This window comes from Notamacropus eugenii, chromosome 5 (assembly GCF_028372415.1).
Source record: "Notamacropus eugenii isolate mMacEug1 chromosome 5, mMacEug1.pri_v2, whole genome shotgun sequence".
Lineage (NCBI taxonomy): Eukaryota > Metazoa > Chordata > Mammalia > Diprotodontia > Macropodidae > Notamacropus > Notamacropus eugenii.
This window is the reverse complement of record NC_092876.1, coordinates 109,936,980-110,052,788: the sequence shown is the minus strand read 5'-3', so window position 1 is coordinate 110,052,788 and position 115,809 is coordinate 109,936,980. Positions and strand designations below refer to the sequence as shown.

Genomic DNA, 115,809 nt, shown 5'->3' with positions numbered 1-115,809 from the left:
TTCTCCTAATTTTTCCTTGATCTCTGTCTTATTTGATTTTTTAAATTCCTTTTTAAATTCTTCCAAGAACTCTTTTTGGTCTTGTGACCATTTGATACTAACTACTCTTTGGGGTTGGAGTGACCTTTTTTTTTTACCTTATCATCTTGCTCTGAATATGAACCCATATGTTCTTTTACACCAAAGAAGCTATCCATGGTAAAGTTATTTTTCCTTTGTTTACTCATTTTTATTTTTATTTTGTTTTAGCTTATTTTCAGCATTTTATAGTAATAATAATCAAGTTTTAATTCCAAATTGTGGCTAATGTTGCCCTAGACCTCAGGTCCTCTTTATTGTTATTTTCTGAATTCTGTCCCAGGGACTCATAAAGACATTCCTTTTTAAAATTTTGAATTCCTAATTATCTCCCTCTCTTTCTCCCCTTATCCCTCCTTGAAAAGACAAACAATTTGCTATAGAATATACATGTTCTATCATATAAAATACATATCCATGTTGCAAAAGAAAACAGTCAAAAACTCAAGAAAAATAAAGTAAAAAAAGTATTTTTAATCTTCATTCAGACTCCATTAGTTCTTTTTTTGGAGCATCTTTCACTGTGGGTCCTTTGGAATTGTCTGAATCACTGTCTTTATCAGAGTAGCTAAGTCTTTTACAGTTGATCATTCTAATGATAACAAAATTACAATGTTACTGTGTAACATATTGTCCTGATTCTGCTGACTTCACTTTGCATCCATTCATATGTCTTCTTAAGTTTTTCTGAATCCATCTTGCTTATCATTTCTCATAGCACAATAGTATTCCATCACAATCACATACCACAGTTTGTTCAGTCATTCTCCAATTGGTGGGTATCTGCTCAATTTCCAGTCCTATACTACCACAAAAAGAGCTGCTATAAATATTTTTGTACATATCGGTGCTTTTCCTTTTTCTTTGATCTCTTTGGGTTATAGACCAAGTAATGGTATTGCTGGGTCAAAAGGTATGCACAGTTTTATACCCCTTTAGGCATAGTTCCAAATTGTTTTTCAGAATTCTTGTTGTCAGTTCACAGCTCCACAAACATTGCATTAGTGTCCAGATTTTTCCACATCTTCTGCAACAACTGTCATTTTCCTTTTCTGTCGCATTAGCCAATCTGATAGGTATGAAGTAGTAACTCAGAGCTGCTTTAATTTGAATTTCTCTAATTAATAGTGATTTAGAGTATTTTTTCATTTGACTATAGACAGCTTTGATTTCTTCTTCTGACAATTTGTCCATTGGGAAATGACTCATATTCTTATAAATTTGACTCGGCTCTCTATACGTTTGAGAAAAGAGGCCTTTATCAGAGAATCACACCGTAAATTCCCCATCCACCCCCATCTATAATTTCCTGCTTTCCTTCTATTCTTGGCTGCATTGTTTTTGTTTGTGCAAAATCTTTTTAATTGAATGTAATCAAAAGTATTCATTGTTCTTCCCATAATGCTCTCTGTCTTGTTTGGTAATAAATTCTTCCCTAATCCATAGGTCTAACAGGTAAACTTTTCTATGCTCCCATACTTTCCTTATGATATCACCCTTTATGTCTAAATCATGTATCCATTTTGACCTTATCTTAGTAGACAATATGAAATGTTGGCCTGTACCTAGTGTATTTTCAGTTTTCCCAGCAATTTTTGTCAAATAGTGAATTTTTGTCCCAAAAGCTTGGATATTTCTGTTTATGAAACAGTAGATTACTACAGTCATTTACTGTTGTGTATTATGTAAAAAATATGAAACACTTCCTGAATTTGTATGTTATCTTTGCACAGGGACCATGCTAATATTCCCTATATTGTTCTCACTGTAGTATGGTTCTGCCAAAGCAAACACAGCTATTTACCCTCTGGGGACCCCTGGACTATACTTTGAGAACTTTTTGTTTTGTTGTTGTAATATATTGTGGGCCTACTGTGGGAGGAAAAAAAAAGGTGAGATACACAGTGACAAGATCTACCAGTGGCAGGAGGAGTTGTATTATTGTATGATTATACTCAAGGGTTAGCATGGCATAGTGAATAGGGAAGCTTTACAAGTCAGGGTGTGTACTGTGAATGTATTGTTAATGGAATTAATACATTTTTAATGGAATGGGAAGATCTTTCCCATCCATTAATAGGCCTATATGACCTTAAGTTATATGAGTTTGAGTCACGTGAAGCATGTGGTAGGAGGAACTTGTTGAATGGGTAGAATATGAAGGGGTGGAACAGGAAAAGGCAGAGCTGGAGCAGAGCTGAAAGGAAGTTGGTCAGACTAGTCAGAGCTGGGAAGGACAGAGAAAGTAGCGACTAGCGTGAACGAGAGAAAGGCATTTTGTTTAGGGGAGCTTGTTTGTGGGAAGGTCTGATAATGTATATAGACTTCTTAGTTATTGTGATGGATTTCTTTGTTGCTATAATGGATTTGGCTTTGTGGTATCTGAATAAATGTTTTGGTTCTGCTTTCCATGTGGAAAGTCTGTTATATGCAATTCAAAACTGTGCAGGCATATTCACAGCTGCTGTAGGTACTGTGAATATTGCCTTGGTGCTACAGGGTGACATGAGAAATTTGAAGACGGAGGAAATAGTTCTGGCAGGAGAGATCAAGAAAAAACCTTATGGAAAAAGTCTCAATGGGGCCTTGAAAGAAAAGACTTTAAAACTGTTTATTTATTTTTACATGTGTTTATAATCTGTCCCTTCCACTTCATTCCCTTATCCCATTCAACAACAACAAGAAACTCCAAAATAAAACCCTTATCATAAACATGCATAGTTCAGCAAAATGAAGTCATTCATTGATCATGCCATCATGTATGTGTCTCTTTGCCTTATAAGTTCATCAACTCTCCAGGCATGTTTTGTCTTTAGTCTTTTGGATTCATGGTTTATCATTACATTCATCAGAATTCTAAAGAATTTCAAAGTTATTTTCCTCTACATTGTTGTCATTGTTGACATAAATTATTCTTTTAGTTCTGCTCACTTTATTCTGCATCAGTTCATAGAGATCTCCCTGGTTTCTACTGAAATTGTCCATTTTGTCATTTCTTATTCCATTACATTTAAACATCATAATTTGTTTAAGCTTTCCCCAATCAGATAAGGATTTTTTTTTAGCAGGTGGTGCTGCATTTGGAGTTTGTTAAAGGGATTGCTTTGTGTAAGTGCCCAGTAATTGGAAACGACAGGATGAGGTAAGGAAGAGTAAGTCAAGTTTGGCAGAACTACAGAGTGAGTGTGTAGAGGGGAATAAAGTGAATTAAAGACTGGAAACCAGATTGCTGATGCTTTTCAATGAAAGCTAAACAACTTTTATTGTATCCTATGGACATTAGAGAGCTACCAAAGGATTTTGTGGAGGACAATGACATTATGGGACCTATATATTAGTAGGACATAACAGCAAACTGGATGAAAAAAACTGATTGGAATTATACAAATTGGCTTACGCATCAATCAACAATTAGTCACACCTTTGATCATTAAGCTATAACCAAGTAGAAGTGAAAGGTAAGGAGAAAATGAAGAGAGAGGATTATTTCAGCTAGGCAGCTAAATTGCACAGTGGATAGAATACTGGGCATGGAGTTAGGAAAACTTGAGTTTGAATGTGACCTCAGGCACTTAGCTAGGTAACCTGGGTAAATCATATTACCTCAGTTTTCCCATTCATAAAATATGGATGACAACAGCACCTGCCTCACAGCATTGTTTTGAGGATCAAATGAGATAATATTTGTGAAAGGCTTAAAACAATATTTGACACATAGCAAGCACTGTATAAATGCTTCTTTCTTTTCTTGCCTCTCCCCCACCACCCCAATTTAAGTAGGAGACAAGGAAAGTCTGAATTAGGGCAATAAAAGTGGGATCAGAAAGTAGAAGAAGGATGCTAGAGGTATTGCAGAGTTAAAATCAACAGGACTTGGCAAATTAATTGAATATGGGGAGTAAAGCAAGAAGGAATGTGCAAAGACAGAACTGAGGCTTCAACCATGAGTAATTGGGAAGATGGTGAAGGCATCAATGCATATAAAGAAATCTGAAATAAGGGTTGGTTATTTTTTTGGAGGGATCATTATGGATCCAATTTAAGACATGTTGAGTTTGAGGTATTACAGAGATATACAGGTATAGATGACCCATTAGCTGGTGAAAATATGGAACTGATGCCCAGTGGAGAGATCAGGGATGGAGAAAGAGATCTGAAAAATTGTCCTTATAGACATGGCATTTGAAGAGGGCACCTACTTCAAGAGTTTTTTTGTGATACTCAAAAGAGATAACTTATGTAAAGTGTTTTGAAAACTTTGTAATGATCTTCTTAAAGAAAAACTGCTGTGAATTGTTAAACAGAAGAAACTCCAGGTCCAAAAAGGGGAACCTGGAATTAACCAGAGTCCAATCACAGTTTGCATAGATTATCAGGCATTTATTGCCTGAGAAAAAGGTTTCACACTGTTCTGACATGTTCAAGGTTCAATTGGAAAGAGTGAGATATTTATAATTTTTAAATAAAGAGAGGTGGGGAATTTGGGGAGAAAGTTGGGAAATGGTCAGGTCTCATTCCCAAAGAAGAGGAGACCCAGGAGAGGGAGAAAGAAATTCTGGGTGTCAGATAGGTGGTCCTTTGATACATAAATCAGTGTGACAGTTGAAGGCTTGAGCACATTAAGATACAGGAAAGTAAAACAGGTAGTCTCTGCAGATAAGGATGTCTCTTGAGGGTCCATAAACCACCAAATGGCTCAGGATCTACTTCAAAACTTGTATTTATAATACAAATATTATATAATATATAATATATTATTATGCATTATATGTTATATTACATAATACATTAACATATAATATAATATATAATAATATAAAAATTATAATACATTTTCAATTTATAAATGGTCTAATTTCTGTTATATTACAAGGAAGTTTGTATAATTAGTTAATATGATCAGTGCACTGTTTATGAGAATCTTAAAAGTATGATTAGTAGAGATGTCATCCAAGCACAACTTCATTTCATGACAAATATCAGAAAAGCTGAATTTCTTTTTTTGCCTTCGGTAAATTTTCTTCCGCAGATTAGATTTATAAAGCTCCAACTTGACCCTTCCTGCTCTGGAATACAAGTTTCTTGAGGGCAGGGATTGTTTTCATTTTTTTTCCTTTGTGTTTCCAGTGCTGTAGGGCCTTGCAAACAGAAGACAATAAATGCTTATTGTATTGAATCAAATTCTTTCATTCCCACTTAATAATATTTTATTTTTTCCAATTACATGTAAAGGTAGTTTTCAACATTTACTTTTATTATTTTGGACTCCAAATATTTTTTCTCTCTTCCTTCTGTCCTTCCTCCCTAAGACTGCATGCAATTTGACATAGGCTATACATGTACAATCATATAAAACATATTTTCACATTAGTCATGTTGTGAAAGAAGAATCAGAACAAAAGACAAAAACCATGAGAAAGAGAAAAAAAGAGAAAAGAGTATGCTTTCATCTCATTCAGACTCCACAGTTCTTTTTCTGGACATGGATAGCATGTTCCATCATGAGTCTTTTGGAATTGTCTTAGAACATTGTATTGCTGAAAAGAGTTAAGTCTGTCAAAGCTGGTCATTGTACAATGTTGCTATTACTATGTATAATGTTCTGGTTCTGTTCACTTCACTCAGCATCAGTTCATTTAAGTCTTTCCATGTTTTTCTGAAATTTGTCTGTTCATCATTTCTTATAGCACTTATAGCAATAGTGTTGCATTATATTCATATACCACCACTTGTTTAGCCATTCCCCAACTGATGTGTATCTCCTCAGCTTCAATTCCTGGCCACCACAAAAAGAGTTGCTATAAATATTTTTGTACATGTGGGTCCTTTTCCCTTTTTTTATGATCTCTTTGGGATACAGACCTAGTAGTGATTATGGCCCTTTGGGCATAGTTTCAAATTGCTCTCCTGAATGGCTGGATCAGTTCATATTGAGTTGAATTCTAACAAAAGACATTTCTTTGGATCAGCTTTAAGCAGTTATCCATCATGATGAGGTTTTTAAGCTAAATACCTGTGTAACTAGAAATTTTCATAAGAAAGAGAAGAAGCAATCTAACTTTGTGAAAATTTGATGTTCGAAAGAGTTAACTACTCTCGTGCTGGGCAGCTAATGGGGCATATACAGTAAAATTTACTTTTGTAAATAGAATTTACAAAATTCAGTAGAATTTACTCAGTGTTTCACATAATTGCTTTCACTTTCTAATTCTTTTCTTTTTTTGTGTCTAGTGAAGGAAAAAGGGGAAGGGATGTATTTTTAGCTCAAGTGAGGAACACAGATCCGAAACTTTTTTTAAAAAAAGTCATTCCTACTGTAGTGAAGGGCAAGGGGTTAATATATCCTTTCTTTCATGCAGGAGGAACTAATCATAACTAATATTCCATTGTATATGTATGTATATCAATGAGAGAAAAGAGCCTGATAGAAAAAAAAAGCTGAATCACAAGTCTATCTCATCAAAAGAAGTCAGATTCTATCATGTTTTGGGATAATATTGTTAAGTCACATACTTCTCAGTGTCTGATCCATCCAGAGGAAACTCAGAAGGTGTGTTAGATTTTTCATAAGACATGGATACCACTTTGTTCCATTCTTAAATGTTTAACTCGGGAATAAGTCACGAGAGGTAATAATAGCATAGCGGAAAAAGCATTGGATTTAAAATTTGGAGACCTGGGTTCAAATTTAGGCTTTGACACTAGACCTGTTACCGTGATGAGCACATTATTTAACCTCTTTGAACTGGTTTCCTTATCTGTAAAATGGAGATAATGACTCCTAAAATCCCACCCTGTGGGACCGTTGGAAAAGCAAACAAGATGACATATGTAAAGCACTTGCAAACATTAAAGAGTTATATTACTTCTTATGAGAGTGATTTAAGCACATCTGTAAAAGGAGTGGGCTAGACCCAGTGACCTCTAAGATCTCTTCCAGCTCTAAACTTATGATCCTAGGATAACTTTGGTGCATATCTTGGTAAAAAGGAGAAAAGAGCTGGACTGCCCTGAGGCTCCTTTCATTCTTTTTCAAATTTGAAAAAAAGGTTGTATAAAAATAATATACAGAGTGTATGAGATGCTAAGCCCTCTTCAGGGATTCTCAGATATCTTTGGTGTCTACCTAAAAGTCAGCTCTTACCTGTGGCTCCAAGAAGCTGTAGTATGTGCAGTGTGCACATCCCAGTAAACTCTCTCTTCAGAAGGACTAAACCAAGTTAAGCATAACTGATGTGAATTAGGAGAGTGTCTACCCCAAGCAAATGGAGCCTGCCCCCTGCAAAATGGCTGGATGAGAACAATTTGTTCCAACAGCCATGAAGGTGACTGAAGCAGGTGCTGTGGAGTGCTTAGAGCTTGGTCAAACATCAAAGATGGCAAGGTCATCCATTGCATCCTGGGCCAGTGACAGTTATCTTGACTTTTATCTTGGACTTCAGTGACTCTGGAAGAGAGAGTGAGGTCAACAATTTTGTGCAACTCTACCTAATTTAAATCCAGTTCTCAAACATGTCAATACATCACCCTGTGATGTCATTGGTCCTCATAAAATGAAGAACAAACAAAAACCTCTGTGAGTAGTAGTAGGAACTGCCCACTAACTGACCAGTTGGGTGACACACAGTTTCTTCTTTACTTCATTCCTTGCTTCCTTTCTTCTTTCCTTCCTTTCTTTCTCCCTCTCTCTCTCTCTTTCTTCCTTCCATCTTTCTTCTCTTCCTTATTTTTTCCTTCCTTTCCTTTCTTTTCTTTCTTTCTCTCCCTTCCCTCTGCCCACATAGGGTATCATACCCATATGTGCCTGTGCTCTACCCAAAAGAATGTAAATTTTGATTGCTGAAACCTCACAAGATATATTGGGGTTTATGTGTTAGATTATTTTTTTCTTAAGGACCATGCCCTAAACCCAAATCACTCAGGGTCTCATTAACTGGACAGCAATAGGTACCAGACTAAACCCCATTCAGTCCTTGTTTGGGCCCTGATTGACTCAAAGTGAATGTAAATAGCAAACCAGAAACCATGAGGGTCTTCCCCTTCCAGACTGTTGTTTTTTTTTTTGACTAGGAAAAGAGGTCATTCTCTGCTTTATTTTCTACCTGGCCTTAATCACTGAATGAGGTGTTGACTTGGTCAGACTGAGAACTGTTAAAAACCTTAGCTTAAAAAGGCTAAAGTAGGTCTCCCACTGCATGCAGGGACATTTCCAGTTGTCCTGATGAATATCTGACTACTGGACTCCGATGGCTCTGGAAGAGAGAATGGGGCTGGTGACTTTGCACAGCCTCTGGCACTTAAATCTAATTCACTTGCATGTCACGGCACCACCTTTCTGTTGGGGATTGTCTTCTTAGAGAATAAAGGACAAACCAACAGCGGGATCATTTAAAACCATTAAAGGTGTTAGCTTTAACTTGAACCAAGTAGAATAAAACAGAACAAAACAACTACTTTCCCAGTAGTAAGGATTTCAATTGCCTTTCAAAGCCATTCAAGTATCTCTGAGCCTGAATGTCCTAAGTGCCTTCTAATGGATTCAGTGCTTTATTCATATTGTTCTAAACAGTCAAAAGTGACATGGCATTTGAATCACTAATAGCCCTCTTTCAATATCTGTAGATACTATTACTTATTTTGAATAACTCTCTATACTTGGATGAGGCCATCTAACCACTAACATTAGTATCCCTGCCTGTGAATGGGTACATTTCCAAAAATGGACTCTCACATGTGCTGGAGTAGGGAAACAAATTTAATATCAATTTGATACTAGTTGATTGTCTTGGTGATTCCTGGAAGATTGATAGTAGAGTAATGCCATTTTGTGAAAGCATGATGCTCTCTTCCCAGCATACCATCAGTCTCAAAAATATCTTGTCTTTTTTAAATTTTGAAATGATCAGTTATATTTTTGCACTTTTCATGCATGAAAAAGCAACATTTTTCATTTTTCTATTCAATGGAAAGAGAAAAAGAACATCTCAACTTATCTTTGCAAGTAAAAGATATTAAACTATCTTCAGAGTATCTGCCAGTCATCTCATTAGACATGAAGAATGCTGAAGCAATCTCTGCATTTTGTGTTTTTGTATTTTTTCCTTTAGTTTCTTTTAGTAGAATTTTCTTTTAATTTCATCACTGCCTCCTTTTCATTTTTTCCTGATCTGCTTGACTCTGTGACTTGGGATCATAGGTTTTTAGGCTAGAAGGGACCTTCCAGATCATTTATGTCTGGAATGCTTTCCCTCCTTTTCTTGTCCTCTTAAATCCTTATCTCCCTTCTAAACTTAGCTTGTGCTATCTCCAACATGGCATATTGGAAAGTGCATCAGCTTTGGAACTGGAGGAACTAGACTCAGATCCTATCACTGATGCATACTACCTGTGTGTTTTGGGCAAGTTACTTAACCTCACTGGACCTGAGTTTCTTAACTTGTGAAATGAAGGGTTGGATGAGATTGCCCCTTAAGTCCATTCCAGTTCTGAGATGGAAAGAATCTCAGAAGTTCTCTAATTCAAGCCATAATTAAACAAGAGAAACAACATGGTACAGTAGATAAATTATTGGAGTTTGAGAAAAGTAAACTTTATATATCCTTGACTCTGTAATATGATATTCCAGAAACTATTTCATTTTCTCTGAAACCCCAGTGTTCAATATATTTTTAAAAGGACCTGTGATTTCATTCATGTAGAGAATAACTTCCTTCATATCAATGCAGATTAATAGTTTCTCTTCAATTTATAGTCTTAGAGAATTGCATGGGGGTACTGAATTGTTAAACAAGTTGCCTGGGACCACATAGCCATTGTCAGAGTTGAGACTCAAGCCTATGTCTCTATCCACTGTGCCATCTATGCTGCTTCTATTTAAGCTGTGTTCATACGGGAACAATAAATGATTATTGAGTTGGACTAGTAGAAAATGAAGACCAAAGAAGATTAAATAACTTGTGTAATATTGGATAGGAAGTGAATGGCAGAGCTGTGATTTGAGCCAAATTCCAACTCTAAACCCAGTGCTTTTTAATTTTCCTTTTTCTGAAGCTGTTCTCCTTGATTCATGCCTTTGGGAAACTTGGAGCCCAGAGAGGACTCATGCAAATGTTGGGAAGAGGATACAGGAGGACTATTTTAGTTTTGCTAAAAAAAAATTTTTTTTCCAGGGATATGCCACTCTTTAAAACCTTGTTTAGTGGCATGTAGCATCCTGCTTCTGGTGGTCTAAGCATAATGTCTTTTAAGCAGAATCTTGACATTATTTCAATGGATATTTTTCAAATGGGATCTGTTAGGTATGATACAACTTTGCAGAATCTCAGAGTTGGAAGGGATTGCAAGAGTCATCTAGTCCAACTCATTCTTGGACAAGTGAATTAGCATGGTGTAGTAGAATGATTTCTGATCCTAAAGTCAGGAACCTGAATTCAAATCCCACCTTAGAAATCTGTGTGATCCTGGACAAGTCACTTACCTTTCTCAGACTCAATTTCTTTTTCTGTAAAATAGGAATAATAATGGAATCTGCCTCATAAGATTATTGTATGGATCGAATGAGATGATGTTTGCGAAATATGTTGTAAACTCTATGAAATTATGTTAATCCAATATCTACTCAGATAACTCTCAGATCTGTACATTCAACCTCTGTCTCTCTCCTGAGTTATTTGTTGTACATTTCAAACTACATGACCTAAAGGCATCTTAAACTTAGCATATCCAAAAAGAATTATTTTTCCCAAACTTACTCCTTTTCCAAATATTCCTATTACTGTTGAGGGCAGCACCATTCTTCCAATCACTTAAACTTACAACTTTGATGTCATCTTCAACTTCTCCTTCTCATTAAACCCACATGACCAAGCAGTTGCCATGTCTTGTAATTTATTTCTATCTCCTCTATCTCCCATTTGTTTTCTTCTTTTTCCTTCTTCTTCTACAACTCTAGTCCAGGCTCTCATCACCTCTTTTCTAGGTTACTACAATAGCCTCTTAATTAATTTCTCTGTTTCAGGTCTATCCTTACTCCATTCCATTTTTCACATAGCTGCCAAAGTGATTTTCCTTAAGTAGAGTTCTGGCCATATCTTTTCTCCTATTTGGTGAACTCTAGTGGCTCCTCTTTTAAGCATTTAAAATTATTCATAATTTGTCCCTTTCTTACCTTTCTGTTCTTACAATTTAGTCTTCCACATGTACTCTACAGTCTAGCCAGAGTGGCATACTTAGTGTTCCTCATACACAGGTATCCATCTCTTGGTGCCATTCCTTCACAAGGCTGTTCCTCATATTTGGACTGTTCTCCTTCCTCACCTTTACCTCCCCCACCTTTACCTCTTAGAATCCAGGCTTATCCAAAAACTCTACTCAAATCCCACCTTTTGCGAGAGGCTTTTCCTGCTGCCCCCTGTAAGTTCCTTGAGGATACGGACTTTTTGTTTTTCCTTTGTATCCTGGATTCTTAAAATAGTGTCTGTACATTATATGCACTTAATATATTCTTGTTAATTACTTATATCATGCCTAAAACTGGAGTCAATTACAATAAGTCTATTTTATTTTCCATGTACTTGCATACCTCTAAAGTATTATACCCCCTTTATGTCTCCTTTTCTTTAGATCAGATATCCTCAGTTCTTTCAAACTAGTTTCATAAAATTTGATCTGGAGAATTTTCACCATTCTTATTACTTTCTACTGGATGCTCTCTAGCTTATTAAAGTCATTTCAAAATATGGTGCATAAAATTGAAGGCATCTGTTGGGTTGGGTTTTTTATCGCATAGTCATTTCCAGGGGGTTAAGTCATGATAAGACACAAAGATGAAAAGGTAGCCAAAAGAAATCCCAAGTTAATCATATAAATGGATTTAGGTAAATCTTTATTCACAAAAATTTTTATTTACATTTACTGTAGATATTCATTAAATCTTGTTGAAAGAATAGTGTGATCTCTCCCACAGCCTAATTAACATTTAGAGATATGTAGAAAATACCCATCTTTCTAATCTAAGGAAAAGTCTACACTAGGATTTGGGAGAGCTTGGGTCTATCTTCCTTTCTGCCACAATCTGTATGCACTGGACAAGTCTCTTCACTTGAGGGACATAATTCATCATTTGTAAATTGGGAATGTTGAAACCTCTGATAACCTCCAATATTCTTTTCTGTTCAAAAATTCTGTGATTTTGTGAGTATCGTTTCCCAAACCATTTCAAAAACTTTAGATTAAATACATTTATTTATTTGATTGAATAAATTGAACAGATGCTCTGTCATTTGCATTCTAGTATCCTCGAACACTTTAAAAGTGGAGAACACTATTCTTATGAATATCAATGGATGACTATAATAAAATTATCATAATTAGAAGGCATTATTTATGGTAAGCTATTGAATTTGTACATCTCTATAGGTTGTTTATTCTTCATCCTTAGTTCTTGAAGAGGATTTAAGACATCAGGAGGGTGATGTTTTGACTTGCAAGTGAATTGAATTTAAGTGAGGCAGGGCTGTGCAAAGTCATCAGCTTCACTCTTTCCTCTGGAGTCATTGAGTCCAGTGACAAGATAGAGGTCAGGACAACTGGTGATGGCCACAGTAGGTTGAGTACTATTTGTAAGAATCTGAGATAATATGTTTGTGAATAAAAGCTCATTTACTCAGTATATATTTTAGATGTTTTATGTAAATACATGTATATTTAGAGGTTGTTAGTGTGCTGGATAGCTTTACTTTTTATTGAATCAAGGAATATTGAATTTGATTCTGTGATTTATCACTGACCAAACTAATTATTCATGCCAGCTCATCTGGTTAATAAAATACATATTGTCTGGCAGCATCTGAGATAGTATTTTACTAACTAAATGAAATGTGATAAAATAGGCAGTATAAATTTCAAATATTTTGGCTCTGTATATAATAGAAAAATGCTATTATTATGTTTATATTTTTCTCCTTCCTTGTATTCCACAAAATATTACTTGCCAATAAAAACATAAAGTGAATTATCTTGGCTCTCTCTTAATAGTATCATCACTTAAAAAGATTGGTCAAGTTTTGTATTCTGAAAGTTTAATTTCTGTGGACTTTGCCTTTTGTTTTTTTTAAGGTAAGAGAGCTCAAGGGAATTCTCCTCTGACTTGCCTCTCCTTCTCCACTCCCCACCAAAAATTTTGAGGAATATTGACAGAAGCACCATGATATCTTTTTTCAGTCTCTATGTATATGGAGAAAGGACATCTCTAAGATTAAATTGCTATTGCAGCATTACCAGCCTTCCATCCCCACCTGTTTCCTCTGTGTTCATTCTTCTTTTCATGACCTATTTTAAACTTGCTCTCTTTGATCTTTTCCTACCCCATCATAAATGGCTCAGTAGCAACCTTCTTTCAAACTACCTTAGTAATGATGACAGTTTTAAGATTATTAATAACATTTTCTTCTGCATGTGTGTGTGTGTATTGAATAGTTTGACAAGTGCCTTATAATTAGTCTTTAATGTTTTCCTTATATTTTTTCTGGATCTTTTATCTCTTTTTCCATTGATTTTTTTTTTTTGGTTACAAATACCCCAAAGCCTTTCAATTCATCAAATGTCCATTTTTTTCCATTCAGAATTATACTCATGAAGAGAAATTCACCAATAGAAAAATTCACAAAATATAACTTTGAATGTGAATGCAGCTCTCTTTGTGGTGACAAAGAACTGGAAACTGCAGGGATTCCCATCAATTGGGGAATGACTGAACAAGTTGTAGTATATATAGTTGTGATGGAACACTACTGTGCTATAAGAAATGATGAGTTCAATGATCTTAGAAAGGCATGGATAGACTTACATGAAATGATGAAGAGTGAAGTAAGCAGAACCAAGAGAAAGAACATTATATATAATAACAGTAATATTGTTTAAAGAATGACTTTGAGAGACCAAGTAATTTTGACTTTTATAAATAGACAAATTAAAAATAAAGGATATATGGAGAAGGATACTATCTGCAGCCAGGGAGGAAAGTGATAGGTAGAAGTATGTATAGAATGATTTTACTTATATATATGCTTATTTATGTCTGATGGTGGCCATCTCTAGGACAGCATAGGGGAGGGGAGAAAAAGAGTTAAAAAGGAAGAAATTTACATGGTGACTGTTGCATATTTGAAAGGAATAGCAAGTTGTGCAGAACAGATTTGTAGTTTCATGTGCAATCATCTACTTTATTGTGCCATGTTATGGAAATGCTTGTTTTGTTCCATGAATTGAAAATAAAATAAATTATTAAAAAAGACTAAAATATTATTGTAGTAAGAACAATTTACATGGTCATTTTAGCTTTCTTGTTAATTGTTAACAATTTAATTCACACAATGATAGAACCTCAGAGTTGGAAGAGATTTAAGAGTCCACCCAGATAGAATAAACTCTATCTGAATAATAATTTTCCCTACAATATAACCAACAAATGGTATTCCAACTTTTGCATAAACACTACCAATGAGGAGGAACTTGTTATCTCCTGGGATGTCCAATTGAAATTTTGGATAACTCTAATATTAGGTAAGTTTTTCCTTTACAAGGAGAAAGTCCAAATCTGTATAAGTACTTGAAACTCTTTTTAGTTGCTACTAGTTCTTTCTTAGAGGATCAAGCAGAACAGGTGTAATCCCTTTTCTGGATGGCAGCTCTTTAAATATACTTTATTCATTCAATCAAAAAGCATTTATTAAGAATCTATTATATGCCAAGCACTGATCTAGGTGCTGGGGATACAAAGAAAGGTGAAAATAGCTTTTTCCCTCAAGGAACATTCTAATGGGGATGATAACATATCCATAAATGGGCATTTAAACATATATATATATATATACAGGACAGATGGGAAAAAATCTTAGAAGAAAAGGAGCTCCTGGGGGGATAGTGAAAGGACTCTTGCATAAGTTGGGTTTTGAGCTGAGTCATGAAACAGATAGAAGGGTGGAGGGAGAGCATCTCAATCATTAGGGATATCCAGTGAAAAGGCATGGAGTCAGGAGATTGAATATTGTGTGCAAGGAACAGAAAGAATTTCAGGATCATTAGATTGTAGAGTATATGAAGAGGAGGTAAAGTGCAAGACGACTATAAAGGTTGTGAAGGGATTTAAATATCAAACAAAGGATTTATATTTGATCTTGGAGGTAATAGGGAGCCAATGAAGTACTTGGATGGGGGTGGTGGTGACATAGATCAGTACATTATGAAAATGATTTCAGTAGACAATTTGGGGGTTAGACTGGAGAAGGGACCGAGTTGCGGTAGAGGACCAGCTAAAGACTATTGCAATATTCCAGACAAGAAATGTTAAGGGCTTGAATTAAGATCACAGCTGTGTGGTTGGAAATAAGATATGTTGTGAAGGTGTTTGGCAACAGACTGAATTTGTGGGATTAGGGAGAGTAAGGATTTGAAGATAATACCAGAGTTGTGAGCCTGTGTGATATAATGCCTTGATAGTAATAAAGAAGTTGGGAAAAGGGGAGCAGAAGGAAAGAAAATGAGTTGTTTGTATGTATTCAGTTTGAGATGTCTACCAGATACCCAGTTCAATATGTCCAAAAAATAGTTGGTGATGCAGTACTGTAGAGATGAGGGGTAAATTTAGGAGTGAGGGAGTAGACATTTGGCAATAAGGGAGTAGGCATGTGGAGATGGGAAATAGGGTTTGTTACATTGGCAATGTGGAATAGGGAGTATATGAAATTTATCCACTCTAAAATTTCTGTTCTCCAGACCATATCCTCAGTTCCTTCAACTACTTCTTCATATGACATTAAGTATCTTTACTATCCTAGGTGATTTCCTTCAGATTTTTAATATCCTCTCTTATCTTGTGCTTGGGAAGTTAATTTTTGAACCCATATGCAACTTTATATTTATTCCTATTAAATTTCATCTTACTAGATTCTCCCCCAATATCCTTTCCTGTCAAGATCTTTTTGAATTTTGATTCTGTTACTCAGTATTAGCAATCTCTCAATGTTATGTTATCTGAAAATTTGATAAGTATGCCACCTTTATCCAAGTTATTGACAACAATGTTCTGTGTCAGAGCAAATCACAAATCCTTAGGGTAGTACATGCAGGAGACTTTCTTCTCAGGTGACTGTTAAGATCATTTGTAGTCTAATTCTGACACAGGCTTTTCATGTAAATGTGAAAATAAAATTGACTCAGATTTTAGTTCTGAGGAATTTAGAAAAAATGTGGCAATCATTTGAGTGCCCCCTATCACTTTTGTACATGAAGCTATGCCTTACATCACTAAAGACATGGTAGGGCTTCCCAAGCAGTCATAGACTCATATAACTTTTTAGCTAAAGGGGATTTAGAAGATATAATCTGACATGCTCATTTTTATAAAGGAGAAAACTGAAGTCCAGAGAAGTTGTGACACACAGCTAACTAAAGGCAGAGTTCAGACTAGAAGATATACTCCTGACTTTCAGCTCCATGTTATAGTCTTGATACCCAAAATGGGTATAAGAACTGTCTGCTCTCCAAATGTGTCTGGCCAGGTTGACATACTTATAGTGTGCATCTCAGTGAACTATTAGGGTTAAAGAAAAAGGATAATTTTGTTTCAATGTTTACGCTACTCCAAGGAGTCCAAATGTGTGAGAAACATCTTCTCTACTCTTCTTGTCATTGTCAGATATTAATTAAGCTTTTGGACTAATAGGTATTGTAGATAGTTTTGAAAGGGAAAATGCTCATCCTGCTCATCTTATACATGCAGAAACTGAGCAACGGGTATCATTTTTCTATCTAGGTAGAAGTTGAGCCAGTTTTGACTGTGAAAACATTAGCTATATTTAGCTCTGACCAATTCCTTATCACAGAACAGGACCCTGAGGGAAGGGGATACAGAAGACACTAGGTTTGATTGGGAAGGAGTCAGAGAGTTGGAAACATGGTAGAATACTATTAGGTCCTGGAGGAAGTCAGAGGCATTTCGGTACTCAGTACTGGAGGGGTAAGGGTGGGGGTAGATAAGAGAAACAAAAAGAAGAAAAAAGAAAGAGATGTTTGAGTGATGCCAAAGACAAAAGTTGCCCACTTTACCCTTGGGCCCCAGTGTTTTCCTTCTTTAGCTATGTAATGATGCTTTGGGGACTTACTGGTAAGAAATCTCTACTTTTTATGTTTCATAAGCTCCTTCTGCTCAGGGAAAGTGAAAAGTAGAATTGGGGCAATTGCTTTATTAAAACAAACTTTCCTGACTCCCTCCAATTTTGGGTTGAAATATTCCAGGATATTTCAAGTAAATATACTTTTCAAATTTATGTGCATATAATGACTGTGCGACCCTGGACAAATAAATAAATGTTCAAGTCAGTTCTCTAAGAATGTATATTGCTAAAAAGTTTTTTAATCAAAACTTCTTTAACCAATATATTCACATGACTAGGGCAAAAGCTAGTACAGATAATTGCCTCAATTTTTCATGTTGGTTTGCGTGCGTAAAAACAATGCCAAAACATTTGGATTGGAGGATGTCATTTGCAGAGCCGTTAAAAATTGTACTTGACTCTTCTACAAAATCAATACCTAAATATCATGATTAGGAGACATGTATGGGAATTTTCTAGTCCTACATTGAAAAACATCCCTCATGCTACATTATAAAAGCTAAGTTACTTCTCTATTGCCAACTCTGATTAACTGCATTTTCGAAGAGAAGATGAGGCAGATATAGCAATAAGTTAGATAAGCAGGGGTGTGTTTCCTATTCCTGTTTTCAGTAGAACAGTAAGAACCAGGTTTCATGGTTCTCCAAATATTAAGACCCTCTATGAGCCTTAAAGTATTATATTATTAGATCCTTAAGTCAGCCCTATGAAGTTATTGGAGCAAATATTGTGCCTATTTTTTTAGATGAGGAAGATGAAGATAAGAGAGGTTAGGTGACTTGTCTAAAGTCACACAACTAAAATTAAAGAGTAAGGTCTCTTGATTCCATTATACTGTTTCCAGGTATAAAGAGTTGTATTACTTACCTCCAAGTACAATGAATTGTACGCTGTTCTATGTTCTTATCAAGTAGAGTCCATTGGGATACACAGTAGATGATTAATAATAATTTAATTTAATTTTGGAACCACCAAGTAATTTTGTCAGACAGGTAATAATGGAGTGATAGTAATAATGATAATGTAGATTTTTAAGATCCATTTTTATATTTCTTCCACATGATGTAGGGAGCTTAATAAATGTTTGTGCAATTAAGAAATGGAAAATTAAAATCATAGTTGTTGGGATTGGAAGCTCAATTCCGTGTGAACGGTCTCGGGCGGGTAAAAGTGGGACTTCTAAATCTTAGAGTCTTACGAGGCCCTCCATGAACAGCGGGGATTCGAGAAGGTCAGACTGAGCTAGCTCGGCTAGCTCGGGTATTTCCGCCTCTCCCCGGGAGATACGTGATGGGTGGAGTCTCCCTGCCCTCGAGATTGTCCCGGATTGGAGCACACCTAGTTACCCAACAGCACGGTATTGAGATGCAAACTGTGCGGCTGAAGGTTAAGTAGGATTGAGGAAGCCTGAAAGCTCTCTCTTAGCACGTGTGGAGCCAAGAGGACAGTAGGCTCCGCTCCTCTTCTCTCCTCTCTCCCCTCCCCCTCTCTCCCCGCTTGTACTTCTACTTCCAATCCCTTAAGCTTAGCCTCCTTAGGAAATCTCCCCCTCTTCCTCCTAAGGAAGACCCCCTGCACTTGTAACCCAAACCCTGTAATAAAGCTCAACCCTTGTTCGACTCTGGAACGACCTTTCTCTCATACGTTTATCCGGTTTGGCCAACCGAAGACCTGGGACAGGTAAGAAAGACTCGGGTAGCCCAATACAGGCCTCTAGGCCTGGCACATAGTGTCATAAGTTCAGGAGTGGGAGAGAACTTAGGGGAAACTCCCTCTTATATGAATAAGGAAAGTGATGTCTAGAGAGGTGAGAAGTACCTTGACCAAGGTTCCACAGTGACTGATGCAGAATTTGAACTCAGGTCTTCTGACTCCAAGTACGGGACTCATTTTGCCGTGCTCTGGTGTCTCAAAATGACACAGGGCAAACCAGGCAGGCTGAATCTTCATAATCTTATGTCCTCTTTGCAGTATCCCTTATCTATAGACACACAGCACTACCACAGCACATACTTTCAAGTATGTTTTATTTACAGTCATTCCTTGAAATCCTAAATTTGCTTTAATCACACTCCATACACAAAATAATTTTCACTGTACTTGTTGCATATCATATCATACAGAATATTTCAATGCTTTATGAATACTTTCCAGTGACGCACAAAACGGCAACAGCACCATTTGCTAAAAGCAGCACAGTAACTTGGTTGGCTAGAATAGCACTTTTTAAAATGACCATGAGATGGCACTGTGGCCAAGCAAATTAGATATATGCGTTCTGCTCCTGAGAACTTTTCATTGAGATGGTTGGTGATGGCATTTATCCTTTTACCTCATGTTAAGAAGGATTTACCATGTGAGTTTTATTAAAGGAAAAAATAAAACTTGATAATCTGAATAATACTATTGCTTGAGTGAATCCTTTGAAGTCAGTCTTTCAAGTTGTCTAAAGTCTATCAGTTTTCCAAAGAGTCCACATCATTATGGAAAATAAGAATTCACTGGAAAAGACAAAGGAGTCAGAAAACCCCCAATCTGAGATTATAAAGTGCCCTAAGGTTTTGATTTATCTCATACTAATAAATCAAATACCTATGTTTATATGTAACCTCCTTCACAGTAGTTCTTCCTCAATGCTTTATTACGGTGTGGAGTGAAACTACCATGGTTCTCAGTGGCTACTCCAGGGGAGAGCAACCTCTGGTAGGTGCTTGTAAGATGAAAAGGTACTGAGTTCAGAACCAGCTAGGAATCACATGTTTCTCTTCCAAGGTCCAGCTTAGCAGACTTGCCACCAGGTGATGAATGTCACAGCAACTGACAAAGACCCATTTATCAAGGTATAAAGAGGTTGTTGTACATCTGTGTTGGTGGAGGAAGAACCCAAAGCCATGGGATCACAGATGTTTGAAGAATTGACATATACATATATATATGTATATGTATATAAAACTTGTACATATATATGTATTTGTGTTCATATACACAGATACATACATGTAACTATATTCTTTCATTTCATACAATTATATTAACATTGAGTTCCCAGATTATTTAAGACAAACTTCCAGTTTATAAAGAAACTGCTGGCACAATATCACTTTAATCTGCTGTGACAGTCAAGGGATATATTAAAAATCTTAGAACACAGTTTCATATTGAAATATACAAAATACAAACATGCCCATATGTGTATATATATACATATATATGTATAAATACAATTTGTTTTCATTAGTTTCTCTCTCTTCCTCCATATAAATATATAAATACTGGCTCAACTGTTTGAACGTATCTGTGTATATACATATATACATAGCCATCTTTATCTATATATACATAATAAAAGATGTACACTTCATGGAGAGAGTGAGAAACACACTGATGAACGCTGATAATATCTATATAGTTGTCAGGTAGCTGTCAGGCAATAATTATGTATATACAATTCAAAATAGGCTATAGTGGGGTAGGAATTCCAATTTTTCTCTAATATACATAAAGAGATGTGCAACATTACAAACTAAGGCAAAATACATTAAACAAGCAGTTTGGTAGCATTTGAACTTTATCCAATACATCTACATGACCATTAAAGAATAATTCAGATCAAACACGGGCTTGATATCAGCTGCATACTATGTATTTGAGTTGGTTTATCATTATTTCAGTCAGCAATATATCTGGTAGGACAAAACTACTGAATTTATCCTTAAAGCAGCTATAAGTTATGGAAATGACAAACCCCCCAGGAACTCTCTCTCTCCTTCCCCATAATTTATTTGACTATTCTGTTCTGAAGGCCTGGGGTTGGGATGGGGAGAATGAGTAATTCTTTATATCTCAACAGAATAGGCAATATTCTATCTATTTCAACAGCAATCACAGTGGTATTTGACCTAGTGTAATAGTTTGAAAGGATCATGATCAAGGTATGAATATCCTATGTTTAAATGACCTTAAAAAAACTAAAATAGAAAACCCTTTAAAGAAATAACAGATCCTCTGCTGTTACATATCGTCTAGCATCACTGAGTAACGTGAAAATAGGACTTTTTTTCTCATAGAAAGAGTGAACAAAACTTAAGGTATAATAATAGTTTAGCAATGTAGATTGGGTCTCCTGCAGACATGGAATTGGAAGGGATCTTAGTTGCCACCTTTTCAGTACAATGTCATTTCTTGCAGGGCAGATAATGCTTTGTATTGTAATCCCAGATGCTTAATAAATACTTTTTGAATTCAATAGCCCAAACTACTCATTTTGCAAATGGGAAAGCTAAGACCTAAGGAGGTAAGTGACATATTAATAGTTCCAATAATGGTAAGCAGAAAAGCCAGAATGGAACCCATGTCCTTTTTTTCCAAATCCAGAACTCTTTCAAATACATCATGACATTTCCTATATAAGACCACCATTTTTAAATGTTTGTCTGTTGTTTGGCCAAAGATGTTTTCTTCTTTCTTGCTTTGGTTTTCTACCTGGAGCTAATAGCCAGGGTGTTAAAAATAAGGCAGAGTGTGAACCTAATGCCTTAATGACTAATCAATAGGTTTTGGTTTATAGGATTCCCCTCAATGTACAATATAACATTTTTTGGGGTTGGAGGGTGAGTGGGAATGGGAAAAAGAAACCAAAGTGATTCCCAGGTAACCTTTTTTGTTAATGTCTGTGAAATGAACTAAAGGTGACATCAATTCTCTTTAATTTCTGCTGTTTTAATGACTGATATTTCTACTGATTAGTATTGATTAAAAAGACACCTATGATGACTGAACACATCCAATGTGGCATGATCTTAGACATGGCCTCAGATGTTGCTGTCAACAATCATCTGCCCTTATTCATTTCTATAACTTTTTTGTTATTGTTGTCATGAAGACATAGCATCACAGAAAAATCAAAGAGTAGTCTTTTCTAAAAAGAATTTCTATAAATCTATTTGGTAGTATGAATAAGTTATTTCAATGATATATCTAAAATCTAGCATGAGGACACAAGAGACATTCAGAATAAAAGCAAAGAATTTTTAAAAAAGAAGGTGGAAGTAGTGTTAACTGAATGACATTTTACAGCTTCTGAGGAAAATTAACTTGAAATGCAGCATATGATAAATAGCAGAGAGCTCACTTTTATTTTAGAATGGCATCTGAATAAATAATATTAATAAAACATTACCAAATTTTCTATGTAATTATTTCATCAATACAATTATTATTATTATAAGACAAGTACCCTGGGTGGTTTTTTCAAAGTATATATGTTGACAGATTAATTAACATTATCCTTTATTCCAAAGGTTCTAAAAATATTCATTATCTTCAAATGTCTTTTTATTAATAATTATACCAGAAAGTAACTAATTCAATCCTATGCTGTCAATAAATGACACAGTAGCATAGTTTTATTTTCAAAAGTAAAATATCAAAATTGATTTATTTGTGGCCATCATTAAAATTGTACATAAATGGTATTTGCCTTTAAGAAATATATTTTTTAAGATATTAAAAAATAAGTTTAGTAAAGGCTATGCTTAAAATACCTGAAATTCTTTATGAATTTCTTTTATTTTTTTAAAAAGATGCATTTTTTTTTAATGACATTTAACTCTGCTTTCCATTGATAGGATAACATGAGGAATAAGTTGATGAGATTGATGGATCTATTGGACTGGCCTAATTTTTCCAAGTCTTTCTCTCCTTTCAGTAAGGTGAAACTTTCTCAGTATGTACTCCATGGTTGCCATAGTAGCCACTCACTGTCTGGTATGATCATACAGAACTAACCTTTTCATTCACTGGGATGACACTGTCCTTGGGTGAATTATCTAAATTCTGTATTCCAATATCAATCCCAGTGTAGTCTTTATCCGTCACCTCAGAGTCTTTCTTTTCATCCTTCTCTGTCATTTGGACTTGCCTAGAATTGTAAGCTAATGCAGGTATGGTGTTCACTAAGATCAACTGAAGAGGTTTCTTGTCCTCCTTGTACTGACACTGGATATAACGAGAAAAAGCAGATCGGTAAGTTTTATTGAACAGTGTATACACTAATGGATTGACAGCAGAAGAGAGGTAACCAATCCAAACAAATACATTCAGTAGAATTCCAATGACATTTTCATCGCATGACTTCTTGCAGATGACTGCCATCACATTGGTGATGAAAAAGGGGCACCACATTACAACAAATAGGAAAAAAACAATACCAAGGACTTTGGAAGCCTTTTGTTCATTGCTGATAGATTGCATAGTCCTTCTTCCATAAGACACAGGTTCCTTGTGCAAGGAACGCTGGAAGAGCTTTTCCGAAGACAGGGAACTCTGAGGGAGGAAGTTGAAGGATGACGATTTGTTCTTTGTGCCAACATCATTCACACATAAAGTAGCTTCTTTCTGAAGTGTCTTAATTGTTAAAAAGTAGGTGATCACCATAATGGCTAAGGGGATGAAAAAGGACACAAAAGAGCCAATCAGGACAAAGTTCTCATCAGCCAGTAAACAGCTCTCTTCTTTAAAGACTTTGGAGTCATCTTGTAGGCCAATGACTGGAACTGGCATTGATATACCTTGAAATTGATCAGAAGAAAGAAGGTTACTAAGGATGATCTCCGGTACAAATGTGAAAAGATTGTAACAATTGTATTTAATGTTCATTGTTCAAAGAAAAACTACACCATAGTAAGATGTTAAAAGTAATCATTTTGGTTAAGACTTTCAGTTCAGAGAGCTCTTTTGAAATACATATTGCTTTACATTTATTTACATAGTAACAATGTTAAGGAAATGCAGTAAGTAGATACTGATTTTAATTTAATATAGTCTTAATGAAGTAACTATGTGGCATAGTGGAAAGAGAGAACTGGACTGGGAATCAGAAAAACCTGGTTTACATCCTGCTTCAGACATTTATTGGTTGTGTGACCTTGGACAAGTAACTTAACCTCTCTCAGCCTTAGTTATCTTCTCTGTAAACTAATGATAATGATAGTACCTACTTCACAGAATTGTTGTGAGGATCAGATGAGATAATGTGTGTGAAGTGTTTTGTAAACTTTAAAGTTGTGTAGTTGTTATTCAGTCTGTCTGACTCTCTGTGACCCCATTTGGGGTTTTCTTGGCATAGATACTGGAGTGGTTTGCCATTTCCTTCTCCAGCACAGTTTACATAAGAAGAAACTGAGGCAAACAGAATTAAGTGACTTGCCCAGGGTCACACAGCTAGTAAGCGTCTAAGGAAAGATTTGAACACGGGAAGATGAATCTTCCTGACTCCAGGCCTGGTCCTCTACCTGCTGTGCCACCTAGCTGCCTTAAAGTTATAGCTATATCTATATCTATCAATCTATCTGTAAATGCTACTATTATGAACCCATCTTTTATAATTAAAATGGATTAATTCATCTTTTGTAATTAAAATGGATTTCAAGTTAGAGTCATTCAAAAGAGCTACCAAATAGAAAATCATTATACTGATGACAGAGGAAAAGTAAAAATCACTTTCTAAGTCAGTTTCCTCATTGATACACTGTACTGTGTTCAGGCCATACCAGATTATCAACTAGACATGTATAGGGAGCTCAATACTGGCTCTCTAAGTCTTGGATGATTTACTGGGCAGTATCTAGGGGGAAGACGAAGGTTCCTATTGATTTGTTGGCTAGGTGATGATTCATATAGCACAGCAGCTTTCTTGTGGTATGGGCAAGTGTTCCATGTGCCTTGCCTGGGCATATGCATATTGGCCAGGTCAAAGCAAGCTGATGACAGTTTGCTCCTTTTTTTTTTTTGATTGATGGAAGAATTGAGGTGATTGAAGAAAAGGAAAAGTGAATAAAATATTACACCTATTTTTTCTACTCTATTGAGATTGATTCTAATGTGACTAGGACATTACCTATGCTCCCTTCTGAGGGAGAATGGGAGTAATTTCTTTCCTTTCTCTTTTCCCATCTCTTCTGTTGTATTAGAAAGTGACCAGTACATTCCTTGCAGCCACACTTCAAGGAAACATCTGTTAGCCTTATTCCTTAAATCAAGTAATCAAGGTTACTCAGAGAAATGTGACAGAAGCAGAGAATATCCTATGAGAATTACTGTGCCAACATGCTCTCTGCATTTGCCTTATTCCCTGTCCAATTCCTTTTGGAAACTGCACAATGGAAATGTTGTCTAGGTAGACCAGAATTGAACTCTGTTATTTCCATGGGAAGAAGCAATCAATTAATCAAGCATTTTTAAGCGCCTACTTTGTGGCAAGAGCTCTCCTAGGTTCTGGGGGATGCAGAGACAAAACAAAGCAGTTTCTTCTCAGAATTAGCTGACATTTTTTTTTTTTTTTTAGTGTGTGTGTGTGTGTGTGTGTGTGTGTGTGTGTGTGTGTGTGTGTGTGTGTGTGGTGGCTTATGGGAGAGAAAGCTTGTACTCGTAGAAGTAAAAACAAAATAAATACATACACAGAAGATACAAGACTTCCCTTCCAAAAACAAACAAAAACCAAACTCATTGGTCAACTTAGCAAGTAGGGAGATCTGACATCAGTGCAATTTTTAATATTATTATTTTAATGACTCAATCTTCCTATCTGGACTTAATAGCCCAAGATGGAAAAACCCAGGCTACTCATATGCCTCTCCTCACTCTGACTGGCCAGGGAACTTTGATTTGGTGTGGTTCTTTTCTCCTTAAACAATCTGGTGTACCACCTGTTCCTAGGGTATTATGATAACTGACATTGACCTTAGAGAGTACACTCAATTGGCTTAGCTAGCTGCAGCTTAGAGCTTCTAAGCTCAAGTTTTCTGAGTTTTAGCCTTCCTTATAGTCAGGATTACAGACATGTATTATAGTGCTTGACTCAGTGAAATGATTCATTGATATCTCTTGTTAACACTTCCTATCAGCTTCTCAGTCTTAGTTGACAAGGCTTAGCAATTTTTCTTTTCATGAAAGGTTCTGCAAGTGTTCTTGGGATCTCAAGGAGAATGTTGACAGAATCAGAACTATACCAAAGGGCAATTCAGCATGATAATGGACTATTTTAACCCCACCTAATATCCTGACCTTCTGGACAACTCTTACTTTTTTCCTGCACTAATTGTAATGAAGAATTAGGATAAGATTGCTAAGAATGAAGTGCTTCTTTCTTCCAAAATTTTCTTCCAGAAATTAAAAAACATAATACAGTAAAGGGAAGACAGACAATGTATTTGTCTATAGTACAGAATCTTTGGTAATGTAAAGAATGAGTGGATCTCACACTCCAGCACCTCAGAATTATTCAGCCTGGAGTTCTTGATTCATTTTCCCTTGCTCTAGCTTGCTTTGCATACCTGCCAACAAGGCCAAAGAGATAAATTGGCTGCTTATGAATATCAGGGGCAACACCTCTGTGGTTTAGAAGTGGAGCTTCTTAAACTAAAAAGGTTAAATGATTTTAGCTATGTATCTTTTAGTTTAAAAATGGAAGTATGAGGTTTCTTTCCTGATTTGTCTATTCATTTTAATTCAGCAAGTATTTTTCAATCTTTTTTTCTTCCAAGTTTGGTTTCAATTATAATTATTATTCTTAAGCATAGTAAATGAATATTGTATTCAATGCTGGGTACCACATTTTAGGAAGGACACTGAAAAGCCGACGTGCATTCAGAGAAGGGTGATTAGGATGGCAAAAAGTCTGGGGAGAAAGTCATATGAGAACTGGCTGAAGAAACTACGGATATTTAGTTTGAAGAAGAGATGACTTGAGTGGGTGGGGCCATGATAGCTCTTCAAGTACTTGAAGGCCTGTCATATAGAAGAGGGACTGCCCTTGTTCTCTCTGGCCCTAGAAGGCAGACCTAAGAGTGATGTATTAAATTGCAGAGAGACAAATTAGGTTTGATGTAAAAAAAAAAACAACTTCCTAACACTTAGTGCTAGCAGAGAGTAAAGCAGGTTGCCTCGAAAGTCAGTTTTCTCTCACTTGAGGCTAGATGTACACATGACATATGCTGAAAAGAAATTCTTATTCCAATACAGAACAGGCTGGGCTAGATGACCTCTAAGGTCCCTTCCAACTCTGATAGTGCATGATTCAGGAACTGGGAGTCAGATGAACTGGATAATACTCTAGGTCTCAGTTCCTACTTCTATTTATGTTTCTAAACACACACCCTGCCAGGCCTAGAGGCCTGAGGGCTACCCGAGTCTTCTTACCTCACCTCCCGAGGTCTTCGGTTGGCCAAACCGGATGCTCGTATGAGAGAAAGGACGTTCCAGAGTCGAACAAGGGTTGAGCTTTATTTCAGGGTCTAGTTACAAGTGCAGGGGAATTCTTCCTTAGGAAGGAAAGAGAATCTCCCAAGGAGGCAAAGATCTTACAATAAGAGATTGGAAGTAGAAGTATAAGTGAGGAGAGAGGGGGAGGGGAGAGAAGAGAGAGGAAAATGGGGAGCCTAGTAAGCTCACACGTGGCCCTCCGCCCAAGAGGCTTTTTCGGGCTTTCCTGGACCTACTTAAGCCCTCTGTCGCGTAGTTTACATATCAATATCGAGCCTGTTAGGAGACAACAGGTGTGTCCAATCCGGGACAGCCTCAAGAGCAGGGAGGCTCCACCCATCATGTATCTCCCGGGAAGAGGCGGAAATACCCGAGCTAGCCGAGCTAGCTCGGTCTGACCTTCTCGATTCCCTGCTGTTTTCCTGGGGGGCCTCGTAAGAACTCTAAGATTTAGAAGCTCCCACCTTTACCCACCCGAGACCGTCCACACGGAATTGAACTTCCAACCTTCACAACACCCTATGCATGCTTACACATACATGCAAACAGCACATGCACAGCCAGCTATATTTATATGCATATATACACATATGCATACATACATGTGAATACACACATATGCATACACATATAAAAGGCAAGAATGTAGCTGGTGTGAGAGGGATGTCAAATAGAAACCTTGTCCTCTAGGCTTAGCTTTGCTTCCGTACCTCTTCCTCTCATTCCCTACCCCCAACTCATCTGCACAGGAGAGCACAACAGAAATTTCCTCCTGGAGATGAAAAACTTCTTTTAGCCAAAGTACTGAGAACAAATAGGTCACTCCTACTTCCTCTAAGGAGAATTTTTGCTGGTCCTTGGTTGAGGGCTGCTGTTCTGAAAGAACTATGGAAAACTCTGGTAATTTCAACTAAAAGAACATGGCAGAGCACATTTTTCACATGACAAAAAGAGAACACCATAGTCAAAACTTGAGCAGAAGATAGAAGCTGGAAGCAGGGAAAAGCTCCATGATCATATATCATCTACATGCGGTGTGTCAGGCAGTGAGAACAGGGCCATCCTAGGGAGCTATTCCCAGAATCATGTTTCTAAATGCATAAAATAAAATATATAGGAATGCAAGCAAGTAAAACCCATTATGTTGATATTTAGTTGACAGAATATTAAAAAAAAAGTTTATAGACTCCAAGTTAAGAATCCTGAGATTAGATCATCTCTGAGATTAAATGATTAAGGCTCACAGTAGTTGCTCCCTGACATTGAGAAAATGGAGCCTAGTTTGTGGATGGAGATCTATTTTCTTCTCTGTAGGGAGGGAAGATGAGAAAAGGGCAGAAAAGAACTTCTTTATATACGATCATTTCCAAAAGCATGCAATATCAGAGCTGGAAGGGACCTTCGAGGCCATCTAGCTCAGCCTATTCTGTGCCTTTATAGAACTTGCAGGGTGGATGCATTCTAACAATCACCTTTGCTTGAGGACACAAATCAAGCTGACTGTTTTTTAGGATGGGTCACCTTCCTAGGGATGTATATTACATGATGTCAGAGAAGAGAATTCTGAAAGTTAACTTCATCTTTCCTTAGCACATTGTATCCCATTACTAGTGCTCAAACAAGGAAGCTATTTCAGTGTTGAAGGTGGACCTTGTTGGTAAGACAAAGTGTTCAAAGATCAAGATCATGAAAATGAGGAAAATTCCTGTGCCACTGATGCCAAAACAGATTATTAAAGTTTTTTAATTCAATATTAGCCATTTTCAGAGATATGAAATCTTTCTACACTTCAAGTTTGTGGATTTAATGAGGACAATAGTCTGAACCATGAGGTATTCTATTTTATTTAATGTATTTTTCTAAACTAGTGAAAAACAGAACAGCTAGATAGAGTGCTAGGGCCTGGAGGCAAGCAGACTTATCTTCCTGAGTTCAAATCTGATCTCAGATACTTACTACCTGTGTGATTCAGGGGAAAGTCACTTCACCCTGTGTGTCTCAGTTTCCACATATGTAAAATGAGGGGGTGAAGGAAATGGCAAACCACTCCAGTATCTGCCAAGAAAACCCTAAATGGGATTACGTAGAGTCAGTCACGACTGAAACATGACTGAACAACAACAGTGAAAAACACTATTCTGGGTGCAAGCCTATTGCCCATGGCCACTCAGTGCCTTGACACAATACTTAAATGTTGCAAAAGATCTGTAATTTACCTTCCCTTTCAAATACTTTGCAACTCATTTATCCTTCAGCGATGACTTTATGAGCTGCCATGCACAGAAAAATTCATTGCCTGGTACATAACCTTTGACAATGAACCCTGACAAGTTTAGCTTGGCTAGTACCCAGTGGGGGTGTAGTGTGGATCTTCCAGAGGCTGAACTCCATTGGCAGGTCCTCACCAGGAAAATAAGCTGGATAAGGAAATGGCAAGTCACTCCAGTATTTTTGGCAAGAAAACCCCAAATGGGGTCATGAAGGGTTGGACACTACAGAAATGACAATAACAAGGAAAGGTGATAGTCAGCCTTGACTTCTGTCTTGTTTTGTCAAAGCTAGGTATTTCAGACAAAATGTTCAAAACTTTCCTGAGAAGTTCATAGTTGAGTATTTCTGTCACACAGAGGCTGTTCCTCCCTGACCTTACCTTTTAAATATTTGAGCCATAAAACATGACATCTTTTGTCATTTGTTTCTTGGAAAGAATTTCTCCTGCTGGTCTGGTTCTTTCTTTTTTATTCCTTTCCTCTATTTCTCACAGATTATGCTTTTGGTGTGGACTCAAAACTCGAGATACTGAATTCCCATTTGTCACCATAACACTCAATGTAATTCGATTTTTTTCAATTCAGTAAATATTAACCATTCACCTGCTATGTGGAAGGCATCATGCTAGGATGAGAAATTGAAGACAAAAATGAAACATGCCCAGATTTTGAGGGTTTGAAATTCTTAGGTATATGCGGCTAGTAAACCACTTTTGTTTTAGCTCCTGATTTAGCTCTGAGCAAGCTAATCGGAGATCTCAAAGCTTGAAAAGGAAGCCCTACTTAGGACAAGGTTGCCTTACAGAAAAGATAAATTTAGAGGCCTGATTTTGTGTATTACATCCAAGGACTGAACATGGATCCATTGGGAAGTTTTATTCTGAACCTAAAAAGTAGTGGAAGGATGCCTCCACAGCTTCCTGCGGGAGCCCTTCTGACAAACTTAAAAACTCTGGGTTTTTGACCTGGCATTACCTAGTCTGAGGACAGTGTTTGGGGCCAAGGGATGCCTGCGCTGGATGGATTGATGTATTTACTTTGTTAATTGTATTACTCTGATTAAAGTTTTATGTAATGAGTTCTGCAAGTGAAGCACACAAGTACTGCATTGAATGGGAGGAGTTAGCAGGAGCAGGGAATATTGTGACATATGATTAGGTAATCCATACATCAAAATTCTTTTTTTTTTTTTTTGGGTTACTGAATACTTTTATTCTGCACATAGAAGCCACTAAGATTTGGCCTTTGGGCTCATCGGGCTGCATCACAAGTACATGGCTCCACACATCAACACCAGGGTTGGGGGACAGAACAGGTCAATCTATCCCAGTCACAAGATGATAAAGGGTGTTCTGACAGAGAGCCAGATGATCAGGTAGTCTCCAGTATAAGACAGTTCTAATGAAGCAGTGAGAACATCACAGAAAGGTTGAAGTGAGAGGGAAGTTAAGCAGCAGAGGCCCTTGCCCCCAAAACAAGACTGGTCTAGTACTTGGTGCTACCCATTCTTAGGACAGGAGCAGATTTCTATAGAGGTGATTGGCGCCTGTGAGCTCTTAGGCCTCCTAGACACAGAGCTTACTTGGCCCGAGGGTTTCTGAAGTTCCTTCCAGCAAATTTAGCCTTGCTGCCCAGCTCTTCCTCAATTCTGAGAAGCTGGTTATACTTGGCCAGACGCTCAGATCGGCAGGGGGCACCAGTCTTGATCTGCCCAGTGCAGAGACCCACCACCAGGTCTGCAATGAAGGTATCTTCAGTCTCCCCAGAACGATGGGAAACCATTACTCCCCACCCATTGGAGTGGGCCAGCTTGCACGCCTGGAGAGATTCAGTCACAGAGCCAATCTGGTTCACTTTGAGTAGGAGGCAATTGCAAGACTTCTCATTCACAGCCTTTTCAATTCTCTTGGGATTGGTCACTGTGAGATCATCTCCTACCACCTGGATGCCGGCAGTAGCAGTGAAATTTTTCCAAGCTTCCCAATCATCCTGGTCAAAGGGATCTTCAATAGACACCACTGGATAATCCTTGATGAAGCTCTTATAGAGGTCCCCAAGCTCAGAAGGGGAGATGTATCTGCTGGAATCATCAGGAGACTTGAAGTCTAAATCATATTTCCCAGATCGGAAGAATTCAGAGGCAGCAACATCCATGCCAATTACGACCTTATCAGTATAGCCAGCCTTACCAATAGCATCCTTTAGCAGGTCCAGAGCTTCTTTATTCTCTAGGATGTTAGGAGCAAAGCCACCCTTATCCCCTACGTTGGTGGCATCTTGTCCGTATTTCTGCTTAATCACACTCTTCAAGTTGTGGTAGACCTCAGCTCCAATGCGCATGGCCTCCTTAAAGTTTGCTGCTCCAACAGGGAGGATCATGAACTCCTGCATGGCCAACTTGTTACCAGCATGGGAGCCACCATTGATCACGTTGAAGGCTGGAACGGGCAGGATGACTTCATCGTTGCCTGCAAGGTCAGCAATGTGACGGTACAGGGAGACACCTTTCTCAGCAGCTCCGGCCTTACAAACAGCCAGAGACACTCCCAAAATGGCATTTGCACCAAATTTAGATTTATTTTCAGTGCCATCCATCTCTATCATCAATTTGTCGATCTTCTCTTGCTCCACAACATTCAATTTCTTGCTAATCAGGGTCGGGGCAATAGTTTTATTGATGTGCTCAACCGCTTTTGAGACACCTTTCCCCATGTAGCGGGTCTTATCATTGTCTCGGAGTTCCAGGGCTTCATGGATACCAGTAGAAGCACCACTGGGCACAGCAGCTCGGAATTGACCTTTTTCAGTGTAGAGATCAACTTCAACAGTAGGGTTTCCACGAGAGTCAAAGATCTCTCTTGCCTGGATCTTGTAAATAGACATGTTGAGTTTCTGTCCAGGTCTTCGGCTGGCCACGCCGGATGCACGTATGAGAGAAAGGACGTTCCAGAGTCAAACAGGGGTTGAGCTTTATTACAGGGTTTCGGTTACAAGTGCAGGGGGTCTTCTTTCTTAGGATGAAGAGGGGGAGATTTCCTAAGAAGGCTAAGCTTAAGGGATTGGAAGTAGAAGTACAAGCGGGGAGAGAGGGGGAGGGGAGAGAGGAAAGAAAAGAAGCGGAGCCCTACTTTTCTCTTTGGCTCCACACATGCTAAGAGCCATACATCAAAATTCTTGACAAACAAGCATGAACCTTGGGTGCCACCCACCTGCCCCTTTGAGGCAGAGTGATGGGACAAACCACCATAGAGTCCAAGAGAGGTCCCAGGAGCTATGACTGATCTCCTAGAACAGATGTATTGAATATGGACTCCAAGTGGCATCTCTAAGTAGAAGCAAAACATAACTTGTAAATGTTTAATAAAATAAATCAAAACACAATATGACATAAGTAATGTTAACTTGTGGTTTTACAAGTCAATAATTATGAAATAATGCTCGCAGGGATCTGTTCTTTTTTGAGTTTAATGCCACTGCTCCAGACTATACCCTGGTTGGTGCAGTCAGATTAAAGAAGAATTGTGTTATTGGAGCCAGAGAAAAAGAGAAAATCCAGGGAAGCAGGTTCAACACTGTAAAAAGCTTCAAATATGACAAGGAATGAGAGGACTAAGAAAATGCCATTGGAATTAGCACTCAAAATAGTTTAGGAAAAGTAATTTCAGTAGCGTGGTAGAGTAGGGAATCTGATTGCAAGTGATCAAAAAGTCATTGTAAGGTGAGGAAATGGAGGCAATGAGTATGGATGATTGTCTAGGAGTGTGAAAAAGAAGACATGTAAGATGAGAGCTTGAAGAGGTGAGCCATGTCATATGAGGATTTTTTAAGGAAGTGAAAGGTCTGTGAACATTTGTAGGTCGTGGGGAAGGTACCAGGACATAAAGGTAAGAGGGAGGGAGGGAATGGCTACAGAGATCAGGTCCCAGAAGGGACAGGATAGGGATGTCAAGTCTTAGAGTTGCTCTTGAAAAGGAGATGGGTCTCTTTTTCAGACACTAGAGCACATCAAAGTTTGGAGGCTTTGAAGAGGTTTGGGGTCAACCACACTGATTCTCCTTACTATGCTCACCTAATGTGACTATCCATCTCATTGCTATGCATTTGTTCTGCTTTGTAGGTAATTGATATCCTTATTATACAGGTAATATTTTTGCATAGGTATTGCATCTAGGGATGGGGAGATAGGAAAACAACTATCTTTTCATGCGAGTTCCCCCTATTCCCTATTTCCATCTATAGGCCTAAGTTAAACCTTTAAGCTAGACCTTTAAAGAATCAAGGCCCTTTTCTATCTGGGCACCAGGCCCATTTCCCTGTGTCTCAGGTCAAACTCCATTCCTCATGTCCACCTAAATTCCTGACTCAGTCTCTTTCTATTAGATTGGCTGGTGCCAGATTGTTCCCTGGCCCAAGTTTCCCAGGGCCAGCGTTTCCCTTTGGAAGCATTTGTATTTGGAGTATTGATCATTTTACTCAATTCCTAGTGTGAAACAATGTATTAGGGGGAAAAGAATGCTAACTTTGAAGGCAGGAGGCCTGGCTTTGTTAATGACTAGCTGCATGACCTTGGATGTTTTTTTAACTTTTTGAGCCTCAGTTTCCTCATTTGAAAAATGGGAATAATCATATTTATTCTACCTACCTCACAGAAGTGCTGTGAGAAAATGTTTTTATATATCTTAAAACTATAACTAAATAGGATTAATGAGGTAAAACTCTTCTCTTAATTAGTATAGCCTAGATTTCCACCAAGCTGTTTTACTCATTTCCTTTATGAATACCCAAGACTTCCAAAAACCTTTCCACGTTCTCTTCATTTCCACTGTCATCATTTTACCTGTGAAACTGAGAACTCCTTGTTTTCTCCTATTTGGGGATTACCATACTGCCCTTTTGGGAAAGGAAAAATGGCTTAGAGAATAAGACCTAAGAACATGTGCCTAGAGAACAGTAATACAGTACAATTCAGTTGTCTACTTCATGCTAAACCAGGCATACCTCCAAAACACAAATGAGAATTTTGTTCCACTGGGGAGCAAGGAGAGGAAAATCCAATATTTTTTCCTAAGTAACCTTACTCAAATGGGAGACTTTAATGCTTTTGAAAGATGCCCTATGGTTGTTGAGCTGTTTCAGTGGTGTCTGACTCTCCATGACCCCACATGGGATTTTCTTGGCAAAGATACTGGAGTAGTTTGCCATTTCCTTCTCCAGCTCATTTTACAAATGAGGAAAGTGAGGCAAACAGGGTTAAGTGACTTGCCCAAGGTCACATAGCTAAATGTCTGAGGCCACATTTGAACTCAGAAAGATGAGTCTTGCTGAATCCAGTCCTGGTACTCTATGTAGTGCACCATCTGCCCTATGGTAATGACAGAATCCAGGAATGATTGAGCTGGAAAGTATTCTTAAAGATCACCTGGGCCAAGCTCCTCATTTTACAGATGAAGAAACAGTCATTAGAACATAAGCTCCTCAAGGTCAGGGATTATTTGTTTTTTGTTTTTTTTTCTCTGTATTTCCAGCAATGGAATGTGTCCAGCAATGTGCCTTCTACAACTAAACATTTGATAAATGCTTTGTAAATCTGTATTAGATTAGGAAGTGAGCTGCTTAAAACCATACAACTAGCATCAGACTCAGAGATTCAAAACCAACTCCTCTAATGCCAAATCGAACGCTCTTTTCATCATACCTCTTATAAGAAGTTGGTCTAATCTGAGAAGAGTAATCTGAATTCTCCAAAAAGATCCTTTACAAATTTCTCTATTTCTCTTTTTTTTGCAAAGAACTTGAAAAGGAGCTCAATGGACATCTGATTGAAACTTCTAGTGCTCTAGATAGGAAAAGTGAGGACCATAGAGGAAAAATGCCTTGGCTAAGGTACAGGACAGTAGCAGAGCCAGGTGAAGAGCCCTCTCTGTAAAGCATTACAGAATTAGATTTGAAAAACAATTTTTTAGATTATTTAGTTCAACACCCTCCTCTTATTCCATCTTTTTTTCCCCCTGTGCTCTACCCCTGCTGTTTAGTTAGAACACTTTATATTTGTTTTCTTTCTTTTTCTACTTAATATTTTAAAATTTATTCATTTATTCATTCAATTTATATAGTGTTTACTCCTGAGGAGCTCTGAGCATTGTATGAAAGATAAGTGGATTCTGACAATACCCCAGTGAGGGCAGTGGATAGAAATGGGACTGGGAGAACAACCGATCTAAACTGTTCACCTGAAGAAAGAGCTCTATTCTGTAACCTGTAGACTTAAAGCTTGGCCCCCCAAGGGGCTCCATCTCCAGTACAATCTATTCAAGAAACAACTGCTACAGTTTATTAGAGAGCAAACAAGAAGACTGGCCTTTGGGGATGTACAAGACAACAAAAAAGGAACATTCATTATGAATAAATAACTTATTAGACAAGGCAGAGTCCTTTTCTGACATTAGGAAATCTAAGAATGTGGAGTTTGATAGAGATTGAGTAGGGAAATCCTGTTTCAGTGGTTTCCATAGAAAATGTTCCTCTAATTTTAAAAAGATTTCAGAGCAGGAAGGGGCCTTAAAATGAACGAATGAGTACATACATTTATTAGACCTTCTTTTTCTATTGTGATATAGCCCCAGGTTAGCAGTTGTGTTTACAAAGGAGCCAGAAAGACTTGAGACGAGGCACCCACTGTGGATGGCAGAACAGTCTCACCTTGCTTCCCAAGCTTAACACTTCCACCTTTGGAAAAGGGGTTCCTGTGTAGGAGCGCCAGAAACAAGAGAAGCTGTACAAGCAGGAAGAAGAAGTAGATACAGATACCAGTGAGAAGTGCAGTGCATGGTGAACGGATACTGAGATCTCACCAATGCCAAGGCCACCAACTGGGTGGATCTGGCTGCTGGGACAGAGAGGAGGATGAAAATGACCTGTTTTTCCTCACCTCCTCCCTCTCTCTTCAGGCAGCAAGTTGATTATCTTTGTGAGTTGTCTGCTCACTTTAACTTGGCTTTCTTCTGAGCTGAGGAGGCTTTGTGTTTGTTTTTAAATGCACCCTGTGATTTCCTAGGCTTTTAATTATGATAACAAAGGTTAGTAATGTCCTTAACCTGCTGTGCTTTATTTATTGTTCATGTTGTATAGAGTAGAGGTTCTTAACTCCCCTATCTTCCCCATTTTATGGCAGTCTGGAGAAGCCTATGGGCCCTGTCTCAAATTAATACTTTGAAATAATCGAAAGAAATGCTAAATGTCAGTTAGAGGTTAGTGAAAACAAAGATGTGATTTTGTTCCCCCCATCCAAGTTTATAGGCCCCCTGATGTAGTTTATGGACTCCTAGTTATGTACCCCAAGTGTGTTCATCCTTCGTTGCCAAAGAAGACCATGCCATCAGAGAGTAAAGACATGACTTGCACTTGACTTTATTTTGAGTGAGGGAGGGCTGTGCAAGTCAGCAGCCTCACTTCTCCTCCAGAGCCATCTGAATCCAGTGACCAGATATTTTCATCAGGATGATTGGAGATGACCCAGGATGAGGCAATTGGGGTTAAGTGACTTGCTCAAGGCCACACAGCTAGTGAGTGTCAAGTGTCCGAGGTGAGATTTAAACTCAGGTCTTCCTGACTCCTGCTTTATCCACTGCACCACCTAACTGCCCCTGTACCCCAAGTACAAAAGAGAGAAAACAGTAGACTTAAGAAGACTTAAAAAAACAGTAGAAGCTGATCAACAGACACTGATCTTAGGGACTGAAGTTAATTTAGAACAGTTGAATAAAATGGGACAATAATATTAAAGCATTGTGAACCTGGAATTTGGAATCTAGATATAAAATCATGAGCTCATTGAAACACACATACACCACACACACATACACCACACACACATACACCACACACACACTCAGGAGGCTATGAAGGAAGGAAGGTGTGAGAAATTTTCACTTTCCTTTTAGTTGCTGGAGGTCATTTTCTAGGCTTTCTGGGCTTTGCAAAGCAAACCCCACCCTTTGGAGAGGGAATGATTTGCTTGGAAAGGGAAAACCATGCTCTTGAAGGGAAGTGAACTTGTAAGGGAAGTTCTGCCCACTGGAAAGGAAGGAGACTAAATTGTATGAGGGTGCTCAGTGGTCTGTGGGCTCAGAGGGTGATGAATACTTTAGTCTACCTCTATCAGCCCTTGCTTACAATAATTACTGTGGAAATTACTGTCCCCCATGTAGGACTTCATTGGATTTCCTCTTCTGGGTTGTTACTCACACATCCTCATTATTGCTATCACATATATACTCTGTGATGCAGAAAGGTGGATTAGAGCTGGCAGTAATATATTGCTGGGGCCATACTGGATGAGAAGGGGAGAGGGGACCCTTCATTGCAATCTGTGCCCATCTGCATCCTCTGGCAATCACCTTGCTTTTAGGCAGCTTCTGAGAATAGTGAGTGTCTTCTAAACAGAGACTAGGGGAATTAAATGGGAAAACACTTCTAGACAGAAATCATGATTTCCCATATGCCAGTTCAGTAAAGCTGAAGACTTCACATGAGATTTCTTTCCTGTGAAGATGCTCCATTACAATATAACAGGATTTCAGGGGTTGTAGGAGGTTCGAATGTTTTTATATTCTCTGATAAATAAATAAATGAATTTTCCAAAGTAGTATTCACCCACTGTTCTAAATTTTTTGACAGCAATGAAGAAGATATTTAATCAACTCCAACTAAATCAATGTTTGATGCATTAGTTAGGCTTTTCCCTTCGTTAGTGTGCTCCCAAGGAAGAAATGCATGTTAATGGAAATGTGAAGTGAGAAAGGGTCTCTCCCATTTGTGATAATCTCAGATGGTTAATCATGGCAAAATTGCATTTCCCCAACATTTTAATGGCATAAGCCTTTTTGGGGGGTGGTGGGAAGGGGGCTTCTATTTTCATTCCCTGTGCAAATGGAATGGAATTGAATCACAAATGCTAGTATTAAAATTGCATGATATGAGAAATTATGTTTTCTCTAATATAGTCACTTTTAAACATTTATGTGAGCAATGAAATTGCTTTATATTATGAAATAGCTTAACTACAATCTTTTCTTTTATTCTATTCAATAATTTACCTGAGCAAACATTTATTTGAACATTTTCTGGTTTTAAGGCATTGTGCTAGGACTATGAGGCATGTGAAGCTGTATAAGATGTATTTCCTGCCCTCCTGGAGCTTACAGTCACTATTAAAGAGTACTGATAGCTCATAGTTAATAACTTACAAATATACACATCCCTTTTTGAGTTTTCCCATTTGTGCATCTCTTTATTTGCATCAGTTTCAGAATCTCTGATACACACAATCCATTGTGTTTCATTAGGGTTGTTTCATTAGAATGAATTTTTTTTTTCTATTTAAGGAATGCTGGTATGCTATTTAACATCTAATGTAAGAAGGAATCTAGACTAAGTAAGATAAAATATTCCTTTTTTCACAACTTTCACCTCAATTACCTTAAGTCAAGATTAACTAAAGAAAATCCCCAAAGGACAAAACTTGCTTCCTGCAGTGCAAGCGAAGCCATGCATAACACAAACTGGATACATTTATTCTGCTGATAATTAAAGACAGGATGTAGTCCTTACAATCCAGTTTCTGAAACACACACACACACACACACACACACACACACACACACACACACACACCAAACAAAACAAAACAAAAACAGTACTAGAGTCAGGAAGCAAATAAATTTGGTGGTTGTTGGTATGTTCATAAAAGTTGCCGAACTCTGGAATTTGAACCCTCTTACTTTAAATCCATTTCCCACATTTTACAGATTGGAAAATGAGCTACAAACAAACTGATTACAGTGATACAAAGGTCAGATAAAATCCTATCTTTGCACTATACCCAAAGATAGGAGTATAAGTTTAGGGAGCATATTTCAGCTTGTTTTTAATGTGTTGTCGTTCCTTCATTAGATTATAAGCTCCTTGAGGGTACTTCTCTTTCTCTTTCTTATTTTGTAGCCCCAGTGCTTAGCACAGTGCCTGGCACTTAGTAAGTGCTTAATAAATGTTAACTGAATTGAACTGAGTCAGAGTGCTTCAGTCTCTGCTGCTTACTAACTGTAGGACCTTGGGCAAGTCACTATAGAGTGTCACTATAAGAGACTGAACTAGATGACCTCTCAAGTTTCTCCTAGCTCAATGTCTATGAACACATAATTGCATGAACCTTCAGCATGTATTTTAGAAGCCTTTCAATTGGTAATAAAATATTGGGTGGGTTGGGTGAGTCACTTTGTCCATAAAAACAAAGGAGCAAATCCCACGTTAAGGTCTTTGAATTTACATAACATCTTTCCTTTGTACCTTTTCAGATAAGCAGATAGCTAGCAGGTGGTAGAGTGGGTAGAATGCTAGAATTGATATCAGAAAGATTTGAATTTGAATTCAGCCTTAGGCATTTCCTTGCTACCAGATTCTAAACAAGTCACTAAATCTTTGTTTGCTTACATGTCCTCATTTGCAAAATGGGGATAATAATAGCAACTACCTCCTAAAAGGGTTTTGAGGACCAGTGAGATAATTAATATTTGTGTGCAGTTAGATTTAGTAATTGGCTCAGGGTCACTCAGCTAGCATGTGTCTGAAGTAGGATTTGCATTCAAGTCTTCCTTACTCCAGGTCTAGAATTTTATCTGCCATTTTCCCTAGTTGTTTCCTTTTTACCACATTTATCCTAAAGAAAATTAATATAATATCGTAGTCTTTTGATTCAGTTGAAAACAACACCCTTTAAACCTGTTGTTACTCTCTGACCGTAGAGAAATAACTATGATATAATAAAAATACATAAATTCACAAGAAATGTGCAGACAGCATAATTCTATGTGAGAAGGTACAGAGGGTTAGGGAAGGCTTTCTGTGGGTGATGGCATTTGACTTGGGCCTAAGCAGGGGAGGGGAAGAAAAGAGGTGACCGAATTTAAATAAACTTGAAACATGGGGTAGCTGAAAGAAGTCTTGAAGTTAGAAGACCTTCTATTTGTTGTCTTGACTCCCATGCTTAGAAGCTATATGGTCCTGGGTAAGTCACTGACTCTTTCAGTCTCTGTTCCCTAGGAATGGGAATAAAGATCACTGGACTACAGAACAGATGGTATTGTGAGCAAAGTGTCTTACAAAAGTCAAAGTACTGTGTGCTGTATTTATTGTTATTATTTTAGATAATGAAATCTGACTTCAGATTGGTTGTTCAGAGGTAGAAAAATATTTTTATTTGATGGGAAAAGTCAAAAATGATCTATGTTAATGTTTAGGATATTTCCTTAAATGAAGAGATCTTAAATGGTCTTTCCTACAGCAGCTAGTTAATTGCTCTCCAGCTGAGCCGAATAGCTCCTTAATCAGAATATATTTTATTTGTTAAAGCAGGAACATTACTGAAGCTACCACCTAGCCTGGGACCTATTTATCAACAAAGTGGTCATTAATGGCCATTCGTGGCTGACCTTGACAGATTCCATTACTGAGATAATGAAGTCTGATGTGTTCCTATTATTATCATTTGCTAATGGCTTTAACACTTCTAGAACATGAGGCCAGAGTAGAACAGAGTTGCTTCCATTTACAAGCTTCAGGACTGGGAGAAAGTCATGAAAAGCTTTCACGAAATGAAGAATAACTGGCACATGGGTGTAACTTCCACAAATGAAATGTTAGCAGAGATATCTCTTTATCATCGCAGTGGGAAAGATGGATTCATTAAAAGAGACTCTCACTAGATTTTATTTTTTATTTGTTGTTATTGCAAGCAGAAATAGATGACTAAGTGGAGAGGAAAATATGGATTTTGAATATTAATACATACTTGCTGTTCTATAGTGGCAAGCCTGGGGGAACACCGACAAAAACCAAGGGAGAGAAAACAACCAGGTACAGAGAAGAAGGAGAAAAAGAAGCAGGTTGGGCCCTTGGGGGAATGAGTGGGGTTATAATTCACTTGGAGAGTGCACCTTGTCCTTTCGTTCCTCTTTGCTGAGAAACAAAGCTCCTTGGCATGTGCCACGGTCAGAATCCTTCACGTGTTGAATTGGTCCCAGTCTGTAGGACTGCCTGGTTTGGAGATTTTCCCAAGGCTTTTTTTTTTTTTGTAGCTCAAGCCAAAAGAAGTGGTACAATCTCTAAAATTAATCCAGGCTGTTTCTTCCATGAACATCTATGGTACAAGGTTTGATCTGGAATTGACAAAGGCCAGTGCCCTGGTTTATATTCAATGATGGAAAAAAGTAGCACCACTCATAGGTCACTAAACAATGAACAAAATGAGATCTACTCAGTCAGAGCAGGAGAAAAAAGCAGGGAGGACTCCTCAGTTGATTCAGCTGAGGGAAGCCCCCTTGTTAAAGTTGCCTATCATTTTTATCAGCCAAAGATCAGAGAACCCTTGGAACTCCTCATGGCTGCGTGACACTCAAGTAATCAGTTACTGATGTCAACCATCTGAGCCAACCAACAGTCTTAAGGATGGTTTTAAATACCTTTCAAGGAATGGGTAACTTGGATAGAGACAGGGGTTGGTATATTGCTCTTACCTTATGGTAGTAAAGCTTTAATTTGGACCTAGTGTATTAATTCATATCCTCCTTCAAAAAGGATATTAATGAGGAAGCTTAGTCCTTATTCTTAAATTTCAGAAGGTAGCAAATTATGACTGACTGAGAAAAGGAGGAAAGAGAAGGAAGGACCAGCTTGTGAGTGATGAAAGGTCAGTACCTACGGGAAAAAATGAAGCTTTCCATGGTTTCAAAATGAAGTACAAGATGGGAGCAATAGTTCAAAGTTCATAAAGAAAAAAATTAATAAAGATACTGGGGAAATTATCTTAATTAAGTTAAAAAGATCAGATTGCAAAGACAGTCATGAAAACGCAGACCTCACCAAACTGAGATTGGCCCTACTGTTATACCAGACAAGCAAAAATAGAACCCCATAGTAATTATCCAGATAATTAAAAACCAAAAAGCCTCTTTGTATCAACGAGTTGCATAATTTTGTCAACAATTTTTTGGAAAGGGAAATGAATAACTTAATTATTTATCTCCATGCTCTGTTTTACTTTACAAGTATTGGACTACTGAGAGTGTTAGATTTTCTGAAAAAGATTTTGAGAGAAATATTATTATCAGGGTACAGAGATCAGAGCTCGGAATCCAAGGTCTCTTAAAGTCTGAGATCTATGATCCTCTGATCTCTAAAACGTTGTTGTTAGGTAGCAGTGGTAGGCCCTCTGAATGGGGGTTAGCCTTTTCTGGATCTTTCCTCCACACTCTCATGGGAGATTTTTCTTTGTCTCTTTGTCAAACGGTGTTATTTTAAAATTCTATTTTCATTCCTTAATTATCTAAGAGAAAACTGAGGGATAGCTCACGTGTTCCACTGCCATACATTCAGTGCTTAATTAATGCTTTTGGACTGACAGATAACTGTAATATCAAAAGATCTTGAGGAAGGTTCATGGCTTCTTGAGTGGACCCCAAGGGCAGATTTATGAGAAGATAAGGATGAAAGGCCCATAGCATGACTAGGCATGCACAGGTTGTGAACTGCATGATTGGAGCTCGTACCTATAACAAGATCGTTGAACTTTCCTGGGGAAGTGAAGAGTTCTTGGAAATAACTTTTCTGCCTACCTAGGCCTATTACATGGACGAACCTGGTTGCTGAAGTAATTGATTTTACTTGCATATTCCTCATTTTCCATAGTTGATGTAGGTAGTCTGCGAAGGTTACACTTGATAATTCTGCATTTGTCTAGGATTATCAGGGAATGAGTTGTTCCACATAAGTGATTTTTTCAGGTAACTAAACTTATCCCTTTATTTTTCAAAGCTTCTTTTCTTCTTGCAATTAAGAACAAAAGAAGATTTTTAAAAAACAACTATTTCATGCTTCCATGCCTTTTTCAACAAAGTAAGCTGAACATAATTTACCTGTGAAGGGCCAAGCTGCTTAGCAATGCTTGACAGTACTGTTTATCTAGTGACAACTGTGTGATGTTCTAGAGGCTTTGATTAGGGGAAGACAAGATATTGAACTTCCACCAGAATAACAAGTCCTGGAAAGGGAGTGTGGTGGGAAATAGTGGGTCATGTGACTGAAATGAAGGAACATCTTTCTGCCACTCATAGCCTAGGAACTCCTTAATTCAAAACTGACTTGTGCTTTAGAACAGGACAGCATCTCCAAAATAATTCTCAAATCTGGCATTCGTTTGGCAGGCTCCTTTTAGGGGCTGTTGTGTTTAAGACTCTTTTTTCCTTAACCTAATGACTGTAGCTCTTTATACCTTTTGAGTTTTTTTTTTAAACAATTTCCTCTCTCCTCCCTGTCACTTCCTATTGCCTATAACAGCTCTAGCCCCTTTCTAATTCTTTCTTCCTAATCTATGTTAATCTCTTTGTTACTCAAGGAGAATTGAGCAGTAACTTGGCTAGACTGTGAAGGAGTGAGGACGCAGGTAAGATGCACAGAAGACATTCCCTCTTGGCTTTGACTCTGGTGTGCAGACGGGAAGACTGTCTTTTGTCTCCTCACTGTTCTTCTCCCTCTCCCTTTCTTTCTACTCCACTTTTCTTCTCTTTCTTCCATCTCTTTTTCTGTTTAGTTTGGAACCAAGACACCTCATGGTCACTCGCAAAATGCACCTAAGGAGTGCTGGCTAGCAGATGTAATCAACTATAATTCCAATGCAATTTGCAGGAATGTTTGTGTACTTCTGTAGGATTATTGTTAAGAATTATATCCTAAATTTCTAGAAATCACTTTGGGTAGATTTGAATGCTTTATTGGGCTAGAAATAAATGTCCATGAGTGTGTAAATTCATACTAAATAACTCTTTGTTGAGCACAGCTGTCTGGAGAAGATTCAGCCTTGAACACAGCATGCTATCTATACCTTGCTTAACAGATCTCAACAAAGGGAGTCCACTGGGTCCTCACTATTTCTGGAATAGTGCTGTTAATACAACCATTATCATTATGAATATTAATTTCTGCTTTCTGTTGCTCTCAGGGCTCTTTGTTCTTTAACTTAATGGTTGTAGCCCTTCATGCCTTTTGAGTTAACATTTTTTTCTTCTTTCTTCCCTCCCTGTCACTTCTGATTGCTTACAATAGTCCTAGAACATTTCTAATTTTTTTCCTCCCATTCTACGAGCTGGGAAACCAAGCAATAATAGCTCATGTTTTTACACCATCTCACATCTTAAAAAACACTTTCTTCACAACAATCTGGGTAGATAGTACAAATATTTTTTGTCTTCATTTTATAGGTGAGGAAACTGAGGCGAAGTAACTTACCTCAAATCACACTCCCAGTTCACGGTAGGGTCCGGATTTAAACTCATGTCTTTTGCATCCAAATCGAATGCTTTTTCAACTAATCTATGCTATGTCTGACTAAACTTATTTCATCTCCCAAATAAGTCTATTGGCTCTCTGTGAAGGTTGGAGGGACCTCCTATGACTAAAGTGCATGAGGTAAAAGTTCATAAGCTCGGTGAATATTGTCTTGGATGTACTGGGGCCATTTTTGCTCCTTTCTTATTCTGGGCTGTGTTCTGGATGGTTGAGTCTATTGAATAAATAAGTGAGGTATTTATTTTCTTATGCCTAGAATTTCATGGTTTTTTCACTCAAAGAGACAACTCCCCATGCTTTAGTAGCTTTTCAAATAATAAAATGTCCAGCTTGTTGATCAAGGATTTGGTTTGTCATATTTCTCTTCTAGTACATCTCAGAGCAATTACTTTCTCAAATAGTCCCTGTTCTTTTTTCCTGAAACACAATTATGCATATTAATCTAATCTGCAGAAACCAAAGTAATGCCTTACCTAGAGGTAGTGCTGAGTAGGAGAGATTGTTAGAATCGTAGTCAGGAAGGTCTGGATTAAAATCCCCCCATATACACTCATGAGCTGTGTTACCTTGGGCAAGTCATTTACTCACTGTCTGAGTCTCAGTTTTCTGATCTATAAAATAAAGTTAATAATAGCCCTTATGTAGAGGATTATTGTGAGGATCAAATGAGATTACACTGATAAAGCACTTTCTAAACCTTAAAGCAGTACATAAATGCCAGATACACACACACACACACACACATATGTGTGTGTATATATGTATACACACATACCTATATTATATATATGTAGGATCAAAGATTATGTTTTATATCATCAATCAAATATTCCTTTATTGTGTAATTGTGACAATTTTTAATGGAGATAACTACATTTTCCAGTTGAATGAAAGACTGAAATCTCACCAAGAACTTCTTTACTTCATACATCAAATGTGACCTTGTCTATATTAACTTGAATAAGCCCATACAGATTAATACCACAAAGTTTGTTTTGGTTTCAGTTGAATTATGCTTATCTTCCCAAGTTTCAGCAGCATAAAAATATATCTGTTTATATTTTTGATCAGGCTTCTCATGGAAGTAACTAAGTATTGAAGTAGCATCATGGATAGAATGTTGGACCTAGAGTCTAGAAGACCTGAATTAAAATTCTACCTCAGACACTTCCTAACTAGGTGACCCTGGGAAAATCGCTTAACCTCTCTCAATTTTAATTTCTTTATCTGTAAAATGGAAATAATGATATCACAGTATTGTTGTGGAGATCAAATGAGATAACACGGAAAATACTGTGCAAACCATGAAGTACTACGTAATGGTAGCTCTTATTATTTCTCTAGTTTATAACCTGGAAACATTATGAACCATTGATATTAATTCTCCCGATCCATTATCTCCAAGGGATGGAATAATCTAAATAATTGTAGATTTTAATTAATACATTTAATATTGATGTTACTCAGTTGTTGCAGTTGTGTCTGACTTCATGACCCCATCTGGAGTTTTCTTGGCAAAGATACTAGAGTGGTTTGCCATTTCCTTTTCCAGCTCATTTTACAGATGAGGAAACTGAGACAGACACGGTTAAGTGATTTGCCCAGGGTTATGCATCTACATTTGAAGTTAGGTCTTTCTGACCCCAGGTCTGGTGCTCTATCCATTGGACCACCTAGCTGCCTCCTATATATTCAGTTGTTTACCATTAATACTCTGATGGTATGTCTAATGACATTTAGGTTTAACATAGATGATTATATAACGTCAAATGATTTTCTTCTGTATTTTAAAATAACACCACAAGCACATTTATTGTTATAACAGAAAAGATTTAGAACTACAATGGACCTTAGAGATGATCTGATCTAACTACTCATTTTGCCAATAAGGAACTGAATTCTAGAGAGGAAAGGAGAAATTATTTACCCAATAGGTAGTAAGGGTTACAGTAGGTAGTAAGTGATAGTACTGGAATTTGAACCCAGATTCTGATTACAGATCCAACATTTATTCTAATGTACCATTTCTTCTATCTTAATTTTGTATGTTTAATATTTTCTTTGCACATTAAATTAATGTTTTCAGTGGCATTTATTTAATTGTTCTGTCGCTAGTCTCTCTTAGCTGCAGAAAGAGAATGGGGAAACAGGATTAGACTTGCTCTGTAGAGCTGGAAGAGTCACACCCTGCCCTCCTAGTATCATTGGGCATGATAGTTTTCTCCCAATGAGTATAGCATTTTCTCACCAACATGGATGACATTGTTTTATCAATGGCAAGCGATAATAATAGTGTGGTGATTTAAGGCTTTAAAAGCACTTCACATGTTATTCATTTAAAGTGTTTTACAACCTTAAAGTGTTATCTAAATGCTAGCTTTTATTACTGTTGTTATAATTTAATCCTTAAGCCAGTCCTGGGAAGTGCTATTATTAGGTGCAATTATTATGCCCCATTTTAAAGTTGAGGAAACTGAGGTAAAGAGAAATTAAAATGACTTGCCCAAGGTCACAGAGCTAGAAAGGGTGTGAAGCAGCATTTGAACTCACAACTTCTGGATTCCCAGTCCAGCCCTCTATTCACTGTGCCCCCTAATTCCTCCTAGGGACCTATCACTGTTCCATATTTAGCAGATTATGTAGTCTTTCAATCTTTCAGCAAAAAGAAGCTACCTTCAGGTATTCAGGTAAACTAGGTATTCATGTTTGTTTCAGAACATTAAAAAAAATTCATACATGCCATGTTATACTCCTTATACTGTAAACCTGTAGGACCAATGGAAAAAAATTAAAAGGATATAGATTTTGACTCAAAATGAGGAAAAATTTTCTTAAAATTAGAACTTCTCAAAAGTGAACTGGATTGTCTGAAGGGGATAGGGAATCCTCTGACAGTGGAGATCTCCAGGGTAAGGGCATGAATGATCACTTATTGAAAATATTGTAATTAATGCTATGAGTATGGGTTGGCACCTAAGCTTCTAACTGTGAGATTCTATGTTTTGTCTGGATATTTATAGACTTCCCTTTGCACTTATATCTTTAGTAACATGACTCTTGTTGATAAGGGAATGCAGTAAATTGTCTTCACCATTTATATTGACTCTTGCAAATATTGACATCCATTTCAAGTTCTATTTATGTATGATCATTATCGTTCTTGCCAGTTTTCAACAATTTCTGAAACTGTGCTTTGGAGTAAATGCAGAGCCTCAAACTCTCCAAGTGAGCAAATGATTTATGATGTAATGTTTTTCTTCATACTTTCACTTTATGTATCATTATTACTTATTTTTCTGCTGAATGGATTCAGCTTGAAGATGAAAGAAAAAAGTCTCCCATTATTCTCTTGTTTTGATAGCCCCTTTCACCACTGAAAGATGTAAGATGGCATTCTATATGCTCATTTCATGCCTCAAGAAATTGACAATTGAAGAGTCTATCTTATTAGCCTTCAGAATTGAGACAATGATGAAGATTGAAAAATCTATGTAGTTCACTCTCAAATCTCTTTGTTTTTTGATCATTCAACATATGACAGCTTTGTCTTTGTAACCCTGTGATAATATTTTAAATCCTTCTGTTCATTGGTCTGCTTCCTGCTTAGAGGTAACCATTTCCCTAGAGCTTAATGCAGCCAGTGGCAAACAGGGAGTAGACCAGATGAAGTTCATGCAGGAAAAGCTAGAAGGCCTTGCCTAAAACTCATCACTGAAGCTGCCTCCAGTTCTGAGTAGGGTGAGAAGGAAGGTTATATGTTAGAGGAAAGAATTTGAAAACTGGCATATCACCTATGTGAACCCAAAGTGAGTAAGACCTTCTGCTGACAGTATTCTACTAAGTCATGGCTCCAGGGTCTTGAAAAACCCTGGGAGAGTGGAAGGGGGAAGGAATGCTATCTACTGCCCCTTAGAATGCTGTTTTTCCCAGGCACAATGATGTTGGAGGCAATAGGATGAGGTATAGCTGAATCTCATTTAGAGGAATTGAGGAGTCAGGGAAGTCTCATTCACCAGAGCATGACAGCACACCCTTACTTACAGGAAGCTGGGTCAGCCACCAATTATCTGGGACTCTGTGATAAACTTAAACTCAGGCTCATGTTTCCAATAATCAAGCTTTTCTTCCTGACCTCTACTACATCTTTTGCATATTCCTTAAGCCTTCTGTATACCGATAAGGATTCATGTTTGATCGACACCTTGCCTTTGGCCTCTAGATACTCCACATCTTCAATAGGAGATGCCTGGCTCTGCATGACTAACCCAATACTGTTGACTGCTTCTTGATCAGAAACCTTTTAACTTACAGCCTTTACATTCTCTACAATTTGGAAAATTGTAGCCACTGCCATGGGAGGCCTTTGGCCCTAACTCTTGGCAAATCATATCCCTGCCTCCCTAATGTCAAGAACAATAAATCATTTGGTATGAGAATTTTCTCCCAACGAGTGTAGCATTTTCTCAGTAAAATAAATGCCATTGTTTTGTCATTGGTAAAGAATAATAGTAGCTTGCATTTATATACCGATTTAAGGCTTGCAAAGTATTTACATAGGTTATATAAATGCTGGCTTTTATTATCATTGTTGTCATTTAATCCTTAAACTAACCCTGGGAGGTGGCATAATTGTTATTTTCCATTTTACAGTTGAGGAAATTGAGGTGAGTAGAGTTTAAGTGACTTGCTCAGGGGTCACACAGCTGGAAAGCATCTGAGACAAGATTTGAACTCACACCTTCTGGAATCCAAGTCCGGTACTCTGTTCACTGTGCTCCCTAACTCTTCCTGGAGACCTGTCATTGTTTTATACTTAGGAGGATATGAAGTTGTTCAATCTTTTGGCAAAAAAAAATAGGCTACCTTTAGGTATCATAAAACTATTTATTTGCTGAATATTCTTTCAAAACATTTAATACATGCTCTATTGAGCTCCTCACAATGTGAGTCAGGGCTTATTTTCCAATTTTTTCCAATTATTGCATATGTTGATAGTTTGAGTAACCTGTTTGAATACAAGAGAAAGTGATTTGTGCTGTGTTCTGCCTGCATGCATCTTCATTGCTTATGTTTTTAAGCATTAGGCTATTTTGTGACATTTCCAAATATGGTATTTTTTCAGGCATGACCTGATTGAAGTCAATACTTTGCTTACAGAACACAGATCTTAGATGTAAAGTTGAAAGAGATTTCATAGACCATCTAATATACTCTCCTTTCTTTTACTGAAAAGGAAACTGAGTCACATGGAGGTTAAATGACTAGTCCAAGGTCACAGAGATAGTATCAGAGGTGTGATATGAACCCAGGTCCCTTAACAACAGGGCCAGTACTCTTTCCACTGTACTATAGTTTTTAAATAGTTTTCTAAGAAGACACAAGTAAACAGGAGAACTTGGTTCCGTGTAGCTGTCAGTAGGAAAAGTAGACCTTGGCATACATTTCTGAATGTGCTTCACGTGTTATATTACTTCTAATACATGCTCTATACAGATGTATTTTAATGTAAATAGCCTATGATAATGTCTTCTGAGACAGGAGTCTTCAGTAGTCTATGTTATTGGGCATAACAGCAATAATTTTAACATACCTATATATATAGAGTCACTAACGTGTTTCTACCATTTGAAATGCTTACATTCACTTTAATAAACATGTATTCTGCCCCTAGTATGTGGAAGTAGATAAAAATGGCCATTGTATGGACTATGATATTTAGATATATCAACAAATCATACAGCTGGTCTATTAGCACATATATCTTGGATAGATACTCTGCATGAACAATGAATCAAAGTTAGAATTGAATCTGAAGGGGAAAGTTGATTGGATTACCTTTGGGAGATTCTGTATTATCCTTATGACTTCAAACTTCTCTTTGAAAGAAAAGCCCATCTTTTTAATAACAATATTCTTTAAGTGATGCTGTATGACTATGAGTCATTGATTGCTGGTTTCCAACAAATTAAAGTTGAGGATCACTCAGAGGGCAATGGTGAAGCATATGGCAGGCGTGGGTAGGTAACTACATGCTACCAACCAAGGATTGAATAAAGGAAGTGGGGAGGGGGAAGGAGAGGGAGAAAATCTAAGACTTATGGAAGTGATTGTAGAAAATAGAAAACAAATAAGTTAATAATTTTTTAAAAAGTAGCATAAAGCATATCATTAGAAAACAGTATGACTGGAAAAAAGAAGGTGGGTCAGTCAAATGGCAAGAGCAAAAAATAACTGATGAAAATCCTATATGCACCATTAGAATTTATACAATGGAATACTTGGTGGTCCCAGGCATGCTGAGTGTATCCTTCCTGGAGGACTTACAGTCATAGGAGGAACATCTAGCTAGGGACCTAAATATGAAAACAAAGGACTCATCTGCCTTTTGTCTTAATCACTATTGATTCTTTCATGGTGTAGTACAAAGAATCATGAATCAGAAATCAATTGACCTAAGTTCCAGTCTTTTTCTTTTACAAACTAGCTATGTGATGTTGGACAAGTCATTCTGGGGGCCCTAGTTTCTACGTATGCAAAATGAGACAACTGGATTAGAGTGATTATTAAGGTCTCTTCCGATTCTGACATTCAGGAATTCTTTGTTACTCTCTATTTTTGATTTGGAACATAACTGTCTTCTGATTAGGGGCAGAAGCTTTCTTCTTTTCACTGTTACTAGAACCCATTTCTTTACCACTCTCGTATTAGATAGCATCAATTTTGGTTAAGTTGGCAGAGTTCTTTTCATGAGAGTTTAGCTCCAATTTATAATGTTTTGCCCAGTTAATGTGGTTGTCAACTGAGGGTACAGCTTGGTTATAAAACATGACCATATTTTTAGTTTATATTATTGTGATGTCACTTTCTAATTGGGTAGCTTTAGAAGAACAGTGCATTATGCTCCCTTTTATTCCTGCTGTACATTTAGTACACCTTCTGGGCATTCTCACTTGGTCTATTGGCTGATGTATTCACAAATCATTTTGGATGTTACCTCTTCCTGTTCTTGGCTGTGCCTTATATTTCTTGTGGTTCCTATGGGGAAGGTTAAGTTAGGTTACCTATTCTACTTGCCGAGAAGAGAGAACATCCTTTGTTCAAAGCAGCAACACACCTTATTTCCTTTTTTTTTTTTAATTTGGCACAGATAAGACAAACTCCACACTCATATATCCATGGGTTTACTGAGCCATCTTTTCTGCTGTTTCATTATTATGGATTGTTGGGAATCACATGAGAAGATGTAGAAATGGATTGTAAAAGATATGCTTATTCATTCATTAGATCTTCTGACCTCTTAAAAATATCATTAATGTCTTGTTTTCTGTTAAACTTCCTTTTCATTCTCTCATTTTTAGTCTTTCCTTTCTTCTATCTTTCCTTTCCTCTTTAAAAATTATAATGCTTAGAACTGACCACAGTATTTTAGATGTGGACTGGCCAGAACAAGTTAGAGTGGGACTATCTCTCACCTTATAATGGATGCTAATCTCCTCGTAATGGCTGCCATAATATAGGGTTGACATATCAAGCTTAACTGCTTGATAACTAGCCATGCCTCATTACTCTTCTACTTGTGAATTTGATTTTTTAAAAGAAGTAGAAAGCATACTGGCTTTAGAGTCAGAGGAGGGGGATTCAAATTCTCCTTTCAATGCTCATTCTTTGTGTCACCCTGGGCAAGTCACTTAACATCCTTTAATTTCAGATTCCTTATTGAGAAAATGAGGGGCATTGTTAGATGGCATCAGAAGTCTCCTTAAGCCATAAATCTACGATCCTATGACTATCCCTTTGTCCTTATTAAATTTCCTTTTGCTAGATTTGTCCCAAAGTTTTAGCTATGAATATATTTTTGTATATTGACCCTATGGTCCAACTATTTTTCCCACTTATATGTCATTAGCATACATATATTTTTTTAGCTTGCCACCTATACTTGTTAAAAATAGTTAAGAGTGCAAGTTCAAGCACAGATTCCCTAGGAGACTCCACCAGAGACCTTCCCAGTTGATATACAATCATTCTTTGGACCTATTATTCATTCAGTTTTGAATTCTTTTTACACAAGCTGCTATCTCAGCATCTCTTCCCCAACCTATACTTGGTACAGCTGAGTTTTCAACCAATTATAGGGCTTTTCTCACTGTCTCATTCTAACTCTCTGTTTGTCAGTTTATGTTATTGTGGTGGTCTGATGGTTAAGCAAACAGAATTGGGCCTAATGGGTCCATAAACTGGGTCTACAAATGGGTCTATAAACTATCTGATAGGCTTTCTTTAAAACAGGAAAGCAGTATGCAAAAACAAACTTAAGGAAGGATTTTAAAGACATAAGGAAGAGGCTATTAAGAGTTCTAGAATTTCACTTCTTTTGTCCTTTGTTTATGTCTAAATGCAGAATTTTGGGGAGTATAAAATAGGACCAAGAAAAGTCATTCATCAGTACCCCAGCTGGAAAGAGCTTATGGATCTGCAAAGAGAAAGTTAATTCTCTTTTAAGTAACCAGTTCCTGTGGACAACCAGATAACACAAACTATTATAGTGAATTTGACAGGGTATTCATGTTGGGAAAAATAAGGCCCATTTCTATTTTTAGACAGATCCTTTGCCTGTCTCTCTAAGGCAATGAAGAGAGGCATCCTGGGTTTCTTTTCCCTGAGGAAGTCAGAATCTCAATATATTCTCATTTGAATGATCTGAAAACTTGACAGTGCTCATGGAGTGTGTAACACCTTTGGGGGTATAGATTGGGTTAGAAACATCACAGAGCTAGGGCAGAATGACAATTTTTATGAAGGGAAGTTTTGTGTCTGGAACTGCAAGAAGTATCAGTGGAAACTCTGACTGTTTGTTATTAAGATTAACATTTATTTATGATTTATGTGGGCTAAGGATCTACATGGAAGCTTTCTGGAAGCTTGCTGGACTGCACATATTCTTTGCTGGTCCTTGGCAAGCAGCAACTCAGAAAATTATTGCCACTTATCTTAAGTTTTGTCCAATTGTCACTCATGGAAATGGCTGTTTTCCCACATCGTTTTTCTCCTTATTTTAAAATTTCATTTTATTTATTTTCATTTGTGAATTCTTTCTCCCTCCCTCCCTTTCCCTGTCCCCCTCTCATTAAGAAAGGGGATGCTTCAAAAATGAAGAGATGCCAGGTAAATCTAAAGGATTATTGGCATGTGGTGTCCTGGAGAAATTCCTAAAGACAGGGAAAGAAAAATAATTTCTAGTCTGCTTTCCAAGGAACTTATTATAAAATAGAATTGTGGGTGAACAAGGCCATAGAAATTGTAGGAAGATGATTCTGTCTACATGCTAATGTTTATCTTTTTTGACTTTTGCATATAACCATTAAATAACACTTGTAGAATATCTGCTGGTAATATGGAAATATGTGACATACTGGCAAAGCTTGAAACAACCTAGACATGAGATCAAAGGAATTAGGGCTAGAAGAGCTCTTAGAGGTCCTCTACTTTGATCCCCACTCCCACAGAGGTAAAATGACTTGCTCAAAAGTTACTCGACAAATAAATGGTTGAGTTTTGAACTCAAGTCCTCTGACTCTAAATCCAGTGGTTGGGCCATACCACATCTCCTCCTCCTCACCAAGCGTTACAAGAGCTAATAAGAACGAGATCACCCAGTTAGTTAACTATGAAGCCAGTCTAGAATCTGGATTTCCTACTTAGGAGCCTAATGTTTTTTTCTCCTATGACAATCACTCTTCTTGTCCAACTAAACTGTCTCGGCTTATGAAGTGCTATGAAAGCCAAACTTTCTTTAACAGAAAAAACACCCCAAAACAAAACAGATGGGCCTTGTATAGCTACCTATAATGTCTACCTTCTATCTCCTTCTAGCCTATTGGTAATTATTAATACTGAGCTTCTGAGAGGTGAGGGACTAAATATGGAATGAGACAAATTTTCTGTCCAATGCGGGTATTTATTTTTACTTGACTACATATTTGTTACATGATTTTTTTCCCCCTTTTTTAAAATTAGGGCAGGGGAATAAAGGAAGGAGAGAAAATAAATGCTTGTGGATTTAAAAAGAATTTAATTAAAACAAAAGAGAGAAACAACTTATAGCACATTGTTCGTGGATGTGCTTCCAAACGACAAGAACTAGCAGTTCTGTTTCTCATTCACTTGTTTAGGACTTGAGCTCATTAGCCATCTAGTACATAGCAGAGCTTCCTGGAAGTTTGTAAATGTTGGGTTTCTTGTTAGATTGCAAAAGTTACAATTGATATTATTGAAATAAATAGGCTTGTCATACAGCCTCATCAGCAGTGTGGTATAATGGAAAGATCATTGACCCTAGCATCAGGATAGAGAGCTGGGTCTGAGTTCCAGCTCAGAAGTATACTACTGTGTGACCACACACAAGTCCCTCACCTTTACTGAACCTGTAAAGTAGAGATAAATGAATGAATGAAAAAAAAAAAAGGGATTTATTAAGTTACTATATGCCAGGCACTGTGCAAGATTTTGAGGATTCAAATGCAAATAAATATTCCTACTCTCAGGAAGTTTACATCCTTATAGGGGAAGACAACCCACATAGGGGAGTGATAGCCAGGAAATTGAGTTTTATTTGGTGAGCCATTATGCAGTAGACTGTCATGCCATTTCCAGAAGCAATGGTAACTCTGATTTACTTATGGTTCATAGAATAAGAAGGAGAAAGTTGAAGGTGGGAATGGGATAGAATATCGTGTAGCAGAGTAGATGACAAGATGCCAAGATGTCAAGAAGGCAATACCTACCTCTCAGGGTTGTGAGGAAAGTTCTTTGTAAACAATAAAGTGATATTAGCTTAAAAACAAAAGACAATAAATCAGAAAAAGAGAGACACTTGCTTTATGTACAATCAAAACTGAATATAAATAACTGGACTAAACAACTTTTTTGTGGCAGATCTTACCACCATGGTGCTGGTGCATCCAATCTGTCTTTTTCAAATTCTTTGCTGAGCAATCCATCAAATGGCTATTGATAAATAAGTTGCTTAGCATTCAGCCAGTATAATAGCACAGAAAAAGACCATCTTGAAAATGTTCTCTTCAGAGTTGCTACGGGTCTTTGCTTCTATGGTTATTTGATTAAAGGTTACGTAGTATTAGTAAGATGTCCAGAAGTAGCCAATGGAGATAATAATGATGATAATGACTAATAATAATAAAAACTAGTGCTTATATAGAGCTTTAAGGTTTGTAAAACGCTTTATGTTGCTTATCCCTATTGTGGGGACAATTATCTCACCTAGATTACTGGGTGGTTGTCATGAGGAACAAATGAGATATCTGCAAAGTGCTTAGTAGCCCTTCATGCGGTGGCAAAGAATCCCAACAAAAGGGAAATGGCTGAACAAGTGATGGTATATGAATGTGATGGAATACTACTGTGCTGTAAGAGATGATGAAGGGGGTGGTTTCAGAAAATCCTAGTAAGACCTATATTAATTGATAGAAACTTAAGTTAGCAGAACCAGGAGAGCAATCCGCATAGTAGCAGCAATATTGTAAAGATTGTTAGCTGTGAAAGACTTAGTAACTAATCAATACATTGAGCTACTACAACTCCAAAAGAGTCATCATGTTTGCCTCCAGATAGACAACTGATGGACTCAAAATATAGATTGAAGCATGTTTTTTCCCTTTCTTTTATTTTTCTTGTTTCCCTCCCCCCCCCCATTTCAGAACATGGCTAGTACAGAAATAGGTTTTTGCATGACTATATACATGTATATAAATATATATATACAGATATATAAATATATGTGTATATAATGGCTCTTCTTACCTTCTCAATGGGTGGGGGAAGGATGGACAGAGGGAGAGAATGTGGAACTGAAAATATAAATAAAAATAAACAAAGTGCTCAGCATAGCGCTTGGCACATAGTAGAAGTTTCATAAATGTTTGTCTCCTATTTTACAGAAGAGGAAACTGGGACTAACTTGCCTGAAATTCACACTGCTAGTGTTGAGACAAGATATGAACTCAGGTCTTTCTAACTCCAAATCCAGCCCTCTATGTATTATATCACCCAGGTACTTAGATAAAAGTTACTGTTTGCACCAAATGCTTTGGTCAGTCCACTAAAATAATGTCAAGGTTGTTCCCTACAGTTTGACATACGACTTGCTATATACATAATTCTGAAAGCTCATGATTTATACTTATACTTAGGATGAAAACCATTATGCCTATATAAATGTGTCTCTGTTCAGGTTCTTGCCAGCTCTATGGAAAAGTAAAAAAATCAGCTAGACAGTAGTCTCTAGATATCATCAGTGTGAGTTTATTTTGTATATACTCTCTATATACTTATGAGTGAACGTGGTCTATTCTTTGCACTCCTCCCCACCCCAAGTTCCTTGAGGTCAGGGGCTATCTCACCCTTAGGTTGTTATGCCCAGCGCTTAGCACAGTTCTTGATACATAGTAGGCACTTAATGATTCCTTGTGAATTTATTGATCAATCCAGTTCAGCCCCTTACTTCTGGGCATATCAAGCGTCATGCAGTGGTAGGAACACTAGACTTGGGGTCCCAGAACGCCTGGTTTGAATCTTAGCTCTGCCACTTGGGATCTTCGGCTGTGTGACCTTGGTCAATTCAATTGACCTCTTTGGGTCTCAGTTTCCTCATTCATAAAATGAGGGAGTTGAGCCAGATGACCTCTAAGGTTCTTTCCAGGTTTATCATTGTGTAATTGTCTCAACAATCTAAGCCAGATAGTTGGTTATCTATGCTATTTTTAAAAGGTCTCCAGAGAAATCAGCTGTACTCACTGTTTTTTCTTTAAAAATAGAGATATAATGATGTCTTATAAAAGTGATACAAACATCTTTGAAAGGTAAGGCTTTGATAGATATTAACATGTGCCCTGTTAGAAACTGGAAATTTATGAAATTTAAACTTTTTTAGTGACAAAGGGAAAAGAAAAAGGTAGAGATAAAATCCTACATAAAGATAAAGCAGTTTAGAAAGTAGACTGACTCAGTAGTACCCCAGAAATTCAATACATCATTGCCATCAGTTTGATAGACAGTTCATTTGACTTCATCAGAATAGCATGGAATTTCTACTCTTTATATTATTTTTTAACTTTAATATGTACTTTCTATTGAATAAGAATAATAGTAAAAATCAACTTTATTAGCTCATTTGAAGGCAATAGCAACTAGAGAAAATGCTTCCATAGCATTTTACAAATAAACACAATTCTCTCTAAATTACTCACATAAAATGGCATTTTTGCATTTACAAATCATGAAAAGGTTATATTAAAGCAATCGCAGAAATACCCAAACTGACAACTCAAAGAATCTTTCTACTCATCTGCATTTGCAAATCATATTTGACTATGGATTTGAAGTAAGCTAAGGAAACTCATGAATGCTGATCTAGGGATCCTGGGTAGATAGAATACCTCTGAAATAATCAATCAGTAAGCTTTGATTAAGCACCTACTTGGCATCAAGCACTGTTAGGAACTGGGGTCACAGAGACAAAAAAAATATCCCCTATCCTCAAGGAATTTACATTCTGTTGTGGAAGGCAATATATACATATATAAGTGTTTATGTATATGTACACATATGCACACAGAAAATAAATCCAAGTGGCTTTGTGAGAGAGGGCACTGATAGTTGGGGGTGGGGAGTTTCAGGAAAGGCTTCCTCTAGAAAGTGATGCTTGAGCAGAGAGTCCTGAAGGAAACTAGGGATTCTAAAAGGTGGTGGTGAGAAAGAATAGAAGGGGATCATTCTAGAAAGAGACAGATAGGTGAGATTTTGGAGTAAAATAAATTTTATATTGAAAATGTTGCCCATAAGAAATAGTTTCATTTCATGACTTGCCATTAACCATCAAGACTTGTGGGGCAGAAGATGAATGAAGGCTGTTATTGGAGAGATGTATGACCAAAAGGAGGTAGGACAATCATATAATGGGGATTAGGTATAATCACTGGACAGAGAGCCTTTGTGCCACAATGGTATCCATACAATGTTAAGAGAACTAGAGGATGGTTCCAGCATGTCGATAGACCCTCTCTATGTATTCAGGATTTAGGAGACCATGGACAAAAGTCATACAGTATGAGAGGGCAAGTGGATATACTACAATCTGTGTAATTAGAGGAAATATCTTCACTGATGAGAGCACGGATTCACTACAGTATCAAAGTAAAAAATAAGAAGTGGTAAAGCAAATACAATTTCACATTTGATATTTTAGAGACAAAAATATTTCTAGCATTGACTTTCTTATAGAAATCCTGTTCACATTGTGTGGTGAACATTATTTAGGAAATGTGACTGGCAAAGCTTTATTTCTTGTTTAAGGGGAGTTTACAGGGAAGCACAAAGAAAATCCCATATATGGTCTAATTAAGCTTTTGTGCTAAATTTGTTCTCCTCAAATTTGCCTCTGAGTTCTTGCTAATAATGACTGCAAACATGAGAGGCCTTCAGGACCAGTTAAAGAATCTTCCTAAGGCATACTTCTGGCAGGCCCCCAGTGCTAGCTCTCAGATGTACTTTGAACAGATGGCAAGGGGCTAAGGCTATCTTTCCTTGAGCAACGTTACTACCTACCAGTAGCAATCTCTCTCACTGAATTGATTTTGCTTCTATAAGAAATGTAAATATTTCTTAATTAAAGCCATACTAATCCCATTTACTTAATGAAAAGGTGCTCTAAAAGATTTCTGTTAAATTAATTAGGCTTCCTTCTGAAAGAAGATATTGTGTTCTTGAAAAGACAAAGTGTGACTTTTAGTTTTCTGCCAACAGCTAAAACCAAAACCTCATGGTGAGCTTCTTTCACTCTTGGGTACTTACTCCCAGGGTCTTGCTATATCTGATTTTATAGAAACAAAACTGAGTACATGAAACACAAGGGAAAATATCCTCATAAGTTAGAGTTCCTCAAAACTTCTCTTATACTTTTGCCCATCTACCTATCACATGAGCATAAGAGAAGGATGAGATAGGTATTTCTTTCACATGACAGCTTTCAACTATTTGAAGAGAGCTGTCATGGCCCCAAGAAGTCTTCTATTCTCCAAGTTGTACAATGCTACCAGTTCCTTCAATTGATCTTTATATGGCAGTTTCCAGTCCTCTTGGTTACCATCCTCAAGACATGGTACAAGTTGTCAATATCCTTCCAAATCTGTGATATCCAGAACAAAATACAGTACTCCATATGCAATCTGACAAGGTTAGAATAAAGTAACACCAATGCCTCCCTTGTTCTGAAGAGGATCTCTTTCTCAAAGGATCATAAAATTGAGTTAGTTTTCCTGAATGCCATGTCACATTCATACTGAGCTTGAAATCTGCTCAAAGCCTCAGATCTTTTTCACATGAAATAATAACAAATAATAACTTACATTTTGGTTACCTATTCCTGAACTTTCTATGGTTATATTCCACCTTTATAATCCTCAATGAATCTCAGTTTCCTCATCATTATATAAGGTACAGTGCTTTTCTTATGTAGACTTTTTATTAATTGAAAAGGGCAGAAAAAAAGGTACTTGTTTGAGAAACAGAGAAAAGCAGCTGGAGTAGAAATATAGACAGTCCTGAGAGGACCTTAGAGAAAGCAGCCCATGAGAAGTCAAAGTACTTACTTATAGAGACTGAAGATGATTACTGGCATTGTGTCCCAGTAATTAATTTGAGTGCAAATTTTTAAAATGTTGAAGTTTGTAGCTAAGATGCTGGGTCATTGGATATGAGTAGGCCCTGATTAGAGGCAGAAAAAGCCAGATGAGAAAGCACAGAAGAGAAGCCAGAAAAGAAGCCAACATTATAAGCCAACAGAGCTACAAAGTCAACAGAACAGAAATGGAGCAGATATAGAAGGAAACAGCAGCTTGTCTGAGATGAGTCCAGTTGAAACTAGCTAACTAGACAAAGACGGTTCTGAAGTTGATGAAGGGAGGTGATCTGATTGGAGAAGAGTTCTGAAATTGAGAGCTAACTGGAGAATGCAGAATCCTTTGGGGTTTGAAGAAGTGATTAGAGAAAGATTGCCTTGCTCTCTAGTGCCAAATATATTAAGAGAGGGGAACACTTTCTCCACCAGATTCGTCTACATCACCTTTCAGTGCCCTCTGTGGCTCTAGAGATAAAAAACCCTCAAACCCTAGTGAGTTGACTTGAATAGCTTTGTAGATAGATGTCAGGAGTAAGGAAGAAGATCCAGGAAGCTCTGAAAATCCTAGGCTAAAAGAACTTAATGTTGCTTCCCTGGCCAGAGAGTAGCAGAGAAAAGGCTTCATCCAGCAGCAGAGTGGGGAGAGTCAGATGAAGAGTGGTTCCTCCTCCTCCTCCTCCTCCTCCTCCTTTATGGTGCAGGCTGTTTCAAGAACACAAAACTCTATAGCCCTGAGATCTGCCCTAAGAATATGGAATTTCCTATTCATATGCATCACTGCTAGGTTTTGGTTAGCTTATGCCCATTCTTTCCCATGAACACTGTATATATTGGAGGAAAAGAGTGACCCAGGTTTATCAGTGGATTGTTATGTAATGTAGTGTTATGTTTGTTATGTCCTATTATGATTACTGTCTCTTGAACTTCTGTTGGCAAATGTTTCATGATTAAGAGTTAATGGTATAACCTTGCCTAATTTGTTTAAATGAAAAGGGCAGGGGTGGAGGCTTGGGAGCTAGAGTTGTGATTAGTCAGTCAGTCAACAAGCAAAGCTTACTATGTTTTCACGCCCAAGATACTTTCATGGTTAAAGAATGTACTATGTAAATTATCAGTGCTATCCAGCTTTGGAGTATTCCAGTGCTCTAAGGATGTGCATAATAATAAGGAAAACAATCTACACTGTCACTCTCTACATGCAACCTTAACCCATCATGCTTCCTTTTCCATTTCTGCTGTTTTGAAAGCTCAGTATTTCAACATCCTTACGGCTAGGCTGCCTGAGACTGCCACAGGAGTTATGAATGTCTCTCTGTTTAGATATGATCATAGAAAAATAGAAAGAACCAAAGGGGAAGGGGGGTAGTATAACTGCCAAAATTGTATTTTTAAAGGATAAGTCTGATTGTAGCACTTCCTTGATAAAGAATCTTCAGTGAATCCCTATTAATTTTAGAATACAATATAAATTACACATTGGCATCTAAAGTCCTTCACCATTTGTCTGTAGCTAACGTTTCCATTGCACATTATTCCCCTTCATTCCATTTTTATGCCATTTCCTAGCTCCATGTCTTTGCACAGGCTTATCTCATGTTCAAAATGATCCCTCTCTTTGCCTATTCCCAGAATCCTTAGCTTCCTTCAGGGCCCAGTTCTGTCTCTACCTCCCTAGGCAAACCTTTACTTAATTCTCCTAGTTCTTAGTACTCCCTCCTTAAGTTATTTCATATGTGCTTATCTAATAATAGCTAGCATTTACATTGCGCTTTAAGGTTTACCAAATGCTTTACAAACATTATCTCATTTTATCCGCACAATAACCTTAGGAGGTAAGTGCTGTTATTATCTGCACTTTCAAGTTGAGGAAACTGAGGCAAAAAGAGGTTAAGTGATCTGCCCATGGTCACACAACTAGTGTATGAAGCTGAATTTGAACTCTGGTCTTCCTGCCTCCAAGGCTATTCAGTGTGCATCTAGCTGCCTCTGTGTAAATGTTGGATCCTCCCCACATCCCACAGTAGAATATAAGTTTCTAGAGGACAGGGACTGTTTTTATTTTGTCTTTTCATTCTTATCACTTAGCACAATGCCTTGTACCTTGTAGATGCTTGATAATATATGCTGAATTTAATTTAGTCACTAAATCACATATGTTACAATGAAGGTTCAAATCTTTCAATAAATAGTATACAGGAGTGGATTTGGTGGGGGTGGGGAGAGTATAAATTTTTTTTTTGTGGCATGTGTGGAGGATTAATTGTAAAATCTTACCTAAGGTACCTAAATCCCTTGTCCTGGATCTTGGTATGAATCTTCTTTGTGTGATGTCTGTGTCTGCAGCAGCATGGGCAGGTGAGTGAGGAGGGAAAGAGACTGGCATGCCACCTCTATAAAAGCACATTACCTTTGGAAGAGTCAAACTGCCATTCATTGACACCCTGTGCTTTTTCTCTCTGCGATGCTCTCCAGCTCTAATTCCGTTCACTTTCCTCCTAGGTTTGGTGTTCCTGGCATTATTTCATACCTGGATGCCCAGGCCTCTCAACGGATTGACTCTGTGAATTCTTTACATTTTGATCTCAGTAGGGTATACTGTTTATCCTTTGGGAGCACAGCTTGAACCACATTCTTTTCCCTCTCTCAGCCCACTCAATTGTACCTAATCACCAGCAAGTACACAGAAGTCCTCATTCTCTTATTCCTTTAAGGGACACTATCCTGACATGTGAGATATATCAGAACAAGAACATAATTTGATTGTATGCAGAGTCTGTTCTATGGGTTAGGCTGATTTTTTTTTTTGTTAATCACCGTTAAGGGGAAGGTAAACACAAGGTAAAGAAGCAAACGTTTTTGTCATGAACCCAGTCTTCATAGAATTTGAAGGAAGCTTAAAGATCATTAAGTATATGAGATTCTTAACCTTGGCTTTGTGAATTTGTTTTAAATATGTGTGTATATATTGTGTTTTAAATACATATGTGTATTTATATGTATTGTACATATATACACACATACATATATGCATATGTATGCATATACAAAATTTTATTTCAATACAATTGATTTTCTTTATGATCCTATACAATGTATTTTATGCACTTAAAAAATTATTCTAAAGTGTTCATAGGATTCACCAGACTGTAAATGCGGTCCACATCACACAAAAAGGTAAAGAACCCTTGGTCCAGCAGAACTTCCTAAATAAAGTAGGAACCCCTCTATAATGACCCTGAGGAGGATTATCTATGCTTTCTCAAACATTTCTGGTGAAGAAGGATCAGAGATAAAGCAAGGATATTCATGATCATCATTACCATTTGCTATAGTACTAGAAATGGTAGTTCTAGTAATAAGACAAGAAAAAGAAATGAAGGGAATAGGCCTAGGAAAAGAAGAAACAGAATCATCACTTTTGGCAGATGATATGAATGGTTTACTGAGAGAACCCTAGAAATTCAACTAAAGATTAATTGAAATAATAACAAAGTAATAGGATATAAAGTAAATCTGCATAAATCATCAGCATTTCTACATATTAACAACAAGACAGCAAGAAGAAAAGAGATAGAAAGGGAAATTTCATGGAAAATAAAGAAGGTAAAACATGTGGAAGACACACACAAGAATTATATACATACATGCACATAAATCTGCATACTGCTACAATACTCTTTAAAGAAATGAAGACAGACAATTTTATAGGAATAATATTAGTTGATTATGGGTAGACTGCACCAATGTAACAAAAATGACAATACTACTCCAATTAATTTACCCATTTGGTGTCATCCCAATCAAATTATTACTTTACACACCTAGAAAAAATAGTAATAAAATTAATCTGGAGGTACAAAATGTTAAGTATCTCGAGGATAATGATAAAAAAAAGTGGGAAGGAAGGGAGTCCAAAGGTACTAAATCTCAAAGCATACTAAAGAGAAGTAATAATTAAAACTGGTACTAGTTAAGAAATAAAAAAGTAGATCAGTGGAACAGATTAGGTAGACAATGTAGAGAATGCTGTGTGGAGTTGTGCAGCGTCTGATAGGCCCCAACTACCGGGTTGCCTCAATAGTAAACAAAAATTGCTAAGAAAACTGGAAATCAGATTGATAGGAATTAGGTCTGTATTAGCATATCACCTTATATACTAGGATAAGCTCCAGATGAATATATATATAAAGATGACATGATAGACAAATTAGAAGGGCAAAGAAGAAATAGACCCATGGAAATAAAAGAATTTATGATTAAAAAGTAATATGGCTACAGAAGATAAAAGGGACAATTCTGATTATATAAAATTTGTATAAGCAAATTGAATGTAGGTAAAATTATAAGATAAGCAGGTAGCTAGGAAAAATCTCTGCAGTAAGTTTCTGTGATAAAATCCAATACGCAATAATGTTTGTGACTTCTACCTCCTACCCTGCCCCCAAATTTGGTTTCCTTTCATCTTACAGAAAGCTTAGGATTTAATTCCCCTTCAAAATTGTGTTGTCTCCAACATGGACTACCTCTGTACATGTATAATTGATCTGGTCCAGCCATGTTTAAAAGCACTGCTTCATTTTTCTGCTTCCTCACATAAAATATTGGGAATGATGATGTTGAGTTCAAATGTGATAGCTCCAATGTCATAATTAATTGAGAAAATAGTTTGTTTTAGAAATCTTAATACACACTTCCCACTTTTATTTGTTTATTGTCCTTATAGTTCCCTTTTCTTCTTTGGGTAAAATATCTTGAACCCTTTCAACTTTTTCTTAGGCTTCATGGTTTCCACCCTGGTTGGCTTCCTCTCTGAACACATTCTAGTTCGTCAATGTCTATTTTAAATCATTGTACCCTGAACGGGCTGAATACTCCAGATATGGTTAGGTTAGCGTGACAATTGCTTCCCTTGTCCCTCACGGACTGCTATTAAGGTAGCATAATAGTGAATTACCTTTTGGCAGTCAGATTTAACTTTTGGCTCGCTTTGATGTTGCAGTAGAACAAAATGTTTGAGACTTTTTCATTTGAACTTCTGCTAAGTCCTTATCTTGTTGAAAGTTTGAACTAAAGTATAAGAAGACTTTATATTTATCCTTCTTAAAATATCATCTTGCTAGCTAGAATTCCATAGTTCCAACCTATTGGATTCTTCCTCAGTCTTGATTCTGTCATCCAAACACATGAGATTATCCCTCTCAGCTTTGACCATTTAGAAAGCTGATTGAATTCTTTCTTTGTCTTTTCCCATGTCATTGAAGCAAATGCTAAACAGAACCAAGACTTTCAGACAGATATCAATCATTAAATAATGTTCTTTGGATACGGTTTTCAATTCTCTATAGCTTTGTCTTTATTCAACCTATATTTCTTCATTTTGAACATGGATGTAATGAAAATTTATTTATTAGCACTCTGAGTTCAAGATACACTGTCTGCTTGGTAAAGAAATGAGGTTATTCTGATTTGACTCATTTTTAGTGAACCCATGATAATTCCTAATAATAGCATTTGATTTAGAATTTTGTCAGGGACTAATGCCAGCATCACCAGTCTGTCATAATACTATTTCCTATTCTTATCTACCTGTTCCTTCTTCAATAATTAAACTGTTAACTTTCTGGAAGTCAAGAGGCTGGGTCCAATGGCTTCAAGAGCTCCCAAATTCTATGCATTGTAACTTCTGCTTTTTGAAGACAAAATTCCCCAGATAAAACATATACTTCTTTCACAACAGCATATTTATACAGTGTCTGAGGGCTTATAAAGTCTTTTCTTTGTAAAAATTTTGTATGGCAGATAGTTCAAGTATGTTATTCATATTTTATAGATAAGAGAAACTGAGGCTAGGAGATTATATGATTTGCATATAGGTGCCAAAAACAACTTATATGAGTGTGATGGCCAAGAACACGCAAGATCTTTAAAGAAAAGGAATATCAGTGATCAGCACAGTACCTGGCACATTGTTGTTGTTTAGTTGTGTCCAACTCTTTGTGATTCCAGTTGGAGTTTTCTTGACAAAGATACTAGTGTGGTTTGCCATATCCTACAGCTTATTTTATAGATGAGGAAACCAAGGCAAACAAGGTAAGTGTCACAGAGTCACACAGCTAATAGGTGTCTGAAGTTAGATTTGAACTTAGGTCTTACTGATTCCAGGTTTGATGCTCTATCCCCTGCATTGCCTAATGTACTGTCCTGCCTCATGTAATGAAAACTTATTAAATGCTTGTTGATTGACTAAATACTTCAATTATATGAGGAATCTATTATCTCATTGGTATAATTGTGCCCTTCACTAGTGTGGGTTTAAGCCCATATCGCTTTTTTCATTTTGTGTGATTCATATTCATGTTATTGCACCCATTCTCCACATTAGTACTCCTATCATGTTAGATGCAGTTCTCCAGGAAGGTTTTCTTAACCTTTTTGTGTGTCATTGACCCCTATAGAGGTCTGGTGAAATCACCTCAGAATAATGGTCTTTAAAAATTATCTGTTTATTTTTTACTGGAATTTATTTTCTCTCTCTCTCACTGGCCCTCCCATACAGCAATAGAAAATCCTCATCTCACATCACTTAGAGGTACCTTCTACAACTATTTCTTCCTTTGCCTGTATCTCACCTAATATGTTATCCCTTTTCCTTGTCAAGGCAAACCCTTCTACATCCACAAGTGATCCCACTCCATCTCCTCTTCTTCATCAGATTGTCCTTTAATTCCTATTCACTCTTTAGGAAGATGATTTTGACATTTGAATGGAGGATGCATTAAGAGTGGGTTGAGATTTTAGGCAGACAGTCCAACTAGAAGACTATTGCAATAGTCCAGGAATGAAGAGATGAGAGCCTTCAATAGAGTGGTTGGCAGTGTCATAAGATAGAAAGTGGCATACTCAAGAGATATTGTGATGGTAAAATCAACAGATCTTGGTACTTAATTTTCTATTGCTTCCTCTCTATTGGCTACTTGGCCATTGCCTACAGATACATTCATGTCTTTGTCATCTTCAAAAAACCCTCACTTGAGTCATTTATCCTCGTTAGTTGTTTTTGTGGCTAGACTTCTCCAGAAATCCATCTACAAAAGGTGCCTCTACTTTCTTTCCTTTCACTCTGTTCTTAAGTCTTTGAAGTCTGGCTTTCAACATCATCATTCTAATGAAAGTGGTCTCATCAAAATCACTAATAATCTCTTAACTGCTAAATCTAATGATTTTTTCTCAATCCTAATTACTCTTGACTTAGTACATTTGACATTTTGGTCTCTTTTCTCTAGTTTTTTGTGACCCTGGTTCTCTTGGTTCTCCTACCAATCTGAGTGCTCCCCTAGCCCAAGCTATGCAACAAAGTAGAAATTCTTAAAAATAAAGAGATGGGTAAAATTGAAAGAAAAATATTGAATTAATCATTAAAGTTGTTTTTTAATGAGGAAAATTAATAAAAAGTTAGCTGCTTTTTAAAAAGAGAAAAAAACAAACTATCAATGACAAAAAGAATTCACAACAATTGAAGAAGAAAAAAAAACAAAAGAAATGAAACAACCCAATATCAGAAAAAAGAAATAGAATAAACCATAAATGGACCCCCCCAACCTTCCAGAACCAGATGGATTTATAAGTGAATTCCATCAAACATTGCTGGAATAATAAATTCTAATATTACATCAATTACTTGAAATGATAGAATGAGAAGGTACCCTTCTAGTCAGACTTCTTCTATGAGACCAATATGATCTTGATACCCAAAGCAAGGTCACAGAGAGAAAAACATAGACCAAATATCCCAAAATAGCACTGACACAAAAAATTTAAAGTAACATATCAGCAAAAAGTCTACAATAGCATTAGATTATACAGTATGACCAGTGCGGATTTATATGAATGATTTGGGATTTATTCAACATAAGGAAGATTACAAGTATAAGAAATCATGGTAATATTAATACTAATAAAAGCTATATAATTATATCAGTAGATATTCAAAATACTGTTGACAAAACTCACACAGGTTTGTTTTAAAAACAAGTATTAATAAATAGCCCTTTCATTAATGAAATATCTATCTAAAACTAAGGGCAAACATTACATATAAAGGAGAAAATTTAAGGGTTTTCTAGGAAAATCAGGGGACTATTTAATATAGTCCTAGAAATGTTAGCAATAGCAAAAAGTCAAGAAATATAGAAGTAATGAGTATAGGCAAGAAACCCAAAATGAATGCTTTTTATAGATGATATGATGATGAAGAAAATTCAAAAAAGTTAGTCAAAATTAATTAAAATAATAAATTCAGTAAAGTTTTCGGACATGAAATAAATCCACACAAACATTAGCATTTGTACATACTAGCAACAAAATGTCACAAGAACAGAAGAGATAGAAAGAGAAATTCCATTTAAATAAATACAGAAACCATATTGATGTCTACCTGCCAAATCACCCACAGCAACTATATGAATGCAGCTCCAAAACACTCTTTAAAGAAATAATTAGACTTAAAAATAGGACGCATATTAATTGCTCATGGGTAGGCTAAACTAATATAAAAAATGATAATGCTACCCAAATATATTTTCTTATTCAGTGCCATACCAGTCAAATTATCAAAGATTGATGTATCTATCTCTCCTCTCTTTTGTGACTAAACTCCTTGAAAATATTGCCTACAATAAGTACCTCCACTTTCTTCTTAACTCTTTGCAGTCTGGTTTCTAGCCTCATCGTTCTATTGAAACTGTTCTCTCAAAAGTAACTAATGATTGCTTAATTGCCAGATCTCACGACCTTTTCTCAATTCTTATCCTTGATCTCTTTTCAGCCTTTGACACTGAAAATCATCCTCTTCTCTCTAGGTTTTTGTGACAGTGTTTTCTCCTTGTTCTCCTCCTATTTATCTAGAGGCTCCTTCTTGTTTCTTTGCTGGATCTTCACCCATATCAGGCTCGGGGATCCCCACTGCTCTGTCCTGGACCATCTTATTTTCTCCCTTTATACTATTTCACTTGGTAGTCTCATCAGCTTCCATGACCCATCTCTATGCAGAGTACTCTTGGATCTATTTGTCAAGTCTTAATCTCTCTCCTAAACTCCAGACTTGCATCTTCAATTAACATTTAGAAATCTTGAACTAGATCTCCTGTTGGCACCTTAAACTCATCATGTTCAAAACTGAAGTCATTATCTTCCCCTGCCAACCCTCCACACTGTCCCTCTTCCTAATTCCCATTAATTTTCTGAGGGTACCAATAACCTCGCAGTCAACCAGGTTTGCAACCTTTGCAACCTTTTCATTCTTACCCTCCCCCATATTCAATCAACAGTAATGTCCTACCATTTCTACTTTTGTAATATATCTCTTTTGCGTTCCCTTCTCTCCTTGGAAGCTGCAATCATTCTGGCTCATGCCCTTAGCACCTCATACCTGGACTAGTACAGTAACTTGGTGATTAGTCTCTCTCAAGACTCTTGTCATTCTTTAGTTCAGGGGTGGGAAACTTATGGCCTTGAGGCCACGTGTGACCTTCTAGGTCCTTGGGTTTATACAACAAATCCTTGTCTTAAAAGTATTTGTTCTGCGAAGTTGGGATTCAGTCAAAAGGCCACACTTGAGGACCCAGAGGGTCACATATGACCTTGAGGCTGCAGGTTTCCCATCCCTGCTCTAGTCCATCTTCCACTCAGCTATTGAAATGATCTTCCTAAAATACAGTTCTTGCCATATTATTCCCTTATTCAATAAACTTCAGTAGCTTCGTGCAACCTGTAAGGATCAAACATAAAATTCTCACTTGGGCCTTTAAAGCTCCTCATAACATTCTTCCTTCACATCTTATTAGTCTTCTTACACCGAGGTGAAGGACTTTGGAGTCATGACTACCCATTGCACTTATGCTACTGCTGCTGCATACTACTAATACTCATCATTATCTTCATCAGAACAACAACCACAATAGCAAAAAGTAGTTATCTTGTTGACCTTTACAATAGTCTACAGAACATTAAATATAAATACAAAATAATGACGGAAGCCTAACAACTTACCCCAAGACCATTTCTACTTGAACTGTATTGAAAAAGATGAGGATGAGATGATAATAGTACAATCATAGCTTACATACCTTTTAAAACTTTGCAAAACATGCTTTCTCTTTTGACCCTTCCAACAAGCTGATGAGGTAAGGGTTGTTATTATAGTAATTTTATTTCATTTTATTTTATTATAGTCATTTTAAAGATAAGGAAATAGAGGCAGAGCCAAGATGGTGGAGTAAAAGTAGGGACTTCCTGAGCTATCCCCCAAAGCCCTCCAAATACCTGTAAAAATGACTCTAAACAAGTTATAGAGGTATAGAACCCCAAAAATGACAGAGTGAAACAAATCCCTAGCGCAAGACAACCTGAAAAGTCGGCAGGAAGAGTCTTTTGCACTAGATAGGGAGCAGAATGCAATCCAGCGTGGGCTGCACTGGCATAGATGGACTGGAGCAGGCTTCAGGGGAGTGAATCATTGGCAGCTCTGGCAGTTCCCAGACTTCTCAACTGAAAAATGCCAAAAAGGTCAGTGGGAAAACTCTGTGGGACCTGGGTGAAAGAGGAGAAGCCACAGTATGGTGGTGGTGGTGGTAGCAGCAGCTGTGGTGCCAGCAGTGGCAGCAGCAGTAGCGGCAGCAGCAGAGGCTGCTTCTGGAGCTCTGGACCCACAGACAATGGGGGATGGAACAGCTGATACAAAATCCCTGATGCCTGGGATAGTACTCTGACCCCCACCCCCACCTCCACCAGAAGCAGAGTTCTATCTTGGCAAAGAGTTATAAAGTCAAGTATTTGGCTTGGAAGATGAATAAACATCATAAAAGAAGTCAGATTATAGAATCTTACTTTGGTGACAAGGAAGATCAGGGCACAGAAGCAGAGGAGGACAAGACAGTCAAAGCTCCTACATCCAAAGCCTCCAAGAGGAATATGAATTGGTCAGAGGCCATGGAGGAGCTCAAAAAATTTTTGCAAATTAAGTAAGAGAAGTGGAGGAAAAATTGGGAAGATAAATGAGAGGGATGCAAGAAAATCATGAAAATCAAGTCAACAGCTTACTAAAGGAGATCCCCAAAATGCTGAAGGAAATAATACCTTAAAAATAGACTAACTCAAATGACAAAAGAAGTCCAAAAAGCCAATGAGGAAAAGAATACCTTAAAAAGCAGAATTGGCCAAATGAAAAAAGAGGTCTGAAAGCTCACTGAAGAAAATAATTCCTTCAAAATTAGAATGGGGCAAATGGATGCTAATGACTTTAATGAAAAAATCAAGAAATTATACAATAGAACCAAAAGAATGAAAAAATAGAAGGCAATGTGAAATATTTTACTGGAAAAAACAAATGACCTGGAAAATAGATCCAGGAGAGATAATTTAAAAATTATTGGCCAACCTGAAAGCCATGATCAGAAAAGAGCCTAGATATAATCTTTCAAGATATTATTAAGGAAAACTGCCCTTATATCCAAGAACCTGAAGGTAAAATAGAAACTGAAAGAATCCATTGATTGCCTCTGGAAAGGGATCTTAAAAGGAAAGCTCTTAGGAATATTTTAGCCAAATTCCAGAATTCCCAGGTCAAGGAGAAAATATTGTAAGCAGCCAGAAAGAAACAATTTGAGTATTGTGGAAATGCAACCAGGATAACACAAGATCTAGTAGCTTCTACATTAATGGATTGAAGGGCTTGGAATATGAGGTCAGAGAAGCTAGGATTAAAATCAAGAATAACCTACTCAGAAAAGCTAAATATAATCGTTCAGGGGAAAAAATGGATATTCAGTGAAATAGAGGACTTCAAGCAGTCTTGATGAAAATACCAGAGCTGAATAGAAAATTTGACTTTCAAATACAAGAATCAAGAGAAGTATGAAAATGTAAACAGGAAAGAGAAATAATAAGAGACTCATCAAAGTTGAACTGTTTACATTCCTACATGGAAAGATGATATTTGTAACTCATGAGACCTTGCTTAGTATTATGGTAGTTGGATGAAACAGATACATAGATAGGTAGATAGATAGGTAGAGGGCACAGGATGAGTTGAATATGAGGGGATGATATCTAAAAAATAACATGGTAGGGGTGAGAGAGGAATACATTGGGAGAAAGAGAAAGGAGGAGATAGAATGGGGTAAATAATCTCACATGATAGAAGCATGAAAAAGTTTTCACAATCAGGGGAACAGTGGGGAGGTGAGAAGGAACGAATGAACCTTACTCTCATCAGATTTGGCTTAAGGAGGGATAACATACATGCTCAATTAGGTAGCTTACCCTACAGGAAAGTAGGGTGGAAAGGGATAAGGGGAGGGGATAATAGAAGGGAGGGCAGATTGGGGGAGGGGACAGTCAGAAACAAACACTTTAGAAAAAGGACAGGGTCAAAGGAGAAAACAGAATAATTGGGGGGTGGGATAGGATGGAGGGAAATATAGTCTTTCACAACCTGACTATTATGGAGGTACTTTGCATAACTACATATGTACAGACTATATTGAATTACTTGCCTTCTCAGTGGGAGGAGGGGAGGGAAGAAGGGAGAGAATTTGGAGCTCAAAGTCTTAAAAACAAGTGTTAAAAAAATCATTTTTATATGCAACTGAGAAATAAGATATACAGGCAATGGAGTGCAGAAATCTATTTTGCCTTTCAAGAAAATAATGGGAAAGGGGATGGGGGGAGATGATAGAAGGGAGAGTAGACTGGGGGAAGGAGTAATCAGAATGTTTGCCATCTCAGCGTAGAGGGAGAGGAAAGATGGGGAGAAAATTTGGAACTCAAAATCTTGTGTGAAATGAATGTTGAAAACTAAAAATAAATAAATAAATTTAAATCTTTTAAAAAAAGATAATGAAATAGACACATAGAAAGTTAAATGACTTTCCCAGGTTCATGTAGTTAACAATTCCTACCTTCATTTCTGAGGCAGGAATTTAATCCAAATCTTCCATACCCAATATTTTTATCGATTATCCTGTCTTTCACCTAAATGCAAGACTAAGGGAGCAGACCAGAGGGTGCTTGAAATTTTTAGACCAAATATAAAACATTATTTTAGCTGTTGGTACTATAAATATGAGATCCTAGTCCAGTTGTCAATAAATTGATTGAAGGTAGTATTCTTACAATAAATAATGTCAGAGAACACGAAGAAATTGAAGCTTACTGGAAAGTTGGACACAAATTTTCCTTGGAACAGTATATAAAGGATTGGTGGAGTTGGTTTCATTACGTACCCAAGGACAACAGGAAATATAACTTCATGGGACATTTTGTCATCTTTCATTTTATTTTTCATGATGAATGTAAGTAAGATTACCACCATGAAGGTAGCTACAGTTTGTGATAATGACATTTTATAAAGAAATTGATAAGATTTTCCAGTGAAATCAAAACATTTCTTAATATTCAATTACTTCAGTGCAAAGGTGAGCACAGAAAAGGTCAATCAAAACACAGTGGAAAATGTGAACTGGAAATAGGAACTGAAAACGTTAGAGACTTGTAGGGGATTCCTTTTGATGTTTAGCAGGTAGTCATAAAGTTTTGCATTTTATGAATACTATTTTATCAGTATTATATGACTGTATACTTTATGAAAGTCATTTTAGAATATTAAAGATAAAAATTAATATCAACTTATAAGAAAAAATGATGATGATTTGACACTATATAATAGTAAACAATACTAACCTGACTTATTCAATTAAGCTACTGACTCCCTAAAATGAGAAATGGATGATGGTAAAGATATTGACTTTGATTGTCACCATTTCTTAGAGAAGTGGTGAAATGTATTGTTGTAACTTCCTTATTTTAAGAGAAAGAAATATGCTAATTATTATGTTATTTATTATTAAATAATCTTATTAAGAATTTCAGTAAGATGGCTACAATACACTTGGTGCACTAATAGATTTTAGTTGACTATTATAATGATTATTACTAATAATAGCTTGCAAAGTACTTTACATACATCACAAATATGAAATAATTGCCTTATCAAGGAGGCTAAAAAAGCTAAAAGACCACTTCAACCAGGGAACATTTAGTCATCTTGTCAAACAAATAGACAAGTTAGACAAGGTCAATGACAGTCTAGAGTACAAATTTATCAGCAAGATGATTTCAGAAATACAAATAATATTGTCTTACAAATAGTCACTAATAGTACTATCTTACAAAAGAGTGAAAAACAGTGGAAGTAAAGACAAACCTACTGAAAGTGTGGCATGAAAGCTAACTAAATTAAATCATCCCAAGGACACTAGTAGATTAAAATGATGACAAAAAATAGATGCAAAACAAACTAGATCTATCAATTATCATTAGCAACTTATTCATATCAACTCTGCCAGTGGAACCTCAGTATTTGATGAAATGGAAGTGGGGCTCACCTAAGAAGGTGAAGTCAAGAAAACTTAGAGTATTTGATACCACATACTAGCTGTGTGACATAGAGAAAGACACTATCTCTCTGTATTTCAATTTTTCATTTGAAAAAGGATGGAAATACTACTTGTAGAACTCTCCTCACCTGTGTGTGTGGCTCACAACATATATGTGAAACTCTTTGCAAGCTACTGTCAATAATTTTAATAGTCAACAAAAATTTTAGTGAACCAAATATGATGTAACCATCTTACTAAACTATGTAGTAAGCTTGTTATACTAATGAACCACTCAGTTTCAATATATGTGTTTAAAATCCATTGTTTGGCATCCAAACCCCTCACTTACCCTATCACATTTCCAGTATTTTTATAACTTATGCTCCCCTTCCCCAGTTCTCTTACACCGGTATCCTTGTTCCTCCATGAACAAGATATTCTCTCTCTTGGCTCTGGGGCATTTTCTTGCTTTTTCCCATGCTTGGAATTCTCTCTTCCCTCATCTCTATTTCCTGGATTGCCTTTTCCCAGTCCCTCTTAATTCTATCTTTCATCTGTTAGCAATTTTGTATTTATTCTGTACAATTACTGTTTAATGTAGTGAATGCTTGATTGTCCATGGCTAATAAGGATCAGATCTAACAGGGAAAAATGAAATCCATAGAAAATCAACTAATCTGACTAAATTTAATACCTTAAGTATTTACCATCAATAGGCATTTAACCAGAGAAACTAAGAAATAATCTGACTGATAAACACTGATGCTTTCCCCTCTTAGATTGGAGCAGGGAAATGGTCAAATATCAGGTAGTAGAAAGAACACTAGCCATAAGAATCAAAGGACCTGGATTAGGGTCTCAACATTTCATTTAAGTAGACCTTGGATAAGTCAGTTGACTACTCTGCACCTCAGTGTTAACTTTAGCAAAATGAGGGTGTTGAATTAGATGATCTCTAAGGTTCCTTCTGGTTTTAATAACTTTTGAACCACTATCCAAATGGGAAAATAATAGAAACAATTATGCTTGGATGATATCTTGATCTTTGGACTTAGATCTTGTTTGCCTCATATTTAATGAGAAAATAGAAGGCATATGATACTCTTTTTTCCTACTCTATAACTTTCATTCTCTCCTCCTCTAGAGTCTGATGAAGAGATGAAGGTCAAGCCGTCTCTATGGACCCTTGATCCCATCACTCCCATCTTCTCCATCAAACGATCCCTTGTCATTCTATAACTCCCTCATAATTATATAACCCTCATAATTAAGGATCTTACAATCTAATGGGGAAGACCACACATAAAAACAAGCTGAAATATCATCCTTCCTAACTGTGGTTATCCTACAAGGCTCTGTCTTTTTTTTTCTTCTCTCTTAATACTCTTATCATGTGGTGATCTTAATAGCTTACATGGGTTCAATGATCATCTCTGTGCCAATGACCCCCAGATCTATATATCCTGCTCTAATATCTCTCTTGAACTCCCATCTCACATCACTAGCATTCTCTTGGTCATTTCAAGTGATGTCACAGAGGCATCTCAAAGTCAACATATGCAAAACAAAACTCAGTATCTTCCCTCTCAAATCCACTATTCTACCAAATTTCTCTACTTCTGTCAAGGGTACCACTATCCCCTAGCCACTTGCTTTGCAACTTTGATTTCACTTTTGACTTCTCATTCTCACTCACCCTGCATATCTAATTCCATTGCCAAAATTTGTCATTTCTGTCTCTATGATAATTCTTGTATCTTTTTGCTTTTCTCTATTAATACAGCCATCATTTTTGTTGAGGCCCTCACCATCCCTCACTTAGATTATTGTAATCACTTCCTAATCAATCTCCTTTATTCACATTTCTTCCCTCTTTAATCCATCAACCATACAACTGCCAAGGTGAATTTCTTAAAGTGCAAGTCTGAGAATGTCTGCTAATCTACCTAATCAATAAACTCCTGTGGCTTCCTATTACCTCTAGGAACAAACATATTCTCCTCTGTTTAGCATATAAATTCTTCACAGCTTAACCCATCCTACATTTCCAGCCTTATTATGCATCACTTCTCTTCATACACTCTTTGGTCAGTCCAAATCGGCTTATTTGCTGTTCCTAAAATGTGAAATTCTCTCTCTGAAATCATTATTATTGTGGTAATCACCCTTAATTATTTTCACCAACTGAGTGATGGCCAGAGGTTGAACTTGCAGATAGCATTCCCCATTAGATTTTAATGAATGTATTATCATGGCTATGGAGAAGATATGAATTTAAAAAAACAAACAAATAACTCAACAACATATGATTGTTGGCCCTTTCCCTCCTTGCATCTGTCTTTTGGCATCCCTGGCTTTCTTCAAGTTTCCACTAAAATCCCATCTTCTACAGTAAGCCTTTCTCAATTCCTCTTAATTTTAGGGCCTTAGATTCCTTAAACTACAGACTGTTGGGTTTGGCTTTGATTCTTGGCAAAATTCTGGAATTTACTGTATTATTAATGAGATACTTTGTGAACATTTAGAATGGGAATTGTTGATGACTTAGAGCCGGCATAGGGTCATTTATGTTATGTACTGTAGCCCACATGCCATTTTTTTTTTCGACAGAGTCACTAGATTAGGGGAATGGGGCTTTGGCATGATCCATAGGGGTAGAAGGTGGCGTAGTGCTAATGAGATTAAAGATCTTCCCCATCCATTAATGGGCCTGCCTATTAAGGGGAGTTTGATTAGGGGATATTTGTAGGAAGGCCCACACCTTTTGTTAATGAGACACTGGTTTTCAAAGGTTGTGATGCCCTCTGGTTCTAAAAAAGGTATAAATACTATGAGATGAGGTTTTACTTTGGGGTTTACTCATTGGAAGTGTTTGTTTGGCCAGACGAGACTCTGGGCAGTAACTAAGGATTGCCCCCAGCTTTGAAAACCCAGATGTTGGTGCTTTTCTCTTTAGTAACTATGTATGTATGGTCAGGCAGTTGGATCTGCCTGTTGATCTGTGGCATATGTATTGCTTATGTCAGACAGTTGGAAGCCCTGTCTGTTGATTATTATTTCTTTGTATTTTCTCTGAAGTTCAGGGTGCTGACTTTTTTCTCCTGAACTAAGTGAATGATATACATGTGCTTGATTAAAGTGATTGTTGACCCCTCAAAAGTTGCTTTCCTTTTAGAAAAGCAGATCTAAGAACCTGTGATAGCAGACCTTCCTGTGTATGTCAGAGTGCTTGTTTATACAGGTGGTTCAAGGGTCACATCTGACACTGCAGCTAATAACCAATCCCTGTGCTTATCTCCAAGACCACCCTTTCATGCATGATCACTAATATTTCCCACTCTACCTGGTTTGCTCCATACCTTGCCAAAGATTTCCTGTACTATAAATCCCCAGTCTTTTCCCTTTTCCACTGGATGTGAGTATTTCATTAGGACCCAGACACCCACACTAATAGCTGCCCAACTCCCTACTCCAAGATCACTTCAAGGCATGCTGAGGGGAGAGCAAGCTCTGCATCTTGGGGTAGTAGACTAAATAGAGTCTTGCCCTCCCTTTTCATATTTGATGGGACTGTGAGAATTGTGCAAGATGAACACGCATGGAAGAATTCCAAACTAGTTCACAGATTCCATTACATCATATTTGCCTCCAAACCCACCTTCTTCCAAATTTCTCTGTTTCTGTGGAGGATACTGCTAACCTTCCAGTCACACAAGTTCTCAACCAAGTCATACACCACTCCTCAGTTTTTCCTCACTTACATATCTGGTCAGCTGCTGAATCTTTTCATGTCTACCTTCATAATATCTCATGTTCAGCCCCTTCTCTCTTCTCCCATAGCCACTCTCATATCCACACTCTAGCTTTGATCCTCGTTATCTCTTACTTGAGTTATTGCAATAGTTTCCTAATTGGTCTCTCTGACTCACATTTCTCCATTCCAAACCACGCTCAATACATTTACAAAAGTGAAGGATGACCAAGATGTTCCTTTCAGGATGAGCTCATCACTGCCAAACTCACCACCTTGCTGCTAAATCTAATTAAGTGTCTAAGATAAAGCAGAGTAAGGAGCCTAAAAAGAGTTCAACAGCTAGGTGGTGCAGTGAATAGACCACCGGGAGAGGAATACCCAAGTTCAAAACTGGCCTGAGCCACTGATTAGCTATGTAATCCTGGGGCAAGTCACTTAACCTCCTTCTGCCTCAGTTTCCTCATCCATAAAATGGGAGTAGTAATAGCATCAATTTTCTAGGATTGTTGTGAAGATAAAGTGAGATAAGATTTGTAAAGAACTATATAAATTCTAGCTATCATAATTATTGTAATAAATGTAAAAATCTACATAACTAGACTCAAAAAAGCAATCACATTAAGTGTAGGATGGAGTTTTGTTGTTGTTCAGTTGTGCCCAACTCTTTGTGACCTCATTTTTTTTTTTTTTTGGCAAAGATACTGGAATGGGTTGGCATTTCCTTCTTCAGTTCATTTTACAGATGAAGAAACTGAGGCAAACAGGGTTAAGGGGCTTGCTCAGAGTCACACAGCTAGTAAGTGTCTGAAGTCAGATTTGAACTCAGGAACCTTTTGAACCTTACTACCTAGCTACCCCTAAAATGGGGTAGTGATGACTTGATGACTTTCTGTAAAAAAGGCCTTGCAGTTTTAGTGTGCCATCATTTTAACATGAATCAACAATACAGTATGACAGCTAATGGCCATAAGCTAATGTGAACTTAGGCTTCATTTAGAGAAGCACAATCTCCAGAAATAAGGACTCAGTAATCCTTTTATACTCCACACTGGTCAGTCCACATATAGAGTACAGTTTTCAGTTTTATGCCACAGTTTTGGAAGGATATTGGCACTCTGGAGCATGTCCAGAGAAGGGGCATTAGGATGATGAAAGCCTGGGTACATTGCCATGTAACATTCAATCTTTATTTGATGAAACTGGGACCATTTAACCTGAAGATAAGAAGACCTGGGGACAACAGAAGAGCCGTCTTCAAGTATGTGAAGGGCTGTCACATTGAAGAGGACTTGACTTGTTTGGTTTATCCCAAAGTGCAGAATGAGAAACAACATGTGGACATTGTGGAGAAAGCTCATTTTGTCTCAATTTATGGAAAAGCTTCCTAGCATCTAGAGCTCTATTACAGCAGTGTTATCCTCTTAGGAGTCAGTTAATACTTCATTACAGGAGTTCATTCATGAAGGGAGGTCTTCAAGTTAAGACTGACTGACAACTTGTAGAAGGATTCCTCCTCAGTATGGGTTGAACTCCATGACCTGTGCTGTCTGTTCCAAAGTCTACAGTTCTTTGATTTGAAACATAGTCTACTGAATGACTGAGGTAGCCATCTCACTGTATTCTGCCCTGGTCAGGTCACAATTGGAGTGTTGTGTCCACTTCTGGGTACCACATTTTAGAAGAGACGTTGACAGATATCTACAGGATTATGACTGAAACAGTGAGGGGACTAAAAATGACATATGAAACTCAGTTTAAGGAACTGGATTATTTCATCCATAATAAACTTGGTGGTGACATAGGAACTATGCTCAACTATTTGAAGGTTATTATGGAAGAGGGATTAGATTTATTTTTCTTGGTTCCAATGGGGAAAAGTAGTACCAATGCGTTGAAATACAGGGAGGCAAATTTCAATTTAAGATAAAGAACCTCCGTATAATTAGAACCGTCCGCAAAATAAAATGGGTTGATTCAGTAGGTAGTGAGTTCCTGTCACTGGACATGTTTAATTAGAGGCTTGACAACTACATGTCAGGACTATAGTGGAAGAAACTCATTCACAGTTTCAGGATTTCCCCAAAATTTTGAGAATGGCTGACTACTGCCCCTGGACTGTCAGTAAATATTCAGGCATGGTGTTTTGCACATGGTTGGCACTTAAAAGAAGTTGCTGAATAGTTTGCCAAACACTAGTCCAAGTAAACAATATTCATCCTGCAAGATTCTCGTTGCTCCTACGTGTCTCTCCATGTTGCAACAGCTGCTCATAGTCTGATGGCAAGAATGCTTATGCATTTCCTGAGAGCAAACATGGTATTTACTAATGAGTGAAAGGAGGAAGAGAAGGCCAGTGACTATGAATGAGGAAATGTGGGTTCTAGTCTTAGATCTGCCATCAGCTAATTGCTAAATTTTAGCAAATCCCTTAATCTCATGGGATAATAAACTCAGGGCTGGAAGAGACCTTACTGGTCATCAAATCTAGTCCCCTTCAGATGAAGAAAATGAGACATGGAGATGTTAAATGACCTGGGGCCCAAGATCAAGACCTCTGGCCTAAGGCCCAAGGACACACAGTTAGTAAGTGTCAGAGCCAAGATTTGAACTCAGGGCCTCTGACTACAAATCCCCAGTTCATTCTAATGCTTCATATTTTAATTCTGTCAAGGGGTGATCATACATTACTATGTCTAATTCTCAGAGTGTATATAAAAATAGAAAAATTTTGCAAAAATTAAAACATGCTATAAGAATGTAAGTTTTATTTCTACCCATGAAAATCAAACAAAAGAGGAAGAAGAAAAAGGTTGATTCCTTTCAATTTATTTTAACTCATTGCCTGATTTTCATTAGGTCCTTGGTTTTATTTACTTTAGGTCACAGCTTGTAAGCTACAGCTTATTTCTCTGCTTCGACTTAAACTGCCTATTTCCTTATTCCATACACACATTCACTCCAGGAAGGATGCAACGTCACCCACTGACACATTTTGTGGTTCTAAAACAAATTAATCTCAAGGAATCCTTAGCTAAAAGCTAAACATGCTGAGGAGGTATCTGTCAGCAACAAATGACTGATAACTGGGAGCTTTTCCCTTCTCTGGCCATTCATTTATGATGGATGATCAAAACTGGTCTACTGTAAATACGTGAGATCATCCTGGCAGATGCAGTGCTCTTGAAAATCTCTGATGTGTGGCATGTTAGAAGAAGGTGCAGAGGTGCTTTAGGGGTGTACTAAGTGAGTGGCTGGAGGGGGTCCTTCACAACCCCAACACCTCACTACAATCCCACTCTTTCCAGCCAATGTATGGTTGTTAGAGCCCATTCCCAGGCTATTTTGTGGCTAGAACTACATTTCTATTAACAACACTTTGAATGTCGTGGATCTTTAGCAGATATTCCCTATTTTTTTGATTAGGAATCTTGTGAATACTCATGGTTTTGAGTTGTGAATTGGACGAATATGATGCAGAGTTTATGGAGCTGACTAGATGTATGGATGCATATATATATGTATATAATATGTACATTTATATGAGTATATCTACATGTAGACATGTAGAGTATAAATCTAGGTCTATCTATTAATCTATCTCTCCATTCATGCACCCATCTGATCTCCAGAATTATGATTTCTTCAGTCTAGGCAGGGAATTTCCTTTGAAGAAAATTCTTCTTTCAGTATAAATCAGCAACTGTTCTGAAACTGATCTTCAGAGAATTGTCCAGAGGCACTAAAAGATTAAATAATTTATCTAGGATCACACAGTTAAAGTATGAGAGACAAGACTTGAAGTCAGGTTTTCCTGACTCCCTGACTATCATCTATTCACTACTCCATGCTGTTTCTTATAAACATATTCTTACATATGTAGTATAGCTTGAGTCCATTTGTAGAACTTAAGCTCCTTGAGAGCAGGAATTGTTGTCTGCATTCTCCATGCTTAGCGCAGTGTCCACCTGACAGATAGTGAATGCCTGTTGAACTGAATTATGTTGTCTGTCCTGCTACATATTTTTTTTAAAAAACTCAATTATTTGGAAATAAGATTATTATGAAATTATGTGGCAAACAAAACTATACATTTTTGAATGTCATTTTAAAAAGGTCAACCACTGTATCAAGTCTCCTGGCAAAGCAGAGAACTGCAGCTTAGAGACGGATACTGAATGTTCTCACTTACCTACTGATATGGTCCAAACAGCAATTATTTTCAAAAATGCCTTAGCTCTTGAATTAAAGCGACTGTGATGAATGGGGTTCCGAATAGCGATGTAGCGGTCCAAGGAGATTGCGCAGAGATGCATGATGGAGGCGGTGGAGAAAAGCACATCCAGATAAATCCAGACTGCACAGAGTTTTGTGGGCAAGGGCCATTTGTACCCTACAACAACAAAGAGAGTTAGCATCAGTGGGGCAACAACTTTCGTTGCCCCATCACACTTAGTGCTTATTATATTTTTGTTGCATACTCTAAAGCTTGTCTTATCTGTTGTTATGCGAAACATATGGGAGTAGTAAAATGTTTTTTTAGACTAAATTGTCCAAATCAACTTTGTCAGGTGGTTTCCCCCAATCGTTAATGGTTTCATTCGTATTAACAGTTCTCGGAGTCCTGTTGAGGCTTGGAGAAGGTGTTAAGTTTCTATGCTGGTGAGGTGCAAAGTTCTAATGACTGTTTTTTATAACCTATCATGAGATTCCATACCTCATGATAGGCCAGAAATATATTCAGAAACTCTCCCTCGTGTAAAAATACTCTGATGAAAAAGGCTTGCGCGAAAGCTCAGAGACCTAGAGGGTGTGTGTAAGATGCCAGCCTAACTAGAGGACTTCTGCTGAGGTTTTTTGGCCAACAGCTCAAGCTAAGACAAGCCTGGTCTGTTAGGAAAGCCACACCAGGCTGATTTGCTCGCTTTTGCAAAGTGTTCTAAGCAGCGAGGCTGAGACTGGGTCGTTGCAGTGAGAAATGGAACGTTTTTAAAGGGTCTTTCTGCACACTGAGCAACACACCCCAAACAGGGCAGAGCGCAACTGGATAAAAAGTATCCAGCAGAGACCGGTGGAAGAAGGGTAGCGTGGGCCGCCAGGAGGCGCTGCCGTCCACTCTAATGAAGGCCCATTCCCCAACGCTGGACTCCTTTGCTTACAGAGTATAGCTAGCTAGCCGCTAAGTTATCTTACAAACCACGTTGCTTTCTCGGGGTGCATCCCTGCAGCCTGCTCTTCACTAACATAGGACTTGTCTCTCTCTTTTTCTCCTTCTCTCCCTCTGTCCTTTCTAGAAGAACACTCAGGCTGCTGTCCACGTTGGAGGGCAGTGGGGCGCTGGGGCGCAGCCGAAAGACAATGTTCATTTCCTGGAAGTGTCCCGGGGTGTCTCACCTCAGTGAGGGTGCCGTCCCACTTCTGTGCAACCTGGCTCCCTCATTTCCTCCGCTCCCCATCTCGCATGCTCTGTGCTGATTTTTATCCTGGTCATGTTCTAAAAATTGGCCAGAAAAACATCTCTAAATGGGATCTCCTTTGTAACTCATCTCTTTAACCTTTATTTGGCTGTCAGTTTGTATCTGTCAGCCGCCTGAAGGATGCTTATTTATTTATGCCTCGTTGTATCACTCATCTTCTGGGAAGGGTATCATACACTCTGTTTCTCAGCTGAAGCAGTCCAAATGTTTGCAGACTTCGTTGATAGGTTTATATGACTGTTTCAGATGCTATGAACTGCCCCCCCCCTTTATCTACCTTCATTAAAATTACCCACTGCATATCTCATGTTGCAATGGCATATGCACGCGTATTTGAATGGCTGATGATGTCACTGTAAAGTGCAGTCAAAGAACCTCCAGGGAGAGAATGATTAAAAATGGGAGTAATTAATTTTATTCTAATAGAGGCTTGCATATTTTAACGTGAAACTCATCGCACCATTAACGTTTGCTCTGCAAATGTACCAGAGTAATTGGAAAGGCTTTGCTACATTAGAAGTGCAGAAAACTGGGTGACAAAGATAAAACTGTTGTTTCATGAAGACTGGAATGTTTGCTGGGGGAAGAATATGAAGGACGAAAAATCAAACAGATTCCTGTCAGGTAAACCATAAGTCATTGCTTTGTGATAGCATTGGGACCAATACAAAATAAATACCTGTCTAGAAGGATTAAAACTTAGAAGAGTTGGGAAGAAATTATATATACTTGCCCCTAAACACTGATATTCAGACTTTTCCCATGGTAACTGTCTTCCCCTTCTCATATGAGTACATATCTATATTAATTAGAGTAATTTTTCATTAGCTACCAGAGCATGAGAGATTTGGGTCTTAATAATGGCTAGTATTTCTCTATTTTTCCCCTGATACATATTTCTGATCTGCTGAGCCCATGTACACACACACTTTGTGACTAGTGAGTGAGTGAGTGTGCATCAGGGAACATAAGTGACACTCACCATACAAGATCGTTAATGTTGACACTGGCATCACCAGGAAACCCAGCAGCATATCAGCAATGGCAAGTGACATCAGAAAGTAATTGGTGGCATTCTGCAGTTTCTTCTCCAGCGTGACTGCCATGATGACAAGTATGTTTCCAGCAATGGTGAGAACAATCACTATAGCTGTCAGCAATGCGGGCCAGTTTTTCTCTGGGAAATGGAGTAAGGAGTAACACGGGGGAGTGAGGCCACCTTCACAGGAGAAGTTGGTGCCATTTTCAGCATCCACGGTCCAGTTAAGTGCATCTGAAGTGTTATTCTCTCCAGAAAGGAAATCAGGTTTGTAGAGTCTTCTGTCATGGTTTAATTGTATTAAGGAGTTTGTCGTTGGGGTCACGGAGCTGGCCTCTTCCACAAGAATATCCATTTCTCAGCCTGAACTTTGCAGATGAAATGTGAAAAAAAAGTTATAAGCTCTGGTCATCATTCATCCATCTTTTGTATCCCCACAGTATGTAAACCTGAAGCTGGTGAAACTGATGGCTTTGACAGTGGATTGATTGTCCCCACCCCCTTCATCATTAAAGCAATATTTAAAGAACTGATAGGAAGGAGTACTTTTGTTATTTTTTCCTCCAGAGTCCCATGTAAAATCCACTAACAGCTATTTTGGGGTGTGTGTGTTTTCCCTTTAACAAGGTTACAAAGCAGAGTGTGTAAAACAGAAAGTGAGAATTCAGGGAGAAAAATATGCTTTGAGCATAAAAGTTTTGTCACTACCCAGGCTCCCTCATTAGCTGCATCTCATTCTGTTGATACTGCTGAGTGGATTATATTAAACATAGCCATATTAACATAGCTTGCCATCCCCCAGAAAAAGGCTCTGTATTTTCTACCTTAAGCCTGTTGAAAAATACATCCAGTGTCACCCTCATTGTAATTGGATATCCTTTGATTCTACTTCACATGCCATATTATACTGGATTGTCACAGACTTCTGTCGGCAATTTCAGCATGGACTATGTATGCCTCTCCACATACAAAAGAAAAAAGAAAAGTCTCTGGTACCGATTGCAAGGCAATTGGCTACACTAGAAACACTAATTGTAATAACTGCCTTTTTAGCCAAACACAGCTTCACACTGGAAGGCAAATAACATAGCACTAAAAATAGTTTTCAGCAATACAGAGCATAATGAAAACTTACATGAGGCTTCAGAGTCCAGACATTAGATGTACTTGGTTCTTTGACTTACTGGATCCTTCATCCTCATTAAGCCAGTCGGTAGCCCCGTCTCTTTAATCCTTCACCCACACAATATGATGGTAATTTGATTTCAGTTTTGCTGACTTTAAAATTGCATGTTAGAGGGAAGCCAGTCGCTGTGCTGTGGGCTCCTCTCTCTTTCCCGTCTGGGAGCCAGTCAGCTTGCTTTCTTTTGCCTTGTGCTGTTCCCTCTGTGAGCCATACGTTTAGCCGTCATACCAGAGCCCCTCGCAAAGTCACACAGAAAAAATCACACCAAGTGGAAGGAGCTGTCTCCACTAAGGCATCACGGATTTCAACAGAAATGGAATTCCTTGTAGCCTGTCTTGTTCAGTTCATCAGACCTCCCACTATCTAAAAGTCACAAATTGCAAGGTAGCAACAGAAAAGGAGGCAGACCAAATAGGAGTGTTTTTTTGTTTTTACTACATGTTATCATTGGGGAATCCAGTTTTTTTTTTTTTTTAAAGATAACCACCAAATATTGCCATTGGTAAAGATGTCCTGCCTTGCAGGTATGCACCACTATAACATCTTGCAGGGTGAAGGTTGAAGAGAGAAGGCAAGTAAAGCTAGGAAAATGGTTTGTACTTAGAAAACTACATAAACCAAAAGGCTGCAGCTTTTATGCTAACCCCATACTGAATGACTGAACTAGCCCAGGGCGACCAAGCAGTTATTAAACCCAGCTAAACTGCTAATTAATTTTCATGTGTTGTGAAAAATATATTTCTATCAAATCCAGCTACCTTTCTTCCATAGAGATCTACCCTATCTGGAAAGAGAATTAAAATTAAACAAAGTAATCTCCTGATCATTAGCGTTAGCTGTACAGCATTTTGCTGAGAAAGGACCTGTTTTGTCCAAGAACAGAAGCCTCTTTAGACCTTGATGTCTGGAGAAGGAAGTCATTTTTTTCATCTCAATTTTACAGATATGGAAATGGGCACTTTCCTAAAAGGTCAGATTGATCAGAAATAGAGCTGGGAGCAGAACCCAGAACTCCTTTCTGTTGCTTTACAGACAACACCACATTGCCAGTGAATTCCATCACACATGGCAAGAAGAAAGATGCTGAGAGAACCCTGAGGTTGAAAAGCTACCTGCTCCAAAGCTTCCTGGTGGCAATGAAAACATGTATTTTGGCATGGTGTGAGCTTGTACAAGACAAGCTCAGTCTTGGTGATGTTAAGTTTTTTTGCCCAGAACGTTGTTGTTGTTTTTTTTTAATGCTAAATAGCTAACATTTACATAATAATTATTATGTGCCAGGCACAGTGTTAAGTACTTTAGAATTATTATCTCATTTGATCCTCATAACAATACTGGGAGGTAATTGCTATTATTATCTCCATTTTACAGATGAGGAAATTGAGGCAAGCAGAGGTTAAATGACTTGCCTAGAGTTATACAAAGCATCTTGAATTTGAACAGCCAAATTCTTGATTCCAGGCTTAGTGCTCTGTGTACTGTGTCCGTGTCACCTAATAAGTTAATGGAGGGGATTGGACTAAGTAATGTCAGAAGTCCCTTCCAGCTCTATAGCTATGATTCTATGATACAGTCTACTCAGGGAAGGTTGGGTTTCATCTCATGATGTTTCACAAAGGTTGGAGTGAGCCTAGAAAGGAGGTGAAATAAGGAACAGTAGCTCCCACAGAATTAGAACCGTGATTCCCTGAAGAAGTATATGCTAGTGTTGCAGGGGATGTGGAAGAATTGGGACACATTCACTGTTGGTGAAACTGTGAACTGATCCAACTGTTTTGGAGAGCAACTGTGACCCAGCAATACCACTACTAGGTCTATTTCCAAAGGTGATTGGGGAAAAAAAGAAAAGAAACCTATATGTTTTAAAATATTTATAGCATCTCTCTTTGTGGTGGCAAATAACTAGAAATTGTGGGGATGCCCATCAATTGGGGAATGGCTGCATAAGTTGTGGTACATGATTGTGATGACATACTACTGTGTTGTAGGAAATGGGGATCTCAATGGTCTTAGAGAAACATGAATGGACTTGAACAAAATAATGAAGAGCTAAATGGGCAGAACCGAGAGAACATTGTATACAGTCATGGTAATATTGTTTTAAGAATGACTTTGGGTGACTAAGTCATTTTGACTATTATAAATACCCAAATTAACTACAAAGGACACATGAAGGAAGATGCTATCTTCATTCAGAGAAAGAACTGATGTATGCATGTATGCAAGTACGTATAGAATGATTTTACTTGTATATATGATACACACACATATTTGTATCTAATGGCAGTCAGCTTTAGGATGAGGGGAGGGGAGGAAATAAAAAAAAGAATAAAAGATTTACATAGTAACTTTATTATATATTTAAGAGGAATAACAAGCACATAATAGTTGCAGTTTCATGTACAATCATCTTTTTTTCTATTCTGCTAGGTTATTGAAATGCTGGTTTTATTTCTTAAGTTCAGAATAAAATCAAATTTAAAAAAAGAAAAAATGTCATGCAAAAAGTCAGCACTGATCTGTTAAGCAAATTTTAAATATTTAATAATACTTGATTGAGGTAAGAGTAAATTTTTTAAAATAAAAAACAAAAACCTTCTAAACATGAATTTCTTTCTTCCCCTCACATTTGACTTTCTACTTCTATAGCAAGAGAAAAAATGGTAACCTAATATCTAGGATTTATTTAAAAAAACATAAAAAGGAGTAAGTGACTTTTCCAGGTTCTAGGCAGAGCATCATAGTGGTCCTTAATGAATTCACTGTAGGAATATTGAATCCATTTGGAGTTGTGTGTAGCTCTAGAGAAGTAATTTCCAAAGTGGGAACTGGGGCATTATGGAGATTCAAAATCTGACCCCAAAGGGGCTATGGCCCAACACCAAATGGTGGAAGGTAGTTGAATTTCCTTGAAATAGCCAATTTGGGGGGGTTTGCCTTTGACATATTCACACTTACCCTTATCTCCCAATATTCATTTACTCCCACTTGTGCTAGCTTCTAATGTTTCTTCAATTTAGCTAGGTATGAAACCCTCAGGGTAGTTATACCCTATCTGCTACCTGGCACTCACAAGAGTTTCTGCGTGGAGAAGCTTCTGTTCCCTACCCTGTTCCTCAGAACTATCTCAATCACTTACCTCATGGCTTTGTCAGATGACCCTCAGTCAGTGGGACAGTGGGACAAGACGAGTGGGTTTGGGATATGACAGGTCGCACATAGCATTACATGACCTTTCCCTTTAACTCATGCTTTTCATGACTTCACTATTGAAGGCATGGCTATCTTTCCCATCACCTTGCTGGCATCTTCATCTCCTTACTCTTCCTTATTCCTTCTATTCAATCATTTGCCAAATCTTAGAATTTCTGCCTTTTCATCTGTCACACCTGTCCCCCCTTCTCTGTGGAACCAAACTCTCATCACCTTTTGCCTGAGTCCATTTCTTGTTGGTCATCCTGACTCAAATCTCTCTCCACTCTGTTTCATTCTCCACAAAGCTGCCGACATGATTTTCCTAAAGTGAAAGTCTTGTTATGTCACCCTCTTAACTCAATAAACTCCCTCTTAACTCTAGGATCAAATACTGTTTCTTCACTGTCCTATCTTTTCATATTTCTCTTTTTTGTTTATAACATTGTGAGATATTGGAGATTAGTGTCTGTGGGTGGATATAAGGCCCCTGCTGCCTGACTCAGTGAACTGTTGGGAGCAACGGGAATATATTGGCACCTGAAAAAATTGAAGTTCCTTCCTTTTCCTCACCCTAGAAGAAGGAGGGAGTCAGAATCTCTCACAAGAAGCAAGAAGTGAGCAGTATATTTAGGAGAAGACAGAGCTCCTCTGCAGTGATTTAGAGCACTCCACTGCTTGCGGTTGCCACTGCTTCTCTTGCCTTGATTGTGGTGGCTGAACTGTGCAGAAATGGTATGGAGTTGATGGAACCATCTTTTTTTTTTTTTTTTTGCCTTTATACCTCCTTCCTTCCTCGAGAATCTCTTCCAAAGCTTATCTCTGTTTGTTTAAAATTCATATTTTACATTACTGTTTACTTACTTTCAACAATCACGTATCAAGATAAAACTGTGGTTAGCTCAACTCATGATTGATCTGTATCTATTTCATTTATTCAGAGAGAGATGTGAGGGAGGTTATAGTTAACTTCACACAGAGAAAAGAAAACTTTTCTTTTTAAAATGCTATGGGATTTCTTCCTCTAGGGGCTCAAAATAAATCAAAGAGATTTTACTTATAAATAGTATTAGGACCCTTCAAAAGCAAGTGTAACTAGAGACTGCCTAGAGAATGTGTGTAGCTTTTCTGCCTTTCTTCAGCAGAATGCATGTGTCAACTAAGCTCTTGGGCACTTTGGAAATAGTAGAGCATTCCCCTTGTTGGCCACTGAATAGAAAAATCATTGACTCAGTGGGCTGTTAAAAAGGGAATGCTCTCTCTGTTTCTATGTCTCTCTGTCTCTCTCTCTCTGTCTCTCTCTGGCTTTCTCTCCTTCCCTCCTTCTCACTCTCTCTTTCTTTGACCCTCCAGGTGGCATGATGTAACTCCGGAACTTCCCATGTGTTGTGATGTGGATCTCATGCAGGCTGATCCCTTGTCAGTTTGGATCCAGTACTGAAATGAAATGAGACATTTATAGGTCATTCAACAGTTAACAGGGGCAAGTCTTCTCAGCCATGGCAAGAGAACATCTTTCAACAGATATTCATTGAGAACCTCATACTGATTCAGCTGAACATAGTTTCCTGCAGTTGTCACACAGTTGATCTGTAGCTGAGAGGAGAGACAGAGAGACAGAGAGAGAGAGAGAGAGAGAGAGAGAGAGAGAGAGAGAGAGAGAGAGAGAGAGAGAGAGAGAGAGAGAGAGAGAGATTTGGAGCTCTCTGTGAGCTTTTGCACCTAGATTAGGAAACCACACCAACAAATTGAACTGGTCCCTCTAGCAAATCAAGTTTTAGTACTACTTAAAGGGAAAATATAAAACAAAACCAAAGAAAACATAACTAGCCTAATATGCATTGGGATAAGACTTTTTGGGGGAGGGAATGGTTTAGCTGATAGGGTCACAGGAAGTATTGCTCCTATCATACTATGAGTGGTTGGGTAGAGCTGGCCCCTTTCCACCCTGGCAGCAAGTTGACTATTTCCATGTGGCAGCTACAGCTGGGGTTTAGATAGATGAGCTGGAGCCTGGACCTCTGTCTGCCTCTTCTGCTTTGTATTTCTTTGTCTGATCCTAGCTGGTGACAGAACATCTATTTCAAGATGGATATGCTCAGGCTTGTGTATTCAAGAGGTCTGGAGGTCTTGGGTTTTCTTGGAAGCAGGGGAAATCTTTGTACTAGAGAAGACATTCATCGTCAAGATCAAGAACCCAAGACCTAGCCTGGCTGGTCAGTACAAGTGAATTTAGAGGGGACAGTGCTGAGTCAAGGTGAAATGCCTATTCATCAATCCTGAGAACTGCTTTACAGTCTGATGATGTTGAAGTATCAATCTCCAAGGAGAGTATAGCAATACTTTTTAGCTAAGCTACTGAAGTATTTTAAGTCCTTCTGTTAATGCACACTTGTAAATATTTTGTGCTTAGTACTTCTTTTGTGTGTAGGAAATAGAGCAACTATTTCTTACCGTATTCATTACACTGTAATTATACATTGTATAATTTTATAGGGAGTACCTTTCTCCTGTCCTCTTTGGGGAGAGCTTAGAAATGAGCACAAACCCAAGTTTTAAGAGTAGGGATCATAAAGAGCCAAAGTGGCACAAAAGGAGCATATAACCTATGTTGACAGAGCTCAGGCTCCCCTAGGACTGAACCCAGTCTAGATTGCATGTGTGGGTCTAGAGATGAGATGATTCCCTTAGTGAAAAAGGAGAGGGCACAGCGCTCAGTCCTCTGGGCCCAGAAGAAGTTCATTTAGGGAAGGAAGAGTATAAGCAATATAAATCCAGATCATCACAGTTTTCCCTGAGCAGAGAATGAACCAAGCCATGGTGTTACAGAAGTTTGGTAAGGTGAGAGCTGAAACTACTTTCTTCAGAAGCAGTTATCTTAGTGGCCTCAGGAAAATATCTCTTGTATTTCTATTCAAAGGGTCCCATTTGCCCCCTTAGAGCAGAGTGAAAATATTGATTACTGGAAAGAGTCCATAACCATGGGCCCTGAAGGCAGTAATTGGAAAAGTGGTTCCATGCCTTAAGGCGGGAGCCATTCAAAAGGAACTGTTAGCTTTCTGACAAGTCAAACAACTCCAACATCTAGCCATGGTTAAATATATAACAGTAGAGTGATACACACACACACATATGTGTAACACATATATGTATATATGTATATGTACACACATATGTATATACATATATATGTAACATATATGTGTATATATATGTATATATACATACTTTGCAAATAAGTAAATAAATGTATTTTAGGAGTTCATGTTCAATTTTTTTCACTGATGGGGGTGTACAGTAAAAAAAAATGAAGACCACTGTTCTAGAAGCCTGACTAGTTTCTATAATATGAGCCTGAGAAACTGGTTTCATCAGTATGGCCCCAGCATCCTAGGCTGCAAGTAAGCCAAGGTTAATAAACTTTGAGACAAGGTATTACCCCACACTGTGGACTGGCACAGTTAGAGTTAAGTTCCACATTCCTCATTAAATATTAGGTAATTTAGAAAATATATTCTTTTTCACTAATCTTGACTATATTACTGTCTTCCCCCATGGATGACAGGTAGTTTGCTACTTGCTTCAGCTGGCTTTTTGTCTAAAATTCTGCATAAGCTTTAATTCTGAGAGGCTCTAGACCTTCAACCAGAGTGTAGAAAGTCATTATACAGTTCCCTCCCTGGAAGCTCCCTCGCTGTTTGCTGCCAGTGGCCAAGAGCAATGGGGGACTCATCACATCTGTTTCCTGGTGTTTGTTCTCCTTTTCCTCTTGTGAGTAGCAATAAAGTTCTGTTAACTGCTAACCTTGAGTGGCTCTGGGGCTCTTCAGACACTCTTGTACAACATGGAGGCCTATTTAGGACACACCTGATGACTGAATCAGAAATGGAATGCCATTTGGGGGGGCTATCACATTTTGATTTTCTGTGGTCTTGTTTAGCTATGTGGCCTGGGGCCAGCCAGGGTCATCCATAGGTGGAGCAAGACTGAGAAAAGCACGCCTTTTGTTTCTTCCTCTTTGCTTCCAATACTTGTATGCTGTTGACGCCAGGTTGAAATGAGCCATCATCTATGCAGGGAAAAAAAGTTAAGAAAGACAAATTGAGGAATGTGGGTAGAAGGCATCCTTTACATTAAGGGTGATGAGGGTTTTTCCCTCCTTCGATGTCCAAAATAGCCAAATTGATCTCTTTATTTTTTACTCATGAAACCCCACTTTTTGTTTTTGGTGGTCTGCTATGCTTTCCCCTCAGAGTTCTTTTCTTCTCCTATAAGACACAACTCTAGCACTAACTTTTTCATGAAGCCTTTACTGAACCTCCTAAATGCTAGTGTCCTCCCAGGTGTCTCATATTTAACTATTGTGTATGTCAGTATTCGGATATCACAGAAAGAAAAGGGAGGCAGCAGGTTCTGGGTATTAACACAGTGCCTGGCACATAGGAGGCACTTGACAAATGCTTGCTTATGGATCAAATGATTCTTACCACAATGGACAAACACCAACTGTTAATGGAAGGTTCAATGCCAATGCTTTGATGTTGAGATGAAAAGAGGCACTAGAAAGTCATTGGATAGGTAAGCAATGGAAATTTCCTTTGCCTTAGCACAGTAAGGATATGCAAGAAGGATACAGTGGCACTCCTCATCTTCATATGGAAATGCTATAGAAATGATAAGGTATGGAGACTGGTGTGACCTTCAGAAAAATCACAAAGTAGAATGGGGTCTACCTGGGTGGGATTTTTTGTGTCCTTAGGTGACCAGGAGGCTATGCCAAGAGATAGAGAGGTCAATAAAATTCAAGAGACATCTGTGTTGCCTTTTAGGGAAAATGATTCCCTATTATGAGGAAATGGGGAACTGTAGTTTCACATCAACCAGCCAATAACTCAAGCAAACATTTCTAAAGTATCTACCATATGTCCAGAGATTGCTGACCTTGAAGCCAGTTAGAACTTAGTGTAAGTCTTGCCTCTGATACATGCTGGCTATGTGATCCTGGTTAAGTCACTTACATTCTAAAGGTTCTATGCATCTTTCTAAGACTATTAGTTTCAGAGAAGTTAGATGGAGTTTCCTTTCCTGGGATTTTCCCAAACAAATATTTCCTGGCAGTTGCTTCTGCTGGTCCTATAGCCACAGTTGCTGAATTCTCAGAAAAGAAGATTCTCATCATCAGACTCCTTAGCATTGTCAAATGGTTCAACATTAGGAATTAATATCATTTTATTAATGTAAATGACATTAAGGAAGAGACATTTCCCTCTTCTTTGCTGCTGCATGCCAAAGACCATGGTAGTTTTTCATCTAAATCTTTCCATAGGTGTTGTCCCTCCCATTAGAGTGTGAGGTCTTTGAATTCAAGGACTGTCTTTTCTATTTGTATTGCCAGTACTTTGCACATAGTAAGCACTTAGTAAAAGTTTTGTTGATTCATTCAACAAAATTACAGGTTTAATCCCTGGCCCTATGCTAGACACTGGAGATAAACATACAAAAAACCCAGACAATCACTGCCTTCAAGGAGCTTACATTCTACTAGGAGACTGCAGTGTCTTCACAAATGAGTATACATAGCATCCACACAAAATAAATACACGGCGATTTTAGTAGGGTGGAGGTAGAGTAACAACTAGATGAAGTTGGAAGGGACCAGCAGGGAGATTAAGCAGATTGTTCTTTTTGGATAAAGATAGTAACAGTTGGCATCATTATAATTATTACTGAGTCTGATTGTTCCTAGAGTCTGAGTCACACTAAGGTGTTAAGAAGCATTTCAGGTCACAAGGTGGCCATTTAAAGCAGGAATGTTTTAGTGTGCTACAGGGTGCTGTAGTCAGTGACTTAGAGGCTGTCAACTGTCTAAAATACTACAAGGGCATGACCTGGGCATAGGGAAATGAATTCATCGTACCTTAGATTTCCATTATACAGTAAGGTAAGATAGCCTCTTTTCTTCCTACAAATGACTAGAGGATATCTTCCAGGAAAACCACTGAATCTTTTCAAGGGAAAATATTGATTAAACCAATAAAAAACTTTCCACTATGACATTATAAGATGGAATCTAATAACAACAAAATAAAAATCCATATATTATATATCGGTGTCTTTGAAGTTTTACAACCAGGAAGGTTTGATTCAATCACAGGGGTTGGGTTCCCCTTCCCCCATCAAACCTTTCTTACTGTATGAGCTTAACCTCTCACCTATCCTCAGACCTTGGTATTGTATAAACAAAGTCTATGAAAACAAGTGATTTGGACATATGGGTTAAAGAAGTATAATATTTTCTAGGTTATAAAACAGTAAAAGCCAGAACTGAGGACTCTCCTCTTCTGATTTACTTGTGATCCAAATTTAGGCCCAGAAAACTCATAGCCGTATTTGGTGACAAGCTCATTTGATGAACTCTACCCAATGAGAAGAAGGCTCCAGTTAATTTTACAGTACAAAATTCTTAAGATTGCAGAATTATTGCATTCTCACACCAGGGGTCCTTGGAGAATAAGCCACAGCCCTCAACCAGATGGCATGTGGAAGGTTGTAGCTTCTCTTCCTGTTTAGTTAGTTACAAGGATTAATTAAGCACTTAACTATGTCCCAGGTTCTGTGCTAAGTGGTGATTCAATGACAAGCAAAAACAGAGGCATTGCCCTCAAGGAGCTTAAATTCTAATAGGGTGAGGCAACGTGCAGAAAACTGTACAAATAAGATGTATACAGAGTACAGGGGAGATAATCTCAGAGAGAAGCCTTCAACAGTGGGGGTGGAATATGGGAGGTGTCGCTTGGAAAGGCCATTTACAGAAGGAGGGATTTGAGATGAGTCTTGAAAAAAATGCCTGGGAAGCCAGGAGGAATTTGCATAGGCTAATTTGGTTCTTCTCTACAGGACCCCTTTCATAAAACAATGTATTCACTATTTAAGAGAAAGAAGATAATTACATTTTCAAAGATGACAAGTGAAAAACAATTCTCAGACATTTCATCATTGTTCTTAATCATTCTTGTTTGATATTCAGATACCTGTCATAATACACTGATCAGTCTTATAGTTAGTGTCTTAATAGTTAGTGTCTATTCCAGGGGTGACTGTCCTCAAGGACTGTGGGAGGCTTTTGTTATTGATTCTCAGGTGCACAGAGCCACACATGAGCCATGGTAGCAATCAGATATAGGTTATACATGTGAAGTCATATAAAACATAATATAATAATGGAAATAAATCTGGTCTTGGAATCAGGAAAGTGCTGGATTCAAATCTTGGCTGCTCTGTGACCAGGGGAAGACTTTGAATCTCTGTTATCCTTAGTTTCCTCATTTGTAAAATGTACCTTATAGAGCTGGGAAGTTCAAATGAGATAATGTTGTAAAAGTGCTTTGCAAATCTTAAAGTGTTATATTACTGTTAATGAGTACTACTTTAAAACATATTTTTCCCCAGTTACATGCAAAAACAATTTTTACCATCCTCTTTTTAAAGTTCTGAGTTCCAATTTCTATCCCTCCTTCCCCTCCCCACTCCCTGAGATGGTAAGCAATCTGATATAGGCTATACATGTGCAGTCATATAAAACATATTTCCATATTAGTCATTTTGTGAAATATAACTTAAATGAAAGAAAGGAAAAAAGGAAGGAAGAAAGAAAGAGAAAGAAAGGAAAAGAAATAAAGAAAAAAAGCAAGTGAAAAGTAGTATGCTTCAGTCCATATTCAGATGCCATCCGATCTTTCTCTGGAAGCAGAAAGCATTTTTCATCATGAGTCCTTTGGGATTACCTTGGATCATTATATTGTAGAGAAGAGCTAAGTCATTCTCAATTCTTCATTGTACGATGTGGCTGTTATTGTGTACAATAATGTTCTGCTGTCTACTTCACTCTGTATGAGTTCATATTAAGTCTTTCCACATTTTTCTGAAATCATCCTGTTTGAATGGCTACTACTTTTAGTACTATTATGTGCCATCAAACTATGGTAGATGTTGTGGAGTATAAAGTGATTTTCCTAAAGTATAAGTCTGATCATGCAAACCACCTACTCAATAAACTCCGGAGTCTTCCTTTCACCACCAGGATCAAATACAAAATCCTCTGTTTGGTGCTCAAAGACATTCATAACATAGCCAGCCTCTCCTACCTTTCCAGTTTTCTTATGCCTTACTCTCTAACTCATATTTTTTGATCCAACAAAACTGGTCTCCTGGCTATTCTACAAACAAGACATTTCAAATCTCACTTCTAGGCACATTCTCTTGCTGTTTCCCATGTCTGGACTGCTCTCTCTCTCCTCATCTCTTTTTACTACCTTCCCTGGCTTCCTTTAACTTCCAACTGAAACCCAATCTGTTGTAGGAAGCCTTTTCCAACTCCTCTTAATTTTAATGCCTTCTTTTTCCTATTTATTTCTTATTTATCTCATTATTGTTAAGTCATATCTGACTCTTCATGATTCTATTTGGGGTTTTCTTGGCAAAAATACCAGAGTGGTTTGCCATTTTCTTCTTCAGCTCATTTTACAGATGATGAAACTGAGGCAAATAGGGTTAAGTGACTTGTCCAGGATGACATAGCTAGTAAGTGTCTGAGGCCAGTTTTGAACTAAGGTCTTTCTGATTCCAGGCCCAGCACTTTATCCACTGAACCATCTAGCTGCCCCCATTTATTTTATACCCAGCTTGTTTGTACATATTTATTTCCTTTAGACTATGAGGGCAGGGTTTATCATTTGCTTCTTTTTGAATTCCTAGCACTTGGAATAATGCCTGGCACATAGTAGACACTTAATAGATGCTTACTGACTGTGTACAGAGAGACATAAAGCATTATCTATGATACCATGTGAAAATACAACAAACAAAACAAAAAATGTTAGACTAATATAGACGAGGGAGAGAACACTTTTGGCTGTATGGAGCAAGTTGTGCATCCGTGAAGAGATCCCATTTGATCTGGGTCTTGAATTATTTGTAAGTATTGTATTAGGTGGAATATGGAGTGAAGTATGAGCTAGGAAAAGGAAATCATCAGGCATATTTGGAAAATATAAAACAGTCCAACTTGGATAAATGTTACCTATAATATAAAGCAGAGTAGTGGAAAGTATCAGAAAACTAGGCTGAGGTTAAATTATGGAGGACCTTAAGTACCAGATAAAGTAGTTTGGATTTGATTTAGCAGGTTAATGGGGAACTACTGAGGATTTTTGCGCAAGGAGAACGCATAAGAAGATTAGTTTAGCAGCAATGTGTAGGACAGACTGGAGAGGGGAGAGACTGGGAGTAGGAAGGTCAATTAGGAGACCATTGGAGGAGTTCAAATGAGAACCAATGAGACTTGAATTAAGGAGGTGATTCATACGAATAATATTGCAGAGTTGAAAGGAACAGACTTATCAGCTGATTGTATATATGTTGGAGGAGAAAAATATCTCAGAGAAATCTAAGTTTTAGACTACATGACTAGGGGAGGATTCTGGGAAGATGGTGGAATAGGTCAGAAAATTCCAAGCTCTAAAGATTTTCCCCCACAAAAGAGATGAAATAGAGCTTCAGGGTGAATATTGAGCAGTAAAAATATGTGTAGGGGCAGAACAGGGGTCTTCTTGGGACAACTGGAGAAGATCTGAAGAAAAGTTCCAGGATGAGGTTAGGTCTGTGTGAAGAGTAAATACCTCCAGGCTAGGTCCTAGGTACACTTAGACTACATGTGGCAAGCCCTGGGGCTAGCTGGGTTGGGAAGCTGCCTCCACTCCAGCTGCAGAAACTTTCACCCCAGGACAGTGAGAAGTTTTGGGTATCTGATGAGGGAACTTCTGCTAACAAGGAAGGTCAGACCCAACTGTGCTGCTGCCAGCCAGGGTAAGGAGGAATCAGCACACACTCAGGTGAGTGCGTTAGTGGTAGGGTGGATGCTGCTGGCTGTGGGCACTTACAAGTGGCTGGAAGTCTTGGCTCCAGTGCCAAGCCAGAGGAGAGAACCAAAGGAGGATCTAGGCCAGATACCCCAGGACTAGAAGTGATTATAAAAATTGAGTTACTACAAATAAGAAAAAATGCACAAAGAAGAAAAAAATTTAACCACAGAGTTTTTATGAGAATAGAGAAGAATAGAGTTCATCTTCAGAGGAGGATACTGAAGCAAAGAAACCCTCTTCTGCCCCAAAGAGTTATGTCAAATGGTCACCTGCTCAAAAAGAATTCATAGAACTTAAAGACTAAAAATCAAATGAGAAAGACTGAGGAAAAGCTAAAAAAAAAAAAAAAAAAAAAAAAAAAGATAAGAACAATGCAAGAAAGCCAAAAACATTATGGATAGAAAATTAACCAATTAGAAAAGGAGATCTAGAATCTTAAGGAAGAAAATGACTCCTTGAAAAATCAGAATTATACAAGGGGAAGTCAATGAAGCTTTAAGAGGTATAGAAAAATTAAAACAAAATATAGAAAAGAAAAAATTAGAAGAGAATGTGAAACATCTCATAAGAAAAACAATGCATCTGGAAAACAGATCAAGAAGAGGAAAAATAATTGGACAGTGTGAAAACTATGATAAAAAAAATCTTGATGCAATAATACAAGAAATAATTTTTAAAAATTGTCCTGAAGCATTAGAACAAGAGGTGAAAGTAGAAATAGAAAAAATCCACTGATCACCACCTGAAAGCTATCCTATGAAGAAAACCCATAGGAATATCATAATCAAATTCCAAAACCCCTAGCTCAAGGGTAAAATATTATGAACAACAAGAGAAAAACAATTTAAATATGACAGTGTCACAATTAGAATCACACAAGACCTAAACAATGGTGACACTAAAGGACTGTAGGTCTTGGAACACTATATATAGAAGAACAAAAGAATTGGAGTTCCAGCCAAAAATATCATACTGTAGCACCAATGTGATATTCACAGCACCTACCACAGCCATGAATATCTTGGTGCAATTCTGAATTGTGAAATATCACAGGGTCTCCACATGGAAGACACAACCAAAACATCTATTCAGACACCAGAAAGCCAAATCCATCACAGTAACAAAAATCTATACACAATAACAATGCAGAGAACACCATCATCCCCAAGTCTTCTATCTGCTAGCCTTCCCACAAACCAGCTCTATTAAACAAATCACAAGCAGGCTCTCTTAAACAAAATCACAAACAAGCTCTTTCACTCACACTAGCCAGCTGCCTACGTCCTTCCTAGTTCAGACTGCTCTCAAGACTAACTTCCTCTCGGCTCTGCTTTAGCTCTGCCTCTTCCTGTTCCACCCATTCAGCAAACGCCTCCCATTGCAGGCTACTCAGACTTCCATGTGACCCAGGCAAGTTACATGGGGCCTGTTAATGAATATGAAAGATTTTCCATTTAAATTACCATTTATATAACCAGAAAAGCTAAGCATTATCCTGAATAGAAAAAAAAATGGACATTTAATGAAATATTAGACTTTCAGGACTTTTAAAAAAGAAAAAAAACCCCTAAATTTAATAGAAAATATGACTATGAAATCCAAGAGAAATATAAGTAACATACCAAAGACTAATTACAAGGGACCCAGCAAGGCCAGACTGTTTATCTTTTCTATATGTGAAATATAAAATGTTTGTTTAAGATTGTTATTAGTAATCAGTTCATTAGAAAGATTGGTGTAGGCTTCATGACTAGGAGGATGGTGGTACTGTGTTGTTCCTGCAGGTTTTTAAAGTCCTTTCCTAACAATTGTGAAGGTTTCACTTTTATTTGTAAAATAATGTTTTTGGTTTTCATCACCACTAAAAGATTTTTCAAGCTTTGAATCTAGGATCCTGTGATAATAAATGGCTAACATTTATATTAGCACTTTAAGGTTTGCAAAGGGCTTTACATGTTTTTTATCATTTCATCCTTGAAACACTCTCTTTAGGGAGCTGCTGTTAATATCTCACCTTGGAGATGATGAAAACTGAGGCTGAGAGAGGTAAAGTGACTTATCCAGTGCCAAGCAGGAAATGGCTGGAACTCAAGTGTTGTCTGACTTCCAGTCCAGTGCTCTAGCCACCAGTCAAGGCTTCTTATCTTGTTCAATTCTTGTCCATGTTCTTTGATGAATCCTCCACAGAGGATCTTGCTGACATAGTAGGTGCCTTAATCTGTGTCTTCTAATATTTCATGGATATGAGTCTAGCACTCAGTGTTCACTTGCTATGCTCACTGTGTGTTTGGCCCACCTTCATTTCTGATTATTCATGCCCTTATTGATTCATTTTATTTACCTTCTTGTACCCAAATCATTGCTGGTAACATATCGCTGCCTACTTATCTCCATTATATTTTTCTGTTGTCATCTAGGTCATTTATAATTTTGGTTTTTCCAAGATTGTGAAGTTCCATGATTTGAAATCATCATTGGGAGAATACTCAAATTCACCTCTGTGAGCTCCTTAACATAGCTGTTCCACCAATTGATGCAGATTGAGTTCGCTCATTCTGGGCAACTTTTGTTCATGTCCTTCTCCAGTTTCCTGTCGACCCACTGTGTTGGGGGCCTTCTTTTCTTTTTTCATGCCATCATAAGAGTGAAGATGAAGCATCTAGGCTGTCTACCTTGGCCCTTACCATATGATCAGTATATCTTCTTTCTTTTCACTGCCACATCAGTCTGATGACAGTCTTTATTTCCCTTCTTCTGTGTTCCTCATTGGTTATACATTGCGCCAACACATGCCTCTTCATTGCTCTCTGTTTGATGCTTACTTTTAATGCTTTAGAGACTGGAGTATTCCATGACTTATAGCCGCACAACACTGATAGGTTATTAATATTAAAAAATACAGGCCTTTGTTTCTGAGAGAAGTCTGGGAGTACAGAATGGGGTGGTTCATTAAAGGAGCCTTGAAATTTCCTGAAGGCAATTCAGTCTATTTGTCTCCTCTGGTTTAGATCTGGGTCCACCTTATTTCTATCAAAGCAAGTGGAGTCATCCAGAATTTAAAAAGCTATCCAGAATAAGTTACATCAATTACATGCAGTAATGTTGAAGACTTTGGTATGAGTTTCTTTACAATTTGTGTTGATTTCTTCAACCTTGGTCTTTGTAATAGTCTTAATATAATTGTACCTGGTCTTGTAACTGCTTTTGACGTAATTTTAAATGGTTATTTGATCATTTCTCAGTTTTTTCTTCATTGTGAATAGTCCTAATTCCATTTAGTCCTTCTTTATATACACTAGTGGAGGTAGATGTCACTGCAGAGGAAGCAGTTCCCAGTATATCAATACCCTTCTCTCCTTGTACTCTTTGCCCCAGAAAATTTAATCATCTAAACCCTGCTACAACCAAGCTTTTTTAAAAAACATTTATTTGTTTATTTTTTACCTCCTGGGGAGTATAATGGCCCTACCAATCCAGTGGAACCCTTTTCTGCTACTCCTTGGAGTTTGTATTAGATAAAAAGTTAAAAGTATAATCAAAATGACTCAGAGCTACCAGGTAAGGAAAATTCCTAACAGTCAGGCAAAAGTTTGGCTCTCTGCCTTGAATCAAATTTATATTTATCTATGGCTGATCACTGGTTCCTTATGTTGGAGATAAAAATTCATAGTACCAGAAATTTTTGGATGAAGAAATGAGCAGAATACATTACAAAGTCTGTTAATAGACAGGCACTGGGAGAGAACATTGGAGAAAGAGCAGAACTGTTTCTTGGTGCTTCTGTAAAGTTTGGAAGAGGTGAGTACAACTGGTATCTTCAGCATAAGTCTTGCTGTAAGATATCTATAGGCTGGATGGTCCTCCTCACTCCTTCCCTTTTCTGCCACAATTCAGTCCTATATCATTTTAAAAAATTTTACATATTGCCCCATGTACCATCAGTTCCTTCTAGTTCAGCTCTGAGATTTGCACCTTCCTCTCTTTCAGTCTTTTTTCTTGCTCTGTCTGCCTCTCTGTCTCTGTCTCTCCCCAAACCCTCTCACTCCAAACCTCTCAGATACTTGGCTGGAATTGTTCTCTCCTGGCTCAGATCAAACCTTAGGTTCTGATCTGGCTTGCTGTTTTATAGAAGGCACAAGCTGTGACCAAGTTTCCTCCTTCAATACCAATACAGTTATTGTTCAGGGTTGTTTGATTTTATCCTCCAGTCTTTCCAAATTGCTTAAATAGGTTGATTGAACTAGATTGTTCAATGCCTTTGATTGATTGATACAATAGAGGTTCAGATTTAAGGCCTAATTTTGTTAATTGAATGACTCAATATGAATATGAGAAAGAAAAAACTGCTTTTTGGAATACCTCCTTCCATTTATTTCTCTTTGCTCCTGCAGGATCAATAATGGAGGGATCTCTAAGGCCACTGAGTATAGTCACACTTGGAATAGACAAATAAAATTAGTCTTCTCCTTGTCTACCTCCATGACCAGGATTTGTTAATAGCCACTGCACAGGTCCAATACAGAAAACCAAGAGCTGTAAAACAGACAATCCAAGGTATCTTAGAGCTTATCATGAAGGACTGACTATTGAACTCTTGGATGATGTCAGTCACCATAATATTATTGAAATATTCTTTGGAATCATTCTTCACAGACAATGCAATTTTTCCAACTTTTTCCCAGAATGTTTATGAATCACTGAGTTGGACCTTATAAGTTGCTCCCTGGGCACATTTTGTGCCCACTCATGGACTGAAAATATAGCTGTCTTCTTGTTAAATGTCTGTCTCAACCACTCTTTCTTCTCTCTTCATATTGGAGAATTGGCCAAATGAAAATTTCTTGGAATTCCTTTCATAAAGCTGAAGATCTAGGGTTCTTTTTTTGGTCTCTAAACTCGATTCTATCCTCCTATATGTTTCTGCAAAAGCTGCAAAAATGGTCAGAACATGCAAGTGTTGAATCCCAGTCCTGGCCTTCTGCTTGTATTCTAAATAGACTAGAAATTGGTTCCAGCCAAAGGCATACCAGAGTTAGAATGTCCATTCCCTTGGTGACACCAGAAATATCTTTAGGGAATTCCAAAATTACTTCAATGTATCCCAGGTAAAGGATAGTGTTTGTCACCGTCTTCCAAGGCCAAAACTTTCAAATGGTTTTGTAAATAACCCTTCCAATATTTCTCATAGAATGACTGGAATATAATGGTTACTTGCTCCACTCTCTAGGATAGCAGTGTAGTCAACATTCTCAGGTTTTAGTCAATTCCCTCTCAGGACCTCAGGGTTCTAATCAGGAAAACTCAATATGAATGGTTGGACAACGTCATGGTTATTGTTTTCAGGGACTGAAGAGACCTCCTTCCCTGATCCCATCTCCTTTTCCCAAATTGGTCTTGTAGCCTTCAACTTCTGTGCAATCTAATTAAAATTATTTTTCTACCTTCCTGTAGCCTACATATGGCTATCTTTACCACAATTTTAACAGAACATTCATCTTTCTGGTTTTCTTCTGATGGTGATGCTCATGTATTAGGTTGACTCTTGAGCTAGCTTTTTTAAAATTAAAAGACCCAAAATTGTATTTCCTTGTCTTATTAATTTTCCAGGTGAGCCAAATTTGTCACTGGATCCACTTTTCCCTATAGTTTCTATGACTTCCTTCAGTTGAGTGAGCATCTGTAACATTGTTCCTTTACTTAGTTCCTTGAACTATGAATGGAAAAATATCCTTGGAGTCAAATATTTGTCACATAAGAGATTTCCTAACTCGTCAAATAATTTATTACAGGTCAATATTCATTTCAGTGCTATGACAATTTAATTAGATTATTCTAAGTCATGACATTGTAGTCAAATGACTACTTGGGTCATTCTGATCAAATGAGAAGGGAATAAGCACTTATGTAGCCACTGCCGTGTACCTGGTACAGTGATAAGTGCTTTGCAAATATTATCTCATTTGACCCTCACAACAATTCTGTGAGGTAGGTTCTGTTATTATCCCCATTTTATGGGTGAAACTAAGGCAGAGATTAGACCACTTGTCCAGGGTCACCTATCTAGTGGGTCACATATCTAGTGTCTAAGGCTGGATTTGAACTCAGTCTTCCTGACTCCAGGTTTAGTCCTCCATCTACTGTGATACCTAGCTGCCAAGTCAGAGTTAGCAGGGGGTGCCACACTTTCTGCTACTAGTCTGGTTCTTCAACCATGATAGGTATTGAGATGGAAGTTCCCTTCTTCATTGGACGTTTTTTTCTAAACTCAGTCAGTTCCACTGCCACTACCAGGGTCAGGGTTATAGAATACTTGGAGTTCATATATGAATTTTATGAAGTGTTTCATTTGCTTTGTCCTGATAGTGTTCAAAGATCAGGCCTTTAAAGACTTACATCAAGAAGAGAATTTTGTTACTGTCAGCTCTACCAGTCCTATAATAGTTCCGCTACACATATAGCCCCATTCTCTCTAGGGTCTTTCCTGGTTGCAAGGATTGGGAATGGGGAAGGAGATGAAGGGTCTTCCTTAAAAATGTTTTCTGAGGAAAGGTATAAGTATCTGGGCTAAGCACTTTTAGATTGGGTTTATCTTTGCTGTCTATAACAGTGCCTTAATTTTGTAATCTGCATGCCAAGGAGGTGTCTCCATGTCTTTCAGGGAATCCCATTTGATATATTGGTAAAACAGCTCTGTTCAATGGTGGAATCATTTTTGGGCCTTCCCACTGAAGTCTTCCTATTATATGAGTTGGCAAAGCTTGCCTTCCATAGATTTATGTGGTAGTAGAGGAAACATCCTTGACCTACAGGGTATAGGCTCAGCTTTACTCAAGTATGGCTCTAGTAGGAAAGGTCTTACCTTAAGATTCTATATTGTGAAACCTCAAACCTATTTTCACACTTAAATCTCAGTTGCTAGAGTGAGTCATCATTTCCATTCATTAATGCTACAAACTGATCACATAACTCGCTCAGATGGATGACTGTGAGCCAATTCCCTACCTGGATTCTTAAGGTATTCTTGAACGTTTAAGTGATTCTGGTAATTCACAGAGCATACAACTAGTGAATTTTCCTGGCTTTACTCCCAAGTATAATTTTCCACAGTCCCTCACTTCGCTTTACTCTGGTTTTCAATAAGTTAGTAACATTCCCCTCATCAAACATGGGATCTATTCTATACGTTGGCAGTTTCTTATGAATAAACTAATAAATTAATAATATTTTTGAAATACCACAATCACATCTTCACAATATTTTCTCATAATGCCAATATTTACCCAGTCACTAAAGAGCAATACCCTGACTGACTAAATAATTTGATCAATTTCAACAATGCAAATTGGAAACAATAACCATAGTAGAAGTGTCAGCCACTGTTATCAACAGGTTACAGCCTATGATGCAGCAGTTAGTATTCTTTTTAGTTATAGATCAGAATGAAATGGTTATAATAAAATACTTTAGTATTTTAGTGCTTTAGAAGAAACAAAACAAACAAATAAAATAACAGCAACAAAAATTAGCACAATATCTTAAAACTCCTAAACAGGGAAAAGGAAAAGAAAGAAAAAAATGATCCCAGAAAAATTTCCCACTTGTAGTGCATTTTCTAGGCTCACTATCTCAACCTCCATTTGCACTTTCAGGCTGAGGCTTTACAGGGTGGCTAGTTAGTTCTCCACTCAGGATTCTAGGCTATTGGGAATCTCTTTTTTTCTCAGAAATACTTTTCTTCCCTTGCTAAGTTTGTAATTTATTATAGAAGTTCCCTTTGGATATGGGTGTAACTTTCCATTAGGCTCATGGCATCTTTCTGAATCTTTCTTTCCTCAATTTGTCTGGTTTGTCCCTGCCTTCTGGTACAGACTCTAAGACCCTGTGAGGAATCTAATGAGAAGTCCAAATTCTGCCACTTTGAAATTCATAAAGTCCTCCTTTTGTGGGGGAGAGGGCGGTTTGGAAGGAATGGGGCAGAGGTTTTCTCTTCCTCCCCAATCTTTTTCTGACGGTCTTGGATACTCTCTCCTTTAATCTGGAGAAGTTCACATGCTGATTCTAAACTGCCTTACTGTTTTGTAGAAAGATTCACACAAAATGGCGAGATGTACATTGGTTTGTTTGTTTAATTTAATAGAAATGATTTCACCTAATAAACATATCCTGTCTAGAGTATTTCGGTGCTGTAATTGGAGTGGTGTGATTAATCTGTTAATTTAATTGACCTGCACCTTTATACTTTTGTGTCATTTTCTAGTCTGTACTTTTCATTGTTCCTTTTCTTTTAACCTTTTCTAAATGCTTTATATGAGGGTCCCCAACACTACACAGAAAACTCTAGAAAGATCTGTGAGTGAGAGGATGACCTCTGTAAGTGTTCTGTAAGTGTATATTACCTATGTGTTCAATTTCTCCTTTTGTACTTTAACAACTATGTTCATTTTTCTTGTGGTAAAGCTTCATTACAAACTCCTTTCCTTCATGTAATCCACTCTGACCCCAACATTCTTTCTATTACATGTAGATTCAGTGGCTGGTTTTGTTCAGTCCTAAACATGCCAATACCTCTTTGTTTGTTGACATTCTCCCTGGTGTGCTTATGCGCTGGTGTAACCTTTATTCCAGATCATGACCCCTTGCTCTTGAAAACAGCTCATTACAGTCAATGTGTTCTGGCACCTTTCACTAGGCAGAGATGTCTCTTCTACCAGTGCCTACAGAGCAGCCTGCCCCTCTGTCAGATGGTTGCTGTCCATCTGTTGTGAGTTCTTCCACTCTGAACAAAATGCCTGCTGCTGGGCAGGCACACATAATCTCATAGGTCTGGAGCGCAAAGAGATCTCAGAGATTATGTAGCTCAACTCTCTTCATTTCACAGGTGAGTAAACTTGGTCCCAAGGAGATGAAGTGAGTTGCCCAAGGTCATGCTAGTGGCATCAGAATTGAACCCAGATCCTCTGCCTAGGCATAGGGCTCTTGCTTCTGTAGCTGGCTGCCTCATAAGGATTCCCTGGAGCAATTAAAATCTAACCATGATAAAAAAGAAAAAATAACACTTGCTTGGGTACTGAGTCATGTCATGCTTCGATGCATCTGGTCATTGGACTATTGTTGTTTAAAAAATGGCACTTTTTCTGTGTAGACCAGGGTGGAGAACCTGCATCCTTGAGGCCACATGTGGCCCTCTAGGTCCTCAAGTGCAGCCTTTTGACCAAATCCAAACTTCACAGAACAAATTCCCTTAATAAAAGGATTTGTTCTCTAAAACGTGGACTCAGTCAGAAGATGGCTCCCAAGGACCTAGAAGGCCTCATGTGGCCTTGAGGCTTCAGGTCGCCTCCCTCACCCCCTTAGAGACCAAACATGGACATTTTAAAATCCTTTCATTACTAAGTTTTATAATTTGCAAAGTGGCATAGTAGCCACCACTCACTTTGTCATCAATCTTTCCTATTTAACATATATTGAATGCTCTTGCAAAGCTTGGGGCAGCTAGGTGGCTCAGTGAATAGAACACTATGCCTGAAGTAAGGTAAACTCATCTTCCTGAGTTCAAATCTGGCATCAGATTAGCTGTGGAACCCTGGGCAAGTCACTTCACCCTGTTTGCCACCGTTTCCTCATCTGTCAAATGAGTTGGAAAAGGAAATAAGAAACTATTCCAGTATCTTTGCCAAGAAAACCCCAAATGCGGTCATGAAAAGTTGGACATGACTGAAATGATCAAATGGCATTATAATGCTAAGTACTCTCTAAGAATAACTTTATGTTGCCATACCTTGAAGTTTTTAAGTTGCTTTCCATAGATGATTTTTTCTGAAACTCTCAGCAATCTTGGGAGATGGGGCAGGTATAAATAACCCCATTTAAAGTCTCTAAGTCAAGGATCTGTGATTTTTTTCCATTTGGAAGCTCTTTTAATGGAAATAGGCCTAGCCTATGACTCAAGGGAAATGTCTCAGAAACTTGCTAAGATTTGAGGCTTTCTTAAGACCTCCCAGCTAGTAAATGTCACGTGTGAGATTAGAACTCAGGTCTTCCTGGCTCTATGTCCATCAACTTCATCCACTCTGTCTTATTTCCTTGCCTATCCTCATTTTACTGATTAGTAAAATGGGGCTCAGAGTAAGTGACTTGTCTTTGGTTGTACAGTTAGTGAGTGAGTAGCAGAACTAAAATATGACTCGAGATTTCCTTGTCTCCAAGTTTTATAGACTTTACTGAATACTACACTGTTAGAACAAATGCACAATGCATGTCTGCCTTCCAAAACTCACGCCTGTAAGACTGCATATTATATCCATGCCACACATATGAAATATAGCATTACAAATTGTTACAGTTCTCCTGTTTTCCTTTCCTCTTAGATCAGCACAATCATGAAGACTAATACATATCTGAATATGGTTCAACTCATTCAACAAATATTTCTGAGCACCCATTGTATGCCAAGTTCTCAAGGGAAAGAGAAAAAGCATTTACTAGGTGCCTACTATGTTCCAGGCACTTTATCAATATCATCTTATTTGATTCTCACAACTACCCTGTGAGATAGTTGCTGGTATTATTTTATAGAAGAGAAAATTGAAATAAATGATTTGTCCGGGGTTTACATAACTGGCAAATATTTGAGACCAGATTTGAATTCAGACCTTTCTAATGGGAGGCCCAGTGCTCCATCCACTGTACTACCTAACTGTCTAAATGCTTTTAAAGTCTTCATTCTGAATGTAATACATAAGAACCAGGGGTTTGACTTTGATATTCCCAGTGGGAAATTTCTAGGCATTCATGCCACACCTATAATATGTCTCTGCTTGAGTACAAAGGAAGAGGGCCTTTCATGAAGAAAAGTGTTTAATTGTAGGATCTAATCACGTAGCTTTGCATTCAAGAAAATTTTTAAAAAGGGCATATTTTACTTTGCCCACATTTTCATAAGCCAGATGGAAGAGTGGCCCTTTCAAACATGTAATGGATGCCTTCCTTCCAAAGTAAAGGTCACACACAGAAAACCTGGGTGATACATTTCTGTCTCTTGCTGGTTGCCTAAAGGTAAGTTTTATTTTTTCCTGCCATTTCTCACCATCAGTGGCATAATACAAAGTGCCACCTTTCCATCTCAGGAGACTGGGCCAGCACATTTTAGGAGGTGTACGTCTTTGGGGCATGTTGTTTTTAAAGTATTGTTGACAACACAACATAATAGAAGCAAAGACTGGACTTAAGACTCCACTGGTAGAGGAAACTCCCTGGTAAGGAAAAGTTCTCTACAAATGCCTTCTCTGTAACTTAGAGAGTTGCCGAGCATAGGTTCCCAAAATGAGCAGTAGGAGGGCTTGGTAGTAGCCGAGTGCAATTGGGTGGCAATGTTGACTAAAAATAAGAGGGTGGTGGAAGTGTACAGAAAGAAGAGACAGACATTTGGAAGAAAACATTCTTGCATATTTTATTTGTTGTGTTAAAGTCATAGCGATTACATTATTTTCCAAATAAATACCCCAAATGCAAGCCATGACCAATGGTCAAGTTCATAGGTAGGTTTTAACAAGAAGATGTTGGCAGGTGAGTGTGTCCTACATTATTGCATGCATCAGCAGGAATATGTATGCATAATGACTTATTTACAGTATGGTACTGTATGGTCACATGATGTAATACTGCATCATCAAAATTTCAATGCAATAAAACCCCCCACAAATTTACAATAAATTATTAAATTGAAAATGTGTCATTTAAAAATATTTTTGAAATGATGCAAATTAAAAAAATATTAAATGGTTAAAGAAAGCAGATTTCCAGGAGAATGCTGAGTAATTTTTGTTGTTGTTGTTGTTTGTTTTAGAAATGTTGAAGGAAGGCCAAATAAGTTTAGAAATGTCTGGTCCAGAGTGATGAGAGGTTAAATAACTTATCCAGGGCTACTTGGACAGTATGTGTCAAAGGTGAGACTTGAACCTAGATCTTCTTGGCTTTGGGCCCAGCTCTTGACCCATTATGCCATCATGCTAAGACTCATTACAACAATGAAGGTAATTGCAGCTTCCATTTATATAAAACATTAAAATTTCCAAAGATTTCCTTACAAAAATCCTGTGAAGTAGGTGATACAAGTCTTATCATCTCCATTTTGTGCATAAACAAACTGTGGCTTAAAAGGTTAGTGAGTGGAAGCCCCAGGATTAAGTCTGCTGTAGTGATCAGAAGACATGATTTTGAATTCTGGTTCTTCCACTAATTTCCTGTGTCACCTTAGACAAGTATCTTCTCCTCCACGAGTCTCAAGTTCCTCCTCTATAAAACGATGGTGATAGACTAGTTGACCCATATTGTTCTCCCTACCAGCTTTAAAGTTTGATTTTAAGTCCAGGACTATTCCATCTGACCATCTCTTAGATTTTCCATTTTTTCAACAACTTCAGACTCAGGGACAGAACCTTTTCCAACTATCCCAGACTGAATTATTTTCACATCATAATTCATGTGGTTCGACCTCCATTGTCCCCTGTTTTCCTTTAGTAGCGTTCCCTCATTTGTTATAATAATGTGATTAGATTTATGCTTGACACTATAAAAAACAGTCTCACTAGCTTTATTTTGGACAGTCTAATTTTTGCTGATTTCCTGAGCACAACTCAGAATTTAGTTTGCATGTTTACAACTGTGAAATAAAACAAAGATGTATTACAGACCTAGTTGGCATGGAGTCACCTTGCTGTACACAAGCTTATGTGCCTCAAAGGTTCGTGTGAATCAAATTGGAAACCTGAATTTTACTTTCAGGGCACAGAACTTCAAAGGCTGAAGGAACCTGAAAGGTTATCTCCCCCAAATCATACCAGAAGAAGAATCTCCTCTGCAACGTCTCTGGAAAATGTTTATATAGCCCTTGCTTTAATCAATCCATCAGTCAATAAATCAGCCAATTAGTGTTTATTAGATACCTAGTAATATTAGGCACTGTGTGAGGTGCTGGGGATACAATGACCAAAAATGAAAAAGTCCCTTAAGTAGCTGACATTCCAATAGGAGACTGTATGTGTGTATGTATGTATGTATGTATATGTGTATGAGTATATGTATGTATATGTATATATGGATGTATATGTGCGCAAACGTGTATATGTGTGTGTGTGCATGTTCACACAAAAATATATGAAAAATAAGTACAAGGTTAATTTTGAAGAGGGAGGATCAGGAAAGGCTTCATGTAGAAGGTGACATTTGAGTGTAGCTGTGAAGGATTCTAAGAGGTGGAGGTGAGGGTGGAGTACATTCCATGTTGGGGCACAGCCTGTGCAAAGGTGTGGAGATAAGAGATGCTTTAAGACTTCCAATGATGGGAAGTGCACCACCTTCCAGCCCATTCAACTTCTGGACATTTTCTATTCTTTCCTTCTATTGAGCTGAAATTTTCCTCTACAACTTGCACCCGTTGCTCCTGGTTCTCCTCTCTGGGGTCAAGCTGAATCAGTCTAATCCATCTTCGAAAAGACAATCCTTCAAATACTTGAAGATAACTATGATATTCTACTTGACTGTAGGTTAAACATCCCCTTGTTTCACCGTGGGCAATCCACTGAATCTTAGATTCCTTATCAGTTAATGGAGAGAGTTGGACTAGATTAAATATGAGGGACTTTTTCTTCTAAACCTATGGTCTTATGAAATGATTCTCATAGGACATGGCCTCTAGTATTTTAATTATCTTGTCTACCCTCTTCTTGACTCATTAATTTTTTCTATGCACTCTTCTAAGTGATGTGTCTAGAACTGATCACAGTATTCCATATGTGGTTTGATCAGAACAACGTAGAGACAGAGGAAGACTACGACCTCCCTTGTTTTGGAAGTTGAGTCTAAGATCATAATAACATGAATTTTGGCCACCATGTTACCGGTTGACTGACATTGAATATGGAATCCATCAAAACCTCTAGATCTTCACATAAACCGTAATCTCGAGATATCTCCCTCATCCTATAATTCTGTATCATTTCATATTTATCCCTACCAAATTTCATATGAGTCATTTTGGCCAATTGTTCTAATCTATCAACATCCTGTCTCTTTTGTGCAGGATAATACTTGTCCCTCCAGCTCTGTGTTAGTTGCACATTTGATAAACATGGCATTTATGCCTTCATCTAAATCACTGGTTAAAAAACTTCTGAACATGAGGGGAGATTTATTCTTTTAAAGAACCCCGTGGTGAACCCTTCTGTGAAGATTATTTTCTAATGTGAAGAATGTAGGAGTTTCTATTTGCTTAGATTAGAATTTGTTAAAGTGAAATGTACTTTTGTGTATTGTGGGTCCCCTTAGGAATGGAAGCATTCTCATACTTAGATTGATGCCCATCCAGGATGCCCTTTCAGAATGGAAATAAGAAATACTTTATGGGCTCACTGTTTTCCATGATCTCAACCTCACAAATTCATTCATCTATCCTAACATTCCTTCTTTCATAGAATCACAGAATCTCAGAATGTGAAGGGTCCTTATAGGCCCTTAGTTCAGCTCATACCTGAAAAATCTGGGCAGCCTGGTGGTACAGTGGGTAGAATGCTGGGCATGGAGTCAGGGAATCTCATCTTCCTGAGTTCAAGTTTGACCTCAGATACTTATTAGCTCTGTGACTCTGAGCAAGTCCCTTAACCTTGTTTGCCTCAGTTTCCTCATCTGTAAAATGAGCTAGGGAAGTAAATGGCAAACCACTTCAGTATTTTTGCTAAGAAAACCCCAAATGGGGTCATGAAGATTTAGACATGACTGAAAAACACCTGAACAACAACAAAATACCTGAATAATAAATCTTGCCATAGCACAACCAGAAGTTTCCTTGGAAACTTCCCATGAAGGAAACCCACCATCTCCAGAGGCAGTCTATTCCACGTTGGAACATTCTTCATTGTTAGGAAGTGTTTTCCTTATATTGAGCTGAAATTTTCCTTCCTGCAAACTTCCACTTGCTGATTATTGCTTTGGCCCCTGGGACTGAACCACAAGTCTAATACTTTTTATCTGATAGTCCTTTGCATTTTGAAGACAGCTACCATATATTCATTGTCTTCTCTTCTCCTGGTTCCTTTAGCCAATTCTCGTTTGGCATGATCTTGAGTCTCTTCGCTATCCTAGCTGCTTTTCTCTGGATCTTCTCCAGTTTGTCAATATTGTTAAAGTGGTTTTCAGAAAGGAACATGACATTTCAGAATTTGTCTGACAGGGGCAAAGAGCAATGGAACTGTCCCCTTCAGTTCTCGACATGACGACTCTTTAAAGGTACCTTAAAGGAGGTTTAGCTTTCTTGACTGTCATCATTTGTTGACATATTACTCACATTTCTATTAAGTAGACTATTAACATTGTAGAGAGGAAGCATGCATAGCAGAGAGAGAGAGAGAGAGAGATATCTGTTCTAGAAGCTAGGATGACTTGAATTCAAGCCCTGTCTGATGCATTCTGACTGCGTGGCTCCGAACAGATCAATTACCCTGTCAGTGCTCTAAGGTGCTGCCTTACACTGGTAGAAATACTTTTCTTATTTGCGAGTTCCTGTTATGAATGGTCCTTGTCTCTAAGGTTTGAGCATCCATTGGCCATGGGGTGACGGGGATAGAGTGAGAGAAACTCAAAGCAGCTTAGTTCTATCACTAGAGAAAAACAACACTCAAGAGTACCTCTTATTGATAATGGGATCCTTTTAATTAAAAGATCTATTGAGTATGCTGCTCTTGGCCATTGATTGAAGAGCCATATTCAACCAACAGTCTGGGTGTTTGAATAGCTGTTCTATTTAGAGCTACACTACATAATCTACACGGAGAATGAGCAGGGACATTTCCTTAAAACATCAAACCAGGCTTCTTTGATTGCTGCTCCTGGATTTGATTTTAAATTTAGAGAACCAAAATTTATATGTCACAGGCTAAGAGTC

General features: G+C 37.7%; 1 protein-coding gene, 1 non-coding gene and 1 pseudogene across 3 annotated transcripts; all 3 read right to left on the bottom strand.

Annotated features, from left to right (window-relative positions):
• Positions 1-1,766: 1,766 nt before the first annotated feature.
• On the bottom strand, positions 1,767-1,870 carry LOC140509334 (U6 spliceosomal RNA). Its single transcript, XR_011968664.1, has one exon. It is a non-coding gene; the product is annotated as a U6 spliceosomal RNA (small nuclear RNA).
• Positions 1,871-19,262: 17,392 nt separating this feature from the next.
• On the bottom strand, positions 19,263-87,133 carry HTR2A (5-hydroxytryptamine receptor 2A). Of its 2 annotated transcripts, none has more exons than XM_072610569.1 (4): positions 86,710-87,133; positions 85,518-85,942; positions 83,251-83,451; positions 19,263-23,821 (listed from the first exon to the last, which is right to left on the bottom strand). In XM_072610569.1, the coding sequence occupies exons 2-4, from the start codon at positions 85,927-85,929 to the stop codon at positions 23,025-23,027; spliced, it is 1,410 nt and encodes a 469-aa protein (XP_072466670.1). In that variant the 5' UTR covers positions 85,930-85,942; positions 86,710-87,133; the 3' UTR covers positions 19,263-23,024. The 2 variants fall into 2 exon arrangements, with proteins under 2 accessions (XP_072466670.1, XP_072466671.1); XM_072610570.1 differs by having other exon boundaries at positions 85,518-85,937.
• On the bottom strand, positions 30,962-32,747 carry LOC140505030 (alpha-enolase pseudogene; annotated as a pseudogene).
• Positions 87,134-115,809: the final 28,676 nt, after the last annotated feature.

Coding starts and splice junctions, on each gene's coding strand:
- HTR2A (XM_072610569.1), bottom strand. CDS start 85,929: ATGGATATTCTTGTGGAAGAGGCCAGCTCCGTGACCCCAACGACAAAC. Junction 83,452..85,517: donor AACATTAACGATCTTGTATG/GTGAGTGTCACT, acceptor TTGTTGTTGTAG/GGTACAAATGGCCCTTGCCC. Junction 23,822..83,250: donor TGTTTGGACCATATCAGTAG/GTAAGTGAGAAC, acceptor ATCAATTTCAAG/GTATATCAATGCCAGTTCCA.